Consider the following 114,077-nt stretch of genomic DNA (forward strand, 5'->3'; position numbering starts at 1 on the left):
TAAGACATCTCGAACAAACTCTCAAGCAATAGTGAAATGTACGTCTGCAACCTAATTTAAACCACAGAGTATCTGCACATGCAGAGATAAAATATAGAGAGCAGATTACCTAGACCAAAGGCAACTTCCCACCCTAAAGAAGACTTTACTGAATAAGTGTATTTGAGCACAATTTTATTCCGTTTTTATTCAGAAGACAAGCTCCTATGTTCGTAGGCAGATAATTTTTCACTCAACGGTAGTTACAGTATTTGTAAGCATTGCATTTACCCCCAGGAAAAAAACACCTCCTGCCTTTAAACCTTGCCTCTAAATCAATGCCATATGTGTTGACAGCACCAAAATCACCACTATCTGCATTGGCAAACGTTTTAAACAAAAGACAACCAAGGTTCTAAGTTTTTATTATCATTATTTTGTACAAAGCAATAAAGCTAAAAAGAAATATATATATATATATATATATATATCAAAAAAAAGACTTTTTTTTTTTCCTGTTTACACTTCAGGGGTGAGAGATGGATACCTGCAGTGCAGGAGAAGTGGTGTAAGCAAAGGCTAGCCCTCGACATTCCTCTTCCAGGAATACCATTTGTGCTGTAGTCTCTGCATGCAAGATGCTCACGTGCTTTCTTTCCCAAATACAAGTCAAGGGAGCAGAGCTTTACGTCAGCACCTCAGAAACCCTACTTCATTTCCAGCTCCCAGTTTCCATAACCATAGCAGAGAAAATGCTGGCACCAGCAAGGCTGCAGTGTAAGTAGCAGGGAGGTTTAGCAGCAGAGTTCCCAGTAGGGTTGCTACCTCCAAAGAAGAGCTGCCAGCTCCTGAATCCCACCTGTGTGTTCCTTACCAGCCTGAGGATTTTGCACAAACATAACACTGATCGTATCTGTAAATATGCAAAAATGTGTATATCCTACAGTTTTTGAACAGATCAGCCATCTACAGAAGGACACAGATCACACTTGTCAACAAATACACAGATTCTAAAAGAAATAACTACCCCAATTAACGCCTAAATAATTATTTACCTGTAAGGAAGGATGATTTAATAGAAAACACCTTAATCCACTGCAGTGATTTTCTATTTATTAGGTTTTACTGACACCTGGTGGCAAACAGGAAAATAGCCTTAAAATGATAAATATCCACGTTCCTGTTCTGCTCTGCTATGAGCCCTTAACCTCTGAGCGATGATTTGGCATTTCTGTTACAGTAAGACAATGGGCTCGGAGTTTTAGAAGGGTTGCCATGGAAGTCTTTTGCAGGTTTAACCTTGAAACAGTCACGTATACCACAGGAACTATTTGCCCCCAAATACTTCAGTCTTTGGCGTACACCTGTGTTAATGCAAAATGATTAAGAAGAATATATACATTACCACCCCATAGCCATAAGCTTTTTGGCCATCCATATGAAATGAATAAGCACCCTCAGCTCTTAATGTGAAACAAGTGTTTGCTTTCCTGCCTCAGCTGGCAGTGGTTAGTGCCCCCCAGGTAACCTAAACACAAGAGGAAGGAGCTAAATAGGCACGGAGAGCAAAGGGCTCTCTTAACCAAAGCTTAGATCTCTTCTTATGTCACAGCTGAGCCACCAACCCCATACACAAGCACTACAATATGTGCGTTATATCAACAGGATTACTTTGTTGTCAAAGTGCTCAATGGAACAGCTCTCTAAAACATTGTGTGTGAAGCCAAATTCCTGAAAAACAAAACCTTATTCAGATACTGTTGGCTGTGTTAAAATCTTTTTTTAAAACAGAGTTGCTCCTAAAAATTAATTAGCATGGGAAAAAATATACATATATGAGTAGGTTTTTTTTAAAAAAAAAAAAAAGATCTTCTTGGTACACAAGTGCTTTTGGTAAAACCAACATACATCTATTCAATATTTTATAAGAATATTTTCAGTATGTTTTTGTCTGAGTCTCCACACTACAACCCTGACCGCATATAGGCACTTGCTCGGTAGTCTCATTGAGACTCCAGCTCTATAAGGGTTTATGAAGATCGCCGTTATTTTTCACAAAACTTGTTTTAAACACCATCCTCACATTTATTTTTTTCCTTTGTATATTACATTTTCCCATTCTAAAATTCTCTTGGCCATGCAACCCCAGGACTGTTCCCTGAGCCAGTCTGGCCTCCTCCACTTACACATGGCATTAAATACCATTACCCAGCGTTCCTTTAACGAAGATTTCCCAACAAGATTTCCACCTGCCACAAACTATTTTAAGCAAGTAATTCATTTAGTTTTCTAAAAAATAAAATGTGAATGGACTTGCAAATAAAGTTAAGAAAGCAGCCATGGTGTTGACTGAGTATGGATGGGAGTAAAACACTAAGCCCATACAATCAGATCATTTGTATTCTGAAGGTTCCATACAGCAGGTTTTAAGCATCCTAATTATGCAACCAAAAGCCAGAAAAATGGTTAAAATAAGCAACTGTAATTGCTAAAAACACAGCTGCTGCAAAACTAGAGAAGTTATTGTGGTAAATTTGGATCTCCTGTTGCAACAGCATATAAAAATGAATAGCCTGAAACTCTGTTTATTAAAGAAAACAAGTGGTGCGGTTGGAAAAGTTGCCGTCATTCTCTACAAGTCTTGCTCTGGTTATCCTCATAACACGCCACAGCCACCATAACAAACACTGTTATAGTTTAATATCATCCGCAGGCTGTCTGAAGCATATCAGCATAAAACTGGATATCCAATTCCTTGCCAATCAGCACAGTGCTGCCAGAACACAAGAAATGGAAAACACTTCTACTAGCTGCTGGTTGGTCTTTTTTTTTTAATTAACATTAAAAAGCCTCAGAATACTCAATTATTTTTTTCCATTAGCAAGTTAATGGGAATACATGCAGAGCATACAGAAATTAGAGATCAAAAGCCTTCAGATGTTTAGAAGCGGAAGTTTGACAGAAAGCCCTAGCAAGAGACCATGAGACTAAAAGAAAAAATAAAAAGAAAAGAAAAAAACATAAAGAAAAAATAAAAATAAAATAGAAAATAAAATAAAAATGTAATAAATAAAATAAAATAAAATAAAATAAAATTTTTGGAAGCACTAGCTTATAGGAATATCCTATAGCTGCCTGGGCACAGCCGACCAGCACCCCAGGGCAGAGAAGTGGCTGGAGGAGGTGGGGGGTTCTTGTGGCCACCCCCAGGATGCAGGACGGGAGCACGTCCCCTCCCAAGGGGCTGCAACAAACACACCAGCCTGCGTGGGAGGCCCGTGGTGCACACAAGGAAGCTCTGTCTCTGTCTGCTCCATCTGTAGCCCTGGGATTGCTGAGAGTATTACAGATCTCTTTTAATTGCCAGCCCCTAAATACATCGGAGCACTTTTCTCAGCACCGCTATCCAGACTTGTTAGACCCCATTTTCGGCACGCTGTTGAAGCGTGGTTTACAGGGGACTCACGCTCCCCCAGGTCTGTGGCGGGTCAATACGAAGGTGCATTTCAGAGAAGTGCAATAAATGATGCTGAGACTGAAACCTGTCATCACAGACCCACCGAAGTGGAACGGAGAGAGGGAGTTAGAGGCAACGTTTTCAAATGAGGATTCTCCGAGAACCAGCGTCTCTGCAAATCAAACCATTTTAATTCAGTGCCCACACTACCTTCCAAAACTGGAAACTGTGAGCGTGATCAATTAGCCTTTATTTCTACAGTTAGGAGATTTTTGAGCTGTTACATCAATAGACGCAAGTTATTTCGCCTTTAATTCATTTGTATTGACACACCAAATCCAAACATATTTTCAAATAACTTTGGCTGATCCTAGGAGCATCACTTAGTCACATTGCTCCATCCCTAAAATCCTACTTTTTAAAGCAACGTAATCCATAGAATCGGTATCTGAACTGAGGCATTTGCAAAATGCCTTTTGAAACTGGTTTTTAGTGTAGTAATGATTATCTTTTCTGGACACAGCAATCAATGAAAATTAGCAGAAGATTTTTGAAAGGACTCCTAGCAGAATTTCTGGTTACCAAGGAGATTTCATTGGGGATCTTCTGTTGAGAATATAAGGATGAAAGAAATACAATACCAACAGTAGACAGTACAAGCCAGTGTTTCAATACAGAATGATTTGCAGGTACTCCCTCGTTAGCTAGTGTTTTAAAAAAGAAGTTCGAGAAAATATTTGTATTCAGACTTATATCATGTCCCAGACACCTGCTGGGAATTTCAATTTTTCAGTTTCAATTCATAAATCCAATGCAACTTTCTTGCAGGCCCATCTTATACACAAATGCTACCAAGTGTTTGCAGAAATCCTACTGAGAATACCTTCTGTAATTTTATGAGTGTGTTTGTTGTACAGGCAGAATTGCTTGTTAAAGTATGACCACGTGGCAGCTGTACAGAGACCTTACAAATACATTGAACTCTAAATAACCAAAGCCACAACAAAACAAGAGCCTAATGAGGTCCCTGTGCCTGAGGACAACACCACTGACCCTCACTTGTCATGTATATGATTTTCACAGCATTCTAATGTTCCCCAGGCATTTCACCAACGAGGATGATTTTTGCCTGAGCTCACAAGGCAGAGCAAGGCAGAGAGCAGCGCCAGCACAGGCAGAAGCAGGAAGATAGCTGTAAGATTCGGTCAGCACCCATGAAGTGTTATCAGCAAGGCAAACAGCCACAGGTCATTTGGTTTTTGGGGCACTCCCAAAAATATCCACCCCACAGGCTCTGCTGCACAACTGGCCAGTGTGCAGCTAGAGATCAGACACTGAAGGGTCTCTGAAGGAGAAGCCACTTCATTATAGCTATAAAAATTGTCCACAGCCCTCTTTGAGGATCATCTTCTGGCTCTAGCCCATAAATCACAAAGAAGTGAGCTCTGGCAAAACCCCCTGCTCTGTGAATCAGGACAGGAAAATGGAGAAAAGACTGTAAGGCTAAATCTGCAATTTATTCACAAATTTTGTCCCTTAGAATTTATATGAAATATATGTGCTTTTTTGTTAAATAAGGTCATTTTCAACAATAAAGGAGAAAAAAAAAATAAAACTAACATTCCTTCTAAGATCTTCACCTATTTCACAGACAACAAAAGCTCACCAGGGCACTAGCAGCCAACCAAGCCTAAAAAAACACCAGGCAGAGGAACAGATACAGGAGTTAGAGTCTTTGCGCTTTGCTTCTATAGCTCGCTACAAGCAAGAAAAGCTTTGGGTAAGATACTGAGTTTCTAAGCTGTGTAACTGCACTTTCAAACCAGCCAAGTTTTGCTGTGAGCAGAATAGGGCATAATTTTTTGTTAAACAGCACTTTTAACAGAGCTTGGCCTGTTAGGTTTTCATTGAATCCTGAAACAAGTCACAGTATGTGAAAATACATCGGGCACAGGACAACAGGAAGCATCCGTCTTCAACACACACCTTTCCATGGGTATTTCCAGCCTCCATCCCCACAGACCACGACCACATCCCAAGTTTATCCTCACGTCTCCTACGTGAGGCAGGACAACACTATTGATTGGAGAGGCACAGAAAGACCACATAATCTGGTCACTCAGGGAAAGTGTGGTTGAGCTGGGAGCCAAGCAGCACATGCACACATCTTTGGCTAACAGCCATCGCTTTACCTCTGCTTAAATACAGCCGGAGCTTGCCTCCCATGGGAATTATTTATAATGCTTTTTCTTTTCAATATTTATCATTCTTTTTTTCAGCTTGGCTTCTACCAGCTTACCTTTCAGGATGCAAGGAGACTGTAGGACTTTCTTCATGCCTTTGTCTTCTTAAGAACAGATTGCACAGCAGAAGGCAAGATTTCAAAGATGCTGGAGTAAGCAGGAAACTTAAGTTGGATGACATAGGCCTGACACGGCTGCTGATGACCGGCCCTCAACACCTGCAAGGTGGGCACTCTTCTATCTTCCCAACTGAAGGTGCTCTTTACAGACAAGTAAGCACTAATGTGTCAACAGCCTAGCGGGCTCCAGTCCCAGGAGAGTGCACCTTGAACGGAAAAAACACAGCACTTGTACCTGGAGATGTAGAAGTCCTGCTTGTGGCAAGGCTGTGACTTCAGGCAAACCAAGTTTCATATAATGGCCAGACTAAAAATTATGTAAATTCTCAAAGGCAATAGTAAGTCTAACATTTTAATCTACCCAAGCTACTCACCACTCCTTCACGTGGCTTGCAGAACCTTGAGGTCAGTGCATTTTAAAAAGCCATGTCAGAGCGGTTGCACACTGTGCAGCAATATCAGTATGATACCTGTCTGGATTAAGAACTATCACCAGTGAGTCGCCCTTAAAATCACGTAAAGCTTTGATGGTGGCCATGGCAGGTGGCTAGTGAAGACCATAGGACTAAGGCAGGCTGGGAGAATACACTTCATAAAAGGTACTGCAACCTCTGAAAGAAGTCAAAGATGCATTTGCACTCTCCCCTGCCTCAGCCTGCCTGAAGCTCCCTTAGCTTTAACAACCAGAGGAGAGCAGTTCTGCAGCCTGCTGCTTCCTGACTTGTTTGCTGGCAGCTTCCTAAAACTGTCTGACATAAATGTCAACACATGCACGATGCCGTATGCAGAGCAGCTGCTGATGCGCTTTGATGACCACTATCAAGTATCTAAAGGAATTACGGTGTTAGAAAGAGTAGATATTTCAGGGTAGAAACATGACTTCTGAGTTTCCAAAGGAGACGTGGATGAGTTACGTTGGGAGGTGTTTTTTGGCTGTTGCTTTTGCTCTGTGTCACCCTCATTGTCACACACATGGCTATGGACTAGGGAATGCAACAAACACCAACAGGCACTCAGCTAGCATCATTTGTTTAATAAAGTCTTTTCTGTTTTTAAAAAAGTTTACAAGACAGATGTGTTTCACATGATAAACAACTAGTGGCTGATCTTTCCTTTTAATAACTTAATCCATGCAGAAAGACTAGACTGCCTAACTTGGTGTTACATAGCAGTTGAACAATATACCAAAATACACACAGACCTACAGGCTGCCATGGAAACAGGTAGCACATGACATCAGAGAGTGAGAATCAAAGTACAAGCTTGCTTGGATAACTTTCAGAATTCAAGTGTAAGTTTAAGGAAAAACCCTGATTTATTTTTGAAATGGAGCTTATGTACTGATAGTGAATGTTCTGCTACAATCTGCCTACAGTCATCCTTTATTCAGCAGTCATGTGAAAACACATACACAAAAATGTTACAAGTCCTTTTTACTACTGATACTACACATTAACAACTGAATCTGAAAGCATTGCTTTGGTTGTTTCGATACAGAATGATATAGGTTTCTATTGTCTTAGTTCTGTTTTTCCATTTCCCATTCCTATCCGAAGTCCTCGAAGAGTGGTGCTGAGGTGAATGTCTGTTAGGTCTCTCCTCAAGAATCCAGTGTAGCTTTTATATGAGAAACTCTGGAAGGCAAACAAACAGAAACATTACTGTAGGTAGAGTAGAAAAGTACAGGATTCCTTCAACTCACATAGACAGAAGTATCTTGACTTACTGTCATGGCATGAAATTTAATGCTAGGTTGCAACATTTTAGAAATGTTTGGCAACCTAGATTTTCAAACGCTATTAGAAAGGTCAGGCTGATTAAAGCACTCATAAGGCATGCAAACTCCTGCCCTCTAAAATGTTCTCATATCAACACATAACCCAGAAACAGCAGGGGAAAGCTTGTGTTCCTGTAGCATGGCAGTAAGGCCAACAGTTGTTGAAAAATGGTACGTTCTCATTTTAGTTTCTAAGAAAACATTCGCTTTCCCAATGTGCCTACTCATCACCAATATTAAAACAAGAGGATACACTGAGGGGAGGGGAACTGTAACTTCCAGTTCTGGTCTGTCTCCAACTTCCAAAATGTTTTCCACTTCCATTTCTGGGGATTTTGAGTTATTTGGGTATTACAAATGGTGGGGGCTGTTCCAGAGTGACCTGCCTGTTAGGTAAAGGCAGGGAGAGAAACATGACCACGTATCTCAGCTCTGAAGAGCACAAAGCAGGATTCTCAGTTAAGTCACCGCTGTACTCTAAGACCAACATTTTAGAACTCCAGTCTCAGCCTGAAAACTGTCCTGGCCAGGCCAGATTCAAGACACACACCACCAGCCAATCACACAGCTAGGGAGAGGTTTTCACCCACTTCTACATTCTGGCATTCTGCTCTGCCAGCTGCAGACCAAAAAAGAGGCTACCCACCAGCAAGATTATCAAAATTTCACCTTTCAACACTTTAAATGCAACTCTATGCAGACTCCAGGTACTGCTTCAGTGAAGTACCCAGGGTTAGAGACTGACAAGCAGGAGGACACAACTTTAGAGAAGTGTAAAAGCCATACCTGAGGCCTGCTTTGGAGGAGCTAAGGCTCTCTTTCCGAAGACACGTCTCCTTCTGCTCCACTGCTTGCGCTAGGGTCGTCCTTGTTACGGGGGGCATTTCTTTCTCTACTTGATTCAGAGGGTACCTTGGTTCTGGTCTTCTCTTTTCTTTGCTGTTGCTTTTCAAGTTTTGTCAGCTATTTACAAAGCAAGGAGAGTGAGAAAAGACTTTATGGAATAAAGTCATTTCAGAAGACAGTATTTCTAAAAACTTGTAAATGTGAGCATTGGTAGCAACCTGGTAACTCAGATTCATAATAGCTATACGCATATCATTAAGAAACAAAAGAAAGAAAAAAGAAAATGTTTAGATTTTCAGGTATTTGGAAAAGACAGTGAATTCTCATACACTAACATGATCACGACCCTGAGTGTAAATGAGAACTGTACATATTCAAAGGACTATCCTCTGCTCTTCCTCTGAGTTCCTTTTCTGCTCAACGCAATCTGCCAACATAGAAAAGAATAAAACACAAGGACCAAAAAGGGTGGCTGGATTCCACTACCCTCCTGTTCTGCTTTGGGTCTTAAGTAGCAGTGTCGTAGTCTGCAGGTTTCTAACAAGTTCAGGCAACCATTCATACAATACATTTATTTCTACCAGAAAAAAAAAAAAAAGAGAGAGATGAACTTTAGCATCACATAGGATATAGAATAACCATTTCAAATCAGCTTGGACAAAACCTTCAGCTAACACCACCTTGCCACCTCTCCAGAGAGGTATTTTCAATGCTCCTAGAAAAGTCAAACTAAGCTGCACTTAGCTGGCACTGTTACATCTCTTTCCCATTTTTCAGAGAAGCAGGTTGCAGTAAGTTTTGGGGATGCTACAAACTGATAGTTACTTAAATCACTATGGACACTGTGTGCAGTCCATCAGCTTGGTTAATTTCCATAATTTTCTGATTTTCTCAAGTGCTTCCATGATGATTCCCCCAGGATAAAGCATGCTAGTCACAAGTTACCATTTCATGGCTAGCAGATCTTTTCTGAGATGAAATCTTCATAGAATCAAGTAAGTTAGATTAAGTGTGCTGATTATGAATTTGACAGGCTTGTGGAAGATGCATGTGAAGATGTAAATCTGCAAGCCACTATGAGCTTTGAGGGCAGAATGCAGAGTCTTGGGAGGATGCACAGCATCCCCTTGTGCCTCATGGCACATACACACCATCCTAACATACCTGCACACATGGGCTTCTAGGCTGACACAGAATATCCTTTGATTTTTTTTTTCACAACTAAAATTAGTTTACTTTCACTGTGTGAAAAGACAGAGTACAACGCATCTGTTCAGCATGATCCAGTCCTTGTCACATGCAGATGTCTAACAAGCACCCAGGGCATGATACAGGCAATATTCTAACTCAAGTGTCTGATAGATGTGCATTACTATTCTGCCAACAAGCCTACATACACAGCACGTGAATGTTAAAAGTGACTGAGAAAGTGAGTGCATCTGCAAGAAGGGAATCAAACGTTTGAGAGCCCTTACTATTAAAGGTGCTAAGCATTGATTAATGGTACTTAGATGATGTCTATGCAGTTGTTTTTTATTTATACAAATGGCACTGGGCTCATTCTGCTGCTGAAACCAGGTTTCAGCATTTTTTACAGTGACCTTCACAGACAAAAATGTATTGAAGTGGGAAGGCATGTTATATTAGCTGCAGGCTGCAGAAAGCACAGTTCCTACGTTTCAAAATATTGATTTGTACACCTTTAAATATCTACATCATTCATCATTGATGTGTGTACATCATTCCTCCCTAGCCTTGAACCTAACAGTCAATTATTACAGAGTACCCCCAACACAAAGCCAAAACAGTCAAACCTGTTGCAACAAACCTGTAACCTAAACAGCTGCTGCAGCTGGTACCCCCTTCTTTTACTGTGGCATCTTGGCTCTTAGCGGTGACCCTTTCTCAGCAATAATGGTGCAGAAAAAGTATCTGTGTAGCATGTAGTTCCGTAACATAACTCCATGAAACAGGAAATCCACTCCTCTCTAACTAGTGTTCTCTTTCTTATTACTTGAAAGGAGAAAAAAAAAAGTCTAAATCACACAGACACAATAGTTTAAATTGAATTACCTTTTCCTCCGAGGAGGCTGTGAGCTAACCCAATAAAACCAACCCCAGATTTTCCAAACATGGGAAATAGTGGTGTGTTCACACTGTGAACCTTGCGGTATGGAATACGGAATCCATGTACATAATATATATTTGTTCATATATAATTTACACAGAGGCAGAAACGGCTCGATATATACTAGCATGCCATATTAGCATTTCAAACATGCTTATACTGGCCAGTTTCCAAGATGGTCTTGAGGGCAAATAGCATGCTAAGACTTCTGAAGTATACATAGTTATATACCGTGGTTTTATATTTATGTACATTTAGTCTTAAGTACAAAGGGATCATATTCTCTTTTGAAATCTCTGTAGTATTCATATTCTAAAGTAAAAAGTAAGCAACAATTTCTAAAGTTATGATATACACTTATCATGAAGGACCTCATAAATTACCACCGGTTCTGTAGCTAATTAGTTTGAGAATGGTGTAGTGGAGAAGCACCGATGGCAAACAGAATAGCCAATAACCAGAGAGAAATCCAGATCCATCTTCACACATAGATCTGTAGCACGCCCAAGACCGTACGCATGACAACCCAACTAAACATCTTCCTCACAGGGCAGCACCTTTAATAGATGAAGAAAAAGCACCAGGAACAACCTTGAATATTAAGAACAACGCCCATGTTGGCATGATCTGACAGTAGTACTCACCCAGCTCCAAGAAAAATGACAAGTTCATTTACATGAAGGGAGAAGATAATTTTAATCCATGTCTTATTATAAACAAAATTTAATAATTTATTTTAAATTATAACAAAATAAAGTTTGCAAATGAACTGTCTCATCCATCTAATACTCAAGTAACGCTGAAATAAATAAAGATTTGTGTGTACCTATGGCCATACACACACACATGCATGCTCTTCAGTCTGTGCATGTACCGTGATCAGTCTATGAACCAAAGTTTGGGCACAGAGATAAAATATGTATTTCTCTGTACTCACAAAATACACACTCATCTTCATTATGCAGGCAATAAAAGAATTACACATCTCTTAAGTTTTTCATGTCCTTGCTTATAAAGCGCTTGATTGATTGAAAAGGATATTACAGAAGCATGCTCTGCCAAAAAAGACCTGCCTGCAAGCTGAAAAAAATTCAAGACGGCTCATTTTTTAGTATTACAGTAAATAACACTTCAGACACACAATTCCAGCTCAATGAAACATATCATTAACGCTTTTCATGTAAGTACAGAGTGTGCTGACAGTCATCATCTCATCTGTAGACCTATCATGAGCTGTTTGTGTCTACTGCACCATGATGATTGCTGGCTAGCTGCGGAGATGGTGCACCTGTATGGAAAGCACCTAACTCCACTCTACATCTAAAACCCTAAATTCATGCTTAGACCTCTTGGAAGGCTCCTCAGCGTTCAAAGCGTGGTCCTCTTACAGCAGATGCAGCACCGTCTTGTTGCAAAAGCACTGTGTCTGCTTACGATGAAAAGCTGCGTGGTCAGCAGCGTGAGAAGGCTGCGCAGTAGCGTCGTGGAGGCTGAGGAGGAGGCAAACAGCTGGAGCCAAGCACAGTCTGCAGGGGACCCTCAGCCAACAAGCCAAACCCTGCTGGCCCCACCAGCACACAAAGAAGGGAGGGAGGCCAGTAACGCAGAAGAATGGAAGCTTAAAACGGCAAGGACCAGCAGGAGGAAGAGACTTTCCCCAAGCCTGAGGTGCCCTGGAAGAACTGCTTCGCTGCTCTGTATGCTGACCATGAAGGACAGGTCACACCAGAGGAGATGCTGGGGCCGACTAAGCCAGCCCGATCTGGTACCTGAATAACTACCAGTGTGACGGGTGATAGCAGTGGGTGACCCTCTTCTGAGAGGTACGGGGGGCACCCACTTGCTGACCCGACACTCTGGAGAGGTGTGCTGCTTTGTGGGGCTCTTACCAAGGATATCACCAAGAAACTACAAAGCCTCATACAACTCGCTGGCTATTATCTGCCACTGCTGTTTCACGTGTGCACCAGGAGCAGTCTGAGGAGCATCAAGGACTACAGAGCCCTGGGAGCAGCAGAAAGGGACTCGGGTCCACGCAGTTTTCTCTTCCATCGCTCGTGTCAAAGGGAAGGGGACTGAAAGGGTCAGTCAGTCAGATCTGGCAAACTGACAAATGGCTGGTGCCATGCCTACCCAGGCCATGGGACTCGCTTTGTGAAACCTGCTCTTCTGGGGTCAGATGGGGTCCACCTGTCTGAGGAGGGAAAACGCATCTTTAGTTACAGGCAAAGAGGGCTTTAAACTACAGCTGCTGGGCACAGGGAACGCTGGTCAGCATCAGCAGCGGCTGCCTGGAGACAGGAAAAGGAGCAGAGGCCAGCGGGAGAGCACCTGAAGAGCAGCACAAAGGAATGACAGCCAGTGATCAGCTTCATTAGGGGCCCAACTTAAAAGCCTCTTCACAAATATGAAAGGGGAGCTGGAATTTCAGCCCCATCTCAGGGCTATGTTACCACAGGCCTCAGTGAGATGGGGCCTGGAGTGCTGAGATGGGTGGCTACAGGCTATTCAGGAGAGACAGGCAGGGAAGGAGAGGAGGGGACGTAGGCCTCTACGTTAGGAAAGGTCTTGATGGCATGGAGCTTAGTTATGGTGATGAAAGGGTTGAGTGTCTTTCGGTAAGGCCAACAAGGGAGATAATGTGGTACGAGCATATTACAGACCACCTAATCAGGATGAAGAAGCAGACAAAATATTCTATAATAATTTAATTCTACAGTAATTTAATGACAAATTATTGAAAGTCGCTTGGTGAGCACTTCTGCCAGCTCGTTCAGTTGCATCACGGAAGGTTTAGATTGGATATCGGGAAGAATTTCTTCAGGGAAACTGGGGAGGCGTTGGAATAGGCTGCCCATGGAGGTAGTGGAGTCACCGTCCCTGGGGATATTTAAGAGACGTGTGGATGTGGCACTTAGGGACATGGTTTAGCGCTGGACTGGGTAGTGTTCAGTTGATGGTTGGACTTTATGATCAAGTGTCTCTTCTAACCCAGGTAATTCTATGACCCTGTGTGTAGTGCAGTTACATCTCCACAAGCACTGAAATGTTCACATTTATAACACAAGATCAGACATCCTCTGTGTTGATCTATGACAAGTAAACATACCACAGACAAAAATATGGGCACAGGATTAGAATGAGAAACCTTCAAACCCTTAAGACAGCCTTAAGTACAGACAAAACAGGAGTAACGAAGCCTGAAAAATCACACATAAAATAATTTCAGATGTAAACCTGAAAATGCTGATCATTTTACCTGAAGCCACAGTACCCTGGCATGGCTCCATGTTATGACTTTGGCAAGAATCACAACCCACAAACAGATTAGTTTTTCAGAAACTGCTAGTCCCTTGCCAGCAGTCAAAATCTGTGCTTCGCTTCCTAGGGGAATCAGTATCTGGTCTGACCCTACTGCTGAATTTCTGAAGCATGGAAGAAGTCAGAAAGATCTTGAAATATCTCAAGTGTCTAAGACCATCTTCCTTGTGACAATATACAAAAATACAAGTCTTCAGTCCACAGAAACTAACTTTTCTTATCTGCCACTGCAATACAGTTATTCTGCACTGCTGAGACACTGCTGATAAGCAAGACATTTTGAACCATGTGGACATTGCTTCGTTCCCAACAGATTGTCCGAAATACAGAGTAACAGTTTTTGAAAAAGGTCGAAATTTACATTTGGTTTGACAGCTTCTTTGGCAAATTCTAGCTTGATGCAATTTAATAGTACATCACAGACATGGAAAAAAAAAAAGTGAAAATTGAGTAATTATAGTGGAAAGCAAGGCTGCTCTTTGAAACGTTTCACTATTCAGAAATGCCTGCCATTCCATCAGCTTTAATACTATGATACATTACTTTTGAAACCAATTTGCTGTAGTACGAACATGCAAACTAGCACAAGATGTCCCCCCCTTGAAAATGCTAATAATTCTCTGGGTTGTTTGTTTTGCTCAAGTTAATTTCCCACATCCTACAACTCCTCTTTGTCAGTCTTCCTTGAACAAACAAATACATCCAGTGTTCTTGATTTTCTGTGATCAATGTGTACAGAGATTGATTTCTGCTCTCAAGACAGCTTTTCCTTTTGATAAAACCATCAATAACACCAGGAAAAAGTGAACGACACCACCGGCAGAATTGTTTTGTTAGCAGTCTGCCAGAAAATCAGTGGCAGTACTCATGTTTCTGGAACCACAAGAAGATCTGCAGATGTACATTTTAAATTTCAGTAGTTGTGTCCAAGCTGCTATGATTTCAAATCTCAAAAAAAAAAAAAAAAGAGAGAGAGAGAGGAGAGGAAGGGAGGGATCACAACAACTTTAAGGACAGGCCACATTTCCAAAAGAGACAAATCTTTCAAACTATCATAGGGTCATCACAAATAAAGCAGGTTAGTACGAATGTCACTAAGCGATGATAGCACTGAGATAAAATGCAGGGGTTTACTGCAAAAATAAAGCCACTGAAAGGCTGTGGCACAAAGACTGTCTCACAACCTGCTAAGAAGGCAGCAGATCATCTAACATTTTCCTTTTCCTTTCCACATAACTGTACCTTAGTCTTATGATCGAAGTATTATTAGCTTTTTTTCTTAAAAGAGGACAGGATCCTTTAGGCCAACGAGCAGCTCACGCATGAATCGCATACTTCATTTTGTTCTTAAAAGAAATGTAAGCAGCATACAATCAAGTTACATTATCTGTAACTTCAGCCTGAGGCAAGAAAAGTGGTACCTGCCCTTCATCAGTTACCCTGGTCTAACCGTCCTCCCAGGGTCTTGGAAAAATTCCCTAGCAGAGCAGTTTATCCCTGAGTGGGGATAACCCTACTTGTTTTCCTCCCCATTCTTTATCACCAGTGATATCAATAACAAGCTGAGCTCTCTTTCGTTCATTTTTCTCACCAAAACTTTCAGTATAAGAAAATGAACTCTCAGGTTTCAGATTTAATTCTTGAAAGTAAGCTCAGCATAGCTGGAAGAAGGCAAACATTAAACAGGCAACACAACATCTAGGAAAAACGTCAGCTAATAGAGTCAAGGAGAGGACTGCACTTTATGTCTCATATGGTGCATATATCAAGGTGGGAAGGAAGAAAAACTAGATTACAAAAAAAAAAAAAAATCAGGGAAAATCCATTCCTTCTGCAGACAGAGGCCCTCACCATACAGTCATTTGCCATAGTTTAATATCACAAAATATTTGACACCAGCTGCATAAGCACAATGGTACTGATCACATAATTCTAAAACAATCTCCACCCTTCCCCAAAACGAAAATACAAGCCGAAGCGATACCCTCTTTGGGGAACCAAAACACCTTCACACTTTGTGGTTTGTTTTTTTCACTTGCGTCCATGTCGCTTCCCCTAAAACTTCTTCCCACTTTTTTTCCATCTGGCTGCTTCTACTAGCTACAAAACCCTTTGAAACAGGACAAATTACATTTTTAGCTTTCCCCAAAATAGGATATAAACATACAAAGCACTCTGGGCATTGCTAACCTAAACTCAACAATGATCACAACAAACTCAACTGAGACAGCACAGGCATTTTCTGTTTTAGTGCCTACCTCTGCAATTATCCAAATGGATGCATGTAAATTCAAAAAGGGATTACCCAAAAATTGCTTCACAGGTTAAGGCTGGAAACTGCAGTGCCTGTGATTTGTACTAGATCATTATGAAAAATCCTTTTGTTTCCTGCATCGTAACTGCAAGAAATACCCGATCTACCTTCACTGCAAGACTGAAAAGAAATACTTGATCTACCCTCACTCTCTGAGACGATGTAGGAACTGTAGCACAGTTCGAACGGGAGATCAAAGCACTCCATTGCTCTGCCATCCACATTTCTACAACTTATATTTCCTGAGCAAATCAGCAGCAGCTCCATCCCTCCACACTGGTATGTGAGTGCTTACATCTCCTAGCCCTTAATCCAAAGACAGCACTGCTGCTGCTGCTAATTATGTATGGTCTGGGCTGCGAACTCTGTGCTACGGCTGTGAGAGTACAGACAGCCAGAGAAGAGGTGTATGTAGTTCTTTCAGGGGGTAAAACATCACAAAAGTATGCAGAACAGAATTCGAAGGAAAAAAAAACACCTCCAAAACAATATACCCTAGCTATTTAAGGCAACAAAAATAAGCAGCTGCATGCTGTTTACAGCTTGTTAGCTTATACAATTGTAATTCCAATGCTTTCTTTTCTCAAATGTTTTAGCCATACATGCCACATCAGTAGGATTGGTCCACCTGCTGCTAATTATGTACGGTCTCATCACCAGCCTGAAGAACTGAACGATTTTACTGCAACTGATCCTTTGCTCAGCATTGCAGTACAGATCGTTGATAGAGACCTTCTGTCATTTAAATAGAAAGACTAAACTGAATCTCAAAAATTCAGATTAAAAGTAGGCAAATGTGGAATAATTCCAGAGCAGAATCAGATGGGTTTTGCTACCTTGGTACATTTGGTATCTTCATACACACAAATAAACAACAGCAAACAGGATGAAAAACATCTGTGACCACGGGAAACAAGATAATTGGGATGGATTTAGACTGCAGAAGAGTTACAAAGATTTAGCCTAAGATTCAAGCTGTAAAGCCCTGGAAAAGATTGCCCCAGGGAGCACTAGCATCTCCGTCCCTGGAGGTTTTTCAGAATCCAACAGGCAAACCCCTGACAGAAATGCTCTTGCTCTGGCTGGCCTGGCTGTTGTGCAGGGTGACAGAACTACTCACCTCCAGCTAACAATAGCATACACATACTGGTAAAACTTCTTCCTTGCCCAAACACTGAAGGAGTTGGAGCAGGTGACCTACACAGGTCCCTTCCAACCTCAACCGCTCTGTAATTCTGTAATTAGGGAAACTGTATATGAGAAGCTTTATAATCAGAAATACCAAATAAGCTGTTACATTAGCACTAGGATAAACTTGCTTCTATTCTGTCTGATGTTCTCTACTCAATGCCTACTTTCATCTTTACGATAGCTGAAGATAAAGTATTTGTCAGTATAACTGCTTTCATCAGTTACTGCTATCAATACCTTTAATTACGAAAATCATTAATAGGTTTGAGATATGCAAACGGAGTTTATCTAGAAGATAATACTTCGGCTTTTAGCTAGCCTGTCTGTGCAACATGACGCTCAAAGACACAGTGAGCAAGCAAAGGAAGTGCTTTAAATCACCATATTGATGGTTCTTGTGTACCCTCTCTCCTCTGGTGCCTGTGAGTTGGGTTGTTTTTGTTGTTTAATTTCTTGATATAGGCATTTTTTTCAGTTGACAACCTCTTTCAATAGGAATTCATAATTTTAAGGAGAAACTACTGTATAAGAGACGATGCTTTAGACTGTCCCTCGTTCTTTTCCCATTAGGCTCCAAATGCCTTTAGTATGTGGTGTTTTCTTTTTGAGCTATGCAGAATTCCCAGGAGATGCATAATTCCCTGTATTTTCCAACCTCTGTTAGAACAAAAGGGGGAAAAACAGAACAGTGTGCATGAACATGCAAAAAAAGAAAGAGCTCTGCTGCCACAGAGTGCCCTACATGCCAGTATTCCCAAGTACACATAAAGGCAGATGTATGTATTCACAGAGGAGGCACAGCCCCATACATCCGCCCTTTCCAGGCTTGTTTACCTGTTTAGGGTCGACAGTGGCAGCCGGGGACTCCAACTCTATTGTTACAGGACCGTCGTTCTGGATGTGTACCTGCATGTAGGCGCCAAACTTGCCGTCTGAAAAGGGAAGAGACAGAAGTGCTGAAAGTATAACACGTACCAAAATCTTTCCCAAACGTGGTACTTAAATAAATGATAAATAAATAAAGGACAGCTAATTAACGAACTGCAGAAAGTTACTAAGAAAAAAGTCTACATGCACTCAGCTTTGTGCTCTGATTATTCAGAGACAACAAATACACAGCAAAGTACAGAGATGTCCACAAAACAGAACAAGTCCACAGATAATCACGGTGCTCGCACTTCAGGTGAGGCAGGACACTTCTCACAGGCAGGAGACAAAATTGTAAAGGATGTAACACTTAAGTCTAGGGATCCAGTCCAGCTAAAAGGCTGAAGTTTTGAAGAAATCTTATATATGGGCAAAGGGTTTAAATAAAAAAAAAAAAGCATATTCTGAAGCGCTACTTTGGGGCATTGGTTTGCAGGGCACTCCCAATCTGATACAGTAATTCCTATGCTCCTGTCTGCAACCTAGGCCATTCTTTGTAGGAGTTTGGTAAATAGCTTTTGAAAGAATTTTTTTGCAATTTTTTTGAAAGAATACTTTTCAAAGAGCTCTCTGTAACCATATCCTCCCTCTCCTGTACTTTACTCGTGAAAAAGGCCAGCCTTTCACACTTTCCATGCATGTTTGGACCTAAAACAAGCAAACAAAACCTTCCCTGGCACCTTTCTTCAAGGCTGAGAAAGTGGTAGATAAGCCATCAAGTTTACCAGTACCCTCACAGCACTCCCAGGTCACGAGCACTTTCTACCTTAATTGTCCCTGCATCAGAACTGCATTCGAGGGACTTCTTTATAACAGCTCTCTCCCGTTCTCCTCATACTTAAACTTCCAGTCTTTTGACCCAAGGAGAATTCACCTCAGGTCAAGATGAATCACTGCTCAGAGAGTTTAAGATTAAGAGCTAATGGAAACAGTACCTAAAAACAGAAAATGCTGCCCTCCTCTACTGCCCCCTCTCTTCCAGATCTTCCTCTCCGTACCTTGCAGCCACCACAGTATGAATGGCAGAGCAGGCTTCAGTTGCGGCAATCTCATTCTCTTAAACAATTTAAAAAGCCAACCAAGGGGGAATTTCTTCACATACTCCAAAATCCCTTTATTGCACTTATTCCAAAATGTCTTGCGGGCCACCACTCACCCCCATCTTCAAGCTATTGAGCATATTGCAAAGCTGATGTTGTTCCTAGGAGCAGCTGCCACCCCTCCTTACCACAAATTGATGTGTCCTGCAGTTTCAGGAACTACAGACCCTGTGCAGCGTGTGCTTTCCTTGTAGGATGCTTCTGGGTTTTTGTGCTGGCAGCTTCTTTGTACAACAAAACTAAAGGGTTCTAGTGGTGCACCAGTTATCATCACTCTTTTCAAGAAGTGGCCTCACTGTAATACAGTTCTTATTCTCTGCAGCTTGAGGGTCTGGTCTTGCCTGAAAGAACAAGACAAAGCTAAAAAACTAATTTCACTTCTTACATCAATACCCAATTATTCATTAAAAAGAGATACTTCTACAGCAGTATCTCCCCCAGTGCTGGCTGCCGGTGAAAAAAACTTGCTCCTGCCTTTTTTCTCTTGTCCTAATGTCAGCAGTAGTTTCAGTATAAGGCACTTCACACAGGCTTTCTGAGAGGGCTTTTTTCATTTTTGTGTTTTGGTTTCCTGAAAGTTGAGACACAAGCCTGACTCCCCTTAAAACAGGCCAACACGTCTGGTAATGCTCCATTTTGCATTCACTTCAGAGCACACCGGAGGAACACAGCACCTCTGTGGTACTTGGGAAGAAGGACTGCAAAGGAGCTGAGCTGATTGTTCTGCCCTTTAATGCAATTTCTGAAACTCTGAGAGAGACAAATCCCTCTCCTGCACAGGACTGCAAAGAAACTGAGGATTTGATCTCTTCCATCTCTGTGTCCCAAGGCAAAATGAAGCCTCTCTGGACTGATTTCATATTTCAGTCAGAAAGAAAGGAGCTGAAAGAACCCACCCTCCTACCATGTCACTTGTTATCCTGGCAACTTTGGGTAAATTTATCACGCACGTGGTCCTGTAATGACCATGGGAAACACTAGCAACTTACCCCTGAATACTATTTCTTTTCCTGCTTTTTATACCACAATGCTCTTCAAAGTAGTAAGCAATTTTAAGATTTCTTAACTGATCGAGTCACCTCCTTGCAACCTCCTCTGCAATGAAATAGGATCCTACGAGTGACAAGTTTATTCTGCTGGCCACCCATCTCTTCAAATTCCTTTGCCCTTAGACTCTGGCACACATGCCTTCTTCAGAGGCAAAGAGGATTTTTATCATCTGAGCTGAGAAAGACAAGACAAATCTACGATGTAAAGACTTGAAAATGAAATATAATACATTTTCAGAATATTTTTTGGACATATCTCAAGCCTCATGACCTAGAAATTTCACACTGATTTTATTCAGAAGTTACTTCTACACTTGTCTATTTGGAAAGTTATTCCTAATTAACCCCACGCGAATAACCCTGCTCCAGATAAGCACACTTTATTCCAATGTGACAAGGCTCACAAAGGGAATTAATCTGACAGAATAATTCTGCTTTCATCCTGCACCAAACCTTAATCTGAACTAAACTCCTTGTTGTGGAAAAGTCCTCCCACATTGACTCAGATATTGCTTTTAAGGCAGTGAGATGTTTCGCGCTCTTTGCCATGCTAATCCTCACTGCCTCAGAAGATTAATCCACATTCAGGACAGAGAGCGAAGGCCTGACCCGCAAGGAGAAGCCTTGCGTAGGCCTAGTTTTCGGATACTAGCTTGTGCAGAGTCCTCAGGCCTGCATTCACCAGCTCTGTTCCTCAGAGTGAAGTTGAGGTATTTAAGAATTAATTTCACAACAAGAAGTGCCGAAGCAAGAGTAGCGCTGATTTCTGATGCACCCTTCTCTCCTCCCCAGACCTGCGGGTCCATTTGCAGTTTTAAAGCATCTGTGTGAAACAAGAACCATGGCTTCAAGCCTCCTCCAAGATACTGTTTGTCAAACGTCCCCCTGCTTGGGGTGTGAAAGAATAGTCTGCACTTCTCTTTGGGGACCACTGGTCACTCTGAGCTCCCAGTTGGCTAGCTCCAGGTAAACCACAGGCTAGACGGAGGAGTCGCCTGCCCCAGCACATGTAGTACCTGAACTTCTGACAGCCAGATCAGCCTGCTGAAACAACAACACTGGGAATAGAAAACACAAGGCTCTTAAGCAAAACGGCAATACATTTATGAGCCTTTGACTCAGGTACACAAATACCTTTTTAAATAATGAAATGATTCTTCTGAAAGGCATTAAGCGTATTTGCAAGATCAAAGGGAAAGCCACCTACACCAATCCAGAGAATCAAACTAATCTCCCAGTGACTACAATTGCACGTGTGTGGAAGCGTATGTGTAGGGGAAATACCTGAGGTCACATTTTGAAGATAGCAGGCAGAGCCTCATGTTGATAAACTAAGCCTATTTTAATAGCCCACCAGCTCATTCATCAGCGCTCCTTCCCAGGGCGCCCCCATTACCCTTTGTAACCTAGTGGCACACAGGACAGACCCCAGCAAGGCAGGCTCTGGTTTTGTCACGACTTTTTCAGGGCAGAATTCAGTACATTTGCACGTCACACTATATCACAGCCCAGGCACCACAATTTCAAAAATGTATATTTACTCCCAAGCAGTCCTGCTCGCATATGACCAGCCAGTGTGCAAAGGCTCTGTCTTTTGACTCACCTCAGCTCAGGGAAATTGTAAACTCTGCTGGTGCAACCGCATGGCTTAGACTGCTATCCTAAAACTGCCAAGCTACAGAAACCTTGCACCCACAAATAAATAAATAAATAGCAAACAAAAAGCCCTGGCAAAGCAATTGGCACAATAGAAACTTCAATCATAAGAGACTAACAAGCTTGAATGCAGCCCAGTACAGGCTGGAACAACCTAGAAATAAAGCAAAATGATAAATTAACAGGTGGTTCCAGTGATGAAAGCAGTTTCAAATGAGTGTGTTATCTGACACAATAGCACAGGCAACCACTCTGGTGCTTCCAAATCTATGTTTTCAGCATGAAAAAAAAGAACAGAAGTGAAAGCTGGCTTTGAAGAAAACATTGGCAATCAAGGGCCAAAATATGGGCACTCAACAGCAGTGGCTATTCTTTTCATGTGTACGGCTTACTGAAAAGAGAAGGTTAAAAAGTTGCTGTCAAAATACAAAAAATGCTTGAGAGTATCTCAGAAACACAGGATTTTCCAAATACCAAGGATAAAGATGTAGATACGTAGAGATACATCAATTTTTATGGACCTGGTTTAAGTGAAAAACGTAAGCCCACACCTGCTTTTATTTTACCCAGACAAAGGGGCCCAACTCAATCAAATCTTCCCAGAGCAAATTTTATTCCCATTGACTTCCCAGGAAGTTCCGGTATCAGCTTCAGAGGCACGGGAACGGGTCCTAACTTAATCACAATTCAACAAAAGATAAAAATTCAAAAAGCACATGCTCTGAATTCATTAGACCAGAAGTTTCGTGTTACAGACCAAAAGGAATGTATGGAAGGGGTATAAGAAGTGCACTCCTTATCACCAGCGAAGGTTGACTGGAAGAATATATCAAGCTATTGGAAAGTTGACATAAGACAAGCATTTTATGCACGTGTTTCACTGCGCCTCCTTGGAAAACACTTCACAGTAATGGTACCTTATCTTTCATCCACCGTCAACATTGAGATTAACCTCTAAACCTTCCCCCAGCCAGTGTTCTGCCTTTTTTCCCCTTTTTCCTCATAAGGAAAGTAAGGCTGACCATTAGCATGATCTCAATTTTTCCACTTCTGTCTATTAATAACCTCCATTAAAAAAGTCCTTCTAGACTCTTATCTTCTGGACAACTATATCAAAAATTCAAGTCTAAATCTGCAAATGGTTGGAAAGCAAACAGAAAAGATTAAAGGTGGATAAAGCACAAATGCAAAGGGAAGCCAGGCATTTTCTGGCAACGAGAAAACTGTTTCATAAATGGCATGTAGATGAGAAAAGACAGTCTACATCAAATGCTGTTTTCAAGTAGCACATTACACCTCCCACTGTCATCATTATCACTTATTGGAACACAAAAATAAAGTGACAGGTTGAGATACGCTGTCCATCACACACTGGCAATGCCTTCCAGCCTGGCCAATCACCTACCCCTCAGAAGAAATGCTTGCCCTGGGTGAGTCTCGCACAAGGACATCCAGCCTTTGAGCTAGCCTGACCCCAGAGCTAGTTCTCATGGCTGCAGCCTCTCTGGGTTATGCGGTCAGTCATTGCTCACTTGGTACATCTGATGACAACACAGGAACATCTAAACATCAAACTGTTCCAGAGGAACACCAAGAAATGGCTTGGCTAGAGGAAGGCTGGACTGATCACCCCATCAGGCTGCTTGTAAATGTACTGTAAAACCACTCATCTATCGCTGCATAAAGACAGCTCCTTTGCAACACAGACACTCACAGAATAAGGTAACAATCATGGAAGAGCACAAAAACGAGGTCCACTGGTTGCCTCAAGGACCTTACAAACCTTTCACCCTTACCTTTAATAAGCTCTGGTTTGTAGGCTTTTCTTAGCTGCTCTAGGAAGTTGTTATAAAAACTCTCCGCCTGCTCTGTGGGCATTGCCATGTGGTAGTCGGGTTTGTTTCCTTTCAGGATGCACTGGAGAGTAAATTGGCTCACACACAACACTTCGTACTGTTTATCCATCACACTTTTGGACCAGTGTTTCCCACTTTCGTCTTCAAACACTCGCAAGTTTAAGATCTTTCGAACCCTAGAAGGAGAAAAAGATTTTTAAAATTTCTAAATTGTTCCATGCAGGATCAGCGAGTACAAGTAATACGTACCACACAGGAAGAGAGAAAAGGGATGGCAGATGCACATTCATTCTGCCTCCACATAACAGATCCCTTTGTCCTTTCCTTCCTAAACCACAGAAATATCCTCACATTAGGTAGACCCACAACCAAGAAAGTCCTTACACACATGCATAATACTATCTGACCATTAATTAATATCTTCCATCTTTTTGTAGAGAACGAGATCAGGACAGAACAACTGCACGTCACAGGGTGACATGAAGATGGTATAATAAGAAAGCTTATTCTTTATTATCTGATTTTACGAGTCACAACGTTATTTAACATGTATAGCTTTGGCAATTTATTCCTCCTACTGCACTGGGAAATCATACTCATTATGAAATGAGATCATCCTAAACTATGGTTGTTACCAAACATGATTCACATATACTCCTCCAGCTTTGTCTCCCACTAGCATGCATCCCAAACCAGATGCCGCAAGCCCTGCAAGGAAAGCACTTTTCCATCAGGACCAAAAGGAAAGCAGGGAACAGTGCAGAAATAGAGGGGGCAGCTAAGTGGTGACTGGGATTTGTCATTTAGATTTGTATTAGGGCTGATGTTTCAATGTGGGGGCCAGAAGAGACTGGCTTGAATACTCAAAGAGGACAAGGACAAAGGGACTTTCACAAATGAATCCTAAAAAGCAGTAGACAGACTTGCAACCCAATCAGTTGTTGGACTTTGATTACAAGAGTGCACGCGTGCTACTCTCCAGTCTTTAGTTTCTTCTTTTAGCTTCTCCACACCTGCAGCATCTGCCAACAGTGAAGCGCAGATGAGTGCAAAGCATTTCAATTGCAGCCATCAGCCAGACATTTTACCTGCACAACAGGTGAGGCAGATAGCATAAAATAAAGCTGAAACTTTATTATGGGCTAGCTTCAGGCTTTGCCAGCTCTAAGGCACAGCCACAGGAAAATATCCTTGCCAATTTGTGCATGTCAAAGACAAACAGAAACAGCTTCTGAATGAAGCACAGTTAGAAGCTTTGAAAGCTGGCACATAGGTTTAAATTATCGTCACAGCTGTGTTTTAATGAAAAAGGTATTTGCTGTTTCATCTACAGGATTACTAAAGTTTCCTTTAATAGCACTTGAAGAGCCTGGTTCAGCTGATTTCTTGTTATTTGTTCTTTTCAGATGCCGGCTTCCTGCCTTTTCTGCGTCAGCCATCCAAACTTCCTGGTGTTGAGAGCACAGTCGTTGGTGATCACCCACTTGCAATATTCAAAAGTATCTGTCATTCACCAAGGCAGGAATGAGAAAAAACTATACAGCAAATGCCACACCCCGAAGAGACAAACAGTAAGACAAGACACTGGAGCATGTCTTGATTAAACCATCTTCAGGTTTGCTGCCATTTTCCATGAATTTCATAAGTGAGATTCTTACTGACCTTCAGTTTGCATCCTCACTTTCTACTTTCTCTTCCACATCTGCTAAGGGTTGCTTTCACCCTCAGTTACGTTCTCCTCTCTTCACTGTCTTCCCCCTTCTTGAATTATCTGTTTTTCTTTGTCTTTGTAAGAACTGAGATCAGCCCCAGAACAATAAAAAGCCTGAAGGAGACAGAAGAATTGCCTGGAGAACTCTCTCTCTCATGTGTTTGGTGGCTGAATTGCAGTATTTTGTGGCCATGGAAGGGATGGCAGAGCCAGGCCTCCAGGCTGCCAGAACTGATTCATATTTACAGAGAAGTAACTGATGAGATTTTCCAGTCTCTTGGAAGAAGAGAATTTGTCAAGCACAAACTAAGAGTTTGAGGTTTCTGATATATACCATACTTGAAGGACGGAGTCCCTTAAGGTAAAACTCTTAGAGTAAAAAGGTCAGACATTCAAATAAGGGAGATCAGAAAAACAGAAAATGCTGATTCTTCCTCTTCTTCACAAAAAAAAAAAAAACACAGACAGGAATTGGAAAACTTATTTTCTCAATGGGACATAAAAAGAAAACTCCAACTAAAACAAAATGCATTCTAGGTAAAATCTCAAGAGGAACTAACACTGGCAAATCTTGTGTTTCCCAACAGAAGGAGCGCCTCATTTCCTTTAGTACAGCATAGGCAGTACTGATTCAGAGTCAGAAATGTACAAATAAAAAAGTACAAGGAAAAAGGAAATACATGACTTACATGTGCTCCAGTTCTCTTTGTGTATCTTCCAACGAAATGCCCAGCAGCACACAGAGGCCTCGTCCTATTGAACTTATTTGCTCACCACCCACTAGGGAAGAAGGAAAAAAAGAGAAAAAAGATTAAATGCATTGTCTCATTTTGTAACATAGGTAAGTATTAATTTCAGCTGTACAAGCACCACAGAAAACATGATTCTAAACCTTTCTTATCCATCTTAATTTTGCTAGAGAGTAAGGCATTGGAACGGGTTGCCCAGGGAAGTGGTGGAGTCACCGTCCCTGGGGGTGTTCAAGGAAAGACTGGATGTGGTGCTTATGGACATGGTTTAGCAGGTGACATTGGTGGTAGGGGGATGGTTGGACCAGATGATCTTGAAGATCTTTTCCAACCTTAATGATTCTGTGATATACATGGCTAATTTTTCACCGTGAGGGTGGTGAGGCACTGGAACAGTTTGCCAAGAGAGGTTGTGGATGCCCCATCCCTGGAGGTGCTCAAGGCCAAGCTGGATGGGGCTTTGGGCAACCTGGCATGGTGGGTGGCATCCCTGTCTGTGGCAGGGGGGTTGGAACATGATGACCTTTAAGGTCCCTTCCAACCTGAGCCATTCTGTGATTTTAAGGTATTATAGAAGCCCTCTTTCAAAAGCCTCCTGAATACAGGGTCTCAGCTGTGAGGGACCAACCCACCGCACTTACTTCAGCATTTAGGAACTCCACATACAGACTACAAACGGAGCAGCAGCGCTAACGAGAGGCACCACAACTCCCCTCAACCTTTGCAAAGATCACCCAAGTGAGTTACATCAGCGAATTTACCCCATTTCCGCACCGCAGCGCTCCCCAGACAGCCTGAAGGCTGAGCGGGCTGTGGAAGGGGACACGGGGGGGGGGAGGAGGAGGCGGGGGCGGGCGGAGCGTGGCGGAGCCACGCTCCGCCCGCCCCCGCCTCCTCCTCCCCCCCCCCCGTGTCCCCTTGTCGGTCCCGGTGTCGCCCACTGACCTGTGACACTGGCTTGTGCCACCCGCTGGACGATGGCCTTCATGGTGGCGCAGCGGAGGCCCGGCGCGGGGAGGCTGCGGCGGCGGCGGCGGAGCTGGGCAGGGGAGGCCCGAGGGGGGGCTGGCAGCGTCCCCTGGCGGGTCGGAGGTGCTGCGGCAGCCCTGGAGGGTCGCCGAGGGTGGTGCCGATAGGGAAGACCCTAAGGGAAGCCCACCCCACCAGGTTTTAGGGTTTTAGGCGAGGAGGGGGTTGTTTGGCGGGGGAGCTGTAGGGAGGTGCCAGAGCAGCCTTCTATAGGAATTCCCTCTGTAGGAATACGGTGTCTGTAGGTGCCCAGGAAACATCTTCAAGGAAACTTCTTGAAGGCTTCTTGAGGAGGTGGTAGGTGTAGGGACAGAGGAGCCAGTAGATAAAGTGTGTCTGTAAGTTGGGAGCAACGTGGTATAAAAGCCCCTGTAGAAGTTGGGGTGGGGCAGCTATGTGTGTAAAAGCCCCCTACAAGATGGGGTGGAGGAACTGGGAGCAGCTTTTATACACTAAGGTGGCATATACAGTCTGTGGGGAGGCTTTGTAAAGACTAGCAGCAAGCAGGCATCCTCATAGAAAAGGCCATAGGGAGAAGGGGCAGCCTCTGTAGAAACAGGGAGGTGTCTGCAAGGGCAGGGGCATTCCCTACAAGAAAGGAAGGTCTGCATGTGCAGGGGCTGCGGTCAGCTTCCTTCGGATGGGAGGCAGTGCCTATAGGGTACGGGAGAAGCCCCTGTAGAAAGCAGGCAATGTCCACAAGGACATGGGGAAACCTTATAGAAACAAAGGTTACACTCAGCAGCAGGAGACAGTAACCTATAAAGGGGAGATAGTATGTGTAAAGATCAGGGAAACCCCTGTAGGAACAAGAACCTGGCGGAGGCAACCTCCTTTAAAGGGACCCAGAAGCTCTAAGAGGAGGGGAAACCCCTATAGAAATGAAGGTTAGTGAACTCAGGTAAAGAGGTAATGAGTATAGGGACTGAGGGCAGCTGCATACAGGGACAGAGCACAAGACTTGGTCCCTGTACCTGAACGCACTGCCCACAAGGACCTGCGAGGGGACAGCAGGTCTCTCGTATAGGTGTGCCATTTGCTATAGGAGGCAGTATCCCTGGACCCATGTTACACAATACAAAGCTAGATTGGTCTTTCAGAAAAATCTTCATGCTTGTAACTGAACAAACACCACCACTGAGCTGGGAAACCTTCACAAAAAGCTGCAACAGGTACATGGTCAGACTATTGGGCACAGGACACCAGGCAGCACACAGGCTCATTAACATCTCACAACGCTCTTAGATAACTATTCATGTTTAATAATTTGAGTACAAGTGCAAATACAGCATTGATCTCAGCAGACGAGAAGGTTACAAGTTTTGCAAAGTGATTTCGGTGATGGAGCTGCTGTTTCAACAAGACGAGAAAGTTTTCGACCGACGGTGTGGCGCCATGCTCCAGGACGACTTTCTCAGACAAGCCGGCTCTCCCCCAGCAGCACAGAGTTCAATTTTCCAGACTACTCACTTTTCAGAAGGAGGGCTATCAGTAGGGTCAAAGAAAGATTTCACACGCCTGAGCAGCCGAGTAGCAGGAGACACAAAGTCCTTGTTATACGTTGTTACCGTTGTGATTTTTAATCCTATAGGTGTATCTGTAACGACTACTTCTCGAGAGACTGAGTCCTCTGGTGGAGGATGATTTTCATTCTCTAAGGAATGGAAAAAAAAATGTTTAGTACTAAAATGTTTCACTGCTGTGAACATTTCGGTTCTGTTATTTCCTACCAGCAGCCTGCTGAGGAGGAACTACAGGAGCACCAAGCACCTAGCTCGGGTGGGGGGCACAGCTAGCCAGCAGCACCCCCGGACACCCCCCTGCCTCATCCCCTGAGGCCGGGGTCTACGTTCAGCACCCCCGGCCCCTCAGGCGAGCCCTCCCGTCCCCGTACCGGCCCCAGCCCCGGCGCTGTGGTAGCTGTAGTGCACCATGCCGCCCAGCGCGGTCCAGCCGCCCAGCGAGTAGAGCAGAGCCCAGCGGGCGTTCCACACAGCCGCCCTCGCCGCCATCATCCGCCTGCGCCCCCGGGGGGCGGGACATGACGGCGGCGCGGCGCCATTACGCGGCCGGGCCCGCCCCGCCCCGCCCTCAAACCCTCCCTCAAACCTTCCCCAAGTAAGCGCTTAGGCAACAGCGACTGAAGTTAATTTTAATAGTTTCTACGCAGCCCAGTGTTTCATTTTTCAAAAGTGGAAAGGAGGTAGGCCAAGTCCATCGTGCGTCCAGCCACGCTGGGGATTGCACCAGCTATTAATGCCTTCCTTACCCGGTTTTATTTTTCGTTAATACAGGTTGCTAAAATACACCTTTTAAAAGCAAAGAACATTACAAAATAAGGTAAAGAGTGCTAAGGGCTACTTTAACTCTAATTACAGTATGAAAGAGATAGAGTAAACAATAGAGACAAAAAGGAATACAAATAAATTAATATCTAAAAGGGCAAAGTACAAAACTCTCCCCACATATTTATTTCATTCAATATTTAAAAACTGTATTCTAAAAGAGAAGGAAATGTAAATAGATCATTCCACTTTTGTCATCAACATGATCCACGTAATTCTTCTGTTCTTGCTTCTGTCAGATCCAAGTCACGATGCACTTGAAACTGCCAGTTTCTTCAGATGGTCCATGAATACCTGGAGACTAACATCATCTGTCAGGATTGGAGCTCCTGATTCCTGCAAACAAGTTAACAAAAAAAAATGAGTCTAAAATAACATTAACACCAGGGACTAACTGAAACCAAATCAGAGGTCAGCAGTCTACTAACACTAATTGCCTATTAAATCAATCACCTTTTCCTTATAAAGGACAGACCTACTCAAAAGAGACCACTCTTTGATTACAGCACTGACAACATCCTTCAGTGCCATCTGCAGCTACAGCAAAAACGTCTCTTCTTTCTAAAGCAATAGGAAGTCTTCTGCCCAAAGCTCTACACAAACAAGATACGAAATGTAAATACCTGTTATTTGCAGAAAAAATAGATATGTATCCATATGCTAGTTACTTTTTCCAAAAGAATAAATACACTATGTCCTACGGGTTTTACATCAGAGTTATAGCAAATGGTGAAAACAAACTTCTATGTCAGGTCATCTAGAACATGTAGCAGTTCCTGTATCAACTTAGCTGCATCCATCAGTAGCAGCCACCAAATACACTCTCCTGGTCTGTGCCCTACACAGGTAGCTACGTGAGAGGGAGATCAAAGGGGCAAAAGCACTGCTATTACAATTTCAACTAGTAATTCCATCATAAATCCTTTGGTGCATAGAAGTAACCTTGCTTCTTTGTACTTTGCAGTACAAAGAACTGTACTGTAAAATTTTCACTGTAAAATTTTCAAATCCAAGCACAGATGTCTTGCAAACAGCCATTAGGTAAGAGCAGGACAAATATAACCAGTTTGTGGCCAAATACCATGTGATGAAGCAGGACTGCCCCTATGCAGACAAATATGTAGATGTACATTTTACAGCATTCCCAAACATAAGCAGCTCTTCCATTGCTTACCTGTCCCCATGCATAGAGGTTATTGTGGGTCTGTGAAGGGTTCACTTTAGACAAGAGGAACCGGGCCTATTAAAACAAAACATGGGAAAACTGTTTTTACAAAATGGCAGACTTGTCAGCTCTCGTAAGACTTACCACCTTAGCTACAAGAATAGTGATTTTCCTCTGCTTTTACAAGCAATGTGCTAGTTTAACTTAAACAGGTTTGAAGTTCAGAAATAGCCCTGCTCCATAGACAATTTTACTGAACTTAAAACTTGGGGCATTTTCCTGTTGTCTCAAAAAGAGAGCAGCAAGTTCTGCTGATTGCATTATCTACAAAGTAACAGCAGGGAAGGGACTTTACCACCAGGTGGTGGCAGTTCCCTATGGGCACCTTCATTTCGAAAGGGAGGACATCACCTTGAAGGTCTGCCCAAGAGACATAGCTCTGCTGCAGCAAGCGGTGCCTGCTTGGCAGGGCAGCTCTGGTTCCACGTGACACAGCCACGTCACCAGCTGCATCCCTTGCAAGTCCCCATCTGCACTGTAGAAAAGAGGTCAATGGAGAACCAGGGTAACACTCATATCATCAGAAATTAACACCAAAATTCTGGTTTGGATTACCGATTCCTACCTCTTCACTCCTACAGACAACAACGCAGCCAGAGACAAGCACTGAACTACTGCAATTCCAGAAAGAACAAAAATAGGAACTATTTTATATCCTCATCTGGCATCCAAGAATAAAGGAACAGATGTTCAATCATTCAGTGTGACTTATGGTCATGGCAAACTAACCGCACTCCCTGTCTTGAGTAAGTTTAGATACAGAGCCAAGTCACTGATTTCCCACTTTTTCTTTGGGGAATAAATAAATATATTTAAGCTTTTTTTCCCCCCACCTTCCATCCTCAGATTTCAAAAGCATATCCAGAGAGTGACTGGCTTATTAAAGGAAAAAAGTGGCAGTAAGAGCTCATGAGAAAATATATAAGCTCTGTACTTTTAAAGGCTAAATTATCACTGTATTTAACTTACAAAACCACCCCTTTTGTAAAGCAGGAAAAGACAGGTATTTGCTTTATTCAACAGAAAGAGTTCCTGAATAAATCTCCTTACCTGACTGCCCCCGTGTTCTGTGTGGATGTAACGTGGCATTGGGAATCTAGTCTGCAAGATTTCCTGGGCATCATCCAGTGGGGCTTGCAGTAGGTGCTTGAAGTTTTCATATTCAGGCATGTCTTGGTAACCAGCTTTCTGCCACTGTGCAATAGTCTATTGACAGGGAAGAAATTAAAAAGTGGTAGAGATGTCTACAAGCCTCCCCTTTTTAACTGGGGCTTCTTCAGGCAGTAGAACATTACACATGCTTCTGCTTACGGAACACAGGACAAACAAGCTTTCACTGTTCTGTCAATAATATTTAGTTTCTGTCCCTTAATTTAAGAAAAGGCACTCAACACAAAATTGGGTAGCAGTCTGTGCAATACAAGAACAATTTGTTCAAAGAAAACTTCAAGGCATTATGTTTCAGCCTGCATTGACATAAAAGTACCAAGCAGCTATAAAATCACTGACATTTTGAATTTGACTCAAATTTGACTTAAATGGAGCAGCCATGGTACTACACTATTTTCAAGTGACACTGGTAACTGACAATTGCTCCGTACATAGGCAGATCACACACCTCACTCTTCCTTTGTCTAATTTTACCCAGCTGCTGAGTGTGTTACTTTGCAACAGTTGAGATATGGAGACACTGGTTAAGGTAACTTCGGAAGATTTATCGTTGTTGACTCCACCATTCAACTCCTGATCACGTCACACATATCCCTGATCTCTTCTCAGAGAGAACATACACTACGTGGAGGAATGTTGGGAGCCAATAATGGAGCTGCTGCAAGCTATCGTACCAAAATTTAAGCATTCTAATAACAGTCATTAAATATCAATAGCTCAGTTCAAAAATGAAGGGAAGAGTTAAGACACCTCCAAAAAAATTCACTAATAGGAACGTTTGACCGTAAACCAAGATGAGTTCATTTAAATTCCAATTCGATTTCATGTTTAGGTAAAAGAAACTGCATGTGGACTACTCCCCCGGCAGGACTGAAAGGATATGAGGGGAGTTAAAAAGGCATAAAATAAAAGGGACATTGCCAGAGAAAGAAGAGGAGAACAAGCCAGCTTTGGATATTGGTCTGAAGGTTCAGAAGTAGCCTGCACCTAAGTGCTTATGTCAGTGATGATGGAAGGAATACAGGAGCAAACCTCGAGAACATCCAATATTTACAAGCAGAAACTGGCAAAATTCATAACTGACTTCTTTCAGAGTAGCAGTATTTTAGTGTCAAAACCCAGTAACCAACTATGTCGCGTATCTGACAAAACAAACTGCAGCTCCCTCTGCCCTGCTGAGTTTCATCCTTCTCTGGCCTTTTCCAGGCACGGCAAGAAGAGTTCACCTGCGTTACCAAGCTAACATGATAGCCATTGCTCACTGCAGAACACACCCTTAGCTACTCCTGTAGGGTTTTTGTGCATTACAACTGGCAACATGTATATGCTGTTGTTACGCTAGCAAAGCAGTTCATTTTGTACTAACAGTGACATTGTTTGCCTGCATGGCAGGAGGAAGAGTGCAAACAGAGAGCAAGAATGCATTTCACCGTACCTCACCAAGGTAAATAACTATCTGGAAGAAAGTATCCATCAGTAGGATTCTGTCAGGAAGAATACTGCTGCTGTCCAAAAGCACCGGCTGCAGAAAACAAAGAAGGTCAGTCGCTACGGCGCCCTCAGAACTGTATTAACCTGCACAGCTGGGGGGGAACAGTTTGCTCAGCCACGCGTGTACAGAGGAGACTGTCGAGGGCTGCTCAGCCCATGAGAATGCCTTGCAGAGCACCATCAGCCTCCTGGGGCATCACTGAATGGAGCAGCAGGTCCTCAGCTACTTTATGAAATGCATGTGAAAGCAATTTCTATGGCTATCAAATTTAGTTTGAAGTGATCTTGAGCAAAAGTTTCAAAAAAAAAAAAATACAGGGACTCTGGCAAATGCTGCCAAGAATGTTTTAAAATGTTACTCCTGCAGCTTCTGTATTTCTTTTCCTGCCAGACACACTCCACTCATGGTCGCTGTCAGAGTTTGTCCAGCAGTTCAACAGTGCTGCGTAAACAGCTGAAAACAAGCAGCTGGTGAGAGATTATGACCTGCAAGGCTGAAGCTTGCTGACTTACACAGTAGAGGAGGCAGCCTCTGGCAGACAAACGGAAGCGCTACCGAGAGCTTCAAGATTCACCAGGTGTTCGGTTTTTGGTGGTTTTTCTTTGCTGTGTATGCGTTTTAAAAGCCTACTGAAAGTATGATTTACATACTGAAAGAAAGCCGACTGAAAATATAATGTATATTTTACATCATCCCAAGTCATCCCCTAGTAATTACCTCGATTAAAAAATACACATGCTTTTTTGACGAACTATTGTTATTCTGACTGAATGCTTGTTATCGTGGTTTGATCCACCTCTTTCTGTTAAAGACAGGCTTACCTCAGGAGGTCCATGGAAAGAATAAGCATAAAGGATAGGCTGGATCATAATGAGAGACTGGGTCAAATCTTGCCTAGCAAAGTGGTGACGGTAATAAGAAGATTCATCTGGACTGTTATTGAAGACCTGCAGGAATGGGGAGCGTCGCAAATGGAACATGAACTGCAACAGAAAGATGAGCAAGAAGAGAAGTGTCAGTAAGGTTACGCTGAAAGCTCTGTACTCAGAAATTTGTATATGTGAACAACAAATTCTTTGGAAAAAAAATCTCCCAGTGAACTCCTCATTACCAGTCATTTGCAGCACTCAACCACAGGACCAGCCGACCAAATTCAAAAAGCATCTGTTCCTTCCCTCGTGAATCTGAGGGACGGTACTAGACACTTTATCATCACTCTCACTCACCCTTGCACACTTTTCCCAGAGCTCCAAGAAGATAAATTCTTACCTGGGGATACAAAGAAAATGATTCCGACAATCTGAAGGAGTTGGGATCATCTTTGTTGTATTGTCCAAATTTCTGACACTGTAGGAAGCAAAATGCATATTTGGTTATCTCTCCCTCACACACATCCGTCAGTAATAACATGGTTTTAAACAGAGCAACCAAGTCATGAATGGAACAACAAGAAGTAAAATAAGAATACCCTTTAAATTTGTTACATACGTCAGTGACTTCTGTATCTCACTGGAATGAGAATGATGACTCACTAAGAAAAATCTAGAATTTTGAATCTAGATTCAAAGTTATCTCAGAATGAAAGAAATAGTACTTCTAGTACCATCCATTTTTCCATTGGATCAGGGATACTACATCACACTTAAGCTACTTTGTACACTACAAAACACTTCAGCATCAATTCTGCTTCCTTCTAGAGCAGCAGCAAACTGGAATTTCGTTAACTGCTTCACTGAAAATAAGAAGCATCTTTACCAAAATTTATCAATTTAAAACCTCTTTATCAACTATAAATGACTCTACAAACATTTCAGCATGTGGCATGCCCATGTGTGTTTCAGTACTCAAATTCCTATCTGACGCTGGCTGTTTTTTTCAGTTTTTGATGTGCCACAACTGTTACTATCAAATCTGCACAAGTGTTCTGAAAAAGCTGGAACTGACTTGGTTTAAGGCAGCTTAAGCCTGTGGAATCTGAAGAAAGAGACAGTATGAGGACACAGGACAATGCCATTAGCTGCGAAGTGACAACTCCTCTCAAGTTTGTACTGGTGAGAGCCCTTCTGAATGCTGTGTCCAGTTTGAGGCTTCCCAGTGCAAGACATAAGAGGACGTACTGAAATGAGCCTCGCAGATGCCACCAAGCTGGTCAGGGGCTGGAGGGCCCAATGCAGGGACAGAGGCTGAAGAAGCTGAGTTTGTTCAGCCTAGTGAAGTGGGATCTGGGCTCATACTGTGCTGTCTGCAACTATCTAATGGGTAGCTGTAGAAATGGAAATTCTGACCGCATATAATAAAAAAGTAGTAAGTCACAGTAACTGTGATCAATCACTGAAACAGGCTGTCAAGAAGCAAGACAACCTCCATCCTTGGAGATCTTCAAAACTCACCTGAACAAGACCCAGAGCAACCTGCTGTAATACACAACTAGCCCTGCTTGAACAGGGTGTTGAGACCTCCAGAGGTCCCTTCGCACCTGCATTATCGTGGTTCCACTATCACTTCTTTCATCTCAGGTTTGGCCCCTTCAGCACAATGGGATGCTTACCTAACCCACCACAAATTTACCAATCATATTGTCTTCCAAATATCACAAACTACAACTATGGGACCGTGATCAGAACACAATGAAACAAGTCAACCTGGAAAAAGAATGGTGTTTTCATTCCAATAGACCACTTTTATTTGAATTTAGACTGCACTCAACTGCAGCCTACTGGTCTTACCAGTCTGATCAGCTGCCTGTCCAGCCACCGCAGGACATCAGGTCCCTCCTCAGATTCAGCTCTGTACACTCCTAGTCGTGCCATCAGCACAGCAGCTGCTTCCTGGTCAAACGCAGCTTCTATGTGCTGGAGTTGACTCTGTGCATCTGCCCAGCTAAAGGATTAGTAAAGGGTTAGTGCATTCATCTTCAGCAAAACCCACACCAGATTTACTCCCCCTGTGCCAAATACTCTGTGGCCGATGCATGCAATAAAAGGCTAAAACAATTCCAGCACAGACTGTGCTGAAGTTTCTGCCATTCTGCCAAAGAACTGGCACGAGATACTCACTTTCTGGCTATGGTGGTGACATGAATGCGTTTCTGTGTACTGGAGTGTTGATACTGAGTGACAAACTGCACTGCCCCTCGGCCTCCCTGAGGAATCGGTGCATTGTGCTGCAAATGAAATAAGGTAAGCCTTCAATACAGGCTGGCTTTGCCATAGCTCTGTACTCTACAGGAACAACTCCAGGGCATCAACTGAATAATCACAGAATAAGTTCAAGCTTGAGATGGACAAGAGAATAGAAAAACATCTGCTTGTGAGCCATCTCATATTACAACTTAGAGGATCAATTCTCCAAGAATTTGAAAGCAATTGTCCTTTTATTCTCCAGAGCACCTAACAGCAAAAAGACTATTTCTTCTTTGCAAATGAATGCCATCAGAAGAAGACAAGAAGAAAGAATGCAGTTCTTGTACAAAGTAAAAACGTCATGCAATTTATGCATATGGAAACAACCTCTAAGAAAATTACTTTGGCACTTTACAACCATCCATCGACAACACAAGCAACGCCATTTCATTTCCTGGCCCTGTTACAACTACTCGGCTTGTAAAAATGAAGACCAAAAAGAGAAAACCAAGGGCTGACCTGATTTACCACTTCAAAGTAAATGGCCAGAGTTGTGCTGGGATCCAAACTACAAATTTTCCATTGAGATGTTCCTCCAATTCCAAGTTCCTGCATAGAATTGAAGAGAAAAGATCCTTTTTGTCTCTGGCAGTGGGTAAGGCAAGCTGTTAAATTCCAATCAGAGATACAAGTCATGGCAGTCCTTCTGCATTTCTTATCTTCTGGGTATGGATTAAGTTACTGAAGGGCACGTGGTTACAAGAAGATTTTATAGTGCAAGAACTTAATCTAGGAAAAAATGCCTTTTCCTAGGGATGTTTCCAAATCGCTCTTCTTGAAAACTCTCACATTCTAGCTGACCTGTAGGTCTAGCCAGAAATTTTGCACTCTGTTTCCTACTTCAGTATGTTTGTTTTTGTTTTTTTCCCATATTGGAAACTTACATTTTCAGAAACACACGGTCCTTTAGCATTCAAGGATACACATGGTCCAATAGCTCCCGCAATTTTCAGCTCCCTAGAGGTCTAGAACAAGGTCAAAAAAGTTTTCAAAAAACAAAAAGTTAGTAGAACAGAACATACGCAGACTGAATCAGCTGCTCAGCTTTTATCATAAATTGAATGTACATGGCTACCAGGAAAAGCATCTTTGAGTACCTTCCCAGGTCACCTACTGCTACAGCTGGTGAACATAGGAGTACCTACGTGGCCACATTTTAACAGTGGAGACATATCCATAGTCACCATGAGAGAGTAAGAAATGTTACTTGCTGAGTGAGGAAAAGCAAAGTTCAGAATTTTACTTTTAAGAAAGAAAAAAAAATTTAATAAGCTTTCAAACAAAAATCCCTCCACTCAATCCGTTATGGTACTTCTTCCAAAACAGGCACTCCAGCTGACCTCAAACACGCAGAAAATTCTACAACACAGATACTTAATCAGCTTTTCCAATCAACAGCACTTGCATTTTCCCATTAATGTCAGCCAATTTAACTGGACTCTCACCTTCACTTCCAAACTTGCACCAAAAGCCATCCGAAAGTCCCCATTGAACCCTTTGTTAAAAACCCGCTGGAAGGTCTGCTTGAAGAGAGAAGTGTTGAAGGAGTCTCCCATCACCATGTGCCCTCTAAGAGGAAAATAAAAAGATAAAAAGAAATTGAAACAATTGGAAACTAGAAGTAAATCACAAAGGATACATCCCTCCCCAACTCTCATGCATGCAAACACGGGCAAAAACTGTTTTAAAAGCATGCATTTGCATAGGTAGAATTCATATTAGAGAACACAGATTAATGAATGCCTCCAAAGCCAGACAAGCTAAGGCTCTGTCTTTGCCAGCTTGCTTTCTCAACTGTTTATCTTGCCATCCCTTCAGCTACCTTAAAAATGCTCATGTTCCAGGGGTTACAAATATCTCAACCCAGAGAACTTTGCTCAGCCTACTTCCCCTGAGAAAGCAAAATGAACTGTTAAGCAGAGAAAACCTCGCCCACACAAAGAAAGCTTCTGCCCTCCGTGCCTGAAGCTCTGCTCTTCTGATGGTGCTTCAGTCATGCACGCACCACAGTGCATGGAATCTACATCCCATCAATTCTGTGAAGGACGCTGGTTACCTGCCAAGGCATTTGAAGGAGGCAAAAGGCATTTGCAAAAGACACGTTGCACCATGCTTTAGAATACCTTTCTCAAAAGCAGGACATCAAGTTTTCTACCAGCAGTGTTAACTCATGTGCTACTCTGAGACTTCAGAAATGTGGACTGGGATCAGGGGATGTTTGCCATATAACTCCTGGCAAATTCAAACCACAGTTTAGAATAAAACGACAAAAATCTCTCCCTTTCGTCTTGATAGCAAACTAACTGCTTTCTGAGCCATTTTCCCCCTCCAAAAAAACGCAGGTGCCACCTTTGTGTTTCCTGCTGTGAACATACCCGGTGAGGTTTGCACAACATTTCATCTCCAGCAGTCCGGTCTGATCCAGGGCGCAGGCGTAGATGTCGATGCAGTGCCCGTTGGCTGCAGTGCGGTTGGCCAGAGTCTCATAGTGCTGGGGAGAAGAGACAACGCACACAGTGTTGAGGATGCTGCATCAGGCAACGTTTCTTCTGCTCTCCAGCCAAGGACAACACATTGAAGCACAAAGCACAAACTAAGCCAATACCAGCACTGTTAAGGTAAACAGCTCTCTGCCTGAGCACACTTCTCCCTCCCTGGATAAGCTTGAATTGCAAGTCACAGGTACAGAGAAGACATGAACTGCTACCCTCATCCAAGCACGGACTCTATCAGTGATAACATACTAGAAATTCAAAGGTTTCTAGATGATAGTAAAGAGGACACGTACGATACTGCTTCCTCTAAGCTGCCAGGCACATCTCATGCCTGAAATTTTGACTGTTCTTTTGTATGTCAAGAGATAAAGGACCCTTTGTGGAAGCTACCAGTTCTTGGGAGAACAGGCTTTATTTTCCCCTCTTCCCTGAAGAAGATACAAAGCTCCCCACCCACCATCAGCTAGGAAATAACACTGAAATACTTCTCTGAGAAGGCACAATACCAGGCTGGAGAAGTAACGAGCAGCAAGTCCCTTTCACCATTCCCTTGACCTTAACACACAGAAAGACTCGTACATTTCATGGACACATACAAATATATGTATGTTGTATGTGTTATATAACAGACATACTGTTCCCATAGCAAGAAAGTAAGATGTTTGTTCCCTGAAGAAGGATACTGGACAGCTGTCTACATGGGTTTGTGTCATGTCCCAACACTCAGAACACTGTTTTTGTCTTTAAACACACCATGCCACGCAACAAGCCTAAGCTGCTGCGTGTGCCTTTGCCCCCAGCTGACACCAGCACCTACTTTGGTGGCCTTCTTCATGAACCTTGCGTTGTCCTTCTCTATGTCATGCCACGAACGAATGGGTGTCTTCAGTTCATCTCCCACCACCATGCCCGGTCCTTGCGTTGGTGGCCCACCTGTAAACAGCATTATTCTGGCCCCTGTGTTTGGAAACGTGCCCTAAAATAAAAATAAGGCCTTACATTAGAGAGCAGGGAGAGAAAGAGGGTGTTTAAGAAGGACAATACTTTCTTTAGAGAAGCATCTGCTTGCTCTGCTGCAATATCATTAGGAACCCATCGCTGTCAGAGCCAGCCTTGACAAACAGCAATGCATTTCCTGTCAGGCACCCTCTGGTTTAGGCTCAAGCTACATGAAGCTTCACAACAGGAAGTAGGCAGTTTCTGTTCTTTCTACAGATATCTCAGATGACCCTCGGATAAACCCAGTACATGCAATCAACTCCACATGGCCATATGCACAAGAATCAGAGACCTTTAAACACCTGCATCCTTTGTAATGTAATTTACATTTAGATGTAAATTCCCAGCCCACTCTACACCAGCTGGTGCTAACTCTTGTCAAATGCCAGTAGAGACAAAATGCACCGCTGCACCCAATGTAAAGGGGACGCAAACCAAGCTGGACTGAGACCTGCACATGTCTCAGCAAAGACAGCTCATCTCAGAGAAACAGCAGCAGTTACAGTACCTCTAACAAGCCAACAGCAATCGAAAGAGCTACTCCAGTGGAACGTAAAGGCCTCTTTCCCTGGGTCACTGGCCACGGGTCCCTTTGCAGTTCTCCCAGGAGATCTGTTAAATTCATGTCAATCTTATGAACTGGCTGCAGAAACCTGAAAAAAATAAAATGTTTTCCTGCTTACAAATCCTTTCAGTTTAAGAGAAGAAAAGTGCCTCTGTTCCTAGCACGCTTAAATTGCGCTGAGACAGAGTTATCAGAAGCAAAAAGTCATGTGGCACACTCCTTCACGTACAAACTTTCCTAGATAACAGGCCTGGGCAAAATAACAGAATTGACCAAAGCAAGTCATCAGGAACCAAGGAGAAAGCAAAAATCACACAAAGCATAAGAAAGGGGCTTCAATGGTGATTTTGTATACCAAAACACATTGAAAAAGAGGAGCTGAGGAAGAAAACACTGTGTTCAAAGGCAAATACAGCTTCATTGTTCACGGTCACTGCCTGCCTGCCAATCTTTTTTTGGACTTGATTAGGCAAGGAATAGAAGGTGACAGGTAGAAATGTTACTCAAACAAGGTCCCTGTTGGCCGGTGAACCAAAAGACCCTTGCTCTAAACACATACAACCCCTGAACAACATGCATTCTAAAGACTGCTACCTTATACTTTTTAAGTAGAAATCCAGCCCAAATGGCAATTACATTCTTGCAACTGCAAAACCAAGATACCACAGAAGTATAAAGCATTGCTCTAGTAAATCCCATCCATACATATCCCATGACGGAGGGAAATAACTGTGACAAGACAATACCATTTAAGTCTTCTTACAAAAATTCCTCTTAAGAAACCTAGGTTTAGAAGTGTGATCCCAAAGGGTCATAAAACATCTTCCCTGCTCTTCTGCTGTGTTGATGTAGCACTTACCTGCTTGAAATAGCAGGTTGCTCCTGAGTCTGAAGAGGTCTTCCTTGTTGAACGGGGACAGCTGGCCTTGAAAGCCCAAGCATATCCTACGGTACAGAAAAAAAGAGGTAGAGGAGGTGTAATATTCAAACGCTAAACATTATTTGTTGTCAAGCAATATAGACCATGGCCTGCAGTGCTGTGGCACTACGTAAATTAAAAACTGTGAAATAACTGATCTTTACATCCCCATTAGGAAGTCATCAATAGAATTTTTGTATCTTGCCATGATGGATCTATCTTGGACAAGCTTCTAAACATTCGCAATGACAAAAAGACAGGAGAGGCACTGGGAAGGTAATGGCATAACAAATAACAAAGAGCACTGAACCTTCCTTCCTCCCTCAGAGCTTGAAAGTCAGCAGTGGTGTCAACAGAGCTAACAGGAACAAGCCACTGGCCTAACAGTTGGCAGGACATACCTGTATTTGCTTAGCCGTCAGGTCTTTTGTGCCCCTAAAGACGTAGCTCTTGGAAATCCCTTCACAGCTCAGTTCGTGAACCTGGACCATTCTGCCAAAAGTGATAAGCCCCACCAGAGCATCAGCAGGCAGCAGACTCAGGGACATCTGGAGGGACTCCTTCAGTGCCTGCAAGTCCTCCTCTTCCAAGCACGTGTCAACAACATACAGGAAGATCAACGGTGTCTGTGGACCTCGCTAGGTGGAAAGAGATGGGTTTACTAGGCATGTACATATGCTGGATGACACTTATCATGACTCCAGTCAAAGAATAAAACGAGCCCTATCTTAAGCATCTTATATAAGTCATACTTATTTCCATTATCTTAATGAAAACAAATACATACAAAAGATATCACAAACAAGACAGCTCTGGGGGCTGCAAACTTGCCTATGACTCACCTGCACAATATATTCAATTGTTGAAAACTGAGGCATAAGCTCTGCTGGTTGATTGACTTCAGATATGCCTGCATAGGCTGGAGGGAACTGAAAAACAGAACCAAAAATTAGGACAAGGAATTTGCCGGGCAGAAATGCAGGGCCCTCCTCTGCAGTACAGAGGCTGCCCTGCTTGTGATGTGGTTATTCAACTTTTTATTTACTACCACCATGCCAACCTGATTAATTCACAACAAGAGCCCTGTATTGCTGCTTTCCTAAGCACAGACAACAGCAGCCAGCAGTACAGACAGCTACTTACTCATCCCACTGTAAGCAAAAGGCAAAGTGTCACATAAAACAGGCTCATTAACAAGTACTCTGGCCTGGGTTCATTAAGGGAAAAAGCCCAAGAGATGAAATCTAGACAGGCGGAATTTCTGCTCTTTTTAACATCCTTTGCCAGGGGAGGCCATCAATAAAACGGCTCACCGAAAACATAGGAAGGCTGAGGCTTTTTTCAACATACCTGATTTCTCTGAAAACAGAAGTTACAAGCCCAGAGCTTGGCTCGATAGTCAACTTGGCTGCAGGGAAAAGGTGAGGCATTAGTATAACTGTAGGAACAATCTTACAACCCAGCTTCACAGTTATCTACACTGCTTCACAGCACCAAAGAAGAAACAAAATACCAGACACTACAGCTCCAATGACAGGGTTATAGCGATTCAGACTCTTGTTCTAATGCCAAAAAGACTGTTTCCTCAGCCAGCCTGGCTGCTTCCAGGCTTGTCAGCATGAGGGACCACCAACAGCTCTCCAAAGCTCTGGCTTTGGTAGGCAAAAGTTTACACCTTATTGTTCTTTTGCTATGCTTGGCCCTATCTCAGAGATCCTATTGTTTGTATAGCTGCAGTACACAAGAGCTCCAGTCACAGAGCAGCAGGAGCCACTCACCCACATCCTGTACAAACACAGAACAAACTGCACCAAGGAGTTTACTCTTCTCAGCCCAATACATACAATAATTGCTAGTGCAGTAAAGCCTAGCCACATTCCTATTTCATAGGCTTGATCTCTTCCTACTTCCTCTAACTAGTTTCCCTCCTTTTTCCTCAGCCCGATGCTATGCTCCAAGTAAGCACAATCACCGCATGATTTCGGGACAAAGATTTCATCTTAAATTCTTAGCAAAACTGCAAAGAAAACCTAGATGCTCATATCGGAGATGACCTACAACCAACAGGATGTGTATAAAGCAGGAAACCAAATGAACATTACGGCCCACAGGACAATATCAGTATAACCAGCATCTTTGTTTGTTCTATGTTTCATCATCCACCACAAAATTCTCTGGGATGGTAACGGGATTGGCTGTTTCCACGTTACCTTCAGCTTAACAGCCCTCCTGAAGACAATCCTCTCTCCTCAGGTTCTGGCAGCTCCAGCAATAAGCTGGCATCTAACATGTCCAGCTAGGCATGCATGGCTTTTACCATACTCACTACAACTAAACGAAGAAAGCTGACGAGCACCAGATTAAGAAAAAGGGGAATAAGGGAGATTAGGATAACGTCTCTCTCAACATCCCCAGCTAAGAAATACGTACCAGAGCGGGTTGAGCACCGCTTTGCAAGTCAGCCTGCTGCAAAGCACCGGCTCGTACTGCACAGGCGGCAGGTCCGGACGCTCCTTCAGCGGGGTCAGGAGGCAGGCGAGGGGGACAACCATGCGCGTGGCCTCCAGCCGGCTGGAGGGCCACACGTTCCAGCTGAAGCGCACGCCGTCACGCTCCTCATTTTGCTGAATGAACTCCAGGTAGGTCGCCATGGGGCTGCAGGAGCTCTGGAAGGACCGAAGCAGCACACGTTCAGGCAGGTTGTCTCAAACCTCTGCAAACCCAGCAAAGAAAGACGAAAATCTGACAATCAACGCCCGAATGCGAGGTGGGTGTTGTTGCGAGGCCGAGGAGGGTCGCCGTGAGGAGGCTGTGGAGCCCACCCGCCACCCCCGGGGCCCGGCCGGCGCCCACCTGCCCTGCCCTGCCCTACCCTTCCCGCACCTCACCGCTCCCTGCCGCCGCCGCCGCTCGGTCCCGGCAGGCCCCGCTCCGCCGGCAAGGCCAGCTCAGCGGTACGCCGCCTGCCCGCAGACAAGATGGCGGCGCCGGCACGCCCCGCCGGCATCTTGGTTAAGGGCACCCGCCCCCCCCGCAGCGTTCCGAAAAGGGGTGACCACACCAAACGTGGCGGCGGCGGCGTCAGGAGGCCATCTTGGCTAAGGGTAGTGGGTGAATGGAAGGAAAGGGGCGCCCTTAGTAAATATGGGGCAGGCGGCGTCGACTCCCTCATGGGCACTATGGGGTTGGCTGGGGGGCGGAGGAGGAAGGGGCTGGCTGAGGGGATGACGAAAATTCCGTATTGTAGCGCACTCGTACGTGTGGTGTCACGCTACGGGTGTGTTTTTTTCCTGTTTTCTGTCTGCACGGCTGGTTTGTGCCCACCGTGTCAGAGTTAGGTTAAATAAAGCACTTAGCAAGTACCGTGAGCTGGCACACGGAGCAGAATCCTAAAGCCCCGTGTTTATACACAGGCTGCCACCAGAACTCCAAGCAACAATTTTCCCATTCAGGTTACCTGGAGCAATCAGCTAGCTCAAAAATAGACGGATGGGGGGGTATCAGCCTCCATCTGTTCCATGTTTAACAACCCCGAGGAGAGCACTTTGAACTCGGCTTCCTCCCATCCCTACCCACCACATCTCCAGAGCAGCACCAAGTACAGTAATTAACAGCTGGACTTGATGATCTTAGGAGCCTTTTCCAACCTAAATTATTCTAATCAAATTCCTGAGGGAGCAAGTGAACGTTTTCAGCAGCAGCTGAGACCCTCCCTGGCACGCCTTGTGGGACATGTTTGTCCCTGGGCTCAGCACAGCTGCACGCCTCTCCACCCATCGCCCTGACAGATGTTTCCAGCTACATGAAGCAAAAAGGAAAGGCTCTGCGTGGTGTGGAAGATGATCCTGTGCGTTAAGGTGTCTACACCCTGTTACAGATCATGAAACGTTATGATTAGTAATAGGAGACCCAGCTGTCCCCACTCAGTGTTGTTTTCCCCCCCAGTACCTGCTCTGCCTCTAGAGGCAAAACAGCAAGCCAGGGTTTAAGACTTCTTTTTTCTCGTCTCAGGGCAGCCATACCAGGATGAGACAGCAGATGGCACTCGAACAGCACCAGACGAACAACCACCGCTCCACCTCCAGTAAAGGTGAGATGTGTAAGCAAGTTAATTTAAGAAAAAAAAAATCCAAACAGCCAATCAGCTACAATTTTCATTATCAAAGCTTTAAGCTTGTCATTGTTTTAAACTTTGGACTGTGAAGGCTAGGCGCGTTAAACAGTACCTGGCAGCTGTACTTTCTCTCAGTTCACAGTACAGCCTGGCACTGTAGTTAATGTTTCTCTTGGAAACAAAAGCAATCCTGCACTTGATTTCACGTTAAAATGGCATTTGGGTGTGACCTCCAACTTGCCTCGGGACTGCTGCTTACCACTGGCAAACTGCACACCATAGGGCTCACAGGAACGGGACTGAGCTCTCCCAACACAGGAGGTCGAGCAGCACCAGATGAACAACCATCACGCGTAACACCTCCAACAGCAGTGAGAGGTATCAGCTGAGTGTACCTGCTGAAGTGTGCTCTCTTGTTATGAGGCTAACATAAAGAAAGAAGCAGCTTGTGCTTTCCAGTGTAAGATGGTTTGCTGGTGATGTGTTTTGGTGTTCAGTACTGCAGCTAGCATGACTTCCTTAAAACATTTACATTTCATACCACATTTTAGTGGGGATAGCTTTGCCAGGTAGAGGGGAAAAAAATGAAGGAAGCCTGGGAGGAAAAAAGACTATTAATGTTACCTTTTGGTATTTATTCTCTTTTTAAACAGGCTGATAGGTCAGACGGGTTCATGAAGATCCATAGTGACACAGATCATTCTTATTTAGACAGATCAGAGATTCCTATTTTACAGATAGGAAAGTGAAATTGCTTTACTGTTGTGGTTTAGCCCGGCTGGCAGCCAAACACCACACAGCCATTCGCTCACCCTCCCCCCTCCCTCTCCGGGATGGGGGAGAGAAACGGGAAAGTGAAGCCTGTGAGTTGAGATAAAGACAGTTTATTAAGACAGGAAAAATAATAACAATAATAATAATAATAATAGTATTAATAGTAATAATGTGTACGAAATAAGTGATGCACAATGCAATTGCTCACCACCCGTTGACCGATGCCCAGCCTATCCCCGAGCAGCCGGCCCCCCCCACCCCGGCTAGCCACCCCTATATATTGTTCAGCATGACATCAGATGGTATGGAATACCCCTTTGGCCAGTTTGGGTCAGCTGTCCTGGGTCTGTCCCCTCCCAGCTCCTGCTGCACCCCCAGCCTGCTCGCTAGCAGGACAGAGCGAGAAGCTGAAAAGTCCTTGGCTTGGTGTAAGCATTGCTCTACAACAATTAAAACATCAGTGTGTTATCAGCGCTCTTCTCATCCTAATCCAAAACATAGCACCCTGCCAGCTACTAGGAGGAAAATTAACTCTGTCCTACCTGAAACCAGGACATTTACTTTTCTCTATAAGCATATTTTTTTCCAAATTTGACAAGTCTCCAAACAACTGCAATGCTAAGAAGGTTCAGGGACCACAAAGATAAGGTCATCTAAACTAGATAATCCCAGTATAAATGAGCCAGAATTTAAAGGGCTTAATAGACCAGCTCTCCACTTCCTAAATCTGTTCACTGACAACAAGCTCTCTGTCCTTTTTCTTATGCCAGTGAATATGGTCACACCACAAAGTGACACACTTGCATGATAAGGATGTGTTGTTTCCCTGAAAGCTATCTTCTAGCTGAAGCAGAGCACAAACAATTTGTGTTATCTCTGCAGCAGCAGGATGCACACCCTGTTGTGTTAGGTCATCTTTGAAAGCAGGAAGACAAAGGCAATCCCAGACCCACACCCCAGTCAAGCTACCTTTGGCCACATAAAGGATAGCTGAAGCATCCTTTATGCTAAGTCATTTATGTTAAGACCCCTTTCAGTGAAGTTAGCAGCATTTTTCTCAGGCTTCAGTGTGCTGAGGGGTTAAAGGCAGCAGAGAAAAAAACAAACATAATAATTTCACCCCCACATCTCTTTTTTGACAACACTTCTGCCTCTGCAGATAGAGGTGCATCCCTGTCACATCAAGCAAGAGACAACACTATGACAAAAGAGACAGCTGTGGGCATTTACACTAGCTGACACCAAAGTCATTCCCCAGATGTGCCAGCTTGTCGTTCTAGTTGTCTGCTCCAGTCTAAGACATCATGCCTGGCTGCCTCAGTATATACACCTTCCCTTTATGGGACAGGAAATACATATTTTTTTATTCCTTGCACTGTACCTACTGGCATTAGCTTTCTGTCCACTGTCCACATTATAAGCAGGAAAAGAGGAATGAGGAATCAAGATTTGAACACTTCCTTATGGCATCCAGACCACTTTTAGAAGTGACAAATTGCTGGACAGTACTGAAGTAACTGGTATAGTCTCCCACCCCACTTTGGTAAGCTGTTCTTCAAAATCTGTCTATATTAGCCAACTGTTTACTACTCGTGGTTGGACTTCCTGGCATGCTGACAACTCAGTTGCAAAGGTGCTTGACCATTGCCTTCCCAACAAGGTGTCCAGGAGGGCTTATCTTCAGACAGAGTTCTGAAAATAGCTAGATGCAACAGGTCCACTGTTGTGCTCAACCCCACTAATCGTTTCCCAGCACTGTGAGGCTAACACAAAGATACTGAGTGGTTGTGCAGATATCCAGCAAGGCTAAGCCATAGGTAACAAGTTGTACTGGGACCAGGCTCTCTGCAATGTTATCTACAGTGCCCTGCCCATGAGTACTTCATCCCAGCCCTCTGGTTATTCTGGATGGCAGAGAGCTGGCTGTACCATATACGCACAATATTTTACCTTACGAAAAAGGAGACGACTTCTCAAGATGTTGCTCGATTACAGATTAAGGAAGAGGTGATGTAACTAGCATAACAGTTGGTACAAAAGTCTGTTTACTTACAAAGGATGTGAACCCACGTTTCCAAAGAGTATCACACCTCTAATGCTGCCAGATATTCGTAGAGAGCTGTGTCTAGTTTCCTCAAACAACACATCCATGTTCCAGCATGCCTTGGGCCACCATCAAGGGCAATAGGCTTATTACAACACAATTTATAAGTTATTGCCAATTCTTCAGTCCAGAGAAACACAGAGGAGCCAGAGAGGCTATGCTTACAAGAAACACAAATTGGCTCCGCATCACAAGAGAAGATCATGCTTTTTGATGATATGCCAGTATCATGCCTTTCTCAGATCACAAACCAAGGCCATATTTATGCACAAACAGCTGTCACTGGCATCTTTTGCAACCCTGAGGGCATTCAGACAGTCTATAAAAGTTTCTCCTGTACCTGTAGTATCAGGCCAGAGGAACTGTTTCTCTTCTGGAAAATACATCTTTACAGAATACTTACAATCAAAATTTCAGCTGACATGTGTGTACATGACGCAGCTGCCAGAACACAGCAACACAGATTAGATGATCCTCTAGCCATCAGATGAAGGAATAAATACAGATACATCACCAGATAATGACAGCAGTGGAGAAAACGAAGCACAAAACTACATAAGAAAAATCAAACGGCATTTTAATGATAAATTAGCAGGTAAGAAAGATGGTGAAGAAATCAGTGAGTTCTATTTAACATATTTAGGATCTTTCCCACATTAGATTTTTAGCCACCAATTAGATGGTAGCTATCATGGGAAAAAAAAAGTGTCAGCTTTAGGACTTAAGCTCCATCAGCAGCATTAGTCTGAACGCAAAGTTTGGGATCTCATTCTTGGCAACACTCACCAGCAAGTTTTTCTGATCGGCTGATGACTTATTTTCTCTCATTTTAAGTAAATGTCTGCAGAGTACTCAACACAATCCTTGAAAGTGACACATCACCACCCAGTTCTATGACATTTTTCAAGTCACACATATTTGTGTACAAGGATGGATCTGTTTTCACTTCAGCCTTGATCTTCAGTCCTGGTTTGATTTTCAGCCCACTCACAGGACACGCAATTGATGTGTTGCTGCTTTATGTTTACTTGAAAAACAAAGGAACTTGAAGTTGTCTTGAAGTTGTTCACAAATTTGGAAGTCCACTTTTAAAAAAGCAAGCTGCTTTGTCACCTTGGCTATATAGAATGAATCCAGTTTACAGTTTTTCTTTCACCTTAAAACTCCAGCCACTCTGTCATATAAATACAGTTTGATGGAGAAATCTCACCACCTTCATGGCAATCATCAAAAACCTGAGAAAGAAAGCCCTGTGTCAGTGGAGTAATTATGTACAGCAAGCACGACTGAACTGGAAGCATGATCTTGTGTTTTCTGCTCCTTTCCCAGTAGAGAAACAGTAGTCTACCACAGGACAAAGTATAGGAAGTCCAAAACCAGAACTGAGGAAGAGTAATGTGAGCATAGCAAAGCAAAACGGACCCCACTGTAGTAAATGATGCAAACAGACATGCCTGGCAAGTTTCACCCATGTATCAGTTCAGGATCCATGCAGAAAAGACCAAAAGCTAAACAGAAGTTAGCTTGTTAATATATAAATAGGTGAAAAACTCGGGATCAGATAAGAAGTTACATTTTGGAACAGGCTGGACTTGAAAGCGCCCTGTTACATACAGTAAGGGAAAGAGACAGCTTGTAAGTAGGCATCCTGGTCTAAACTAAAGACTCTGCCTCTTACATTACGATGTTAAATGATACTCATGAGCATAGTTAGCTTAGAAATCTGTAAGAATCACTCACAGGCATAACCCTGATTTACACTGGCTGGCCATTTATAAGACTGAATCCAAAATTTGTACGCACCCACATATTCACATACACAATTTGTCACTTACCGGGCAGAGTCCGCAGGGTGTCCTGACTAATCCGGTAGGTTGTATGAGAGGACTGACAGCTCTGTACAACTTCATCTGTCCATCCACACTGCCTACCGTCCCTTCCTTTGCAGCAATAATTGTCATCTCCACTTTTCCATCATATATTAGCGTATTTAAAATGGTTTCAATGTCTTCCATTGACAACTCTACCTAGGAAACAATTTGTAAAATAAATACAGAAAAGACGTGCCAGTAAGTCCTGCAAGGAGAAAATGAGAGTAAACTCCGTAAGAACTCCAAATCCTTGGAGTTCTAACCTAGCCCAGATGAAGACACAGTTCTTACTGGGCACTTCATGGGGTTGTGCAGATACAAAAAGAAAAGCAAACACAAGTTCTTCCTCCCAGGCACCTTTGGATTACACTAGTCTTGATTGGCTAAAAAGGATTTTCCTATGCGCCTCAAGTATCTACATCATCCTAGCATGGTACATTTCCAATTTTACAGCAAAACAATTGTGGAAGAAGAAAAAGTCAGAAGTACTGCAGATACGTCTGTTGATGGTGACCAGTAACAGCACTGTTGTTTTCTCCTTCTAAAACTGTTTGAAGTGCATAGGCAAACTTGGAAGAAATTATAAAACATGTCCCAGGTGAGTTTATTAAATGAAAACTCATTCCAGTTTCCATCTGCAAGGATGTAAACACTAACGGTTATACATCTTTGAAAACCCACATGCATAAACTATCCTGGAATCCCATACAGCACCGCTGACACGCCTCTAAAAGCAACACAGCAGCAAAACCCACCCCCACTTCAGTAACTGCAGGGTACTAAAGCACTTATCAGCCCCTTACCAGATTTGCAGGACCTAACTCCTGTACCTAGTCATGTATTGACAATTTTGAGAGAAGTAATACAAATCTGTTCTGACCTTACTGATACCCAGTTCACAGATGTATTTCCACACCTCATGCGATGATGCAAATGAGCTGTTCCTCTGTATCATGGGGTTCTGTTTGCTCTCGCGAGCTGCTTCTGCCTGAGGGAGAAAAAACAAAGACGAGTTCTCATCAGTACTCATCGACAACAGCTTCCTTCTCAGTTCAGTTTCAGGCAGATTGAAAAATAAAAGTTAGTTTGCAAACCATTTCTGGGACATGTTTTTTACTTAGTCTTTAAAGTTATGTCCTCAAGACTGATGTATGTGAGATAATGCAGTGCACATCCAAAGGTAAATTTTATGTCATTTAGTGTAAAATTGCATGGTAATTTAGATTGATATGAAGGAATATCAGCGTTTGGTGTTTTGTTGACACAATGAAAAGTTTGTGCTGTACCTATCACCTTGTTTGTTTGTTTAACAGAAATGCTGCAATCTGCCTAGGACTGACTTAGTGGAGAACACGATTCTGCAGTTAAGACTAAAGAAGACTGAAGTCTTCCAGGCACAGCTGCCTGTCTAGTGCCTTTAGCCTCTCAGAAATGAGCAGCCCTGAGGGGGAAAAAATAATAATAATAATTTTTGCTGTTTTGTTTGGTCCTGTGTCCTTTGCTGCCTAGCTTGTCATTGGAGTTCGGAGGTAGAAGGTTTCACTCCCTGTGAAGGGTGGAACAATATGCATTATTAAAATGCCGTATCATCACACTTGCTGTGACAAACAAAAATCCAGTACAGATTTGCTGATCCAGTTGTAACAAAGGGTAACACAGAAAACACAATGGAAAACTTAAGTCTTGTCCATCACTGGTTTTAGAAATAAAAGAATTACTTGCACAATACAAATGGAAGATTGGTTTAGCGGTAGCACTCACCTTACTCTGTAGAAATTTAAAACATTGTTGATTTAACACCTCCACAAATTCAGACTCGAAGTCTTGGTCACTGTACCAAGCCCCACCCGTCACTGACCGGTCAGGCTGCAGGTTATATAGCATATACACCTTCTTTTTGGATGCCTGTTAGAGAAAAGTGCACAGCTCTTAACCCATGAGAAAGGAAGATTTAAGAAAATATCTGCAGAAGAAATAGTTTACTACACCTAAAATCTAGGGCACAGAAATCCAGCTGACTCAAGCTATCATTAATGTGTTTGACTTTTAGGTAACACGGACATAAAGAGAAGATTCATACATTTAGACTCCTCATAATTTTATAACATACCGTTAGAAGAGACAATCCTACTAACAATGCACACACAATTCAAACATCACTGAAGATGATCTCCAAGTTTAATTTTTAACCTAATTCCCCTCCACTGGGGAAGGTGGGCAGAAGAAGAGTATCTTTACAAGAACTTGATGTATTTATTACTTACTTAGATTATTAATCAGTTTGTTAGTAGTATGCTGAATATTTAGCAAACATTATGCCCTCTTATATCTGGCACACCTCAAACATGCATTCTAAAGGTGGAGAGTCCAACATCAGTGCACAGTCAGTGACCAAGCTGGTGGCAGAACAAAGCTTCTCTGCTCCCAGTCCCCTGTTCAAACATGTAGCTAACATTTGAAATGGTTAAAAAAAAGTCACAAACTACTCACTGCCACAGATTTAACTGCTTTAATTAGTTTCTTGCTTTCCAAGTTTTTCAGTATCTTGTTGATCTCCGTTAAAGGCAGATTACTTTTGTATCTAATGTCCCTGCTCCAAATACCTGTTTAAAAACAGAGAAATGAACAGAAATTAATTACAAGAAGCAGCCACTTTTTTCCGCAAGTACTCACAAACCAAAAATCACAACACAGCATTGCTTGACTTGCTTGCCAGCCATAGCATGTATTCCTGATCCTATGACTCCCAGCAAAAAGGAAGAGTTAGAAGAGGATGGAACAAAAATCAACTGACAAAACAAAACACATGCCACAGCCACCGAAGTGTCCTTATGCCCTTTACTCCTCCTCTGAGAGCTCTTAATGCAGACCCCATTTGACTGCTAACATGAATACATCAAGTAAATGTTCTTGCATTTTTCAGATAACTAGTATTTCCTTCAACAACAACAAAAAATACAGCCAGTTCTATCTGCCATCTCTAAAACGGAGTGTGCAAAGACTGCTAAGAAAGCACGGTTACTAGTAGTAGTTTTTGCTGGCAGTACAGCTGTTAAACCCAATATAGATATCATGTTTTCTTTTAATTAGTGAGTGTTCTGCACAGATTCCTCAGTTTGAGTCCCATAAATAAGTCATAATTCATATTCTGAAAGAGGCCCCAAAAAGCCAGCTAGAAGAGGTTATTATTTTAATAGAGAAACATGTCTTTCTTTGCTTTTAAAGAAGGGGAACATTAGCTACAGACTTGCTAAGGCCACTCTAGATTTTATATTTATAACACTTAAAAGTTTGGACAAGAACAGCTCCATAAAAAGAGTTAGTATCATTCACAGTTATAATTTATTTGAACTACCTTTGTTGCCTGCATCTTCTATAATTTGGTAAACCAGCTTCTCTTGATTGTCAGAGCCTTTCATTTTACTGCAAAGCAGAACAGACAGCAGGATTTTTAAAAGGCCCGAAGTTTGAAAGTTTTAAACTGAAAACAAATGCTATAAAAAAAAACACAATGCACAAAGAAAAAATCTACGCAGTCAATCCAAGTTTGCCAGTGAGAAGCCACAGTAAAGAGAAAAGAACCCAGTTTGAAAAGAAACGTGAGTAAGCAGGAGTCACTCAGCTTGTCGTAACAATGGGGAATTCAAAGCCACATACTAACACAACTGTGCAAGGTCAAACACTCACAGAACATAATTTGGATAATCTGTCTCTGGAAGGAATGCCTACAAATGGGTAGTAGAGTGCTCCCACCTCTAAAACACGCTTTTTCCACTGGGCTGAGAAAACCTGAATTCATCAATCTTTTTCTAACGCCTTGTAAAGAGAGGTTGAGATGCCTGCGTTGAGGATAATTTTGAAGGATATTTCTTTCTAGAATTAAGTCCGGCGCCTCTTACTCATATTTACACAGTCATCACAAAACATGGTTTGAAGGTACATTTTAACAAATCAAATGAAGAACATGCACAGCAGATCAAGTGGTCTCCTGGAACCTCTATAAATGTGAGCACTGCTCATGCAACACAAACAACGAGCAAGACCACAGAACCACAGCTGCAGATGGTATGGTCAAACTTTAGCTGGATTTCACCTGAGCATAAACATCTGTTCGCACAGATCACTTCGACAGCTCAGGAACTCCACTAGCACATTAGAGGGGGAGTTCCGTAATAGCCTCTGTTCAGTACAAACCACTAAAACAGTTTCCAGGTTCAGCTCAGGGGAGTTAAATACTTGTTTTAGGAGGGTACGCTTAAGTTCTGTAATATTCCTGTTACAGAATCCATGTTAAATTGCTTGGTGGCTTCTCAGCAATGAGGCACAAGCGTCAGAATTGTGTTCAAATATTTATTCAACAAGTGTGAGGCTTACCTTGCATTTTGAGACTCTTTGATTCTATACAGGAGACCTGCATTGCTCCTGAGAAGGTCCAGTTGCCCCTACGAGAAACAGACACAGCACATTTATTCTCCTTCAAACAGCTTGTTTCAGAATGTGGCAAAAAGTCTCCTTAACTTATAAAGGAAAAAAAAATCAAAGACTTCTGAATAAAAAAAGGAAATTTAACATTTCTATCTGCTGGACACAACGATACCCCTGAGGCTATTTTTTCCCTATGAGTATCCATTTATCATTAGCTATCAGAAAAAAAAAGTTTTTGTTTTGTTAGGGGTTGTTTGTGGTTTTTTTTTTGCTTAAGTAGAGATCACTGGAAAACTGACAGCCAGGACTGAGAATTACTAGCATCTCTCACACACTTGTTCAAAGACTTGTTCTGCTACGCCTAAACCAGGCAAATTCCTCCTTCCTGTTTTGGAGAAACAGGCAAGCAATTAGAGAAGCTCAAGAACATGCACATAACAGCATTAGTTAACGTTTGCTTTTCCATTGCTATTTGATCCCTTCCCCACAGTTACAGTCTTGTTTCTTACAGATTTGGGTTATGTAATTGAATGGAGCTCCCACTTCAGGATGATCCCTCTCAATGCTTTTCTACAGAAGAAATACTCGCAGCTTATCTCCCGGATTCTTATTAAGGCCTATCTCTCACCACAGTTTTTCCCCCCACCCATAAGGCACTTACTAAATCCCCCACCACATCCCACTCCCCAAGACATGTATTTTAGACAAGTTTTAGAGACTTAGCTGTCTTTGAAGCCTCAGCCTGAAATTTGGACAACCAATTCAAAAGATATTGAACAAAAAAGCTCACAGCCAATGTCCTGATAAATATATTGATAAATAGAAAAAACAAAATGAGGTAGGTTAGATTACTTCCAGAACCATGTAGTATGGACCGAGCTAAGAAGTCTGGTTAGCTGATACTGAAGTTCATACCACACTAAACCATAACTCAACAGCTCCTATCTACTCCTTAACATGTAGCAGGAGTTGACTGCGATCCTCAATCTTATCTTAGGCTGGAGTCCTGATAACAAAGGGAAATGCCAAGCAAGATGTAGGAGATTTCTAGAAGATGCAAAAGAACTCCTCAGATGTCTCACCTGCTTATTATCAGAGCAATCCACAATCTCAGGATTTCGTGAGGGGTTTGGTGAAATGCTTCACATATAAGACCATAGGCTAACATCCATTCTTTCATCTCTTCATCACTAGCTAGTTCATTCCCTACCAGGCTTTGTTATCGCTGTGGCTAACCCCCTGCTGAACCACAGTAACTACACTTGCATTTGACTGTTACACACAAGAGCACTGTATCACATTTTATTTTACATAGTAAATACAGAAAGTAATACATGGAGGGGGGGGAGAGCAAAGGATTCTGCACACGTCAGAAGACTAATGTGTTACTTCTCAGTGGTAGCTTCCTAACCTATACAGACAAGTAGACATACACACATTAACTTTCTATTACAGAGTGGAAACGGTAAATTTTGAGGTATGTTTAATTGGTTATGGAGACCCAAAGTGGTTACGGCAACCAAAAAGAAGCTATGGTAACCGTAAATTACAGCAAACGCCACTGACTCCAACCAGACCCGCTTGGTAGCCCTGCCCAGCCAGCTGCCACCACACAGCCTGTCCATAAGAGTGCCTGAAATAGGTGTTCGTCCATATGGATGCCTGAAGTAACAGGGGGAGCTCCACGGGACCTACCATGGAGAGCAGCCTGTTGATGGCCATGGCTCGCTGCTGGGCTTCCATGTGCGGCATGTCATTCTGGATCACCTGGTCGGTGATGCCGTGAGGGAACTGGTGGCACAGCTCGATTATCCTGCGGGAGGGAGAAGAGCGAGGTTGAAAACCGTATCCTGCCGCATCCGAAAGGTCGGGGTCGGGATTGAAGGGCAAGAAGAGAAGAGCTCATGGATAAAGTTATGATGAAATGCTTCTTGGTCATGCCTATGCGCTCCAGCAAGCCCTGGAGAAACCAAACTTTGCTCCATTTTGTTTTTGCGCTGCTCTAAGCCCTGGGTGGAAAGTGACGGAGCGCAAGCAGCGACCAGACAGCTTTAGGAACCGAACGACGGGAGGCAGGAGACCTGCAGCCCCCGGGTCGCTCCTCCCGGCCCCGCCGCCCCGCTCACCGGCTCTCGATGTCCACCGGGTCGGGCGCCTCCGGCTTCACCCGCACCTCCGCCATGGCGCCGCCGCGGCGCGCACCGATGGCGTCGGAGCCGGGCGGGGAGCGGGGGGCGGGACGGGGCGGTTGCTAGGCCGGGATCGTGGCGTCTGTGGTAACATGGGGGGGGGAGGATCGAGTGGGGAGGGCAGGGATCGAGTGGGGCGGGCAGGGATCGAGTGGGGATGGGCAGGTGCTCCGCAGCAGGGATCCAGTGGGGATGGACAGAGGCTCTGGGATTGGGATTGACGGAGGAGGGCTGGGATCGAGTGGGGTGGGTGGGGATCAAGAGGGGGTGGGCAGGGGATCCATAGCAGGGATCGACTGGGATGGGCAGGGATCGGGGGGGCATGCAGGGGCTTTGCAGCAGAGGTTGGTCGGGGTGAGCAGGGGCTGTGTGTCTGGGTGCTGCGGGGGTGACAGGCCTCTGCTCCGGGACCAAGCAGGGTGGCAGGATCGTGTGAGGGGATCGAGTGGGGCTCCATCCTGCATCAACAGGATGGAGCGGGGTTGTGCGGTGTGAGGAAGGGGCACGGGGCCTGGCGGGGCTGAGGCTGTCTCCTGTCACAGGGGGGCTGCCAGCAGGACCTGTTCTGTCCCTCTGGTGGGCTCCCACCAGGCTGACTGGGGACCCTGTGCTTCTGCCCTAGATGTGCCAAGAGCTGTCAGAGCCTTGAGGAGAACTGGTCACAGCCCCTGGTGTCAGGTAAAGGTCTGATCTGCACGCCCTTACGTGACTTTGCCACACTGTGCATGCAGCACAAAAGAGCTTTGGCTGAGAACTGTCCGTGTTCCTTATGTGCAACCCAGCCCGGAGATGGGCAGCTACAGGCAGCGTGGTGCCTTACCCCAGTCAGAGCATGGGCTGACAGACACCCTCCGTGCAGAATCCTGACTGCGTTAATGGGTAGGGTGGGAGATGTTTCTGGAGGATTGAAAGGTTAGTTAAAAAAACAAATCCTTCTAGTGTACATGCATTTTCTGGCCCTGAATATCAATTCCTAAGATCTGCTGAACGTCTTTTTGGATTGTAACATGTTACTGTATCCAAATTCACTCTTGAATTTTGTGACATGATGACATAATATGTCAATTATGGTAAATAATGTTTGGCATGTGCTTTATCGGTATATTTTTAATGCATACCATAAATGAGATAAGCTTAAGGAATAGCTGTCTCTCCCTAGCCCGCTTCAGGACATCTTCTTGCATTGCCTTGACATCCATTCAGGCGGCCACAGCAAAACAAGTAGCTTGCTCTTCCTGCAGAGAAAATGACACCATATCTTTAATGATTAGAGTCAAGATACCTCACTGGTCTCTCTTAGCATGTATCACTGATGTATGATGCTAAAGTTGTTTCACTTGAATACTCAGAAGTCAGACTTGAGCAAGGAAAGCTGAAGTGAAATAAAGAACAGAGCTCGTCTCAAGCTTTGTTCACAGTTCTGTAATAGGAGAAAATGTCAAAAGTGTGATGATCGTTAGGATCTTATTATTTTTCAATGTGAAAAGCACATAAATATTAATGAGTGAGCAGTTTAAAGTATCCAGTGTTCTCTCTCCTAAAATAAACAAATGAAGATGAGGAATTACATTAAAAGACCATATTTCTTAATGCATTCTTCTGTCAAGAAAAAATATTGTCTGCCTTTTTGTTTTTCTGTTTTAAAGATCACTGGTGAGAAAAATGACAGCGGGCTCTGTCTCAGTTCCTCAGGTCATACCACTTCGAATCCCTCTTCCAGGGAAGGCTAAACATGAAATCGATACAAATACTCTCGTAGAAATAAAATCAGGTATGAATAATAGCTTTAACTCTATATAAAACATTTTCTTATGTGACCATTTGAAACTTTATCATATATTTATGAATATCCACTTCCTTGAGTAACTTATAAAATTAACTGTGTTTCGATACACCAAATATACTTGCACTTGATTCGATTAATTCAAACAATGTTATTGACATGGGGGTTACTCCTCTATGTTAGCGGTCTTAATTGCTTTCAAGATCAAGCTCTTTAAGCTGTTGCTTTTTGCTGTGACTGCAAAAATAGCGCTTGAAAGTATCCTGTGCTAGGCTCACCCTAAAGGACTTCCTTACAATTCCACATTTCATCGTAGGAAAAAATATATTTTTTTGGTTTTAGAACGGATGAGTTTTTGCCATGTTTCCCAATGTTTCCCATTGTACAGCTACTTTAAGAAGAGAAATATTGCTTACAATTGAAATTGTATTCATTTAGTAACCAATTTTTCATGGGAGAAACAATTTTGGTCATGAACTTTCAGTCATTTATGCAACTGCTTTATTCTGTTTATGTGAGAAAAATCAAGCACAGCAGAGAGAATTTCCAGAGGAGTAGCGTTTGTTTTTTTAACAGCTCTCACACAGTTTGGCTGATTACTTTCTCTATGTCTTTCAGATACACCTGAGGTCTCCATTTATTACACATTAGATGGAAGTAAGCCAGAACCCAATAAGAAACCTGGCTATGGAGAGCACAACACTTTTAAGTATAAAAGTCCTATCATATTACCAGTTGGGAAAATCATGGTCAAGGCACTTGCAGTTACAAAGTAAGTATCCTGGTTTCTTTTACTTTTATTTTGTCAGGGGACTGATATGCCAGCAGTGGCTTAGAGACATGTTGTTCAAAGTACCCTGTATTTGGAAAATGAGAGACAGCTCTTTCCCCAACCAGTTTGCAATCTAAGTGATCTTTACGGGTGCATTGTCTTCACTTTCTCATAACACTTTTTATTCATTAAGTGCTTATGGGGATGGATTATCTCTAGGATGTTTATATTCTGTGACATGGACGTAGGCCAATGATCTGTAGAGGCTGTGGGTGAGAGACTAATAAAATGCACTGTACTCAGAGTTCATCTCTCAACGTGATCAAAAATGCCAGAGGGACTAGTGTGGTATTTTCTGGCATCAGCAGTCATCCAGTGATTCAACAGATTTATAAAAGCTGGTCTTCCCAGGAGTTTGCATAGTTGCTCTGGAAGGAGCATAGAATGGCAGACCCCACAGCTCAAGAAAAATGTTGCATGCACAAGAGTAAAGTAAAAATGCAGCATTCCAGAGAAATGGATTTTGCTACACAGACGTTGACTTTCTCTTAACTTCATGCTTGGAGACAGGGAATACGTGCATTCTCTGTTGTATTTTCATCCTGTTTTTCAAAGGGAGCAGAAACACCCAGTCCAGCTGGGGATCTGCGCTTGCTGTTCTCCTCTATTAGCACCTGCAGGTAGCCTTTGCTTGTATCTGCACTGGAATATTACAACGTTATATTCCTTGCGCAGGGACATGCAAAATCTAGGCCTGTATATATTTTCTTGTATCACTATCTGGATTAGCACTTGTTTCCAGTATGTTTTCATTAAGACTTTTTCAGGTAGGTTAAATAGATGCTCTAGAATGACAATAAATCCTAAATGAATGGTTTGGACATTTACAGGCCTTTTAACATTACTGCTGTAATTTAATAAATGCTTGAGAAATACAGTTGTTACATCAAATGAATAGTGTGATACCTGGTGCTTGGCTGGGAATGTGAATATGGTATTATGAATGTAAGAAAAGTCTGGAGGTCCTCTATTTTCTGCAATTCTGGCAAACAGTAATTACCTCAGAAAGCAGACACAGTAGTATCAGGAGTTTTACAGGTAAAAGATGTTGAGGGATTAAAATATTCGTACATTTTATTGATAACTTGGTTTGCTCACTTTTAACTTAAAAGAAAATGAACCGTGTTCACCAATGATTTACTTTTTGCTGCACGTAGCTTCATGACATGTATATAGCTTTGTGAACATTGATTTTCAGGGACTGCAGGGAGAGCACTGTTGTAACAAAGGTGTTTCTAGTAGAGTACAAGCAACCGAACATCTTCTCTATTGAAGACAATGACAAGAATTTCCTAAAAGATGTCACCACACAGGCAAGTTTTAACAATTGTAACCCCCTCTCTGAATATAAAGAGTTGTATGTATGAGATTACTTAAAGATTAAATCTTGATTACCTATACTTTTTATATACTTAATTTTCCCTGTTTGTCCATCTTTGCTGCCTCAGTCCTTTTTGTAATACTAAAAGTTCAAGGCAACATATATTTTTTTCTTTTTTTCACTGGTCTTTCCTGACCAATTCAGGCCAAATATTTTTATAAAGCATTTATAATTTAAGCTTTTTAAAGTCTTGCACTGAAAATAAGAACCTTAACGTTTAAAAAGGTACCTATACCTTTAAAATCCTAACAAACACCTATAGAAAGAAAGGATTAGAGCAAATATATATGTATACATTGTTTGGAATTCAATTGGAATTACTTTTTAGGAGAGGGAAGATGGATTGTTTACTACAAAGTCAAAGAAAAATGGAATGAATGTGGAAATCAAGCCTGCCTGGAGTGAAGCACCCCAAGATTTTCAAGGTGTGGTTTACTTCATAAAGCTGAAATATACTTCTCTCTTAGCGAAAGTAGACAGGGTAAGGTTTTCATCTTATATCATTATTAAAATACAAGTAATTTCAAAACCGTCTCAGAAGACTGAACATCTTTTGGGAATTCCAATTTCCAGTTCTCAGCACTGAGAACAAAAATTGCCTTTACACATATCAAATTGCCTCTTAAAAATTTTTTTTAAAAAAAGGTTGTTCAGTTTGAGCAACGTAACAAGGCCCCCATTTGTGCCAGAAAATGCTGTTAAATTGATTGAATTGCAAATCCTTTACAGAGTTTTTTACTGATATTTGAGTGTTGCCTGCAGTAAGATTCCAAAATAAATACACAAAGCAGAAATGAAAGCTTGACCCAGATTTCCTGTATAGATAAAGGCTTTTATCCTGTGGTCACGGGAATGGGACTGTTTAAGAGTAGGGAATCACATTAATATTTACACATTAATTTACTCTTATAAGATGGATTTTTTGAGAGTGCAGGAAGGAAGAATAACCTAAACTGAGAAAAATATAAAAGTAAACTCTTTTAGAGAGGAATGAGGTTTCTTCTAGTTTAACTTCCTGCAATTCCATGGAGTTTGTTTTAACCCAAAATATGGATATGAAAATAATTTTTGAATGGCTAGAAATATGCTTGTCTATTGGAATGTAAAACTTGAGAGTATATAACGTTCATGTTAACATATATCTTAACTGCATGAAGTGAATGACAGTGGAATAACAGGTTTGTAATTTTAGACTTGGAAACAGAAAAAAAGACGTACCACAAGTCCCTGCAAGGACCACAGCTCCTGACCTGCCATTTAGAAACAACAGGATACAGAGAGGAATCCGTCTCAGCACTACCAACAGAGTCATTACAGGCAAGCAGCGGGGTTTGAAGAAGAACATAAAAGTCTGTCAAAAGAACTGAGCTCTAAAAAATGTAAAGAGTTGAAATTTTGTGATCGTTTTCATATAATCTCTCATAAGCTAATACTTTTGGCTGTACTATATGGTACTAGTTTAAATTTATAGGTAATAACACACTGGAATAGGGATGCCCAAAGCAGTACACAGTTATCAATAAAGACAAAACCAGGCAAGGCAAATTACCGGTGCCTGCGTTCCTACTAATCCTCTTCTAATATGTTACTGAATCTGCAATTAGCAATATCTAAAACTTAAGGTACAGTAACGCTCTCTTGGAAGTAAATAATTTATTTTTTTTAAGAAGATGATGTGGGTCCTTAATACAGCTAATGGGGGAATCAAGATGTAGTAAATACTCTTGAATACACTGCATTTCAGTGCACTTTATCTCAAATAACATGCCTTTAGCTGAATCTGTTAGATGCATTTATGTGTATCTTATATGCATTTTGCAAACACTAGCTAATTAATGCTAAAGAATTACCTTTTTTTCAGTTTGCTAGTTCTTCTGTGGTGACTAGCCGAAAAAGCTTAGCAAGCACACAGGTGGCAAGAATCCAGAGGGAGACAAATTTCCTCAGGTAAGTGACTTCTGCTTTTAACATCTTTGTCCTTGAAAGTAACAAAGCAATTGCTACTAGCAACCAAGCTGATAATACCGTGAGGCTCTATTAAAAATTAGGAAAGGCAAAGCAGATACTGGCTTATAGCAGCAGAATGTGATCTAGTTTAGTGCTTTGAAAATTCTTTCTCTTATATATAATTTTATTTACATATCAGTGTTTAATGTTATCAACTTTCTTACCACCCTTTTAAAAATTCCTAACACTTGTACGATCAGAGGAAAAGCTGTCTTTTCAAATTAGAAAAAATACCAAAACAAGCTTAGCTAGTTTGCTCTTATTCTCAGATGTGCACACTGTTCTGCACCTCGCCTGTCTGATCCCTTGGCTCACTTCTGCCAGGAATGTGGATCTCCTATCCCACCTGTGCCAGTACGTCACTTCCCGCCCCCTGAAGGAGCACAGGTCAGCAAAAAATCATAACACAACAAATCCTCTTTATAGGACCAACCTTCCTCAGCAAATTACATATTCATTATTTAGTCACAGCTTCATTTAGTTCTGATTGTTTTGTTTTGTAACTTCAGCAGTGGGCCCAAAGTAATTCTTAAATGATGGGCAAAATTAACCATGGATTGCTTCAAGTGCCATATATTTTAATAAGGCTAACATTAAAAAGGTAAATTGTGTTTTATTCACTTGTGTTGGGAAACATCACCAAATTCAGCTTCCTCTTCATCCTGCAGCAACAACCACTACATCTTCAGGATCTGCATGTGCATCTTATTCCAGTGCTGACTAGTGAAGTTAGTTAGTAACTTGTGCTTGTGTCATAGCTGTAGAAGATCCATCTAGTTTGCCTGAAGATTTTAACAGTGGTATGTGTGCATATGCAAGAGCACAGTGATGTCTATAACTGTCTTCCATAATCTCTTCTCATGAAATAGTAACCCTATCTAACAAGTCAAATGTGATTTTTTTTTTCTGTATCCTCAAAAAGATGTCTTGTCTGGGACAATGCTGTAGTCTCAAGTGATGACTGAAAATATCCAGCACCTCTTTAGATGAAGTTCATAGTTAGAAGGATCTGAACTACCTACACACATATTATGGTAGCATTTAAATCTACTGAAAAGTAATTTAACACCTTTCCGGCACACATAATAGTCATCACTAAAACATTCTCATTCTGGTTGTCTTTGTGATTTCTCAATAGCCTTTGACCTTTATATCAACATTATTTTGCTGTCAATTGCTGTGTTTACGGTGACTGCTGCTGATGTGGACTCTAATAAGCAAAATACTGAAAACCTCACGATAGCCATAATGATCTCATCATGGCCCTTAATAAGGTATAATGTGTCTTTTCTTTCAGATGGCACCATGTCTTGAATGCAGACATCTTGTGCCAATGAATACACCCACCTGCATTGTATGTGAGTCACCAATAGCTCCACAGCTGCAGCCCCAAACCAACATCTGCTTGAAGGTAATTGACTAAGTGATCTGACACTAATATATAAAAAGGTCTGGAATTATTGATAATGGATCTCCCAAGTGACCTGTACCATAGCTTAAACAAAACTGGCACCAAGATACGCAAATTTGTGATGACTAGGCTATATGGCTTAACTAAAACCCAACTCCACAGCACAGACTTGAAGGATCTCTTCTATTTGCAGAGCCGAGTAACCACAGCACTTTCTGTGATCAAGTCCTCTTCTTATTATTGTTGCTAACAGTTTTGAAATACCTTGTGAAATGTATTCTTTTTCTATTTAAAAGGGCAAAGTAATTTGTCAGGCATGCGGCACAGGAAATCCTCTTCATCATAAATATTGTGTGACCTGTGAAAGCAAACTGCCTGAAGCACAGATGGTAAGGCTTCTTGCATCAATTGCAGTTGGGTTATTCAAGTCAAAACATAAAATTATTTTCTTTTGAAAACTGAATTAATATCCCTTTGTGCCTATATTACAAAAGCAGAGAATCCTTCCCACATGCCATATTCTAGACCAGTACTCTCACCAATGTGCCATCACAAATATTAAGCTAAACATTATAAATATACGCGATACCTCCAAATTTCTCCTGTGGAAGTCAGGATTGTAAATACCATTGTCAAAGCTAAGGATGCACTTAAAAAACAGGTCGTCTTGACTCCTTGGGAGTCTTGCTGGTATCCAAATCGTTAATTGCAATAGAGAACTTGAGTAGATACATCCAGAAGATCATTCTCATTCATATCAATTATTTTATGAAAACAAAATAATCTTTTACCTTATTTTTGTTAACTCAGTTTGCTGCTGCCCCTATGCACGTACAGCTACTGTGCTTGTATTTGTCAGTGATTCTGCACTGACGGGAGAAACACAATAAACGTTCCCCCTAAAATTGCTGTCCCTTTCAACTCCCAGTTTAGCTTACTTATTGGGTTCCTTGCTGAAGAGAGAAGTCTTATATAAAAAGCTTAAGATTTCACTTAGGATACATTTCAGCCACTGAAGTGTCATTTCAAAGTGGATTTCAGCAGAAATCTGTACTTATTTACCTAAGATGATCACGTATGTAACTGCTTCACTGAATGCAGATATTAACATGTAACCACATAAAGTTAGACATATGACTTTAATGGTGAGCTCTGTAGAAGCTTAGAGAGAAATTTAACTGCTCACTGAATTACTATTAATAGCAATCACAAACGCTACTAGTTACAGTGATTAATTAGTAATTAGTGATGGCAAATAATAAATCCTGAATAATTGATCATTAGTAATGAAACTGATTACTATTAATTACTATTAGTAACCATTAAGTACTATTAATGGTTATAAAGTAATTTAGATTAACAACATGTTTACACTTGTTAGATCCCTGTTAGACTTCTGAGGCAATACCTAACAAAACATTTTAAGACTTGTTTGTCCTAGCTAGGATCTATATTCAACCTCTGGAAGTTTCAGCTTCTATTTTCTTTTGTATACCCATATAAGTTAATTGTAGTGGGAAAACTAGGTAATATATAACTTGTATGAGGTTAAAGGGGTACAAAAATATTTATGTAGCAAATATCAAACTGGGAAAAAAACTTGTTTTCTGAACACGCTCCTCCCACCATACCACAACAAAGACTTTAAAAGGTAATAAGAAAAATAGCAGTTGTGTTTTGGATTTGAAAATATAAGTTTATCAGCAGAGCAACCTCCCTGTTTATTTGAAGTGTACTTACACATGGGGCCATATTAATAAAGTACTCAATATAAAAGGACACAACTGATAAGGAAATATTTTTTTTGCACTTATTCCTACTAAAACAAACAAACAAACAAATTAATACCACATTTTACTGTGCTTTTGTAATGTTGCAAGTTAGATGAAAATCAATCTGTTGCTTATTCTACATTGAAATAATTATTTTAGACTGCACATTATTTTATCAAAGTTGTTTGATTTCCTATTTTGCCTTATTTAGCTACTGAACTTTTCTTTATAAGAAGTGGTTTCTGCCTAACGTTTGTTTTGTTTTATTAGCACGTGCTTCGAGGAGATAGCCCCCCAGCTTATACCAGCCAGCAGGGAAAGACAGTTTCTTGCTCAAAATGCAATCGTGTTAACCAATGTAATGCTCGTTTCTGTGACTGGTGTGGAGCCAAGGTACATGCTGTCAGTGTTTGTGTCGACAAATCTGGTTTAACTCATCTATGAGCTGAAACAATTTCAATCTTCTCTTTGCAAAACTCTTGTCAGTTAGTACATAGCTTATTATTATCAAAATACTTGCTTAAAGCACATAGGATAATATAGAGAAACATTAAACGCTTATAAAAACATCCTGACCCTACTTCAGTCAATGACTTAGGGGTTTAGAGATGTAAATAAATTGCTGTGGGGCCAATGAGCATCACCTCATTGCATCGGTTGAGATGCAATAGCTGTGTACTCTGCCAAAGTAGCGTATCCATCAAAGGCTAAAGCATAGGCTAACCTAATTCAAGTTTTCCCACAACTACCCTAGGCCATGATCATCTGTACAGGGAATTACCAGAGATGAGATGATGCATGTGATTCTTTTGGCTGGAGGCCTCATTAACTTGTCTTCCAGTAAGGACAAGTATTTTGTCAGCTGATGCTCTGTAGAGTTTTGAACCAATGGGAACATTTTCTTTGGGCACGTATTTTGTTTGTATGGTGTTTCAAGTTAAGATCACACTAGTGGAGAATAACATTTTTTTTAACGTGAGCCGAGTCTACATAAAATTTTAAGCACTCCCCTATATGCATGCATAACCATTGCTACTGTACTGTTCCAGGAAAGGTCAAAAGGGTAAACTGGAAGGGTTTCAGTCAATATTTGGTATTAGAGCACCACACTAGTAATGACAGGGTTTTGACAAAGAACATAAATATTTTTGAAAGTATATGTTAGAAAATAATATACCAAAATAGTAAATCTGTCTGAAAAAATGTTTGCCTCCTTAACATGGTGCTGAGATCGCTAAAGATTCACTGTCTTGCATCTGGCAGCGTTAACAGTCTGGTACCCTAGTTAATATTACTATTCTAATGTGTTATTTTGCTTCCTTTTAATTTGTGTCATTGCTTTTATCTCTCCTGAACTGTGCATCGTATGTTTCTGTAGTGACAAGTGTTTCATTAAACTTTCCAGCCCGACCCTCCTCCGTGCTACTTTACTTGTTTCAAGTGTGGTACAAACAACCGTCCATATGCTCGGTTCTGTGCATTCTGTGGTGTTTACATAGAGCCCCCATCAAGGGTGAGCTCTCAGAATGGAGTTCTCTTGGATGCTGGGGACTCGCTGCGGTTTTCTGAGGTAAGACACACAGTATTACAAAGCTAGGCTCGAACACAGCTAAAAGATAGGCCAGTCCACTACTAGTATAGATCAACGCAACTTAACTTCTTTTTTGAGATGTGCTCTGTGAGAATTCTGAGGGCAAAACCGAGCATATGTTTATTCTGAGAGCCATTTTCTGCAAAAATGTAGCCTTAGCTAAAGGCTTTAAAGGCCTTATTCTAAAAATCAAAATGAGAAACTAGCAGCTTTCAAAAGCCTTCATTCTTTAAGTATTTTTATCTTACTACTCATGAATTACTGTGTCCTACTAATACAAGGTAATGCATTGAAAACTGTTTTAAGAAGAGACCATAACACTTAGCAAGGACAGCTAAGTGGCCTGATTCTTCTGACAGTCATGAAGAGTTTTGCTTTCTTGAATATTTGTGATAAATCACATCATTGTTACTGACTGGTAATTATAATCAATAATTGTTAATGATTCTCCCTTCTAGCTTTGTCATTCTTAACAACTCTTATACCATTTCAGTTTATTTTTGTTTGTAAGCCATTTAATAATATCTAATTAATGTACTTACACTTTTTCTTCCCCTCCACACCCTTGCACAGACTAAACCACTTCAAGCTCAAGTTGCCTGGCAGTCTCTTCCTATTTCCTTGTCCAAATCTAGAGTAGATCTAAAAGAAACAGAAGATAAAGGAACCCAAACCATTGGACTTTTTTACCCATCTAGCAAACTGTTGGAAAAGAAGGAACTTGAGCTGATTTTACACAAAGAAAAGCTGGAAAAAATGAGTGATCGTAAGCCTCTCCTGACAGCCATCAGTCCTGGAAAAGGTTAGGAAGAGTTTGATTTTATGTAACCATAAAAGAAAATTCTTACTCAAAACAAAGCTGTGAAATATGACTTTGTTTTTCTTTGTAAGATTGTAGTCTATGGAATGTGCCATCAGCAGGTCACTGACTTACTGCTTTACAGATCTGTCTTCCAACCAGTCACTTGGAAATGCAGTGCCTTAGAAATCACAGATTTCCAATAATAGCTTAAAAGAAAGACTGTCAACAACCATCAGAATTGTGGCTAATGAGTCCTGTACACTCTTACTAGTTTGCTAGTAGCTTGATATTTTTCAGATCCTACAAGATCATGGGCATGTGTGTCCTATATTTGAATTGGAAACCACTAAACAACCCCTATTCCATGCCAAAAGTCAAGTTCAGTTAGTACTGCGATAGAGCCTGCTGGGAGTATTATTAAACAAAACTCGGATGTGCTGGGGGTTGTAGCACTTAAAAAATACGATGAGGCATGTCTATGTGAAAAATCTGTTTGGAATGCTGTTGTGAAATAAATGATATAAGTGTCTTGGAAGCAACACAAACTTAAAACAGGGAAAGGGATTCTTAACGGCATTACAAGAAATAAGGGTTGGTAGAAATCTTGAGAGCTCTTGCAGTCCCCTTTTTCCAGCCCCCTAAGGTATCTGTCTCACTGCAGAGACTGTCCACGTGGGGACTACTGTATCACTACTGCACACTCCTTTGTTTTGCGGTTGCTGGTTTGGTCAGCAGGAGTTCTTTGTGGAATCACTTGACTGTTGTCAACCCCTCAGGCCGTTATCAGAGTTATTTATCTCTTGGGTGCTAATGAATGTTAGAATTTCCTGTTTTGACTCTGTATATAAATATGAACGTGATGCACTTTTGGTTTTTAAATTATTACTAGGGAAATATTTTTTCCTACTCCCTTGCTCTGAAATGTGGCATGTTCTCTTGGAGACATGACTGTAGGAAATAAAACATTTGACTCGACTCAATGTGTGAGGGAGCTTAATCTATTCAGAGATAATAAACGACTGGCCCATAATAGTACTGAGAAAAAAATAGTAACACTAAACATTCATATGTCTCTGTCAGAAGTACGACTCTTGACTTGTGAGAGAACTCCTTTTACTAGGAAAGGTTGGGAAGAAATTCTGAACTGCTTTTGTACTACGTCAGACTTGTTAATTTTTATCCAGTTAGAAACATCAACTTTGTTGAAGGTGCACTGTGTAACGCATTCTCCTTCAGACACTGCCAAGGCCTGGGGAACATATTTCATTCTATAAATCAATAAATGTCTGTTACAGTCAAGTCTTTCCTGCTGCTCTATTTCCTTGATGCTAAGCTGTCTAAAGGGCTTGACACTACATATATCAACAAGACCGTATGCTATCACACAAAGAAATCTTGTTTATATAGGCCAGATACATCCGTTTTCTTGAATTCAAATAGTATCAGACATTTGATATTAAAGTTATTAAATGCAAGTGATTTAATAAGCGATTTGTTGTTGTTGTCCTTGACCATATCAGCCATTAACTTACCTTCTTTTCTTTTGTGAGGATTAAAAATAAACTGTTAGGACAGGGTGAAATAACAGCAGTACCAAAATACTAATTCTCTGATATGTACTATATTTTATCTTACTTTTTTTTTTGCTGTACTTTCATTCTGTTTTGAACAGGAGCCAAGTCATTTACCAGGTAAACTTTACAAAGAAACCTCCCCTTTTCCACTCTAACAATCTGTAAATCAGTATGATCGAGGTGTAAACAACAGCATGAATTCAAGTATTCTATCAATGCTGCCCAAAAGCCTTTTAGATGTAATAAAAAGTCAAAAATGCAAGAATATGTTCCTGGCCATCTGGATTTTTTTTTTTTTAAATGAAAGCTGAGGACTTAAGCTAGTTGTCAACCAGTTTATTGCAAATAATACTGACATCCCTGGAGGGATCACTCACAAGGTAGTACCCTAGCTTAGATTTTTAATTAGTATTTTCAACTTGTATTCAACTTGTTTTTACAATTTATGTTGCTCTGTGGGTCAACCATCCTTCTTTTTTATGTTCCCTTAAGCTGCCTAACAAATAAGACTTGTGGTTTTAGTTTGTCATAATTTCTACCAGCTCTGTCTTGGAAGGAGTCCTCCGAGCACAAAAGTCCCTGTAAACTTGTGTTTTCTCTTGTAAATGTCAGAGAGCAGCCCTTCTGACTTGGCTTCTTTTCACTGTTATGAGCTTCACTTACTGTGAGGGGACAGATAAGGTCAGAGCAACTTCACTGTGTAAGTTAAACGAGGTTACCCTGCCTACACAATTTATTTACAACAAAATAAATCATACACTGTACTTTCCGTAAGTGTGCTCAAAAATAAAATTATCCTGATAACAATCACTTAAGAATGACACCAAGACCTTTTCATTCTTTCTCTAACGAAAACAGAAAGTTGCTGTGAAAGTACTTGGATGATAGATGCAAAAACTCTGAATGGCTTAAGCTGAGTTTTGAATCCAGGAGAGTTCAGCCACAAGTTTCATGCCCTGTACCAACAAAACAGCATGTTAACTCTTTCCCAGAGATTCTGACAGGCAAAAGAGCAGGAATGCTGAATCTTTCAACATGCTCTCCCATATATAATTGAAATGCATACAATTGGAAAATAAATTACACAGACTAGAATGCTATATAGGTTCAGTTACTACGTTTGCAGTTTTCAGATTTAGTTTGTTACCTGTCAAGGACCTTAAATCAACTAAAAATCAGTTCAGTCATGTAGTTGTACTATTGAACTATTATTTTTTCTTAAACGTGGAATAGTTTCTCCTTTACACATGGCCAGTTTTGATTCCAAAGGATAACTCTGAGACATGATTTTGTTGTGAACAGAGCTGCTCTAGAAATGAATTATAACCTATGTATGAGACAGTATTCCACCTTTCTCAGAGTGTAACTTCTCATTTCCTGATCAGTTAAATTTTCTGAAAAAAAAATCCTTTTTTTTTTTTGTCTGAGTGAAAATCTGCTATTTTTTAAATCATTAATCAGATGAGTAGAAGAAATGTTAACCACAATCTCAGGGATTTTTTCTCCTGCTTAACTCTCTCTGATCAGGTTACTGGAGAAAGCAGCTGGATCATGTCTGTGCTCACCTTAGAAGCTACGCCCAGAACAACCTTGAATTCAGAGCACTGATTGGAGAACCTCGAATGGGAAAGGTAGGAAGGGCCTTGTGAGTAATATCTTCCTGTGAAGTGTCAGGAAAAGAATATTCTGGCTGCTAGATAAACACTGGAAAAATACATAGCTCTGTTTTCTTTAGACCTAAACCTGTTTGTATGTGGGGATTTTTGTTTGTTTTTGTTGTTCCATCTTTTGCTTAGTCTTTCACTGGAGATTTTTTTCTGCTTTCTTGTTAATATGGCAGTTTCTTTTCTTCTCTCACCTCACAGCTGTAAGAGAAGTGATAGAAGCCAGAAAGCTCTTGCAGGATTCTGTAAAAGCAGCTGAGCAGCAGGCAATCAAGAAAAAGAAGAGCCAACTGACATCTGTGTAGTTGGTCAGTTAAATAAACCCTGCTAGAAATTGGATTTAGATGATATGCTTGCCCCCACTTAGAGCTAGATTACACCAGCAGATAGCAGCAATTCTCTTTGGTTATATAGCCTACTTCTAGTGTAAACTGTAGCAGTAGAGGAAGAACGTATTCTTTCCATACTGGAGATGTGGTCTTCAGTGCACCAACCTGCATTAAAATGATTAAAAGGGTGATAGCAACCAAAGGTGGAAATTGGAGACCCTGCCTAAAGAGTCCTAGAAGACAGGGCTGGAATGACTGAGAGATTATTCGGTCCCTGTCCTGAGGGAGGATCAACTCTGCCTAAACTGTTCCTGACAGATGTTTGTCTTGAAGCTTTTAAAATTCACCAACAATGGAGATTTCACAATTGCCCCAGGCAGTCCATTTCTGTGCTCAATTATCCTTTGCAGTTCAGCTGCAGTACTGTATTGCTTTCTTTGGCAGCCCTGCTGGATTAAGGAGTTGCTTCCCCCCCGTCGCTGCTTCCTAGGTGATGCCAGCACAACTGCTTGTGCCAATGGCCTGTCTACTGGAATCAACGAACCAGGCTAAAAATAGTTGGAAAAAAATGAAAGAAAGAAAGAAAGAAAAAAAAAGGTGCATCAGCGCTAGTAAAAAAAAAAAAAATCTGAAAGTAGGATGCAGGCAGAAGTAGGGTTGGCAATTCCTTAAACTAGCATAGATACTGGGAAGCTCTTTCCTGGTGACTGACCTGAATCTCCCGTTACAGTTTAAACTCACTACATTTATCCTGACCTGAGAGATACGGCACATCAATCAAAAAAAGTTCTTGTAGCACATAGAAACAACTATAGAAAAGCTAATGAATACTAAGGATGACAAATGTAATTGGTATTTGGCCAGATTAATTTTTTGGGAGGCTTAACAGCAGATATTTTGCATCTGAATTACATCTGAGACCTATTTGGTACGCCAGTGTGTTCAGAAACTGTAATGCAAGTATAAACATAAAAGGTATCTGCTTGGTATAGGTGGTGTAGCACGAGGTATAGGTCCACTGCAACTCCTTTGCTAGAGGATTCAGAAGGATATGCCTGAATTGCCTAAAACAGGCTACTCCTGCTGCTTTTCTGGCCTTTTGTCATTCTATTGTCTTGAAATCACTGCCCACAAAAGTAACAGAAGCGATTCAAAGTAGATGCCAACTATCTGGGTTCAATGCCTTCTTATCAGTTATCATACAGATTAGAAATCTAATCGGCCTTATCTCAAAATTCCCAACCTGCTGCAATATAACATTGTCTGCTTCATTTCAATTCTTTTTAATCCCCTGTGCATTTATTTATATATAACTTCAATAGCACTCTTGTCAGCACTACGCTTTTAATGATATAGAAAGTTGCCTCTGTTTTACTGTAGCTTGTACCTCCACAGGCTGGTACAACTAAAGCAGCAGCCACTTCTTCTGGCATGGGGAATCTTAAGGACCACACTGCAACTGCAAAATTTGGGTGGAAAAATGACCGCACTTCAATGAAACATAGCATTACCGCATCTTTTATGTTCATTCAGCAATTCTGTCATTCTGATATTCCCAGCTACTCAAAACACCACCTGTCCCTTCCTCAGTTAAAGTATAGGTGCCGTTTCAGAAACGGGCAAAGGTCACTGGTCGTGTGTGATTTTGTGCATTGGCTCCATAATAAACATCATCAACCCATCGGTGTGACTTATTCCTAAAACTATTTCTGCCTCCTTTTTCTAAGGGACACTAACAGTTGCTCGGTTGCTCCTTCCCTACAGATTACTTCTGCTGCCATCTGTGAGAACGACTATCAAGTCACTATTACGTTAAATTACACTCTTGCTAGTAACAAGGTCAGTTTGGGGGATGAGGCCGGTTGTTAGGCAGCTGGTCTAAAGCTGTTGCTAGAGCAGTCAGGGTAACACTGATATATTTTAAATTCAGGTCTAAACAAGAAATTCTTTTGTTCACAAGGTGTTAACTCATCACTTCAGAGAAAGGAATCTTTTTTGTTTTCTTTTGGAGCTGGTTGAACAGGTATCTTTATCTGATTAAGCCAGACTTCATGGTTATGTTGCTATCATCTTACGTTTCATTAGTTTTCTAGTAATATTGACATTCTTCTTTCTATTGATGTTTAGTCATTCTAGCACCCCTTAGCTCCTGATCTTAGAACCTCCTTTTCTTCAGTCCACATATTGTGCTCTTAAGACACAAGCTTAGTAATTTTTAATAGTTTGGAGATAATATTTACCAAATCTCCTGTTAACGGTATTCAAACACTTAAAATCCCTACCTCTGGAATCACCACGTTCCAAAAAACACCCACGTATTCATTTCCAGCTTTTCAGAGATGAAAATCTGCCATTTCAAAGATCCAAAATTCAGACTGTATTTCTTCTGTAGAATCTTAAAAAGCTTACCTTGCCAAATGGTGCCTGAAAAGGCATATCGCATCATTTCACAAGTGAGGAATTCATCAGATTTCTCAGCTGGCAGAGGCACTGTCACTTGGATAAGAATCTTTTTTCAGTAAGTGAGGTTGTATCAGTTCCTAAAAAATCAAAACAAACTAACACGTAGTTTAGGAGAAAACAGTACATTATGTTGTGTCAAAATAGAGTTCAATTACAGATAATCATGTTTTATGCTAATCTGAGACTGATTGAAAGCCTATATAATGTTTTATTGTTTTGTGCTACTGAGTTTATAACAGCATTGCATGATAATCTGATCAACTTCCTGCATTTTGATGATTCTACAGGATATTCATACCAGTAAACCAGCAAAGTTCAATAATCATTACCTAAATAGTGTAACAGAAGATGGAGATGATCTGGATGGCAGTCAGCCTAGTTTTGGTGAGATTCTTTATTTGTGCCTTTATGATATAGCAAATATAGTAGTCAAGAACGGGGAACTAGTGCTTACAGACTGGGACAGGCACATTAATAAATTGGCACATTCTGCACCTTCCTAAGTTGATCTTTAAGCCTCAAACTTCGGTTGAGTTGCGATTTCAGCAATGTACAGACTGTCAAAAGCTTATGGGTGTGATTCATCTCCAGAGGACAGCTGGAGAGGTCAATAAACTGCAGCCACTGCTCACTGCAGTGTTTTTATTCTAGCGATAAACTAGCGATAAATATGCCTAGCATATTCTTTTCCAATAGAAGCCATAAATACCAATATCATCTCTACATTTGAGCTACTGCAGGGACTTCAGCGTTGGTACTTTTCGTCAAGGCAAGAAATGCTGAAATACATCAATTCTAGTTTTCAGAGATGCTTAACATGCATTTCCCATTGATGTCAGTAGCTGCTCAGCCTCTAAGGCAACTCATATGGGATTTTGGTTTTCATTAAATAAATTATTTGTAAATTCAGCATTAGAAAGCAGAAATGCCCAGAGTATCAGTTGACATAGTTCACGTACATGTTAAGGCCACTTTCTGCTTCCAATGTGAGACATTGCAAATGGCAGTAGGAGCTGGTTTTCCAGACTGCCAGTGACGTGGCTGTGATTCCAGGCTCCGGTAGCACCAACTCAAAGGGTCCCCACATGCTTCATAATTTATCAGCCCTCCTGAACAGCGGTAGATTGCGTGTCTTACAAATAACGGACATGCATATTTATTCAAGGTCCTCTAGTCTTGTTCTTAAATATCTGGGAACTAAGCAGCATTGAAAAAAATGTAAGTTTTTTGGCCAAAACAATTCATGAATCCAAGTCAAGCCTGTTGAATAGCTGCAGCTGGTTAAAAGACTCAAACCCCCAGAACTCTACATTTCGTTGAATCTTCACTTCAAAATAGCAAGTTTTTAAGTCTGCTTGAGCGCAAACCTTTTGTTAAAACCAGTCTGATCTGCAACAAATATTTCATCACTTTCTCTTGTAGAAAACTGATAAATATTGCCTTCATTTCAGCACAAAATAAAATATTTTTTTGGATAAATTATTTCCAGATTTTTTCCCCCGAGTTCTTGTTAGGATACTGACTTTGCTTTGAATTGTTTGCTTGTTTCCCTTTCTGGTAGGCAAAGAAGATCACGATCTTTCACATTCAAGAGGCAAAATAAAGAGAACAAAGTCAAGAATGCTTACAGAAAAAGAAGATAAGCTCCCTGTACATATCTTCTGCTGGTACAGAAAAAAAAAAACAATACTATATATAGAGCAGCACTAATATGAAGGAGGGCATCCAAGGATAAAAATAGAAAGCTTTTAACACTAACAAGGGAAGGCGGGGGGGAACAGACAGAAGTCCAACTTAATATAAAACCTGAAAAACTGATGGCTGACATTTATTACAAAAGTGGAAATCGACGAGCTTTGTTCCTACCACAAGCTTAATTAGATTGCTCTGCTCATTTTTTGATCCATTCTGTTTTAATGAAACAGCATCAGGTCTAAGCTGTTGCAGACTGATTTTGTTACAAGTTTTTCTAAGAAGCAACGCCAGAAGGAGGCATTGCCATCTTCCCTTACACCTGGCTCTGACTCCACAGGACATAACCTTGGCTGCGTCACAGCTGCCGTTCACGCAGCCTGACTGAACGAAACCTATACAGCAAGCTTTTATTTAGGTCAGCTCTCTTTTTTCATCAAGCTGAGATGTCAGCACAACTAAGGGATACCTTAATGCAAGAAGCAAGCTTTACTTCCCCTAGAGACCAAACATCCTGGAAGTACTGCCGAATAAACATATTGCCAGTAATGGCATAGAATATTTGAAAAGCGAAATGTGCAGTTACCTAGGTTTGGATCACTTCGCTAACTCAATGGGTGGAAGACATAGAGCTTTGTGATACGAGTCCAGAGATAAAAATGCTTTGCCAAGCTATTAGGTTTTTGAAAGAGGAAGGGAAGGAGGTGGAAGGATGGGAAGAAAAAAAAAATTTAAAGATTTGGTTAACTAACTTCTGCAAGGCAAGTATGTTCATTTTCTAAATAAAATACTTCCACTAGTTCTGGAAGCCTCAGACATAGGTGTATCAATGTAAAGGTAATAATTTGCAGATTCAGGACTTGAGATATTAGCCTCGGTTATCCAACATTTGCTCGGATTCTGAAATTCCCACAGAAGGGTCATGGGTAATACTGAAGCTCTGCTATATGGCATTGTTCCCTCAGCTGCATTCATGCCGTTGTGTGCATTTCCTTTACTCGGATGCAGAGAGCCCACTTGTATTTTCCCCGCATGAAATCTTAGTGGCTGTTTTCTGTGTTTCCACAGCCAGAGTCCAGACAACTGCTGGACGAACTGGGTCCCCATGGGAAAGGAAGAATCACTTTGATAGAACAGTTGCTCAGCAAAGTAAGTTACTGTTTCACCTTACAACTCTTTGACCATTTACTGTAATTAACATCAGCTTGGCACGTGACTTCAACTTCATGCTTAGGGGGCAACACCCAAGCAGTACAGCAATCTTCAGGTTGAAAGAGCATTTTAAATGAGAAAAACCTACTTTACAATCATATTGTCCCAGTTTCTGTCTTGCAGGTGTGTAGAGCATTCTCCTCAGGGTTTGGCAAGGCCACGTAGAAAGAAAAATATATGAATGCTGTAGTTTAGGGTAAAGTCCTTTGTATAGCAAAACAACGCACAACCTCTATGTTTTGGCTGTGCAGTAAGAGCACCTTGACTGCACTAATCTAGTTTGACTGCCCTTGCTACGCACACATGTTCTGGTTTTGAGCTAGCAGACAACCATTTTCAGAAGAAACATGAGGAATCAATACCACAATCTGAATATCTTTCTCTTGAAAACAAAGACCATTTGCCAACGTAAATTGGCGTTAACGTTAAAGCCAGGTGGAAGCTGAAGAATCTTTATGGCTTGTAACAGCTTACCTTCCCTCTCCTGCGCATCCCAGGGCGCTGACCCAAACTGCACCGGCGAAGACGACCGACCTGCTCTGACAGTGGCTGTCCGTAACAGGCATGCAGAAGCGATCTCTGTTCTTGTGCAGAACGGCGCTAACGTTGACCAGCAGTCAGGACTGTAAGTGAGCGGTGATTCTCTGCCTCGGGTCTTTTGAAGTTTTACCAAAAAGGTACTTGTGTTATTTCAGTTAGAAAAGCTGTTCTATTCAATTCCTTTTCCCATTAACTTAATGCACACCCCAAAGCCTACGAAAGAGATCACTGTGACTACTTCTCTATCTTCCTATTAATTTTCCTTAATTTGCTATACCATTTCTTTAGGTACCAGGCCGGTTTCCTTAGGTAGTAAGTACACTGCTGATTCCTCCCGTGCAGGTACAACAACACCGCTCTCCACGAGGCAGTTCTGCTTGGATTAGAGGGAAAGGAGTGCGTCCGAGTCCTGCTACGGTAAGTGTCCTGCAGCTGGGCACCCACCCACAGCCCACCTGCACGGATCTAGCCAGCACTGCTGAAGGACCAGAGCCTGCCCAAGCCTCAGCGCCCTTATCGCACAGCTCTGTCCTTGCAGGAACAGGCATCCAGAAAGCCTGAAGCGACTCGACGTCAACGTTTACCTAGAAGCAACTTTACTAATTCCAGTAACTTGGAAAGAATCTAAGTAGCTTAAAACAATCTGTTCTTTATTTACAGCTGTAATGCAAGCATAAAAAAGAAGAATACAGAAGGGGAATCAGCATATGATTTGGCTGTTACAGATGGAAATAATGAAGTGATTTCATTGTTTGCAAGTAAGCTTGGAGAGGGAATGTTGGACAAACTTACGAAACCCAGGAACATTGGTCTCATCAGTGTTTGATCATGACTGCCTTTTCTCCAAAATGGAGCTTGATGTTCTTTGAGTTTGGGAGAGCTTTAACTCACATGTCCAGTTCTGCGTGCAGACTTCGCTGAACCATGCGATCAACCCTGTAACAGCTGCTTGCTTTGTACAACATTCTCCCACTCTTTCCCAGCGGTTCAGAGCACAATTCTTCACTACCTGTACTCTGTTCAGTGAGGTTTCTTTTCCTTTCCAAGCTTGCACAAGGAGAAGGATCAACCTTATCTTCCAAGGCATTAAAGCAGTTTAAGGCGACATGGTGAATACTGACAGTTTGACATTTGAGCAATAACACTACAAGCTGTACTTTGATGGCGTTATTTTCCATTTTGAAGTTAAAACTGCATTCAGTGTAGCTCATTGCATTAAAGGTCAGATTTTTTTCCTCCAAAGAATTAAGTGAAATTACTTTGCTGTTTTGCCTTCCACTTTTAATTATAAACGCATCACCATGAGGCAGCAGACAGCTAAAAACAGAAGCTTATAAGGATACTAAGCACACTAAGATTTGGTATTACTAAACATTACTAGCCAATGCAATCCTAAATCCCTGAAGGAGTTTCTTTTTTAAAGTCCTTCCCCTTTTTATTTTAAAAGTTATCCATAAGCATTGGTATATTCAGTAAAAGAAATGGAAGTGTCTGCGAGCTCTTGCAATAAACACAAGTTTTTGCAGCAAGGCTACCAGTACCCTCCAAACTAGGAACAACTAGGTTTACAAAAGAAAATAAGAACAAGTAAAAACACGAGTTTTTAAACACTCCTAAATTAAACCAACTGGAAGAATAGGGGAATCCCTGCAGAAGAATATTATCTATGCAGTGCATCAAATCCCAGGTACTTCCTGGACAGACTCAAGTGAGAGAAGGAGAATCCAGAGTTGTTAAGCTTCTCACAGATGTGGCCGTTATGAAAGTGGTCCCAGGAAACAGTCGTTCAGCGAATGTGGCAGTGTCACAGTACATACACAAGACAGACGACAGAGGCTTGTGCAGCCTAGGAGGCCAGGTTCTCTATTTCACGACGCACAGACTTGGCTGTGTCTTCAACCTCGGTCACCTTCTGAGAAATTTTTTTTTTCTGGAAATAAAAATAAAAGTCACTGCCTACCACTGATTTGAGCATCAGTTAAGTTTCAGGGAGGTAGCGGGCTGTGTCTCTGGTAAGGCAAAGCCTGAGAACCAGCAGAGGACAAGCCATCTGAGCCAAAGGGAGCCTGGAAACACCAAGCTAGTTTGGCAGCAGTGCAATAGGGAAGCAAGAGGCCAGGTAAACAGCCCTAAGACATGACACCGAACCACTTCCAGCCTCAGGGGGCACAGGAAACATCGCACCACTGGCAGGTACATACGATTGCATTCTTCATCCGCTCTTTGTCCAGCTTCAGGAACTCCTGCAGCGTCAGGCTAGCTGGATCCTTCTGAAGGGCGACAAAAGCGCAGCCCGCAGAGTGCTTCTTGTGCTCCTCCCTATAAAAAAACATACGGGAAGAAACCCACCCCAGGGGGCTGACAGCACCGCTCACACCTCCCCGCTCCCTCCCTCCCCGCCGGGGCAGGGGCCCCGCTACTCACAGCGGGTCGTCGTCGGGCTCCCAGCCCTCCAGCTCCTTGAGGCAGAAGAAGCACTGCGCCACGTCGGGGCCGTTCTCGCTGGGGCAGTGCACGAAGCCCGCCGCCGCCATCTGCGGGCAGGGGCGGGGGGGCGTCAGCGGGACCCGCTCCCGGTCCTGCTCCCGCTCCCGCTCCCGCTCCCAGCCGCCGCCCCTCGCCCCCCCGCTCCCCCCGGGCTCACCCTGTCGGGCGTGCAGGCGCAGCCCTCGGTGAAGGGCCAGTTGCGGAAGGTGGCGACGCGGGTGGGGACGAGGTAGAGCCGCCACGCCTCGGGCAGCGCCGCCGCCGCCATGGTTCAAATGGCGGCGGTTGGCGAGCGGGGCAGGGCGGGAGCCTGCGGGCCGCGGGGCCTGCCGGGAGCTGTAGTCCTGTCCCTGAGGGGACGGCCGTGGGGGGGAGGGCGCCATGTTGGTGGAAGGAAGGGGGTGGCTCTCGGCTGGTTTCGGCTCGGCAGTAACCCCTTAGACCACACCACGCCACTTACGGAAAGATAATTCCCTTTCAAAGGAAACTGCAAAGCATTACTTTTAGCACATTACTGACCACTACGCAGAACAATCCCAGTATCCACCCAGCCACTGTAGATCACCAAGCAATAAAAAGCTAACTGCAATAGACAGCCTCCTGGTTGTGAAGCATAAAGCACACGCAAGCACCTCGAAAGGTGTGGGCTTTGCTACCATTTTAGGAAACGGTGAAGTTTGTTCTGCTAAATTGGGTCACGTTTGGCAACTGCAATCATCACTACAGTCACTGCGTGGCTCAAGGAAGCACAGAGTACTTGTGTCACTAAGCGGGGTGGGTGCTGGCTTTCTAATCACAGCTAAAGGAACTCATCACGCTGGTCTCTGAGGAGGCGGCACGAGGAGGAGGGAAGCAGGAGGCCAAGTGCACGGTTTGGTTCATTCAGAGAAATCAGGAAGGTCTTCTTGGGTCACGGCCATTTGTCTTTGCCCAGACCATCAGTAAAATGATCCTTGAGACAGCTGCGCTTGCACACTTCTCTCACCAAAGCCGTTAGGATCAATAGGAAAGGATTTTGTGGTGAATAAGTCAAAGCCATGTCAGATTTTCACAGGCAGCACTAAGGAGCAGTTTCCCAGAGCACATAAAATAACACAAAGGAATCAAAACTTAAGCCTATAGTCAGTCCCAGGAATGTGAAATATAATAGATACAGCAGTTAACTGGCTGATTTTCCAAGAAACGGAGCAAATTAGCACAAGACAAGCCCTCTCCACATAAATGCTGGTGGACCTGCAAGGTCACAGAGCAATTTCTTGTTTCTGCAGATCAACCATATTGCTCCCCAACCCTTGTAACCTTTACTGAGTCCATTCTTACTCATCTCCCTGAAGAAGAACGCTGTCAGCGCTCCCGCAGGATTTCATTTCAGAGAAGCAGGAAGCATCCTCTCTTGGCCATACATGAGTCTTCTAAATTTCAATGAAAAAAAGATGATGGAATGACAGCTTAACAAACAGTATAACTACGGGTAGGCTTTTTCAAGGGAAGGGCTTTAATTCCATTCATAAAGACAATTTTTCTCCTTTCCACGTACAGCTAACTCGTCACATCAGTTAACATCAAAAATTTTCACGTAGTCATAAAGTAGGCTGAAATGTGCATGGATGTTAGGGCACACAGCTCTTGGATGGGCTCTGTTTTCCTCCCACCAACTCCTGGCTACACAAAAACATACATGTCCACCTTCCTGCTGTTACCAAAATGAAGAGTTGATGCAAAAGGAACAGGACAGTGGGTATGGTTCATGTTTTAAAAGCGCTGACTGGCCTTCAGTCAGGCAGCAGAGCCAACTGCCAACTCTCTGCTCTTCTGCAGTAAAAACCAGGGAGAGAGAAAAGTTGCTAAACTGTGCAAACTTTTTTTTCTTAAATTCTTGGCTATTTCTTTCTTTTTTTTTTCTCTCTCCTCTTTACTTTTTTTGCTCTCTCACATTACTGTGAAATCACCACCTAGATGCTTCCAAGAACTGGCACAAGCTCACCTCTGCCCTCCGCCCCCTCCCAGCTGCACACAGGTTGCTTCTACTAACTAGAGCCTGCGTTTCAAACCTCACCACCGACTTTTCTGTCTGTAGCAGGAGGAGGTGGGTGCTGGCTGGAGCCTGCGAGGCTGGCTCTGTGGTTAGAGGTGTGCCCAAAGGGCTGATCTGCAGCATCAACAACTGGCAGATAGGCTGCACGATTTCAAAGAGCTGATTTGGCAGCTGTTGTGTCCTCCCTCACCTAGCTACGAGCCTACTTGACATCTTGTTCCTGAACACAAAACACTGCGCACTACAAGAACTTCACATTGAGCACAGGGGCAATGGGGTGGAAGGAAGGCCGCAGGGAAGGGACAGAACAAAGATATCTCCTCTGAGCCTTTCACTCAGGATCACATGAGTTCACACACACTTCATTATTCCTAAAACATGGTTCCAGTATTGCTGTTCTGGCCTGTGTAGAGCTTTCCTAAAGTCAGCATACAGCTATATGCACCAATACGCATTCCCCTTCATGAATTCAAGACACCGTTCCTAACAGAGCAATCAAATCACAGAAACACTGCAGATGATTTAAGTTTAGATGTTCATTTTCCATAAACGAAAACAGAAACAAAAAAGCCTGCAACTTTGGATAGGTTTCAAAATTTGAAATCCATGGGGCCCCTCTGAAATGAACAGTTGGTTTGGGTTTTTTGTTTTAAATCAGTGGGGCTCTCCAAAGTAACAGTGTCAGAAAAGCTCCCCATAAGAATATCAGTCTTCCAGTGGCTTCAGCATGTCCCAGTTGGCATTTCCAGGCCTCTCCCTTGGACAGTGTGAATCAATCCCTTTGGATTGCACTTTCAGCACACAATACAGCACTGCTGATGTTAGAAGTCCTAGGGAAAAAGGCATAGGTGTGTTCCAGCTCTCACGTGACAGCCAACATCCTCTGCTGAAAGCCATGCTCGAAAGGCTGGGCTTCTCACACGTTCTCCCCAACAGCTCGGACAGATCAGCGCCGCAGTCTGAGAAAGAACGCATGCTTGCACTCCTTGCTGTCCAAGGGATAATATTTGTCATAGAAATCCAAAATGTATTCTTCAGTCTTAAATCCAAATTTTTGGTAGAGCAGCATAGCAGGGTTGCTTGCAGAGACGTGAAGGGTTACGTCTTTGCCCATGCAGGTCTGCCAAGGGAGGAAGAGGAAAAAAAAAAAAAAGTATCACAGCAAGAGAATGAGAAAGCCTCTGGGGGAATGCGGAGGTGAAGAGATTCATCAGTTCTGGTATTTAAGTTACTGAGGAAACGTGAGAAAATCGCAGGTCTCGACACAGAAGTTACCACACATAGCACCAGCTGAAACGTGAAGGGAGGCCAGCTACCGTTCCTCAGAACCTTTGTTTCTGAGAAATAGGGACCCTCTGACAATAAAAGCAAGGCTTTGGATTATAATTTCTCAGCTTTCCATTGTCAAATTCTAAGCAATTGTTCATTAAAAGTAATCTCAGCATACAGCACTAATCTCAAACACTTAATAACAATGGCCTGAAGAAAAGACAAAACATGCCAAAGGGTCAAGCGCTGTGCTCCTCCCCATCAGCAAACAGAGCTGAACTCTCTGGGACCGTGCTGCACCACCACGCCACCTCTGGGCTGTCACACTGGAATTCCTCTACATCCCACCCAGCTCCTCTCCCATCCTTCAGGGCACAGCACTCGCCTCCCGAGAAGGCAAGGGAGTTCAGACAGCAAATGGCATCGCTGAAGTTACCGTAAAGATCTGAGATTATACGGGCATCTTTATCTTTGATAAAACCATAATATAATAATAAAGTATTTTTTTCTTGCTTTTATCTAGTGCTTTAATAGCATTCTCTGTATATTGCATGTATGGTAACTCTAAGTGGCAATAACAACACCCTTTAGGAAATCTACATGGTAGATCACTTGAAGGGAAAAGGTCTCACAGAGATTTAAGAAAAAAAAAGTGAAATAATGAGAAGCCATTTTGGGGAAAAGGAGGTTGGAACGAGAACACGAAGAAGATGCAGTTTGGTCCTCGCCACTTCCATCAAAACAATTTTTGTTAGATTATGCTGTCCCCAAGAATTCACCCCCAACTTAAGCACACTGATCTTTATCTTCAGTAGACAGACCTTCATCCAAAGGATAAAGGTGGCCTTAGCTACAGAGAGCAGACCCCGGTATCAGCCCAAGTAGGCTGCGAAGCAGCACACACAGCCTGGCAGTAGAGGGAGAGAAGGTCACTGTCACCACTTCTACATGAGCGACTGCCATCTACCACTGACATATGCAGCACTGGAAAAATAAATCTAACACGAGCTGAACATACAGCGGTGGTCTCTCACTGCTAGCAAGTCTAATCAGCCTCAGCCTGCCTGGCTGTTCTCCACGTGATAATTTAACACTAGTCTACCTGAAAGCAGAAACAGGTTAATTGGTGTCATAGGTCCTACATTAATTGGTGTCATAGGTCCTGCAAAAAGCTGTGGTGATTCCCCACAGCTGACTTGCAAACGCATCCCAGTCCTGCCGGAGAGACAGGAGTCTGGTTGCTGGATCCCTGCAAACCTTGGCTCATCTCCATGCCTGTTGTTAGTAGGTGTTGACATCTCACATCAACTGACTGCAGTTGAGGGCAATTTACTTAAACACTTCACACAGAGAGGCTCAGGAAATGCAAGAGGTGAATTTAAAACAGATCGCTCTGCATGTTGACACAGGCTAGTAACCAGTGAGAGGTGGGCACTGCAGAAAGCTTTGTTGGTAGAATTACCCTCAGGTGGCCAAGAGGAGCTGCTCTTGGTGGAAACTGCTTTTCTAAGGTACAGATCATTCTTCCCAAGGATCTGCCAGCACTCCCTATCTCTCTTTAGCCAAATGAGTACAAGTAAAAACAGTTTCAATGGTGAGTTTTTACTAGCGCAGCTCATCTCAACTAAAACAAGTTAGGGAATCGTTCACCTCAGCAGCTCTGCCATGAGAGCTCAGGGAGTATTAAAACCGTGGGTCCTGAGGATGCACAGCTGGGCTCTGAAAAAGGACATCTGTCTGCATCCTTACTCAAATTTGTGCAATTTAATCCAAGGAAGTAAATGGAATTACGGCCACCTGAAAGACAGCATTCATTCAGTGGTTTAATGAAGTTTAACTACTTTAACACTACCTACCTTTAGTTAGCTCAGATTAATTTTTCCAAGTGTCCCTGTGCAACAAAGCCCAGTACAAGCCAGTCTAAAAAAATTTGAATGAGGCTGCAAACACTTTATCTTCAACTCTAATGCATTTGAACCAGTGTATTTTAGACGTGAACGAGAATGATTAAGATCGGTAAGTGATTTCATGCAACTGCACTAGTCCCAGAATAAGCTTTCAGGTGTAGGTAAGAAAAGCTACCATGTATTCTAACCAAACTATTACCTCTGTTACCAATTTTTCCTTTCAAACCCCAAATTTACAGTATTACTGTTATGTGAACATTATTTTATGTGAACATATTTTTTCATTACCTGAATAAGATGATAAATCATGAAGGTTGCAATTCCAGCTCTCCTCCACTCAGGGTGAACAAACAGAAAAGAGATGTAAGCTTCATTGTATTTCACATCTGGCACCATAAAGCCAAAGGCAATAATAACTTTTTTGTAAAGGACAACAACACTGAAGTCTGGATACTGTAGGCATTCTGACAAATCAATTCCTGCAAAGAAAGAGATAAACAGCAGTTGAAGGCACTGCAAACCAAGCAGAAAGCAGACTATATTGTGTCACACTTCCATGGAAATTCAGATTATTAAGCCCTTTTGTAAACACTTGATTTCTTCCTTTTGCCTTATTTCAAAGCTCTTTGATTGACAGATGCTTCAACCAAGCCCTTAGACAAAAATGAGACTTTTGGCACTGATGTCAATAGGTGCAGAAGTTAGCATAGCACACACAAAGGGGAAGACTCCTTTACTAGTGGGGATTCTGGAACAAAGAAGTTAAAGCCAATCTCCTTCCAAATGACCTAAGGATAAAACCAAAACCAAAAAAAAAAAAAAAAAAAGGAAGGGGTTTAATATATATATATATATGTATATATATATGTATATGTCACTATGTCAGCACCCAGCTAATCTTTCCTTAGTTTGTATTCTGAGCCATATCAGCAGACTGTTAAGAATCCAGTTCTAGACATGCATATGGATAAAGTTACTTGCGTGTGCAAATGTTTGCTGGATTGGGTCCCAGTAAGTTTGTGCCCCTTGCCTGGGGCTCCTAAGGGCTACGGTACCACTGGAGGAAAAGGGCCAGGCCAGCAGCAGGCCGGCATGCACCATCACCGTTCCACTCTGCAAACGCCGAAGGACTTGCCCGCAGACAAGCAACGGGGGCAATTCAGAGTGTATCAGCTGCTCCATCCTCTTCCTCCTGCAAACTCTCTCCGGGTGCAGCAGACCTGAAATGGGGTCTCAGCTTTGGTAGTGCTACCTGCAAACAGTTCTTGTCTCTTTCTCTCCCTGGCCTTGACCTCCTCCTGCTTCTTCCGTTGCCTGTACTGAGCTGTTTTGTGAGCTACACCGTGAACCCGACCACAGGTTTCAACACTATCAAAATGTTTGCTTTTAGTGTGCAAATTCTCTAATCTGGGGACTGAAACAGCCTCCCTGGCAGCGGTGCTTCTATGAGTCAGAGGCTGGACAGAAACACCCGAAGTCAGTGACTTCTGAGCGGAGTTTGTTACCCTGCCTAACCACGCTGCTGTTGCAGCCTAAGAACATCTACGCAGCATGTTAGGGCCAAGCAGTTTAGCTCACAGCACTGAAGCCTGCTTGGTAATTTGGCTGTGCAGACAGGCCCTAAACGAAGCGCAAGACATGGCAGTCACGCCATAAATGCTAGTTTCAGCCTCAAACTGGCGATCAAAGATATATTTTGAACGTGGGGTAACAAAATAGCAGAGGATGTTTTCCAGCAATGTTTATCACTCTTGATGAGATGCAAGACTTCATAAAGCGCTAGGCATAAAAAAGCGGGTGAATTATTTTCTTGCTCGAGAGTGAGCAGGGTGGAGTAAGACGTGGGAGGAATTGATTGGCAATAGGGAGCAGCGTTAATTATCTCAAGGCTGCAATTGACTGTGAAGTGCCTTACAGCGTGTCTGTACAGGAGCGCTACATTGCCCTGAGCACTCTGGCGTCGATGAAGTGGTGCCGTCCCCTCAGCACGCAGTTATTCCTGCAGGAAGGTGCTTAGCTCAGTAGGGTTTACCACTTGTTTGCTCAGGAGATGTTTCCCGTTAGGACACGAAGGCACCAGATACCGTGAGAGGAATCTTGCTTCGTGTCAGCTCATTTGCGGTAACTACCTGCGAGCTCATTTCTGCCGTGAGAGGAACAAGAAAAGCTCTGACAGGAAGGATTTGAAATAACTAAGGTCTGGACACACAGCACCTTGTGAAGTGCCCAAGAACTCAGTCAACAAGACAGCATCACTACTAGAACGCGACAGGGTGCGCCTACGTGCATTAAATGTGGCTTAGTGATGGTATACTTGTTAGGTCAGGCTGATGTTTGGAATTCATGATCTTGGAAGTTCTTTTCCAACCTAACTGACTTTATTTTAGCTTAACATACCCTCCTAGCTGCGTATCCCACCCTACCACCACTTCAGCAATTACACCAGCCCACTGTGAAGCTAAACCCTTGGTGTCCACGCAGACACTGTGTTTTACCTCCTGAAGTATCACATCCTCATTTCTCCCTCCTACTAAAACAGACCAAGGTACAATAATCCTATTATCCCAGCCCCAGAAAATTTACACCATGGAAGAAATTTTGATTCCTGTTATGGAGGCTGATGGGAGTGTCAGCTTTCTGATTTAACGATGCACAGTCCATAGGAGGGTGGAACACACCCACGCTCCTTATGTTAAATAAAACAGGGTGAGTCCTGAAGAACTTAATGAAGGTGCAAACCAACTTGGCCAGAACTTCAAATGCATTATCAGAAGAGAAGAGTCCATGACAAAGGGGTTCAGCCTCTGTGAGGATTGCAGAGTGTCTCATGAGCTCCAAAACAGCTTGTGAAAGGGAAGACATGCCAAGTTATTTACCCCTGCATTGTACAATTTGGACAGTAAGAAGCACAAATAGCTCTGATCCTGACTGCAGCTTATGAGCACTGCTGAACTACAAACAATGTTGAATCACTATCTGAAAATCAAAATGTAAAGTAAACAGTTACTTGGAATAAAGGTGTGGACTGTTTACACTGGGCTTTCTAAATTAGTCTGCAGTGTTGACTGCTGATCAGAAGCTGACCCAGGCATTAGATGAACATTACAATTCTTATTTCGTAAGAATTTGAGACAACAGTCACATAACTGCGGCCCCAATCCCACCCCGTAAAGGGCAGCCACTGTCCCAGGGATCTTAAAATTAAAGAGATGATTCATAAAAATCAATACCCAACTTCTCCCATACATTGCAAATACCGAGGCTTGAAGCAATAAAGAACACCATAGCGAAGTTTACAGTAGTTAGCAATTCCCAGATTTCACTCCAATGAGCATTAGATCTCTGGCATAAAGCTGTTTGTTTACATTGAGCCCCCACCCCAAGCTGGATTCTGCTGGATGGTTGATTTTAGTAACTGCCTATTTCTATTGGCATCAATGGTGTTACCCAAAACGACCTGTTTCTCTAAGTGCTGTGCTAATTAGGGCCTAATTGCCCAGTTCTAAATGATCTCAAAAACCAAAAGACACCAAACTCATGTCTCCATCTCAACTACATTCCTATGACATCAGATAATAGTTTTCTAAGAACTGAGCCAGACACCAACTGAAGACGCATTTGGCCAAATTTTTTTTTTTTTCTGAACAAAACCACTTCCTTCTCAAAAAACCAAGCACCGAAGGAATCTTACCAGGCCAGAAGAATTCGTGGCACATGGAGTTTATAGTGGGGATGTGATTAGGGCGAACGTAGCAGTAATCAACAGGTGCTTCTGGCTCAGCCTTCCAGTGAAGATTATTCCTGTGTGGATGCGCCCGGATTTCTGCCAGCAGCCTGAGTTTTGGGGGCTTTGTCTCATAATCACGCCTGCCAGTTAACACGGAAAGCAAACACAGAAGGTGAGTGAGCAACAATAAATGCTACTGCAGCTGAACGGGTACTGCCCATGAGATATTTTCTGACATGCTCAACTTGGAACAAAAGAACAGTCTTCCATTCATGTGGGAAAACAGCACCCAGCTCAGCAAAAACAGCCTCGTGCCAGAGGCCACGACACTTCCTGGATCCACAGCACATCGAGCCAGCCTGTCGTAACAGCAGGACCAAGGGTGTTATGGGCTTCCCCTAAAAGCAGGTGCAACTTGTATTCAGTGACTATGGTGACTCCTCCTCTGCCCTGTTTTCTCTTCAAGATTCTCCTTCCTACTGCAGGGATGAGTGGGGATCGCTGCCCAAAAGAAAAGTGTCCCCTCCCACAAAGATACCTCTTGATCACTGCCCAAGAAATGTGGGCTGCTGGTTCCCAGGCCAAGAGCAAATTCAACCTCTGACGATCCGTACCTGATATAAGGTTTCAGGACACGGGATGTGTAAGGGCTGACAATGCTGTGGTCTGTCAGGAGGTCTTCTGAGCCTACCAATCGATACAGAAACTTCGTTGTCTGCTGTCGATATCCCTTCATGGCAGGCAGCATCGTCTGTGCGTACAAAAAAAATCCAGAACACATCAGGAAAATTAGTCAATGACTTAACACACGGGCATCACGTCAACAGAGAAAGAATAAGGGCCTTTCACTATAACAGGATGATCTGGACCCACAGGATGACGGTCCTACCTCGGAGGACTCTGCAGTGCACTCTCAGGTTCAGCACCCAATGCTATGAGCTGCACATACTGCTCAGCAAAGCACTGCAGGCAACTTCTCTCCTGCATGGCATGAAAGAGCGGTTAGGTACTTCCAGGCCTCCACCATCAGCGTTTGTGCAGCGTTTGTGTCTTATACTGATAGAAAGCTGTACTGATTGAACATTGCCTGAGAAGAAAGGGGCTTGTGAGATAGTGGGGACAGAGCCCCATGTCAAAATGAGCCTTGTTCACGTAATTCTTTTCAATTTTCATGGTATCCCCATGGTGGTGTTGTTCTCTGCAGCAAAAGCTCTGAAAAAACAGTGTCAAAAACCACTTAAATTTGATGACACTCACCTGGTATCTGTCCAAGATCCTGAAGTCCTGACTAGTAGTTCTGTATGTCGCTTGCCCTACCGGGGACCTGGAAACACCTCCTTCTTTGGCTCCATAAATCCCATCAACCAAGAGCAGCGCAGCATTCACGACCTGGTCCAAGTCAAAGAGTGGCAGCCCTCTTTCCCTCTTGGCCTGCCTCACTATCAGCTTGCGCCTCAGTCTCCGGGCCTCTGGGGTCATGCTCATGGCATTGGGACAGGCTTCCAATCTCTTCAGCAGCAGCTTTTCCTCATAAATACTAACAGAGGTATGCTTGGGAGCTCGGGGTTTAGCATCCTTCTCCACGTGTGGTTTCCTCTTGTCTCGCCCCCGCACCTGCAGCGATGCGTTTGACTCTTCAGGATCCTCACTGTCACCTTCCATCCTTTCTGTTTTTTCTTCTTCACTCTCCACCTCTTGCTTGATCTGCTCAGCTGTCTTCACTTTTTTTCTGCCCGCTATCACAGTCCCAGCACCAGCGGTCCCACTGGGAGGGGGAACGTACTCTATTCCCGGGTCTATGACTCCATCCCCTTCCATCTCCTCGTCATCTGTTCAACAGATCAAAAAAAACAGGGAAAAAAAAAAAAACCAACATAAAGTCCCATTTCAAAGACGATTCTTTGCAGGACATTTCTGCTAAGGAGAAATTACATGGGTTTACCCAACACACTCCGTTTTCTATTTACTTTTGGGCCTCCAGATTTTGGACAGGGTACCCATTAAGGGGTCCTATTTCAGGACCCCTTAGGTCTCCTAAGGTCTCCTGCCCTTGGCATCCAAAAACATTGCATCCTGAGCTATATGCTCATGCTCTTTGACAAACATTAAATTGTTGAAAATTCCTGAAGACTGGCAATCAAATGATCAAGCTCTATTTTTAGCTAGCACACCCTGGAGAAGTTCAGTTTAAAATCAGGGAACGACAACGAGGTAGTACAAAAGGACGGCATTTGACCCTCTGCAGCGCATGTCCAACAAGAACTGCTTTACCCTCTATTTTCTCAGTTAGAACGAGGTCTGACTCCTTAAAGTACTACCAACATTTAGCCTTGCATTTCTGCTTTGCAACCTGACCAAAATTTATGATCTGTTAATTAGGATGCTGTTGCTAGGTGAAATCTTCTACCCATTGGGTATTCAGGATGCCTCAGAAGACAACGGTGGTTCCTTCTGGTCTCAGAAACTGTGACTACAACTGTGAAAACCTATTTAAGACTTCCACGCAACCAAGACAAACAGAATTTTACCAGTTACTTTCCACCTTTTCTTGAAGATATCCTGCAGCTCATTGGAAGTTTCTTTTTTATTTAAATGTCTTCCTTGATAACTATGCGTGGATTATTATCAAACAAAAAACTTAGCATCTCTTACCATGAAACAGAGCCTGTGGCGGCATGACGTCTGGGATGAGATCCGCTTCTGAGAGAAGGCTAGGAGTGGCTGAATGCGAGGCTGGAGTGCCGGGAGCAGAGAAGTCCAGAGATGGGGAAGGAGAAGGGCTTGTCAGAGGCGTGCGGTCTGAAGAGCTCAAGGAGGAAAAGTCAATCACCTCGCCTTTCTCAAGGACGATATCGGGACGACGGCCTCGACTGGTGAATTTAACAGGAGTGGAGGAAGTACTGCGGTCCAGGAAGCCAGCTGCCTCCTTCTGGGCTCGCCGAATATCCTTGGCTTCCTGAGTGCGAGATCTCTTCTCCTTCAGCTCCATGGCTGATTCGACTGGATTGCGGCTCACTCGTTTCCTGAGGCCTTCCACGGTAATGATGGGATCCAGAGGTGGCTTTGAAGCTGCTAAAGAAGTAGCTCGCTTATTCTAACAGACACTGAGCTTCTGCAATCACTGTATACGTGCTTATGGTCATAAGGACAGATTAGCTAGAAATTTTAGAAGATGTATTTTCAAAATATACAAGAAATTCATTCCAAGGCATGTAGCATAAAGTTAATGCACTGCTAGAGCCTCACTTAAACCCCAATTTTGCTCCTCTGCACAGAAGGGAATTTGCATCCAGTGTGGACAAAAGAGAAAAAAAAAAGAAAAAAGAAAACATTCCCCAGGGTAAAGAGGAACAGAAGAACAACATATTTCAGTCGCAAAAAAATGCACAAATCTCAAAAGCCTTACAATCAGTTAGCACAATGCAAAAAGGCACTGAAATGAAATATAAAAGGCTTCTCATACTACAGTACATGCAACATAGTCGTCTTAAATCAGCCATTCCAGCAGAGCAAAACTAAGACAAAAAATCATGCCCTGTAACTATCCATGCACATGAACATGTCATTTTAAGTAAACTTTTGTCATGCCTTCCAGCTCTGGCCCAGCTAGGAACCTAAACACCATTTGGGAAACAGTTACCTTTTGCCTTTAGTGCAGATGCAGACAGCTTCTCTCCCTCAGGCTTCATTGTTGGGGGTTTATTATGAACCAGTTTCCACCACCCTGGTTCTCCAAATTCCTGGGCCCCTGAGCGGAAGAACAAGGGGCTCCCCACAGAGAGACAGCCAGCAACTGTGCTCCACCATGTCGAGGTCTTTTTCCTACAGTGGGAGATATGAAAAAAAGTGTTAGGTCCCCACTCACCAGCTACGCCTTCATCCTGAAGCCTCCTCCCTCCACAAAGATGGAAAGGGCATTGTGCTTTAGCCACTGACTGCGATCCCTATGCTCCAGTCCTCAAAAAGGTGAGGGATTGATGAATTTGTTGTCAAACAGAGAACCATTCAGGACAACCTAGAGCGTATCAGTGGGCTCTGACATACAAAGTGCTGCATACATATGTTCCATACATAAATGCCACACAATTACAGCACGGTGAGAAGTCATTTTTCTTCTTTTGTCAATGAGTCACACTACGCTCAGCCTACAAAGGCCACTGCCACTAGCACCCCAATCATTCAAACACTCATGTTCCTACCTGAGCTAACCATAGTGCTCTTAAATCAACCACTTATCTACAGCAAAACATGAACAGGATCCTAGTGATAGCTGTGTTGACCTGACATTACAAGGACATATTCCCCAATTGAAGACAGCAAACAGGACTCTGGGTACACAGGATGGGAGAGGTAAGGGAAAGATAGTAATAAAGGTTTCACTTCACATAAAAGGAAAGAGGAACTTAATTTAGACATCTGCTTTGGCGACTTTGAGATTTCAACACATTAAGCAAAGCCTGTTCCCAAAGCTTTAGGACAGAATCCTGAAGGCTGAATTCACAGGGGGCATTGGGATTCAATGACTCTGCTCTCCATAGCTGCAGCTGTGCCAGGCACTGCAGAGAAGGAGAGCCAGGGGCCTGAGAAATCACTGAGGACAACTGAGCTGCAGAAACTGTCCAGGGAACAGAGGAAAACCTACGCTTGTCCCATGGACGTATAAGCATGAGCTGTATTTGAGCCCTGTCTCTGCTTGGGGTTTTCTGTCAAAAAACCTATCCTGTAGCACAACAAAGTGGATCAGCATACCTGCATCAGCCACTCTCACTGAGCTGTTTTTGAATCACATTTTTGGCCACTTGGAGGCAGGGAGCTGCATTTACGCCTTTCGCTTCCCAGGACAGTGTGCTATAGTGGGCATCTGAGCACTTCCTGGCCTTCTAAGAACTTGTCACGGGGCTAATGTAAATATCATTTAGGAAAGAAAGTAAGAAGAGAGATTTAAAAATGGCTCGTGGCCAGTAACTGAGATACTCCCTTGAATATGGGAGAATCTAGTTCATGGTATAGAGTCTCAAACCGTATTTGCACGGGCTCTCAGGATTCCTTCTTGCCTTTGCACACCCCCACTGGCCAACATTTCAGTACCTGGGCTAGGGCTGGCTGGGCAACTATTTGTTGCTGTCTTGAGTGTTGCAATTACATACCTTACAGTCATGTCCCTCAAACACGGGGGATTAACATCAAATGCCCCAGTTCAGGGCCTGGAGCATCTAGATAAGCTGCTGCTTTAATATGCCGAGGATGTGAAGCGTAGCAGTTCTTGAAGTGGGACACCGGTTGTTCAGCTGTCCCTGCTCCACCAGCAGCTAGTCCAGGCAAGGCAGGGAGCACATGTCTGAAGCCAGCGATCACTTCATCTGAATTCAATCAGAGCCAGGAGCACCCAGTTCACAAGGCGGGTCTCAAAAGGCAGCAGCAAACACTGGGAGGCGATGGCTCCCTGAGCAAGGGACAACGGGCCATCAGCTGCCTTCCTGGCAGGGTCCTGGTTGTTTCCGGAGGGGACCAACATTGCTGAGAACAGAGCAAGGAGGCGCAAACGTGCAATGGAAGCAAAGCCAAACAGCAAATCTGGTTAGGGAGAAACCAGGTCTTAAAAGAGAAAAATCCCTGCAGGGAGGGGGAAGTCTGTGCAATCGGTAAATTTACAACTTCGGAGGCTTGCTCATTTCCTTTCCTGCCTCAACAGCACATGCATTAACAGTGACATTTATTTTTTGGCAGTTTCAGCATGCTCAGAAAAAAACATGTGACATTCACCTATACAAGACACCAGTCATTGTGCCACAAAAGGCTACCATTTATAAGAAGTGCTCTTATTCTTACAGCTTCTTTCTTAAAATGCGCAATGACTGTGAAAAGACATTCCCATGGTTTGCAATACCTACTAAGTAAGAGCTGTTATTAAGACCCAAAACAAGCTAAAAGACAAAGCCCATTTCCCCTTTTTGGGAACTTGGTCCATACAAGCTTTATAGCTGAGGAACATGGTACTTTGCTGGAGCTCTTTTTTGCTTTAAAGCCCAGGCAGAAGATACCAAGATTAGCCCATCCACTGTGCCAACTTAGACTGAAAGGTTCTGTGGGTTCACTACCTAAAGAAAGACAAGAAACACCCTCAAAATATATGCATCTCCATTGCTTCTGTGACTTTTTTTCCCTTCTCGTTGAGAAATGCTTACTCCTTCTCAAGACTACCCCTCATGACTAAGTTCGACTTCTTAATAATGAGTCCTCCAGTTTTCTGGCTAGCTAGGCCCAGCAGATGTCACTGAACTAAACAGGATTCTTGTCCAGTTTTAATTCATTTTGCTCAGCAACCAGAGCTGCAGGGAAACATCATGTGTTTACCTGTTTCCTAACAAGAAAGTCCAGTGTTTCTCAATGAAAGCACAAATGTCTTCTTTCCATCTGAAGTACCCTTGACGGCCGGTTCCTTCCAGAGACAAATTGTACATTGCCAGCATAACAACCTGGAACAGAAAGAGGTGGATACCAGTGCATCTTTTCTGCTTCAGCTGGTGAGCTGCCACCCGGCCATGTGATGTCGTACGCACACACATCTCTGCTGTCTCATAAATTTCTTATTTTTGCAACATCTCAAGCAATTTCTGCAATCCATCTTTGTCCTGTTTTCATGGTGCCCTTTCTAATTTTCCTATTGTTAGATGCACGTTCTGCTGTTTTTCTGAGATTTCTCCATCCCAGCAGAATAAAAGCCGCCTAACTATGCAGGTTTATGACGAGGCAAACTTTTGCACTGAGTAGTATAAATGAATTATATCACAACTGGGATCTGAATGTAGGGTGGAAGTATGAAAAAAGTCTTTCAAAAACAAAAAAAAATTGTGACAAGTAATCCCACCGCCTTATCCATCAGAAACATTGTGACCAGAGTCTTTCTACATACTTGCTGCTGCATTTCAAATTGAACAGAGGTGAAACCATGTAAAGCGACATGGTATTTACTACTTAGTCTTGGTATGCAGGAGTTAAGTTTGTCACCATACCGTTTTCATTAAACAATACTTTTACAGATCTTCTACATGCTTCATAACCAAATTCAGTCTGACCTACCACAGGACAGGTTTGAAAAATAACACACTTTCTTCTAAGTAAACCCCAGGTGACCAACGGTTAAATGTATTTAATGAATGCATTTGAATACAACTAAAATCATAAAGCTAGGCTGGGATCATCTTTAACAATCACACAGCCTTGACTGGACACCACTTCTAATGGGGACTTATTTTTCACTGCCACACAGGTTTGAAGGTGGTTTTTTTTTGTTATTGGGGGTTGTTTTGTTTGTTTGTTGTTGTTTTTAAACAGAGATGGTCTCCTGGCAGTGGGCAGTTGCTTTTGAAAATACATCACTGAAGACGCCAAAATGAAGAAATATAGACAGCCTTAATGTCCCCTATACTCTATTTCTGCCTCACAAGCCCTCTTACTGTGCTAACTATTTCTCTAGAATTTTGTATTGATAAAGTCAGGTGGGACAGTACTTCAGAACTTTAAATATATATATATATGTGTATATATATATATATGTATCTTTACAACTGGCCATAAGGATCTGTTGAGGTCACATAGTCTGAAAAAAATTCAGAAATCACAGTCCACATTTTTCCTGCTTCAGACAGATCGATTTTACCACTTCCTTCAATTTGATGTACTCAGAAGCAGCAGCTCTGGCTGCTGGAGGCCTAGGGAGACCTTCTTTACTAGTTTTGATCCTGTCTTTCCCTTCCCCATGCCACTCTCCTTCCCCTCTTCAGCACAGAGCTGAGTGTAACGCTAGCAGCCTTTGCTTCCCAGGTGTAATCTGCTGAAACCCCGGTGTTCTGCCAGCCACAGACAGCTCCACTAACCTTTCCCAGCCCTGCCCTGGGCACCAACAGAAAGCACTGCAGAAGTTACAACTAATGTTTTAAATGAACTATTATGAGGCAGTGCACTACCAGTGTCCCAAAGGACAAAAAGATGTCTTGCCCATACTGCCCAATGTTTGGCATGTGGAAGCACTTCATGCAGCAGTTCCTGCTTGATCAAATCCACTTTAAGCAGAGGCACCCAGCACTGCCCGCCCCGCCTCAAATTAAACCAGCCCCCTGCTCAGAACAAGATATGGTGCATCAGTCTACCCATACAGCAGTTACTGCACAATGCAGAGGATTTTGATTGCTCAGGTGTGCAAGTGACTGAAAGAGCAGAATTCTGCAGGGACTACTGCTAGCGAGCAGGCAGCCAAGTCAGAGCTCTGCGTTCAGGGAGCTGGCAAGCTCTCTGTTTGTGTGTTGCCACCTCACAAGTTTTACATTTGTTCGTATATATAGAAAAAAACTGTTCGTGCCTTGCAGCCAGATTGCAATTTGCTTCTCCAAACTTGCCTGAAGCCATGAAATTCATGAGCAACATGAATGAGGAAAAAGAAAAAAAAAGAAAAATGAGGAATGTGGTTTGTGTGATTATATTTCAATTTACTTGCCAAATGCTCAAGTTCTAATCTGCAGGCAATCCCTAGCTAATTAATTTCTGAAGTTCATGTATACGTTTCTTTGTCATCTATACCCAATCCTCCTTTTCTAGGCAGTACATACACAACAAACAACAATTTTAGAAAGTCCTGTGGTTATTCTCCTGGCACAAACATTATACTTACTTGTTGCCACGTTAATCTCAGCCGTTCAAACTGCTCCTTCCCATCTTCTGAGCAATCCGAGCAAGTAAATCTGAAAAAGTTGTCTCCTTTGAGGTAGCTGAGCTGTTCTCTCACTTGACCTAAAATGAATAGGCAAAAGATCAGATTTTCAGTCCTTTCATAGGAAAAATAATTCCCTACAACATCAGGCAAGGAAGTATTTTTTCCTGGAGTCCAGAGACCAACACTCCTTGGGAACTGCCTGGAACTCACTGTGATGTAAGGTATGGATCAGTTTTACAGTTGCAGCAGTCAGCGGTGACCAACTGAAAACCACAGGCATTAAAAAGGGGCATCTGAACACATGCTCAAAGCCAAAGCATTTCCTCACTTCCTCTGCATTTTTCCCTCCTTCTTGCTTCCCCAGAATAATCTATATACTGCAATAAATAACTGTTTCCCCACTCTACTTTAAAAAACAGCTGAGTTGCTAACCCTCAATATAAGTTTGAACAAAAGTGATCTACTGGGACAGAGACAACTATAAAACCCCACACACCCAAAGTCAAAGGCTCAAATTCTGTTTCTGCAGCGGAGCACAGGGAAAAAATATCAAATGAATCATGACTTCTAAACTCAACATGCATTAAAGAAATACGAAAAAATAAAAAATGAAATAACAAGACAGGGAAACAGTTAAGACTACAACATTTCTGAAATTCGCACGCGAAAGGTCTTTCTCCAAAAGCATCTCATCGCTTTTATTATGTTACTACAGCAGATCAAGCGCTTGCAATATACGGCTGCTCTGCTTTTGTAGTCAATTGCAGAATCCAACTATAAAAGTCGCACCAATGTTTGTTGGAGAAAACCAAACCAACCGATTTGGTAGTTTAACAGAACGTCTAGATGGCAACTCAGTGTGGAAAGCAATTATTTGCCTGAGCTCACTGGTAACTTGCACAAGTGTCAACTGATATCCGTATAACTGAACAATTAGCAAAGAGAACAGCATTTTCCTTTTTCCAGCTTGTTTACTTTACGCATTTGTATCTAGTTACTGTTGCTCTGTGACTGGCTTTTTCTGCTCTTTGGATTTGTTCCACAGCAACAAGAAAGAGGAACATCTTTGTAAAATAAAACGAATGGAATGTTAAATCGAGTGCTCTCAGGTGAGATATCTCATGCTACCTTTACTACCTTTAACTCTGGTCTCTCTCTTTTTTTTTATAATTAATACATTTCAAGTTAATACGTCCCATTACCTGCACAGTATCTTAACGGTACTATGCTGGCTCCACTCACTAACAGCAAGGTGCTCACTAACCACGCCTTGAGAGCAGATTTCTACACTAGGCTCCTGGCAAGCTCTAGGATGGCAAAAAGGGCAGCTCCGATACAGCTGCAAGGCAGATGCCATCTGAAGAGCTCGGTATTTCTAAACTCAGAAATAATAATAAGCACACATAAAAGCAGATAATAAAAAACAGTGCTCAGCAATTTTTAGGTTTTGCATCTAATAACAGGTCCAACAACGTCGAATCAGAAAGTAAAGCCAAGTCTATTACTTAGCTAACAGAATATATCATATGTCAAGCAGCAACAGCAAAAGGATCAAGTGATGTAGCTTGCTCCGAGTGCCTCCCAAAGCTAGCTGCTAAGGGCTGGACACGCTTCTGTCAAAGCTGCATTAAATTCACATTCTGGACACGCTTCTGTGAAAGATGAATTAAATTCACATTATCAGGAAATCAGCAGGGCTGAGATTTAGCCACAAACGTGGAAAAGGAAAAAAAGTACCACCACCTACAAAGTCCTGTTCCTCCCTGACCTCTGCAGAAAGTGTCTTCACCTGAGGGGAGCGAGAGGCCAAGACCCTTGGCCAAAGTCCCGTAGCAAGTCAGTGACAGACACGCAGGAAGGCGTGCACGTTCCTGAAATCATACCCTTGGTTGGTTACCAATTAGAGCAGACAGGGAACGCCAGCCTCAGACACCCGTCTGGCTCTTGGATCAGCGTGCCCAACGCACGGAGCAAGCAGCACGAGGCTGCTGGGCTCCATGCAACGCCCGGGCAGCATTTCCTCCCCAGCACTGGGACGGAGCTGAACAAAAGCCATCCTGCAGAAGGCGTACAGGACAGCATGGATACCCGGTAAATCACAACCCTAGCAATGCCAACTACATGCAGGGAGGGCAACAAGAAACACCAAAACCAGCCTCCTTACTTGCCGGAATCCACTTCTGGCATTTTTCGCAGTAGTAGGACATCTCCTCCATCCAGGACGCGTCGCCCTCGTCGCTGTTCAGCGAGTCTCCGCTCTGGTCGTGGGATAAATCCACCGAGGCCTGGTCTTCAGACTCCACGATCAGGAGGGTTTCTCCTTCCACCTCGCCCTCTTCCAGGCCCTCCGACGTCGATGTCCTTGTGGCTTCATCATCGTGGCGGCTCAGCAGCCCACTCATGTGGACGTTATTAGCCATCCCTCACCACCTAAAGCAGGACGGTGTTTGCGCTACAAGGAGCGCACTGTCCCCACATTTACAAGCCCATTCACGCTGGAGGTACCAGCCAGGTGTCCACAAGTAATACTGGTGGAAGAAATATTTTGTGTATGCTCTATGGCTTTTGGAACAGGAATATAATGTACCTGAAAGAAAGCCTTTCAGGAATGGTCTCTGTTTACTGAAACACTTGCGAGTAGTTACTCTAATGCCTCAGGTCCTGCCTAGGGCTGCTGGGAGCCCTTCTCCATGAGCATCTTGTCTCTTTCTTCTTTAAGCTGCTTTGTCAAAGCAATCTGCTCTTCTAACAGGCGAATATTTTCCTTCTTCTGATGTTGTCGCTCCAGATCTCTGAGAACTCCTCTGTGCAGCCTCTGAAAACACAAGGGACAGGGTTTATTTCATCAAGCCTGTTTGGTGGCGAGTGCGACCAACCCCACCCCGGCTCCGTTCCCTCCTGCAGAAGTTCTCACCATGCCCTGCTGCCCCTGCAAACCTTAGTCCTCTGCCACCTCCTGCAGCCACACCACTTAACGTCCTTTGAATCTAAAACTACGGGAGCTGGCACCTGGTGTTGATAGTACTGCACCAAACGCACTTTGTTTGTACTCACTTCAGATGGGTGCATTTTCTGAGCAGAAGAGACATTGAGCAAAGAAATGCACCAGTAGCTCCCACGCTGCGCAGGATGCACACAACCTGTAACAGCCTTGTACCTGCAAAACTTGTACCTCTGCTTGGAGAAAATCTGGTGGCAAACTGAAAATAATCTTAAGGAAAACTGCTATTTGTCTTCATCCGCTTCTTTCTGCTTATGTCTTACCCTTTAAAAAGCAAACAAACAAAAAAAGGCTGATAAACTCTTGCTGCAAGGAAGGTATAAAAGTCCCACAGCCTGTCTCTGCCAAGCTCTTGAGAAATCATGGCACTTCATTCAAAAGATATACGTACCCTTTACCAAAAATGTTCACCATAAATAAAATGTGCAACACAGACTGGCGGTTTGCACTTAGATGGGTAAGCCACCAAAGGAACGTAAAAAACCCTAAGAAAATCCTCGTTAGTCTTTGTTTCCTCCTTATACTTGTCTGTGTCTGCTACCTGGAAGGCTTTCTTACTCAGCTAGCTAGGTGAATTGCTCAACCTTCACGTCTCACCAGGTGAATGCAAAATGAGCGAAACCAAAACTAGTGACAGGGACTGGGATGGGGGAAAGGAGGGGAGGGACTAGCTGGGAACCAGCTCTTCATACTGCGGATGTACGCGTCCGGGAGCAGGCAAGGCAGCAGAGGGATATAAATGGAGGGAAGGTGAGATATAAAGACACGGGATGGAGATGCCAAGACTGACAGTAACTCTGGGAGGAAAGGAGACCACCTTGAGGGTTTAACTGGTTGGGCACCTTGTGCAGGTGACAGCAGCTGGGCCTGCTTCTGCAGAGGAACACAAAGCGACCTCGGTGGGCTCCAGGTGCAGGCACCCACCCACTCCCGCAGCACTTCTGAGGCTGTGCGAGGCGTCCTTCTCAGCTCGGCTTGGGCTCCTGGGGCAGGCAGCACGCTTTTACGTGTTCAGACACTTATTAGATGTCAAAGCAATAGTCATAAGCTTGTCAGAAAATATTATGCATGAGGGCAGAACATCCACGGTACTTATTTCCGTTGCATTACCTAAACAACTGGGTTCCTTAAACCGGATGCCATTATTCCCTGACTTGAAGATTAAGAATTATAAAATCTCAGATTTCATTTATAAAAATATAAGCTTTGAGCCTTAGGCTTTCTGAATAGCATCTCACATCAAGTTTGAACTGATTGCTGGTAACATAAAACTGAGCATTTTGGCTTTGCTTCTGCAGCAGCAGCATCTCAAGGAATGCTCGTATCCCTGCAAATACATAATCTGCATCACATTCAGCTGCTGGGGAGATCACTTCTAATTCTAGAGGTTTTGCTAACCCATCCCCAGATATACAGCTCAGGCACCTCTGAATGCGTCAGATGTACATTTTGGGAGAAGAGGGGGTTCTTGGGAGGGAAGATAGACCCAAGCAGGCTGCACGGCACAAGATACGGGAGCTTGCCTGTAGCCATGCAATTCTTTTTCCCTTCCTGGCATTTAGAGGCTGTGCCCACACCTGGGTATTAGGATGGAAAGAAAGCAATAAGTTATTTTTTTTGTGTGGCAAGGGACAACATTTTCAGCCACCTATTCAAAAAAAAAATTTTTTTTTGGTCCCCAAAAGCCCAAAAAGGTTTTCCACTGACCAACTGGATCCTTTGACCTTTTCATCTCTAGGAAACTCAGCAAAACTGCTTATCTGCAGGCAGCAAAAGATTGCCTATCCACAGTGATGTCTGCTTCTAGTTGTGGGAAAATGTGTCAAAACAGACCCATGGGGAGAAAGTTGCCCATTGTTGTTGATAAATTAGCCACCATTTGGTAGAGGTAGCATTTACCCAGACAGAAGCTTGCAGAAGAGCTGCAAGTCCCTATTTTCTTCCTGATATGGTTAGAAATATAAGAATCAACCAGAGAGCATCAACCGTTTCAGTTCATTGGCAGATCCACCACTCTTTTTATTAAAGACATTTTATATGCTGGAGGAATGCACATTACAGGCTCGGAGTTGTGCCCTTCGTTTACCCGTGGTTTGAGTTACGATGCAGTCTCTACACACCAGGGCACCGTGCTCAGGATGGATCCTGACCAGGCACTCAGCGTTTGGTTTCACATTACTTGTTTAGCCTGTTGCCCGTGGCATTGTGTACTTCGTGATAAGCAGATCCTGCTTGGATGGTAGAGCGACTTATTTCCTTGAGGACTTTTCTACGCCTGTTACCTCTTTAGAATAGTGATGCTTGGTAAATGTTAATTCAGTGTAGTCCATGAGATGAAGTAGAGAGATTAGCCAAAGAAAGACTAAGGTCAAAATTAATTTTAGGTGTCTGGCTGAAACACCCAAGACTGATTTTTTCCAGAGAGTTGATTGTCCTGTGGCACAACACATGCTAAATGTACAGCTCCCATCTCTTCTGGCTGTATTTTCAGCCGAGCATTTAGCACATATTCCGGCCAGGCCCTCAGTGGCTCAAGGCAGGTGGGATGAGTTAACCAACAACTACCTGCAAAAATCTGAGCATGTATGCCAGCTCCAGCAGCTGCAGAGCTGTTACCCATTGCCATGCCAAAGAGACCAGCCTTCCTCTTCTTGTTGTGCCTAGGATACTCGGCACGTTTTCCAGCTTCTGCAGCACAGAACCACAGAAGCATCTAGGTTGGAAGAGACCTCCGAGATCACCGAGTCCAACCTCTGACCTAACACTAACAAGACCTCCACTAAACCATATCACTAAGGACTACATCTAAACGTCTTTTAAAGACCTCCAGGGATGGTGACTCAACCACTTCCCTGGGCAGCCCATTCCAATGCCTAACAACCCTTTCAGTAAAGAAGCTCTTCCTAATATCCAACCTAAAGCACCTCTTTCCTTCTCAGATCAGCCTCATCGTCCTCCAAGATCCCTCGTTCTTAAGTGCTGACGGAGGCAATGTCTCTAGGATAAAATGTAATCTTGTCATTATGGATGGCACAGCAACAGGCACCTGAGCTGTGGTGTGGATTGGCAAGTTGAACTGTGGGGTTTGTAGCTCCTGACTACTTCAGACCTTTAGTAAAAGACATTTAATGTAAGATTTTGTGGTGTGTGTTTCCCTAGATGTTTAAACCAGATGCATGCCCTCATACTAGCACTCAGTTGGTTCACCGGCAGAGCTGAAACCGGCTCATTGCCCCAGTTTCTGCCACGTGCAGCTTGTCCGTTCTGAATTTATTGTCCCGGGTCGGATTTGCCCGCAGACTGCCCACCCCCACACCTGAGGCTTGTCTGCGGGGCTCTCCTGCACCCCACGCGCCCGCCTCACCAGAGGGGGGACACTGAGGACCACCGCCTGAGGTGCCGGGGGGGGCGGGGCTACAGGGCGGGGGCGGGGGCCAGCAGGGCGGAGCCACGCCCCCTCCTGCCTGCAGGTGAGGGGCGGGGCCCGAGCACGGTGGGCGTGGTTACCGGGTCGTGTGGGCGTGGCCTGTTCTGCGGGGGCGTGGCCTGCTCTGCGGGGGCGTGGCCTGGCTCCCCCCTCCCCTCCCCTCCCCTCCTCCCTCCCCCGCCCCCCCCCCCCCCGTCCCGGCGGCCCCGCTCACCTCCTGCTCCCGCCGCTGCTGGACGTGCACGGCCGCCACGGTGGCGGCGGAGAGGAGCGCGGTGACCGGCCAGCACCGCCCGGGAGCTCCTCGACATCGCCGCCGCCGTTACCACAGCCGGGCCGCGCCGGGCCGGGCGCGCGAGCGGGCCGTTGGCGGCCGTTGTGGGTGGGGGTGGGGGTGGGGGTGGGGGTGGGGGTGGGGGGGAGGCGCGGCCAGGCCGAGCGCCGAGCGCGTCGAGCCAGGCGTGAGCAATCGAGCGCCGAGCGCGGGGGGGGGGGGATGGATCGGGTTGGGGGGGAGGTGTCGCAAAATGGCGGCCGCCTCGTCCCGCCCGTTGTCGCCGTGGGCGGCTGGAAATGGCCCCGCTGAGAGAGGGAGCGCGGCCAGCTGGGCCGCTGGTCTGAAAAGCAAACAAAAGGAGTTTTTTTTTCTGAGCCCGACAAGGTTTTTTTGTTTTTTGTTTTTGGTTTTTGGTTTTTTGTTTTTGTTTTTTGCTGTTATGGCACGCAGACCTCCAGTCCCGCGCTTCCCTCGCCCAGAGAAGCCGAGCTGCGTAGGGCGAGCAGCTGGGGAGAGCGGCTCCGCCATTGTTCGGCCTCCCCGCGCTGCGCCGCGTGTGGCCCCCGGCCTGGCACATCGCCGCGCTCCGAGGACAGCAGCCTGCCTCTCCCCGGGGGCTCTGCCCTGGCACCTCCTCACCGCAGCGTCCCAGCGCCTCGCACGCACAAATCCGTGCTGCCGGTGCTCCTGTGTGAGAGCCGCAGATGGCTGTCGGGAGTGGTCTCGATTCAGCGTGGTCAGATGCGCTTCCGACGGAGGGCTTCAGGCTCCGTTTTTCAGGGCGCTTTTACTCTGTAGCACACAAAAGTCTCTCTGGCCACTGTTGAGCTGACAAGAGGCTCGCTCCCAAAGAGCGAGGAACATGTGAGCGGTCACTATCTGCTGTGTAACAACCCAAACAAGCAAATATAGGTACAGGGCAGCAATATCACAGAAGCATCTAGGTTGGAAGGGGCCTCCAAGATCACCGAGTCCAACCTCTGACCTAACGCTAACAAGTCCTCCACTAAACCATATCACTAAGGGCTACATCTAAACGTCTCTTAAAGACCTCCAGGAATGGTGACTGAACCGCTTCCCTGGGCAGCCCATTCCAATGCCTAACAACCCTTTCAGTATATGGGTGACACTTGTGAATTTACCAAGCAAAGGGATGTCTAGCAGGGAGGTGGGATATCCCATGAGCTTTGCAAACTCCTGAAGGAGGTCAGGGAATAACCGTTCACCCTTCCCCACACTACCATGGTAGCCAGGTAGGTGGATATGGATAGCAAGCTTACCCAAAAAATAGGTTTTTCCACATGATGTACGAGCAAATGGTGGAAGTCAGCCCCACGTGCTGCAGAAGCTGAGCTTATCTACAGATTCAGAAAGGATCTGGGCAAATTTGTGGACCACCATTGCTGTCAAGATGTTGCTTTCAGCTCATGAATTCTGTAAACCACAAGTGAACCTTCAGGTGGAAGGTTTATTGTGAAAGGCGTAGTCTTATCGCTGACTTCTTTCCTGTGTTTTTTTTTTTTTTTTTTTCCAGGCATTTGCTGCTGCTCTCTGTCAGGCAGGATTGTGGGTACAAAGATTTTCAACTTCAGCAGGTACCACAGTCCCTAGCTGTAAAACAGGCTCAGATACTTCCAGGTAGAGCTTGGCAATGCTGCCCTGCAGTCAGCTTCGGGAACATTAATGGGAACCTTTGCTGCGCGGAGGCAGCCGTGTCACACCCCCAGCCCAGTCCTGAGCAGAAGAGGAAAACCAAATGCGTGAAGCCAGTCCTTCCTCGTTATAATCTTCTTCATCTGTCTGCTGAACAAATGTGATTAAAATGAAAGGTGAAATTAATGGGAATGATAACATTTCAATTTAGTATAATAGTTTTGCTCACATCAGTGTGTTTACTGTTATTAAGACTTATGCATAAGTGCTTGTAGCGCAGCCAATGCCACTGGAGTGCCAAGAACTGGGTCGAGCCAGATGCAGAGCGGATGTGAGCCAGCGTGTAGCGCCCTTGGCACCGTGGAAGGGCTCACCCCAGCTGGGAGCCAAGTGCCTCTGCCCAAGCCTGGCATTAATCACTTGAGGGGCTAAAACCCCAGACGGGGAATGTTCAGGCTGTGGTTTCACAAGGGAGTTCTGGCTTAAGGTGTTCCCGTTCTTCTTCCATCCCTCCCGAGGACCAGGGATTGCCACAGGGCTCACCTTCCCTGGGTTCAGTCTGCTGTGGTCCTGCTCTCCCGTTCTGGTGGTTGTCCTTTCTGTGCTCGGGGAAGGCTCACTGAGGAGGTGACCTAGTGGAAAACCCAGCTGTGGACCAGGCTGGCAACTGGGTCTGGCAACTGCGTGGAAAAGCCCACTTTCTTTTTCCTGCAGGAGTGTTTTCCAGCTGGATCGTGCAGCCTGGCAGCGTGTACGCAGCCAGGGCGTGCTGCAGAGACAGAATGGGGGTGGCGCAGGAGGGAGAGGCAGGGGTGCCCAACAGTGATACCGCTGGGGAAAGCCTTTTCAGCTGGCAATTAGCAAAAGGGGGGAAAAAAAGGAGATTTCAGAGTTCCTCACAAAAAGCAAATGCAATCTTAACTACCCACAGCCCATCGCAGAGATGTCTCACAGGACTTGTGGGGCCAATGGAGCGTGTGTGACTGGCAAGCTGCTGGTGGCTTCTTGCAAGGAGTCAAGCCACATCGCTGATACGCTTGAGCAGGGAGTGAGATAGAGGTTGAGCCAGTGCTGAGGGAAACGTGGTTTAGGAGGGCCTATTTTTTTTTTTTTTTGCTGGCTCTACTGGCTTCTCTCCACATGAGGTTTCCTCAAATAAACACCGTGGTTGCTAATGGAAGGTTCCTGGTGTGTTATGTCTGTGGCCGTCTTTGATGTTGTGTTTCCTGTGTCTCTGCTCCTCCTTTGCTAGCCTGGGCATAGCGGCACGCGTCATCTCGCGGGGAAGGGATTGCAGATCAGTTAGTAAAGGGTTTACTCACATGCAGCGGAGACTGTGAAAAGCTAAAGGCCATTCTCCCCCTGGGCAAACAGCTCAGATCTCGACAGTTATCTTGGATAACACGTCTGAAGCCAATGCTTAGGGGGCATTTTTATCCTGGTTTCCTAAGAAAACGACGCTTGTGCAATCCCCGTGCCTCATTCGCCCCCTCCCTTCCCCTCTTACATAGGCGTCTGCCAGTCTCCCTAATGAGGCTGCACGGCAGTTTCTGTGTCAGGATAGCTTCCCTGCTAATTTGCGGTCCCATTCCGACAGGCGTGGAGGAGATCTCGCCGAGCTGTGCGTGAAGGCGTGGTGGCACCACCGCGAGAGCACACAGCAGCGTCCCGCCGAGGGAAGGGGCGGCAGCATCAGCTCAACCCTCGCCTCGCCACCAGGGAACCCACGCAACGGGGCGCTCGCTTGCGGCTTGCCCGAGCAGGCCAGCAGTCACCATAAATCCCAAGTAAAGCCCTGTGAAATATGGCAGGGGCGGATGTAGAGTTTGAACCGAAACCATTTCCAAGTTTGATTCACAGCCCCCCGGTTCCCTCTCTCCCTTCAAGGAATAAATCAAACAAGCAAAAAAAAAAACCACGTAAGTGGCAACCCCAAAGGCGGGTTTTCACGAAGCTGTGCAGGGGTTTTGGCGAGGCTGTGAGTCCCCAGCCACCCTCCCCTCTTTGCAGAGCCTCCCTTCCTCCCGACGCGGTGGGCATGCACGTGCAGGCGAGCGTTTGCACGCGCCCGCAGCGCCCCGCCGAAACAGCCGGAAAGGAGACAAAAAGCGCAAACCTAACCCAAAACACCTTCCCCTCTGCTCCGTGAAGCCCGGGAGGGTTCCCAGCGCTGCCCGTGGGAGCCGCACCGGCCCCGTGCCCCCTCCCTTGCGTGCGTGCTGCCAGGGGGGAGCCTCGGGTACGGAGCAGAAGAGGCAGCAGAAAAGGGGCGCGTGCTGTCCTGCTGCCGTTAGCGTCGCTTTTCCTATTATAGCAGCACTGATAGCAGCAGCGAAATTATCATTACCATGTCGTAGGCACTTTTTTCTCACCGTGATAGCGTTTCCCTTCTAGGAAATGTAATTATCCCCCCCCCCCCCCCCCAACGCCAACAGATGTGATTGCAGCAACGTGGACGCTGTTCAGGTGCAGCCTACTTGGGCAGGCAGGACGGTTTTCTGCGGAATCTGCTGAGTAGGGGGTGTTGCATTGTTAGTATGCGAAGTCTAGAAAAACACAGGGGGGAAAAAAAAAGGTAAATGTGTTAAAGGTTTCACGTCCCCGCTCTGTAATTAAGAGGTAGAGCAGCCGAGGGCTTGTGTGTGTGCAGGCTCGAGAAGCAATTTGAATGAATGAAAGAAGAAAACCCAGGCAAAGAGCCCTCTGCTCTCGTGAAGGCGGCAGAAAGCGAGCGCGTCCCAACCTCCCCTTCCCTTGGCAGGGCGCTTTGTCAAACAGTTACTTCTCATTTCAATTCGCCTTTGCTCTTCCTCCTTCCCAGGGGAGGGCGGACGCCCCGGGGAAGCCGGTGCGAGCGTGCCGACGATTTTACAGCCGGCGACGTTTGGTTACAGGTTAGCCAGCGAGCCCCGCTGCGCCCGTGCTCCAGGAAAACCAAACTGTGGGCTCAGCTACCTCTGCTGCCCCTCCACATCACCCCACTTCCCCCACGGCACGCCTTGCCCCTTCCCTTCCCCACCTCCCGTGTTTTTGGGGCGCTTTGGGGTGCCGGAGGGGGTGCCGGGCTGAGGAGCTTCCCCCGGGCCCCCCCGGCGCGGAGACAGGCGGGTGAAATGCAGGTCGAGGCCAAAGTCTAGCAGCACGGTGGCGAGAGGAGGATGTAAAAACAACACTTGATAATTATATTGGTGGCAATTTCACAGACCCTTGTCCGCAGACGGAGCGGGCCAGGCAGCGCTGCTGGGAGCGCGGTGCAGGCAGGGACGCTCAAAAGGCGTGGATTTTTTTTTTTTTCCCCCCCTCTGGTAAACATTGTAAAAGGCATTGGTGATAAAAACCGTTGTGCAAAAAAAAAAAAAAAAAAAAAAAAAAACCGTTGGCAGAGTAATCCTGAAAGCAATCACCCCGCAGCTTGCATGACAAAGGTGGCTCTGCAGGAAAAAGCCGAGCTGCTGCTCCCGGGGAAGGTCCCGTCCGCGTCCCAGTCCCTGTTCCAGTCCCCATCCCCGTCCCCATCCCCCAGAAACCCCCAGCTCTGGGGGCTCCCCAAGGACAGGGGGGATTTATCTGTGGATAAAGAGGATTTGGGGTCATCCTCTGTCCCAGTGAGGTTAAACCCAAGCCTCTGGCTGGGGCGGTGGCCTGGCTTGGCTTCCCCTCTCCCCCCATAGGCAAAGGGGTTGCACAGGGCAATTTTGGGGTCTTGCTGGGGTCGGTGCAGGGTGAGGGTGCCCCCAAGGGGGAGCAGCAGGAAGGAAGCTCCCCACCGGGGAGGGAGCAGATCCGGCTGCAAATCACTCGTCCCCCCTCAAACCCAGCCTGGACCACGCCAGAGACGGAGAGGTCGCGGCCGTGCAGGAGCAGAGGGAGCAAAAGTCAGGATTTGGCCTCCGCCTGGCTGGGAGCGGCAGCCGGGAGATCCCGGGGCGATTTTCCAGGCAGCGGGTGCCTGCGCTGGTGGGTAACTGGCTCTGGGCATGTTTGAACAGATGCTCTGCTGCAGCACGGCCGCCTCGGGCAGGGACGCTCCGCTCCGGCAGCGCGCTGGGTCCCCGCGGGGAGCACGGGGGCAGGAGAGGGAAAGCTCCGTCTGCAACCGGGATCGGGGTGTCCCGAGCATCCCCTGGCCCAGCTCGGGGCAGACTCGTTCTGGCAGCGGCGGTCCCACTGATGATGATGATCCCCCTCCAGATGAACCTCCCCTACTTCCACGCCGCAAAATTCCCCGGGGAGCTGCACGGCGAGGGTGCTGCGCCGGGGGATGCTCCCCGAGCACCTGAGCCCAGCTCAAGACAGTTATTTCTTCCTCCAACTCGTCCCTGTCTCTCTGTGACCCTATTAGTGCTTGCTCGCACTGGGAACCCGCGTGTCTACCCCCAGACGGTGAGGATGGCAGGGAGGGCACCCCGCTGCTCCCCGAGGTGCACTCCCACCCGTCTGAAAGGGTAAAGAAGTGCCCCATATGCATACAATGGGTTTTATGGCTGCCGGTCATCCTGCAGGAATGAGGAAGTCTCCCCCAAGCCCCAGAGATGCCATTTACGGGGATATTCTCCCAGGAGAGGTCTGGGCTCGGGGTGGGGGGGATGTCAGAGCTTGCCGCAGAGGTTAAGACGTGCCCGTTAGCCCCTGAGCAGCGCCTTATCGGCGCGTGCCAGCTGCAGGAAGCGGGGATTTGAAGCCCGTCCTGAAAGCACGCTCAGTATTTTTAGGAACCCAGGAGAGGGCTGACTGGGTCAGACCCCAGCCTTCTCCCACCGGCCCCAGCCAACGCCATGCTTTTCAGGGAGAGCTTTCCCAAGCAGGTGGCTGACTGCAGGGAAAATGTGGCTTTTTCGGGGTGTCACCTGCCTTGTGCATGGGTCACCCCCATGGGAGCAGGCACCGGCCAAGCTGTGACGTGGGGATACAGAAACGTAGTGGCACAGAGAGCTGAGCAGGACGTGGTGAGCAAGCATCTCCCTCCAGAAGGGAGTCAGCAGTACCCATCGGGGATGAAAGCAGCGGGAGAGGGTGAGCAGGTGCTGCCCGGTCGCTGCTGATCCCCTGGCTGGATGGATGCCGCTGAGATGTCCCCCGAGGAAACGTCGCAGGGACCACGGCACCACCAGCAGCACCGGGTCACCTCAGGAGCCAGGGGGGCTCTGCCTCGTGCGGATGTGGCTTTGGGAGGTTAGCACTGGTGCCTAATAAAGCTTGTGGTGGATTTCTGAGCGTGGTGGGGACGTTAATGAGGAGCGGCTTTCCCTCCTCTACTTAGCCCCCGATTTGCATGTGGGATTTCGGTACCTGTGCCTGCCACATCCAGCTCGGTAGCAGCACTGCACCTCGCCGGGGTGGCCGTGCCGCTTTCCAGAGGGGCGCCGGGAGCGGCCGGGGCGCCGCTGGGCGCCCGAGGGAGAGGAGCCGCGGCGAGTGGGCGGCCGGGGAGACAGCGCCAAGCCGGGAGGGGAGTGGGAAGGAAGCGGAGGTATCGGTGGAGAAAGACAGGGAGACGCTGGGAGTGGCAGGGGATGTGGGAGGCCGGGAGCCGGGAGCCCGGTGAGTCAGCGCGGTGGGGTGCTTTGAAAGCGGGCAGGGAAGCACACGCAGCCCCAGCCCGGGGAGACGTTTTCGCCCCCATGCCGGCGCCTGCTGCGTCCCTCCAGCCCTGGCTGCTCAGCAGATCGCCCTCCACATCGGGGAGGTTTCGGGGAGCCGCTGCGCCCTCCTTCCGAGGCGTGCTGGCACCCGGCCACCCGGCTGTGGAGAAGCAGCTCCTCCACTAACTGGGGCGGCCGCCGGCGTCTGGGCTGGGAGCAGGGCTCCTCAGTGGCCAGGCTTGGTCCCACAGCACCTCCGTGCCTTGGGGGACAACATGCCCTCAGAGGTGGCAGCAACGCCCAGCCCGCAGCACTTGCTCCCTGGGCTCCTTCCTCTCCGTGACACAAGAGAGAGGCCCTATCTGGCTGGGCTGTCCCCAGGGGGATGCTGTAGGACCGCAAGCTTTTCATAACAGGACGGAGCACAGCTTTTCCCTTTCGGCTCCCCGTCCTGCTGCACAGGGTGCACGTGGAGCCCTCAAGGTGCCAAGCCGGGGTGCCTCTCGCAGTGGCCAGGTGGCATTTTGACACCCGGCCTCCTCCCTGTCTCTCTGAAATGCCTGTGGGAAAAGCAGGGGGGAGCCAGACACAGGGGCAGCCGGGTGTTTGGGTGACATGGGGCAGCCCAGGTCATGCTGCAGCACCCAGGATGTGAAGGACATGAAGTTGTGCCCATAAACCCACATAATTTATGTGGGTTAAACCCCCATTTATGATATTAAACCCCCATCCGAGCTGGGAGCCAGCAACCAAACCCACTGCTGCCACATTTCCAGGCTCCCAGGCCAGTCAGGGTCTCAACTCCATCCAGCCCTGTGTGGATCAAAATCACAAGAAATGGCAGGAAAACAGGCACCGGGTCCTTGCGGGCACAGAGCTCTCAGCCTGGCCCGTCCCTCATGAGCAGAGCAGCCCCGCGCAGCCTGTGGGTTGGGGGCCAGTGTCCCCCCATCCAGGCAGGGTGGTGATGGCATGGGGGACAAGATGTCATCTGGGGCTGGCCGTGCTCCAATCCCCCTGTCTGCAGGTAAAGCTGAGTCCTCCTCACCCCCACAGCAGTGGACACATGCCTTTGCTTGCACCCATTTGCCTCTTTCTGAGCATTTCTTCCTCCCTCTCTGCCTTCCTCAAGCCCAGTTCCTTCCCACACTCTCTAAACAGGGGTCCCTGCTCTTGTGCACACTTTCTCCACTTTATTTCATTATTATATCAACCAGGACGATGCTGGCAGTGAAAGGGAGCCCTCCAGACAGGACCAGTCCCCCACGTCAGCCTGTCCCCACATCAGGGGTTTGCCCGGGATGGAGGGGGTTGCGATTGCGACAGCATCGCGTGGCTGATGCATTGTTTGATCCCATCTCTCTCTCTTCTCACTCCCAAATGATTTGAGTCAAATGAAACACATTTTAGTAGTCAAATATGTAAGGGTGGGTCCCATTGTGCTTTGACCCTACAGGGCGTTTTGTACATTTAATTTGATTTACACCCAAAATGTTAATTTAACATACTGGATTTTCTTCCACACCCAAGCAAGGCTGAAAATTAAACAAGATCCTACAGAAAGGTTTGTGTGCCATTATCTCGTTAGCGTTGTTATTTATTAAGTAATGAGGGTGCTGGGGTTGTAT

The 114,077-nt window shown here is 44.1% G+C and overlaps 7 protein-coding genes and 1 long non-coding RNA gene across 14 annotated transcripts; 2 read left to right on the forward strand and 6 right to left on the reverse strand.

Annotated features, from left to right (window-relative positions):
• Positions 1-6,814: 6,814 nt before the first annotated feature.
• DTD1 (D-aminoacyl-tRNA deacylase 1) lies at positions 6,815-27,473 on the reverse strand. 2 transcript variants are annotated; one of them, XM_035563153.2, is made up of 6 exons: positions 27,369-27,473; positions 26,364-26,454; positions 23,904-24,139; positions 18,210-18,307; positions 8,362-8,538; positions 6,815-7,432 (listed from the first exon to the last, which is right to left on the reverse strand). In XM_035563153.2, exons 1-5 carry the CDS (start codon positions 27,409-27,411, stop codon positions 8,383-8,385), a joined length of 624 nt encoding a protein of 207 aa, XP_035419046.1. In that variant the 5' UTR covers positions 27,412-27,473; the 3' UTR covers positions 6,815-7,432; positions 8,362-8,382. The 2 variants fall into 2 exon arrangements, with proteins under 2 accessions (XP_035419046.1, XP_035419053.1); XM_035563160.2 differs by lacking the exon at positions 27,369-27,473 and adding an exon at positions 27,065-27,149 and having other exon boundaries at positions 6,818-7,432.
• A 1,220-nt stretch (positions 27,474-28,693) lies between these two features.
• On the reverse strand, positions 28,694-44,874 carry SEC23B (SEC23 homolog B, COPII coat complex component). Of its 4 annotated transcripts, none has more exons than XM_035564565.2 (21): positions 44,728-44,874; positions 44,275-44,557; positions 43,195-43,252; positions 42,687-42,773; positions 42,246-42,482; positions 41,785-41,870; positions 40,869-41,013; positions 40,179-40,337; positions 39,242-39,357; positions 38,312-38,435; positions 37,751-37,831; positions 37,326-37,415; positions 36,741-36,847; positions 36,411-36,564; positions 34,954-35,031; positions 34,506-34,667; positions 33,628-33,714; positions 32,073-32,228; positions 30,972-31,037; positions 29,347-30,133; positions 28,694-29,106 (listed from the first exon to the last, which is right to left on the reverse strand). In XM_035564565.2, the coding sequence occupies exons 2-20, from the start codon at positions 44,493-44,495 to the stop codon at positions 30,044-30,046; spliced, it is 2,304 nt and encodes a 767-aa protein (XP_035420458.1). In that variant the 5' UTR covers positions 44,496-44,557; positions 44,728-44,874; the 3' UTR covers positions 28,694-29,106; positions 29,347-30,043. The 4 variants fall into 4 exon arrangements, with proteins under 4 accessions (XP_035420458.1, XP_035420464.1, XP_050566017.1 ...); XM_035564571.2 differs by having other exon boundaries at positions 44,275-44,510; positions 44,733-44,872; XM_050710060.1 differs by having other exon boundaries at positions 44,275-44,510; positions 44,728-44,872.
• LOC118257055 (uncharacterized) lies at positions 44,462-52,186 on the forward strand. The gene is made up of 3 exons (XR_004781449.2): positions 44,462-44,611; positions 45,856-45,934; positions 52,021-52,186. It is a non-coding gene; the product is annotated as an uncharacterized LOC118257055 (long non-coding RNA).
• On the reverse strand, positions 49,393-57,348 carry POLR3F (RNA polymerase III subunit F). Of its 2 annotated transcripts, none has more exons than XM_035564605.2 (9): positions 57,259-57,348; positions 56,828-56,945; positions 55,082-55,149; positions 54,063-54,130; positions 53,198-53,310; positions 52,469-52,612; positions 51,624-51,695; positions 50,672-50,863; positions 49,393-50,071 (listed from the first exon to the last, which is right to left on the reverse strand). In XM_035564605.2, exons 1-9 carry the CDS (start codon positions 57,312-57,314, stop codon positions 49,994-49,996), a joined length of 909 nt encoding a protein of 302 aa, XP_035420498.1. In that variant the 5' UTR covers positions 57,315-57,348; the 3' UTR covers positions 49,393-49,993. The 2 variants fall into 2 exon arrangements, with proteins under 2 accessions (XP_035420498.1, XP_035420488.1); XM_035564595.2 differs by having other exon boundaries at positions 51,588-51,695.
• A 594-nt stretch (positions 57,349-57,942) lies between these two features.
• On the forward strand, positions 57,943-79,478 carry DZANK1 (double zinc ribbon and ankyrin repeat domains 1). Its single transcript, XM_035560177.2, has 21 exons — positions 57,943-57,999; positions 58,968-59,092; positions 59,723-59,876; positions 61,135-61,249; positions 61,646-61,742; positions 62,510-62,634; positions 63,179-63,264; positions 63,594-63,711; positions 64,622-64,735; positions 65,032-65,124; positions 66,778-66,900; positions 67,913-68,077; positions 68,672-68,900; positions 72,002-72,105; positions 74,232-74,306; positions 75,218-75,314; positions 76,492-76,580; positions 77,691-77,771; positions 78,332-78,459; positions 78,717-78,791; positions 79,035-79,478. The coding sequence occupies exons 2-21, from the start codon at positions 58,984-58,986 to the stop codon at positions 79,198-79,200; spliced, it is 2,343 nt and encodes a 780-aa protein (XP_035416070.1). The 5' UTR covers positions 57,943-57,999; positions 58,968-58,983; the 3' UTR covers positions 79,201-79,478.
• BIRC5 (baculoviral IAP repeat containing 5) lies at positions 79,004-81,166 on the reverse strand. The gene is made up of 4 exons (XM_035560169.2): positions 81,019-81,166; positions 80,799-80,908; positions 80,576-80,693; positions 79,004-80,304 (listed from the first exon to the last, which is right to left on the reverse strand). Exons 1-4 carry the CDS (start codon positions 81,127-81,129, stop codon positions 80,221-80,223), a joined length of 423 nt encoding a protein of 140 aa, XP_035416062.1. The 5' UTR covers positions 81,130-81,166; the 3' UTR covers positions 79,004-80,220.
• Positions 81,167-82,752: 1,586 nt separating this feature from the next.
• On the reverse strand, positions 82,753-101,149 carry KAT14 (lysine acetyltransferase 14). 2 transcript variants are annotated; one of them, XM_035560148.2, is made up of 10 exons: positions 100,674-101,149; positions 98,468-98,586; positions 96,154-96,275; positions 93,440-93,621; positions 92,452-92,871; positions 91,057-91,628; positions 90,414-90,550; positions 89,764-89,939; positions 86,361-86,551; positions 82,753-84,016 (listed from the first exon to the last, which is right to left on the reverse strand). In XM_035560148.2, the coding sequence occupies exons 1-10, from the start codon at positions 100,927-100,929 to the stop codon at positions 83,843-83,845; spliced, it is 2,349 nt and encodes a 782-aa protein (XP_035416041.1). In that variant the 5' UTR covers positions 100,930-101,149; the 3' UTR covers positions 82,753-83,842. The 2 variants fall into 2 exon arrangements, with proteins under 2 accessions (XP_035416041.1, XP_050565738.1); XM_050709781.1 differs by having other exon boundaries at positions 92,452-92,868; positions 100,674-100,932.
• Positions 101,150-101,174: 25 nt separating this feature from the next.
• Positions 101,175-105,248, reverse strand: LOC118254684 (protein PET117 homolog, mitochondrial). The gene is given in 3 exon segments (XM_050709782.1): positions 101,175-101,324; positions 105,152-105,217; positions 105,219-105,248. Coding segments are annotated over 3 exon segments (246 nt in total).
• Between the last annotated feature and the right edge of the window lie 8,829 nt (positions 105,249-114,077).

Source organism: Cygnus atratus, chromosome 3, assembly GCF_013377495.2.
Source record: "Cygnus atratus isolate AKBS03 ecotype Queensland, Australia chromosome 3, CAtr_DNAZoo_HiC_assembly, whole genome shotgun sequence".
Classification (NCBI taxonomy): Eukaryota; Metazoa; Chordata; class Aves; order Anseriformes; family Anatidae; genus Cygnus; species Cygnus atratus.

Bases quoted from the DNA above. Each gene is read 5' to 3' on its own strand.
- DTD1 (XM_035563153.2), bottom strand. From the start codon at position 27,411: ATGAAGGCCATCGTCCAGCGGGTGGCACAAGCCAGTGTCACAG. The intron at 18,308-23,903 runs GTAAGGGTGAAA...TTCCCTTTTCAG, and splicing joins CAAACCAGAGCTTATTAAAG to ACGGCAAGTTTGGCGCCTAC. The intron at 8,539-18,209 runs GTAAACAAGCCT...CTTTGTAAATAG, and splicing joins CCACTGTCGACCCTAAACAG to CTGACAAAACTTGAAAAGCA.
- SEC23B (XM_035564565.2), bottom strand. From the start codon at position 44,495: ATGGCGACCTACCTGGAGTTCATTCAGCAAAATGAGGAGCGTGACGGC. The intron at 34,668-34,953 runs GTAAGAATTTAT...TTTCTGTTGCAG, and splicing joins CATTTTCTTTGTATCCCCAG to TTCATGTTCCATTTGCGACG. The intron at 31,038-32,072 runs GTAAGGAGATTT...TTGTTTTAATAG, and splicing joins CAGAACACGGGGGCAGTCAG to GCCCGGTTCCTCTTGTCTAA.
- POLR3F (XM_035564595.2), bottom strand. From the start codon at position 57,314: ATGGCGGAGGTGCGGGTGAAGCCGGAGGCGCCCGACCCGGTGGACATC. The intron at 52,613-53,197 runs GTGAGTAGTTTG...TTTCTCTAACAG, and splicing joins AAGCAGTTAAATCTGTGGCA to GCATCCAAAAAGAAGGTGTA. The intron at 50,864-51,587 runs GTCAGAACAGAT...ATTGTTTCCTAG, and splicing joins GTGAACTGGGTATCAGTAAG to GTAGAGTTGTCAATGGAAGA.
- DZANK1 (XM_035560177.2), top strand. From the start codon at position 58,984: ATGACAGCGGGCTCTGTCTCAGTTCCTCAGGTCATACCACTTCGAATC. The intron at 64,736-65,031 runs GTAATTGACTAA...TCTATTTAAAAG, and splicing joins AAACCAACATCTGCTTGAAG to GGCAAAGTAATTTGTCAGGC. The intron at 78,460-78,716 runs GTAAGTGAGCGG...CCTCCCGTGCAG, and splicing joins GTTGACCAGCAGTCAGGACT to GTACAACAACACCGCTCTCC.
- BIRC5 (XM_035560169.2), bottom strand. From the start codon at position 81,129: ATGGCGGCGGCGGCGCTGCCCGAGGCGTGGCGGCTCTACCTCGTCCCC. The intron at 80,909-81,018 runs GTGAGCCCGGGG...CCCTGCCCGCAG, and splicing joins GCGCCTGCACGCCCGACAGG to ATGGCGGCGGCGGGCTTCGT. The intron at 80,694-80,798 runs GTGAGTAGCGGG...GTTTTTTTATAG, and splicing joins GAGCCCGACGACGACCCGCT to GGAGGAGCACAAGAAGCACT.
- KAT14 (XM_035560148.2), bottom strand. From the start codon at position 100,929: ATGGCTAATAACGTCCACATGAGTGGGCTGCTGAGCCGCCACGATGAT. The intron at 92,872-93,439 runs GTAACTGTTTCC...CTACTTCTTTAG, and splicing joins ATCTGCACTAAAGGCAAAAG to CAGCTTCAAAGCCACCTCTG. The intron at 89,940-90,413 runs GTACGGATCGTC...GTTAACTGGCAG, and splicing joins GTCCTGAAACCTTATATCAG to GCGTGATTATGAGACAAAGC.